The sequence below is a fragment of the Silurus aristotelis genome (genome assembly GCF_946808225.1).
Source record: "Silurus aristotelis genome assembly, chromosome: 18".
Taxonomy (NCBI): Eukaryota; Metazoa; Chordata; class Actinopteri; order Siluriformes; family Siluridae; genus Silurus; species Silurus aristotelis.
In genome coordinates, this window is record NC_139591.1 from 9,446,811 (window position 1) to 9,590,989 (window position 144,179).

The 144,179-nt window shown below is 36.9% G+C and overlaps 7 protein-coding genes across 27 annotated transcripts in view; 4 read left to right on the forward strand and 3 right to left on the reverse strand.

Moving 5' to 3' along the window:
- Nucleotides 1–24,781: 24,781 nt before the first annotated feature.
- Nucleotides 24,782–33,978, reverse strand: LOC310741363 (lysosomal proton-coupled steroid conjugate and bile acid symporter SLC46A3). 2 transcript variants are annotated; one of them, XM_083569127.1, is made up of 6 exons: nt 33,860–33,978; nt 33,478–33,680; nt 31,645–32,512; nt 29,559–29,642; nt 29,146–29,302; nt 24,782–25,729 (listed from the first exon to the last, which is right to left on the reverse strand). In XM_083569127.1, the coding sequence occupies exons 2-6, from the start codon at nt 33,667–33,669 to the stop codon at nt 25,633–25,635; spliced, it is 1,398 nt and encodes a 465-aa protein (XP_083425253.1). In that variant the 5' UTR covers nt 33,670–33,680; nt 33,860–33,978; the 3' UTR covers nt 24,782–25,632. The 2 variants fall into 2 exon arrangements, with proteins under 2 accessions (XP_083425253.1, XP_083425252.1); XM_083569126.1 differs by having other exon boundaries at nt 33,478–33,686.
- Nucleotides 33,979–35,381: 1,403 nt separating this feature from the next.
- synj1 (synaptojanin 1) lies at nt 35,382–69,324 on the forward strand. 15 transcript variants are annotated; one of them, XM_083569016.1, is made up of 32 exons: nt 35,390–35,481; nt 39,272–39,425; nt 39,789–39,875; nt 40,161–40,428; nt 42,105–42,330; nt 43,172–43,255; nt 43,414–43,464; nt 45,021–45,082; nt 45,725–45,821; nt 47,126–47,301; nt 47,727–47,808; nt 47,980–48,132; nt 50,260–50,425; nt 51,806–51,829; nt 52,994–53,185; nt 53,267–53,351; nt 53,791–53,931; nt 55,202–55,394; nt 55,528–55,686; nt 58,025–58,181; nt 58,290–58,407; nt 58,662–58,874; nt 59,138–59,216; nt 59,585–59,747; nt 59,833–60,018; nt 60,484–60,615; nt 63,005–63,043; nt 63,599–63,639; nt 63,776–63,968; nt 64,177–64,514; nt 65,441–65,464; nt 66,069–66,207. In XM_083569016.1, the coding sequence occupies exons 2-31, from the start codon at nt 39,302–39,304 to the stop codon at nt 65,459–65,461; spliced, it is 4,050 nt and encodes a 1,349-aa protein (XP_083425142.1). In that variant the 5' UTR covers nt 35,390–35,481; nt 39,272–39,301; the 3' UTR covers nt 65,462–65,464; nt 66,069–66,207. The 15 variants fall into 15 exon arrangements, with proteins under 15 accessions (XP_083425140.1, XP_083425142.1, XP_083425143.1 ...); XM_083569017.1 differs by having other exon boundaries at nt 65,444–65,464; XM_083569011.1 differs by lacking the exon at nt 65,441–65,464 and having other exon boundaries at nt 66,069–69,324.
- Nucleotides 67,851–74,991, forward strand: cfap298 (cilia and flagella associated protein 298). 3 transcript variants are annotated; one of them, XM_083569181.1, is made up of 8 exons: nt 67,851–67,990; nt 72,584–72,745; nt 72,995–73,162; nt 73,242–73,309; nt 73,392–73,550; nt 73,869–74,000; nt 74,162–74,257; nt 74,407–74,991. In XM_083569181.1, the coding sequence occupies exons 2-8, from the start codon at nt 72,607–72,609 to the stop codon at nt 74,515–74,517; spliced, it is 873 nt and encodes a 290-aa protein (XP_083425307.1). In that variant the 5' UTR covers nt 67,851–67,990; nt 72,584–72,606; the 3' UTR covers nt 74,518–74,991. The 3 variants fall into 3 exon arrangements, with proteins under 3 accessions (XP_083425307.1, XP_083425305.1, XP_083425306.1); XM_083569179.1 differs by lacking the exon at nt 67,851–67,990 and adding an exon at nt 72,215–72,269; XM_083569180.1 differs by lacking the exon at nt 67,851–67,990 and adding an exon at nt 72,224–72,269 and having other exon boundaries at nt 72,574–72,745.
- Nucleotides 74,992–75,006: 15 nt separating this feature from the next.
- On the reverse strand, nt 75,007–84,441 carry eva1c (eva-1 homolog C (C. elegans)). Of its 2 annotated transcripts, none has more exons than XM_083569138.1 (8): nt 83,878–84,441; nt 81,267–81,424; nt 80,431–80,554; nt 78,160–78,312; nt 77,737–77,880; nt 76,259–76,336; nt 75,719–75,808; nt 75,007–75,575 (listed from the first exon to the last, which is right to left on the reverse strand). In XM_083569138.1, the coding sequence occupies exons 1-8, from the start codon at nt 84,020–84,022 to the stop codon at nt 75,208–75,210; spliced, it is 1,260 nt and encodes a 419-aa protein (XP_083425264.1). In that variant the 5' UTR covers nt 84,023–84,441; the 3' UTR covers nt 75,007–75,207. The 2 variants fall into 2 exon arrangements, with proteins under 2 accessions (XP_083425264.1, XP_083425265.1); XM_083569139.1 differs by having other exon boundaries at nt 80,431–80,551; nt 83,878–84,414.
- Nucleotides 84,442–86,944: 2,503 nt separating this feature from the next.
- On the forward strand, nt 86,945–90,388 carry mis18a (MIS18 kinetochore protein A). Its single transcript, XM_083567537.1, has 5 exons — nt 86,945–87,263; nt 88,408–88,474; nt 88,638–88,760; nt 89,068–89,170; nt 90,037–90,388. Exons 1-5 carry the CDS (start codon nt 87,047–87,049, stop codon nt 90,115–90,117), a joined length of 591 nt encoding a protein of 196 aa, XP_083423663.1. The 5' UTR covers nt 86,945–87,046; the 3' UTR covers nt 90,118–90,388.
- A 4,513-nt stretch (nt 90,389–94,901) lies between these two features.
- Nucleotides 94,902–103,725, reverse strand: hunk (hormonally up-regulated Neu-associated kinase). The gene is made up of 9 exons (XM_083567705.1): nt 103,108–103,725; nt 100,302–100,594; nt 99,939–99,994; nt 99,364–99,499; nt 99,002–99,129; nt 98,184–98,310; nt 97,926–98,094; nt 97,537–97,690; nt 94,902–97,316 (listed from the first exon to the last, which is right to left on the reverse strand). Exons 1-9 carry the CDS (start codon nt 103,339–103,341, stop codon nt 96,208–96,210), a joined length of 2,406 nt encoding a protein of 801 aa, XP_083423831.1. The 5' UTR covers nt 103,342–103,725; the 3' UTR covers nt 94,902–96,207.
- Nucleotides 103,726–114,660: 10,935 nt separating this feature from the next.
- The window catches only part of b3glctb (beta 3-glucosyltransferase b), a 31,101-nt gene continuing 1,582 nt past the window's right edge, over nt 114,661–144,179 (forward strand). Inside the window, exons 1-14 of one of the 3 annotated variants that reach the window (XR_014537927.1) lie at nt 114,661–114,812; nt 114,973–115,019; nt 118,331–118,370; nt 118,737–118,834; nt 123,289–123,365; nt 126,493–126,604; nt 130,943–131,079; nt 132,084–132,147; nt 134,235–134,366; nt 134,576–134,645; nt 135,483–135,596; nt 141,594–141,693; nt 142,022–142,141; nt 142,229–142,300. Coding sequence is in view for 2 of the 3 variants with exons in the window: in XM_083569114.1 (XP_083425240.1) it covers nt 114,743–114,812; nt 114,973–115,019; nt 118,331–118,370; nt 118,737–118,834; nt 123,289–123,365; nt 126,493–126,604; nt 130,943–131,079; nt 132,084–132,147; nt 134,235–134,366; nt 134,576–134,645; nt 135,483–135,596; nt 141,594–141,693; nt 142,022–142,141 (1,181 nt within the window). In the remaining variant the exon portion in view is untranslated. The remainder of the gene's footprint in view (nt 114,813–114,972; nt 115,020–118,330; nt 118,371–118,736; nt 118,835–123,288; nt 123,366–126,492; nt 126,605–130,942; nt 131,080–132,083; nt 132,148–134,234; nt 134,367–134,575; nt 134,646–135,482; nt 135,597–141,593; nt 141,694–142,021; nt 142,142–142,228; nt 142,301–144,179) is intronic. The other 2 variants (XM_083569114.1, XM_083569115.1) reach the window with 2 other exon arrangements.

A 144,179-nucleotide genomic window follows, 5' to 3' on the forward strand; every position in this document is an offset into this window, starting at 1 on the left:
TATCTATCTATCTATCTATCTATCTATCTATCTTTCTATCCATCCATCCATCCATCCATCCATCCATCCATCCATCCATCCATCTATCTATCTATCTATCTATCTATCTATCTATCTATCTATCTATCTATCTATCTATCTATCTATCTATCTATCTATCTATTACATTTGTGCATTTAGTGAAAACACATGCATTATAATTGTGACAGCTGTCCCCTGGAGTTGCTTTTTAACAACCAGTAGCATTCAAGACATAAATATTTGTTACTTAACTCTATAAGCTGAAGCATTTTGTATTGATTAATTTTTTATTTGTTTTAATTACTTAGGTTAAAGTAGCTGATCATAAATTATTTGGAATTATAGAGCTAAAACTTTGTTGGAATTTACAGTGCAATACTCTGATTATTAATGCAAAAACAAGTAATTTGTTCATCATCGAAGGTTGCAAGGGACAATAATGAAAGGGCATGAAAAGGGCATTTATCATTAAAAAGGTTGCTTGACCAAGATCAATGGCTGTAAGTAGTATGTATGTAATTTAAACCACATGTAAAATGCTTTTTTTTCTTTTGATATGAGGTTGATTCATTAAAACAATGTGTAAGAGACTGTGACCAAATGTTAGCCTTGGGCTGTCACAGCTTGATGCAATTATTTTCATGTGGCATGGCATGTCTGGGGGCTGAGAAAGCAGCATTTACCTGAACCTTGATGTCATGAACAAAAAGCAGGGAAGTGTTTGAGAAATGACAGCGTTTGTTAACAATGTGATTAGTTTGCTATATATTCACACTTCTTTCTAATCGAATATGGACAGCATATGCATGTATTTTGGCACATGACTTTCCACATTGTTTATAAATGCAGTATTTTACACAACTAAATAGAAAATTACTGCTATTTTTTAAAAAACAATGTATAACTCTATAACCCACTATTATGTGGGATCTAAATTCTTAACTATTACAATGTAACAGCAACAGTAACAGTTCTAAATACTGAACCTTTACAAAGGCACAGAATGGCATTAGACGTTATAAACTATTACAATGTTCTAAAAAAAAAATTATTATCAAATATTACAACAATCAAAACTAGTTATGAAGCGATATCAGTGATCAGCTACATCACCAAGTGCACCGATGAAGTTACTGACTCCAAGAACATCATCTCACAATCCATCCAGGTTTGGAAAGGTGAGTATGAAGACCCAAGACTCTACTTTCAGAATAGGTGACAAGACAGACCTAAGAACAGCAAGGACCAAACTGTCCTTGGTGGACAAAGAGGCAAAATTTGCACATGCCCAGAAAATCCACAGCCACTTCCAAGACAGTGGCAACACACGACGCATGTGGCAGAGCATCCAAGCCATCAACAATTACAGGACATCACCTGCTATTGACAGTGACTGCTTCCTTCCAGATGCACTAAAAAGTTTCTATACTTGGTTTAAAAGCTCCCAGCAATCAGGCACTATGTCTTACCATGCAGCTGGCAGATGTTCTTACTGTCATCTTCTCCATCTCTCTTAGCAGCTTCGGCATTTTAACATACTTCACGGCTACAACCATTGTCACTATTACAAAGAAAATTTCTTTGGCCTGCTTCAATGGCTATCCTCTCTTCACACAAACACCTATCATCATGAAGTGCTTGTCATGAAGCATATCAAAATATATACAAACAGAGAGGAAGTGCAGCATTTAATGGACTTTTATAAAGTCAAGTTTTTGACTTTTATAAAGTCAAAAACTTGTCGCAAAACCAAAGAGATTGCTGTTGAGCAGCAGCAGAGAACCTCACCTGGTCCCACAACACCAGCTTTTTAACAAAGAAAAACTAGCAGCATCTCTATATAGTGAGAAAACTGAAGGCCCAGCTACCACCACTGACCCTAACCACATTCTACAAAAGGACTATTAAAAACATCCTGACCATTTGCCTCACTGTTTAGTTTGGGAATGGCACCATCTTGTATTTCAAGACCCGACAGCGAATAGTGAGGATAGTTGACATAATCATTTGAATCTCTCTTCCACCAATCGTGGACATTTACACAATACGCTAAAGCCATCAGCATGGTGGATGATTGCACACACACTTTATACCCACTTTTCATCCCCCTGCCATCTGGAAAAAGGTACTGAAGCATTCAAGCACTTACTAACTGTTTAACAGTTTTTTCTACAAGCCATTTGACTCCTCAGTACTAAAGGACTGTACTAACATACACACACTCAGTTGAACAATTTCATCAAAACTGTCTTTACAACTTCCAAACAACCAATATTTACATGTAGCATACATATTATTATATAGAAAAACTAATTTGCTACTACTGGTCAGTGCTTTAGTGTCATTATATTTATTGTCTCACTGTCTTGTATTGTTTTGGACTAAATGTTTGCATAAATGTACTTTATGTAGTGTCCTAATTAGTTTTGTGTTTTGTGTTAGTGTAATATAAAAAGTAATATTAAGTATATATAGAATATAAATATATATATTTTTTATGTAGCACATTGGCTCAGGAGGGAATGTTGTTTTGTTTCCATGTGTACAGTACTGTATATGACTGAAATGACAATAAATGCCTACAGATCGAAATTTGCAGTGGTGGACAGTAACAAAATAAATGTAATTTGTTACTGTACTTAAGTAGCTTTTTTACATATCTGTACTTTACTGAAGTATTTCCATTTGCAGAGACTTTACTTTAACTTCACTACATTTCAAAGTCTAATATCTTACTTTACTACATTTAACGCAGCAAGTCACCAATCAGGGTAGAGCATGTGCTTAACTTGTTTTGATTGCCAATTGGCAACACACTTGGTTGGAAAGAAGGTTTTAGGCTCATAATAATTTTAATTGATATAAGTGTTGATAAAATTAATGTCATTCTATTAATAGATTGGTGTGCTAAGAGTAACATTTGAGCCTTTTCACATAAACTGAGTTTATTTAGCAAGAGTCTTGTGACAAAAATGATAATAGGAACATTATAGTCATAATAAATCATAGTACTTTGGATACTTAAGTACGTTTGAAGACAAATACTTTTGTACTTTTACTCAAGTGAAAGTTAAAAGCACCTTTACTTTTATTGGAGGAATATTCTACCTAGTGTATCTCTATTTTAACTTTAATACATCGTCCACCACTGTAAATTTGAACTTATTATCATGTGACAGTGCTGAGTTCTATTTTGTAGACTTTTTTCAAGGCATGTATTCCTGAACATGCTTACACTAAAATCTGAACTTTAACAAATGCATAGAGTGGCATTTTACATTTTGAGCTAAAGAAATGCAATGTGACAGGGTGATAAATTCTAAACTTTAACAAAGACCTGAATTGTCTTTCTAAATTCTAAACTATTATATTGGAAAATTAAGGTGTTGCTGCACTGGTCCTATGGAATAACAGAAAAGTTTCATACAGATGTAGATCAACTATTCTTTTCTCATTTTTTTACCTCAGACACTGTGAAACCTACATGTATAAATACCCATCTTTCAGTTAAGCATTTACATACTGTATATACATGCATACACAGATGAGCACAACAGAAATGTGTAACATCCAAAAAATTTAATTACATTTTCCATGTAATGGCACCACCAGAAAATCTAAAATAAACACAAGTATGCTATTATTTGACCAATTCTGCTTCCATGTCAGTTCTGGCCATATAAAAGATCCAGTTTAAGAGTAAATATTTTTTTACTGTAACTAGTACAATGAAGCAATGCAGTGCTCACATTTTTCTAAACTATTACAGTGTAACAGCAATGAGTTCTAAATGCTAATCTAATGTAAATTTGCACACAAAAAATCACACTGTAACTTCAAGGTTTTGAATGTATCTATGTAATAGCATTCTAAATTCTTAATGATCACAAAAGAAGATGCTCAGTGCCCTAATTTCAAAACTATCACATTGTAACTGCTTATAATTCTAAAATCTAACTATTATAACAGTATAGAGTTAAACTCTAAACTTTTACAATGGTGCAGAATGGCATTCTATATTTTGGAATATTACAATGTAAATGTTTAAACGTTAAAATTCTATACTACAAAGTTCTAAATTCTAAACTACTGTAGTTTAACAGGGCAGCATGTAAAGTGTAAAATTCTTAACTATTATAATGTAAAGCACATTCTATTCCAAATTCTTTAAATATCAAAACTTGTCTTTATTAACTCTGTCTAAAGTTACATTGACAGTAGCATTGCTAGGAATAAGAAGTTTAGTTAGTGGTAGTTAGGAAAGAGTTAAGTATATTTGTTAATTAGCTTTACAGTCTGAATAGCTTGTGCTAGACACACTTTTTTTTATAATACAAGCAGACAATACAAAAATCAATATATTTGGATGAGTTTAATCATCAAATAATGATTGTTGTATTGTCTGCTTCCTAAATATTTTTTAAAACGTACAATCCTAATGTGTTTTATCAAAATAACTATGTTGAATTCAACACTGCCACAGTATCCCTTCTATTTCCTACAGGATCCTGAAGATACAAGTCAAGCAATAATCACAAAAAAAAAAAAAAAAAAAATACAATTTCACACAACACAGTGTAATTCTTTATCTAACAATCTTAACTGGGATGAATAGGTCACTCTACACTATTATATTTATGTCAGTTATGTATTCACTAGGTTTTATGAATGGCAATTACCTTAGTAGTGGCATGTAAAAAAAAATTTATGCTGATCATATGAAGTATAATATAATATACTATAAGTATAATATAATATACTATAAATATAATATAATATACTAAGTAAATATGAAGTAGATACGGGTAAAAGTGTAGCAGTAAAAAAACCTGATTTTTGTGTGGCGTGTCAGCATGACTGTGTGGCCTTGTGCGTAAGATTAGGGGAATTTTGCCTGAAGAGGGGCTCGAAAGACTAAAAAAACCCTCTAAAATCGAGCCAGAAATTTTAAGGGTAATCTCTTTGGCACTGCTAAAAAGTGTCTGTGGTTTAAATCCTTAATTTTAATATTGTTTTGGATATACAAATAATATTGGACTAAAAGAGCTGGGTGTGGTGGGGGGCGAGTACGAGTAATCGATTCCAGATTGCGTATGTGAGCAGTTAGTGGTGCCACTACAGCAAAGCACCGTTGGTTTTAGTTTTGTGGCTGTATAGTCTGTTTTGCCTCTTTACAGTCATTCTCTATCATTCCCACCACTGCTTCCTACTCTATCAATATCTGACATTCCTTCCTCTACAGTATATCACAACTTTTTTTCCTAGCACACAGTTAAAGCAAGTGTTCTTAAATCAGGACCCAGGTTTAATTAGGGTAAACTGGTATTTCAATAATAATAATAATAATAATAATGATAATAATAATAATAATATTGATAATAATTATTATTATTATCATTATTATTATCATTATTATCATTATTATAGATAATAATATTATTGTCCCTATAATAATATTATTGCACGTCCAAACCATCTCTATCTCGCCTTCCTCACCTTGTCTCCAAAATGTCCTACATGCGCTGTCCCTCTAATAAACAAATTTCTAATCCTGTTCATCCTCATCACTTCCAATGAAAACCTCAACATCTTCAGCTCTGCTACCGCCAGCTCCACCTCCTGTCTTTTTGTTAATGCCACTGTCTCTACACCACACAACATCGCAGGTCTCACCACTGTTCCTTTCACCTGCATGCCCATTAAAGTCTGCCCCAATCACCAATCGTTCTTTCCTAGGTTCTACCACTTCATCTAACTCACTCCAGAACTGATGACATTCATCATCACCCCTTCAACTTCCAGCTTCACGTTCATCACCCTATCAAAAACTCTCTTCACCTCCACTACACTCTTACTGTACTCTTCCTTCAGAATCACCCCAACATCATTTCTCTTTCCATCCACACCATGAAAGAACAGTTTAAACCTAATATTCCTGGCCTTATTTCCTTTTCACTTGGTCTCCTGAACACACAACATATTTACCATTCCATCATATCAGCTATCTCTCTCCCTTTACCAGTCATAGTGCCCACATTTAAAGTGCCAACCCGAACCTCCACTCTCCTATACTTCTCCTTTTCCTGCTGTTTCTGTAGACGTCTTCTCCTCTCCTTCTCCTCCTTCAGCCAACAGTAGCCCAATTTCCACCGGTACCCTGTTGGCTAACAATACCTGTGGCAGTCAATGGTAAACCGGGACTCGACCGATCCGGTATGAAATTCTTATTCATGATCCGCATATTTGATTTGGTACATGTTTAATGCTGGATGCCCTTCCTAACACAACCCTCCCCATTTATCCAGGCTTGGGACCGTCACTAAGAGTGCACTGGCTTGTGCAATCCTAATAGGTGGGTTAATAATAATAATAATAATAATAATAATAATAATAATAATAATAATAATAATAATATTAATAATAATAATTATTATTATTATTATTTTATTATATTATATTGTTTTTTAATAATATTATTATTGTATAAATTATGCATTAACCATGTTGTCTTAGTCAGTTTACATTACATTGCTTCATTCTAAAGCAAATATCTATATATAACTTAAAGATGAGTCAAAACCACAAGAAAGTCTGCACATTTTGCACCATTATGCAAGTGTAATTGCATGCATTTCTCCATACTATGCTGGGTGTCAAATATACAAACCTGATTTAGACTTTTACACCTAAATTAAAAACCAAAAAGCCAAGAATTGCAACCCATGTACATATCAAATATATATTAAAAATCAGACTTCATGAAAACTGATACTTACCTGTGTGCTGTGTGCGAATGCAACTCATGGCATGTGATAATCTAAAAGTCAATGTATAAAAATTATTAATTACTTTGAAACTATCAAACTATACGTTTACTAAGTTTACGACTAATGTTTGATGCTTCTAACAGAAAACATTGTCAAAAATTAGTGACATGATAAAGAAACAATGAGAGGAACCATGGTTGAAAATAAACATATTTTATACCAGTGGAAAATTATTACTCTGTTTTTAATAATCTAAACAGTATGGACAAAACTGCAAACACTTAACCCAAAACCGTTCACAAACACTTGAAATGTTCCAGGGATGAACATTTTGGGCGAGTTGAATATAGCATGTTTCATATGTTTTACGTTTCATTGATTTCTGCCTGCAAGAGCTATAGACAAAGTTATGCATATGTTTTGGCTAAGACATTTGGTGAACAAATATAAAATGTGAAGTGTATAGTGGTCTGTTTGGAGGAATTTGCGGTTTTTTTTACTCATCCATCTGCAGTACATGAAATGTAAAAGAATCTTCACACATTTTAGTCCTGCAGCCTCACAGAAAAATTTATTAAAATGCTAACAAATACAGTATATGACATTTAAATTGTATTATTTTCTACATGAGCTATATATTTAGAAAATGTTGTTTTTTTCATTCAGGTAAAAAGTGCTGAGTGCTGAGGGGAACGTTAGCAGTTATAACAACATAAGCATAGTGTATAAGTAATAGTCTCAAACTACCAAAATCATACTCAGTAACTCACAAGTTGAGATATCCAGCTTAATATATGTACTGTAAAAGTAAAAGTTTAAATGTGTTACTTTTAAATGCTGTGTTCAATCGTAAAAAAGAAAGTGAAGTGTAAAATAAAAATACAAATTAAATAATTAAATCAAGTTAATAAAGTAGGAAAAATAAAGTAACATTTATTACTAACATTAAGAATTCAGAATTTAGATTCAAAGCAAGTTTTTTTTGCCTGAAAATAACAATTAAATCTCTGTAAGTCTACAACATTCACAATTAGTAAAATCTGATTTGCTGATTAGCCAATTTAAGAATCAATGCTAGCCTAAACTATCCAAGCTAACTTAAATATCAGTTAAATATAGAAAGCTAAAGTTTGTAAGTTTCAGGAAAACATACATGTGCTTCTTTAAAATAGATTAATGTCTAAGAGATGCTTTAGATTTCTAAGAGATACACATTTTGCACAAGTGCTTGCTTGCTTCAGCATACTGAAACACTTTACTGAGGTAGAGCCCAGGATGCTTATACTCACTACAGTCTGATGGATAATCCTTCTTCAAAGACTGATACTGTAGCTGATAACTGTAGCTTTTTAACTACGCTGTGTAGCACGAGAAGGTCACTGCAGATGATAAATTGCCACAATTTCTGATAGTCTATTGCCCTAATGCACCTGATGTTTTTTCCAGATGTTTTTAGAAGTTCTAGAAGTTATTTTTTAAAGACTCTACTTATAATAATACTTAAGTAAATATGTATAACATTTACGTATGTAATAATTATAATTATAATAATTATAAGTTTAAAAATAAAGCTATGAATTTATACTGTGTACAATTACTGTACTAGCTCACTGAACTAGCTCAAAGCTTTTTATTTCCTTACTAAATAACAAAAAACAAAACAGTATAGTATATCTGGATACCTTTATATATTATAAAGTCTTTATTATTGGAAGAATGTATATACTGTAGTAGCCTGAAAAAGTCACACGGGAACAGGCCTTCATTCAGTTATTCCTAGTGCTTTATCACTGTACCTCCTGTTCTGTTTAACATTTTTGGTACAGCATTTTATCCAAACTACTAATCTTGCATTCTGTGTTCATTGCAGTGGTTTTTCTCCAAGCTTCAGCATCTTGTCTTTATCACGCTGTGTTTTGTTTTGTGAAATGGTGACAGGCCTGAAATTGCATGAAAGCCTACTACAAATAAGGGAAAGCAATGAACTGAGGTCATGATTTTCCATTTATGGCATTCAAAGTGAAGTATTTTGCAAGGAAACTGTTAAATAAAAGGAGCACAACTTACAAAGCTGACAGGTCTTGAGTTTTGTCTTTCTTAAAGTCAAGGTTCTTTCTCTCTTTAGGCAGTTTTATGCTTTTGCGATTCATGTGAGCACCAGGTCTGTTTCAAATCAGGGCTTCTTAATTTTAACACTGAGTTGGTCTGTTAAATTTCAAAAGATTAATGAATATTAGGAATTGTGTCCTTGTGGCTGTGGAATGCATTAAATAACTACTATAAAGCAACATTCATTTTGAACATGTACATTTAATCCACTGAGAACAAATCTCTACAATTTCCCAAGAAAAAAATTGGATCTGGCAGTAATTTGGTGGACTCATGCTTTGATCACTTTGGGATCGAGGAACTGAATGGATTGTTGAAGCATGAAAATAGAATTTGTCATGAATTGAAGCTTTAATTTTGATTGTATATTACCCTCTTAATATTAAACATTTAAGATTATAACAGCTAAAAGTAATGTAATATTTTTAAAGAATGAGAAACATTAACATTGGTTTAACTATTGAATTATTTTATTCTCTCTCTCTCTCTCTCTCTCTCTCATACAAAATGATAGAGCAAATTATATTTGCTAGAAGCCATTTTTTGTTGTAATGTGTACTGTTTAGCTTATGCGTTGTCAAGAAGATCATAAAAAGTTAACAGCTTTGACTAGCGGGTCTGACTCTTTACTTAGGGGTTGCATATTTTAGTATTCAGATTTTAAGACTTAAGTACTGTTCAGAGAAGGAAGTGAAGAATGCTGATAACGCTCATTTATACTAGATTCACAATTTTAACTTCATACATATTCATGTATGTATTACATAATATGTATTAACGTTTACATTTGTGCAGCAATACTCACTATTGGTATGACAGTAATAGTAATACTCACTGAACACCTATTAAATGCTTTATTTAATCCTAATTTATTTATAAAGCATGCTATTAATTTTGTTGGATGTTCATGTTTAACTTATGTCTTGTTTTTATGTGACACTGTATTACATTTAACAGCAAAGAAAAAAAAACGTATTTTTCCTCCTTCAGTCCAACAATTTCTATCACTGATTTATTGTAATGCACAAAGATACATAGTCATGTTTAAAGGCTGTGGTCTAGGATCTGTTTAAAAAACACTGTCTCAAAAACTTTGTCTCACAAATCTGAACTTTTCTGACAAATATTGAGGTAGGTTTACATCATCAAATCTGAATAATGCCCTATGAAAGCGCATTGTTACCATATTTGACAGGTTGACAACCAACTGTAACAATCAAAATACGTTTCTTTGAAGAGATTTTTTGCTATTTAGAATATTAGAATCACAGAATGTAGACGTTATGTTTTAGGAAGGTGTTATGCAGAACTGGGTTTGTTGTATTTTTTTTCTTCTATTTTTGTCCCACGAACACATCACTACAGTTTGCTTTGGCATGAGCCTATGTGTTTACAATGCATTACTTTGCCGCATGCCTTGTTAAAAGCTTCTGGCAGTCGCCATGTCGGCTGAGACCAGCTGTCCATCAGGAAGCTATCAGTGCTCTCAGATGAATTGTCTCTACTGATAAACATCTCATCACACACTGTTCGTGTTTTGTGTTGATATGGGGGGGGGGGGGGGTGTAGGTGTAATAGCCTGCTAGAGAACAGGAGCACATCACACCATTGTTCTAAAAGCAAAGGACATGCCTCAGATGAATGCGAGTCTGGTTAGTACACTGTTCTAACATCTCCCTGACAGGAACTAGAATATGACTAATAAAAATAACAAGTTGCATGGCTTTGTTATTCATTCAAAGGTCTTGACATGTGTATCATTTAAAAAAAAAAATACTGGATTTTTTTTTGCAGAACAAAGCAAAACAAAGAAAAACTCCTTGGAGATTAATCTTTTGTTGATGCTTGATTGTTAGTATTGCAGCAATCAGACAAACCACTTTGACTGGGTCTGTTTGTAGAACACAGTGCCTCAGGATCGGCTGGGTAAACACAGGAAGATCTGACAGAGGTGGGTGTACAAAGGGGTGTGGCGGGATTTCCACATTCATCTGGGAGCCAGTTGATGAGCATGAGGATAGGAACAATAGAGAAGTGATAACAAAGCGCCCTGAAATCTCTCATGATATTGATCACATGATTTTCTGGTTAATTCTTTGCATTATCTGCAATTATACTGCATATGCATCCAAGTAACAAAAAATCCTTCATAATTTGATCTGTCTAGTACAATACCAGAGAAATAGTAACACAAAAGATCAGAGGAAACAGTGGACTGAGCATGTTATTATTACACTACCAGAAGATATCCACAGACCAAAATAGAATTGGCAATGAAAGACATGTACAACCGCAATTCAAAAAAAGTTGGGATACTGTGTTAAATATAAATAAAAACAGAATGCAATGATTTTCAACTCTCATAAACTTCTATTTTATTGTCAATCAAACAGATTGATAATTTTGACTTTAATGGCTGCAATACATTTAAAAAATCTTTACTGCTGTGTAGCATCTCTTATTTTGACCACAGTCTATGTAAGACTTGGAACTAAAGAGACCAGTTGCTGGAGTTTTTGGGAGAGGAGTGTTGTCCTATTCGTGTTTGATGCTGGATTCTTGCTGTTCAGCAGTCCTGGGTCTTCTTTGTCATATTTTCTTTTTATGATGTGCAAAATGTTTACAATTGGTAAAAGGTCTGGACTGCAGGCAGGTAATTTCAGCACTTGGGCTCTTCTGCTATGAATACATGCTGTTATAATAGATGCAGTGTGCAGTATTTTTTATTGTGAATAAAATATGGGTTCATGAGATAAATCATTGCATTCTTTTTTTTTATTTACATTTTACACAGTGTCCCAACTTTTTTGGAATTAGGGTTGTAGCAATGAGATCACATAAACCATTTAGAGAAAAGAAAATGTATCAGTGTCTCATCTCTGATTCCATGAAAAGAAGATGAAGGTTATTATTTTCAGACTGTGGTGGTTCTGGGGTGGTTCCCATGATGACTTGCTGTGCTTTTGGGGTTACAGAAGGGTGTGTCATCTCTTTTTCCATTTTGGACACAGCACAGGTCAGAGAGGGAAAAAGTCCACAATACTTCCTAGTGCACAAAGCCTGCTTGGTTGTACCCTTAAAGCAGCTGCAGTAGATCGTGTGGGCATAAAATCGTGAATGGAAATAGCCTGGCCTGCTGCGGTGTGGGGATTTTCTGAGCAGGGTGTATTGTTTGGTTTGCCTGTCAGCTGAGGTCATCATCTTCAGTGGACCAATTGTCAGGCAATGAAAACACATCAAAGTTAATGAGAGAGCATTGGAGAAGATCAGGAGGACATACAAATCTGAAGTGACTGTTTGTTAGTATGTGCACGTGTAAGCGTGCGCTAACCATACAATGTTTATCTGTAATTAGATGCCGGTGTGGTCAAAGTTAGATCAGTGATTTTTCTATTGTGTTGATTTAGTTTCTGCAAGCATTGAAAATCAAAGTAAGCTCACTGGGCTGTCAGAGGCCTAAAGTTCAATGCTATAAATATGCCAGAAAAGAAAATAAGGCCTCAAGGAAGCCTCAATACTAAAAATAATTCTTGATTTTTTATTAGTTTTTCAATTACTCATTTTGCTTTTATAGAAACTGCAAGTAATAGTAGAGATATATATGAAATACCTTTACTTTTCCTATATATATATATATATATATATATATATATATATATATATATATATATATATATATATATATATATATATATATTTATATATACAGTGAGGAAAATAAGTAGTTGAACACCCTGCTATTTTGCAAGTTCTCCCACTTAGAAATCATGGAGGGGTCTGAAATTGTCATCGTAGGTGCATGTCCACTGTGAGAGACATAATCTAAAAAAAAAATCCAGAAATCACAATGTATGATTTTTTTTAACTATTTATTTGTATGATACAGCTGCAAATAAGTATTTGAACACCTGAGAAAGTCAATGTTAATATTTGGTACAGTAGCCTTTGTTTGCAATTACAGAGGTCAAACGTTTCCTGTAGTTTTTCACCAGGTTTGCACACACTGCAAGAGGGATTTTGGCCCACTCCTCCACACAGATCTTCTCTAGATCAGTCAGGTTTCTGGCCTGTCGCTGAGAAACACGGAGTTTGAGCTCCCTCCAAAGATTCTCTATTGGGTTTAGGTCTGGAGACTGGCTAGGCCACGCCAGAACCTTGATATACTTCTTACAGAGCCACTCCTTGGTTATCCTGGCTGTGTGCTTCGGGTCATTGTCATGTTGGAAGACCCAGCCTCGACCCATCTTCAATGCTCTAACTGAGGGAAGGAGGTTGTTCCCCAAAATCTCGCAATACATGGCCCCGGTCATCCTCTCCTTAATACAGTGCAGTCACCCTGTCCCATGTGCAGAAAAACACCCCCAAAGCATGATGCTACCACCCCCATGCTTCACAGTAGGGATGGTGTTCTTGGGATGGTACTCATCATTCTTCTTCCTCCAAACACGTTTAGTGGAAATATGACCCAAAAGTTCTATTTTGGTCTCATCTGACCACATGACTTTCTCCCATGACTCCTCTGGATCATCCAAATGGTCATTGGCAAACTTAAGACGTGCCTGGACATGTGCTGGTTTAAGCAGGGGAACCTTCCGTGCCATGCATGATTTCAAACCATGACGTCTTAGTGTATTACCAACAGTAACCTTGGAAACGGTGGTCCCAGCTCTTTTCAGGTCATTGACCAGCTCCTCCCGTGTAGTTCTGGGCTGATTTCTCACCTTCCTTAGGATCATTGAGACCCCACGAGGTGAGATCTTGCATGGAGCCCCAGTCCGAGGGAGACTGACAGTCATGTTTACCTTCTTCCATTTTCTAATCATTGCTCCAACAGTGGACCTTTTTTCACCAAGCTGCTTGGCAATTTCCCCATAGCCCTTTCCAGCCTTGTGGAGATGTACAATTTTGTCTCTAGTGTCTTTGGACAGCTCTTTGGTCTTGGCCATGTTAGTAGTTGGATTCTTACTGATTGTATGGGGTGGACAGGTGTTTTTATGCAGCTAACGACCTCAAACAGGTGCATCTAATTTAGGATAATAAATGTAGTGGAGGTGGACATTTTAAAGGCAGACTAACAGGTCTTTGAGGGTCAGAATTCTAGCTGATAGACAGGTGTTCAAATACTTATTTGCAGCTGTATCATACAAATAAATAGTTTAAAAATCATATATTGTGATTTCTGGATTTTTTTTTTTTAGATTATGTCTCTCACAGTGGACATCCACCTACGATGACAATTTCAGACCCCTCCATGATTTCTAAGTGGGAGAACTTGCAAAATAGCAGGGTGTTCAAATACTTATTTTCCTCACTGTATATATATATATATATATATATATATATATATATAGAGAGAGAGAGAGAGAGAGAGAGAAAGAGAGAGAGAGAGAGAGAGAGAGAGAGAGTGAGAGAGAGGAGAGAGAGCGAGAGAGAGAGAGAGAGAGAGAGAGAGAGAGAGAGAGAGAGAGAGAGAGAGAGAGAGAGAGAGAATCTTTGCTGACAGCCTGATGTGTCATCAATTGGTTGTGCCTGCTAAAGCTCCACAGAGTGCTGTAAGCATCTAATTGAATATATTTAGGAAGTGACAGTAGAACTAACCAATCATATTTTGATTTTCAATGGGTGGGACTGTTTCATATCACTCAAGAACTTCTGAAAAGCCAAGTGTAACTATATTGGCTGTAGGCCATGCAAAAACAGAGCAGATGCTCGAAATTGCATGTGAGCTTTTTATTCAGGCTCCTGCCTGTGGAATGATAGTGAGTAACTGAAAACCTTTCAAAACAAATAACTTGCCAGCTTTTTTGCTCGCTCAACTTCTACTGTTTTGCTCATAGATACACACACACTACAGATTTGGCTCAATGTCCTAGGAGAGTGAAAGCAAGAGAAATTAATATTAATATAAAGGGGGAAATGGCTCAGGTGCACCACATCAGTAATAATCATTATAGCTCATCCCACAAATATGACCTTTCTGCCTCATGCTAAACCACACAACCAATACACTTATTCTGTGCATATCTTTATTTTACAATGTAGTGGATCAAAGCATTTTACTGCACTAAACATGGAATGTGTGAAAACAAACATGACATTGCTACAAACATGAGGACCAGATACAGAGCATGTTCTCCAGAAAGTTCAAATTTTTAAAAGCAAAACAAAGTAAGTAAACATTACAAATGGGATCCAAACAACAAAATCAAAAAAAGTCATGCAAAATATTTCCAACTACATAAGTAGTTTTGTGTGATTTTTTTTTGTGAGAAATATATATCTAGTAGGTTGGCTAAGTGAACTATTTTTAAACCCAGGAGTAGGGCTGAACTGGAATATGATGAAATATGACGAAAGTGTTGTTGTTGTTTTTTTTGTTCTATCTAATTATTTTCATTACTATATTCATTTATTTCTATATCTCCTATAAGTCCTGACTTTGCTCAATCAGTTTGTATAAATTAGGATACATTCAGTCTGCCATATACAGGTTATATGATAAACTATGCAAATTATTGCATAACATTCCTATACACCAATCAAGCCATCTGATCTGCACCCAGATAACATAAAGACTGCTCTGATTTATGTTAAATTATCTCAATACATGTTTAAAAAGACAATATAAATAGCATATGATTTGGAGCTAAACGGCCCTACCACACATAAAAGCAAGTCACTTACATTCGCCTGCAATCTACTACACTACTACTACTGACACATCCTTGACCCGCCTTCTGGAGCCGGAAGAGAATCAGACAGCTGCTTAAGATGTTGCTCTGAGGTTAACTGCTCTAACACACGAAACAGCACGAAGGCTCCCCTGAAATAGCGTAAAGGCTAGAAGCAAGTGATTTGAAACCGAATCTGACTTCAGAAGAGATAATGTCCAGTTGGTAATGTTATCACTGCTGGCACCTGCTCTCACTCTCTTGTGCTCTTATGAATTGGCTATTACTGTTCTAAACATTGCAGCCTCGTTTCATCTAACGTTCTAGTGGGAGACAGGAAGAAGCCAGGAGGGGAGTCTGGCTATATTTCAAGGCCAAGCAAAATGTGTTCATTTTAAGATGGTTGCTAATCTGAGATTATTTTCTGGAAAAAAAAAACCAGATGCCCACTCTTTATAGATAAACATATTTGGGGAAAAAAAATTAAAACGAAGTACAAAAAAAAAGTTAATTCTGTTTAAATTTGTCCTCATGATTACCAAAAAACATTTCAGGGCATAACTAGAAGTGGGGTTTTTTTTACGTTGAAAAACTTTTGTAGTTCAAATACGTAGTATATACCTAGTATATAAGGTTGTAGTTAAAATATTAATAAAATATGTTGAATTAATAATAAAAAGTATTAATAATTAATACAATATACATACAATATATATACATTTGACAACATTAGCAGCTTTATATCAGACAGTATCACATGTCATGCCTGTTTGTGGAAAGGAAGCTGACATTTAGCAGACTTTTCCAACATATGTGTTTTCACTGTTATTTTTTTTTATTCATCATTATTCTTTATGCTCACGTTTAGCCTCTTCCACAGCTATCTCTTTCTTGTTTAATTAATTTATATATATATATATATATATATATATATATATATATATATATATATATATATATATATATACACCCCTTTGTTTCTGTTTTGCAGTACAACTGGGAAGCATTGCGTGCAGTTAGCTGCCATGTACCAGACTTTTGTTTATTGTTTCGATTTCTCCGTCTCCAGATCACGTTGTTTACTAATCTCCAGACATACACCTGTTTCATGTTTATGCCCTCAGATTACACAATGGATTTTTCCTGTTTAGGGTATTTACATTAATAGACTGTCTTTTATACACACGTGTCCACCTTGCCCCACTTTATATGACAGCTTATTTGTGCTTTATTAAATGCCAAAATATTCATACTGTTTTGAAGGTGTTACCTATACCTCCCCTTAATAAAAACTATTCAGACTCATTGATGATTAGTAACATTGTCATGTAATACTCTGATAAGCTGCAGTGCAGATACAAGTGTAGATATTTTATTAAAAGTGCAAACATTAACAAATACAACAAAACACAAAGTGACAAAGAAACCATAACCTAGGCATGAACACAGGTACCATGTAAAACTGCAACAACCATGGCAAGACATACCTGAGATAAGAGTGTGGTGCAAAGTGAGTCTATATGCAAATGCTAATTAACTGTGAATGTAAAATATGTGTGCAGACAATTGTGTGACATGGTTCATTTGAGGTACAGTGAAAGATATTTAATGCCAATAAAACTTTAAAAATCAAATGCCTATAATAAATTGGCTTATACTCAATATACAGTTTAAATATATACAGTTTCTCACACTGTCTCTGTGTGGGGTTTCATGGGTTCTCCCTGTGTTCTCCAGATGGGTTTCCACTAGGGTCTTCAATTTTTTTCTAATTTCATGAAAACATACCAGTAAGAAAAGTGGCTATGCTTAAATGCAAATAAGTGTGAATGAATATGTAAATGTTTGTGTATTCATGGAGCCCTGCAAAGCACTGGCATTGCATTTAGGATGTTTTACTGCATCATGTTCTGGAACACCACAACCCTGACTAAGACAAAGCAAATATTGAAGCAGTATTTAATATGAATGAATGAATGAATGAATGAATGAATGAATGAATGAAATGTATGCTTTTTGGAAGGTAATTTCTTAGTTCTTGGTAAAGAAAAAAACACAGCTTTCAGATAACCTGGATGTGTAGGATTTTTACCAAGCCAGCTGACGAATGAGTCCACACGTACAATACATCCGCCGCCTTCTCCAACAGGAACTACATGACTTGAAGGAAAGAAGGAAGGATATAAGCAGGGAATAAGTAGGAAATTTCTTACACAAATGTGATTAGTAATGTTAAGACAACAGGGCTTCTAAAAACATTCATAGGAAGAGCAAGTGTGCTTCTTTTCCTATAGCTGAAGAAAAATTATAACAAATTTGTTAGACAACCCACTGTCTAAAATCTGAATTTTGCAACAAATTGAGTTTAAAATGATAGCTATATTACATACTTTCCGAGGGCGACCTGATTTTTTTCCGTTACTAGTGCTAAACACAATATACTGTAGCTATTTTTCTATACCACTTACTGTATACTTTGGAGGGTCACATGGAAGTCTATCTCAGGAAAAATTAAGTACATGGTTAGACGGGGTGCAAACTCATTGCAGGGCAAAATCACACTTTAGAGATGATTTTCAAATGCCGATCAGCCTACAGTGCATGTCTTTGGACTGGAGGAGGAAACCAGAGTATCTGGATGAAGCCCTGCAACATGAAAAGAACACATACAGGAAGAATTGGAACCCCCATAGAAGACATACATGTAAGGCATACATGCTAACCACTCAGCCTTCATAGCCCCCAAGATTAGGTTATTACATAATTTGTCAGATATTATGAATAATTTACAATCTCTGTTTAAAATTTTGATTTGTTTCTTACAGATCTTGCTCTATTCAAACAGATAAAAGCCTGGCTGAAAATAATTACATGGGAGCATTGAAAACGTGGCTGCAGAGTAGACTTTGACTATATTCAATAAGCAGGATATACAGAAAGTGTAAAGTGGTGTAATTTGTGACTGATGCAAATCAAAACTGGGCAGATATGAAAAAAATATATATATATTGATTGACTCACTGACCTTTCTGTGACTGCTCTCTCACAAGATGCTGGGTTCAATTTAAACATGACTTAGAAACCTGTAATTAGGATTGGTCTTAGCGTGAGCAGCTTCAAAGAGAGAGGCCACAGCTCAGAATCAAATTAAGCATGAGCAGGAAAATGTCCTGTTATGTTTGTGAATAAAGACTGGAGTTCACATCCCTCAGTACTTATTTTAACAATACAACAAATTCTTCTTCTTTTGGTCTCTGATTGTCATCAAATTATCACAGCATTGGAATACTCATTAATTGTCATTTATTTTTTAAAGGGCCTTAAAGTGATTCCCAGTTCTAATAGCCATGGAAATTGGAGTCTAACCTCAATCTTTACAAAAGTGGTCTTCTCTGATAACCATAAAAAAAAAAAAAAAAAAGCTGGATCAGCAACACAATAATCACGTTGTCAGAAAAGATGACACATCAAGAGCTGAAATCCAAAGGAGTTCCACTCACTCCAGTCTTTCCAAGCCTTGGATGGAGTGGAGTCTGACGGATCTCATTTAGATTGAGCCTGTGGTTTGAAACTCCACACACCAGTCTATATTTGAGATTGAAAATAAAAAGCTTGTCAATTTGCCATGGAGATGTGGTTGAGGAGGAAGCAGGCTGAGAAAGAGAGAGAGCAGCATGATATAATTACAGTCTATGAGCATGCTGACAGCTTAATGGTAAATGCACAGAGTTATAAAAGAAATAATTGACAAGAATTGTGTTAGCAACACAATATTATTTCTAAATGATGAATTACCATTTTATCTCTTCAATTCAATAGAATTTTTGTAAAGATTCTATTAAGTACCACAACTCTTATTTACTGAATAATTACATGAGTTAGACAACACCCTAAAAAAGTGTTTTAAAGTGGGGTTGTTTTGTTTAGAGGCCTTTCTCTGTCTCTCTGTTTCTGTCTGTCTATCTGTCTCTATGGGCACAGGATAATGGTGTATTCCATAGTCCAGTATGCATTTAGAAAAGTTTCCCTCTGTAGCCAGACCACAGCGGCTCTATAATTATGACTGTGGCACAAATCGCATTTGCTCTGTTCCTGCATCACCTATATACAAATGTCTGCAATATATTACAAGGAGAAAAAAAATACAAAACAAAAATATAAGCTCATTCACAGAAAGGGTAAATGGATAATTGGTACCACTTAGGTTAAAACATGAATAAAATAGAATTGTAATTTTTTCATGGTCCCATTCTTGCATGGTCTCACACCAAAGGTCAACAACAGCACTAATAGCTTTTTTTTTTTTTACTTATTTAGAAGGCCTGTGATGTATTATTTCTGCCAGTTAAAGAATCATGGTGCTGCTAAAATATATGTTGCTCATAATTAGTTTGCTTACATTAGCAGTGGAATTATAAATAGATTTCAATCCAATGCAATATAATGGTTTTATTGTAACATTTTTATAATATCCAGTGTATTAAATACAATATTAAAAACAATTCTATATCAGAAGATATATAAAACTAACCTAAACCAACAAAATATAACTAACCTGAGTAGAGACAGTTAACAGTGTGTGAGATCTAAATATATTTTTCCAAATTCTAAATTATAAATCTTGCATTATTCTAAGTTGTACTTTTCTTACTTTGCACTTTTTTTTTTTTTTAACTAATCTTTTATCAATTAAACTTATAAATGTTGGGCACTGCATGTATTGCATGAATAAAATCTTACCGTATTTTTTGGACTATAGGCCGCTACTTAAAAAACTGATCCCCATAACATTAAACCAATGAAATTTCCGATCGGAAATGAAAAAACGCACCTCACCTGTGTTCTGAGCTGCACGGCATCGGGAGAAAAAACTTTTTTTTTTTTTTAAACGCATGACAAAGCCAAAAGATAAACTCCAGATAGAAATAGTTGTGAAAGGACAGAGGAAGACAGTGAACAATGACTTTCTTGGTAGGCTACTGTTTAGATACAAGCCGTTGTAACGTGTTGAGTCTGGGTGAAGGGATAGCTCGCTAACTCCAGTTGCAACAGAAATCATATAAGCACAGACAGGTTTCCAAAACTTGTGCTTTTTTATTTTTCTTGGCAACAGCGTTATGGGTTAGTCAAAGAAACTTAGAAATGAGCATCAGAAAATATTAAAGACATATTCCTCGTCTTGAACACACGCAGTAATACCGGCAAAAAATGCAGTGCCAGGCTATTCCCAAAATACCGCTATGCTCCTAAAGGAAGCGCAACATATTTCACCCGTTACACCGTGTAACGTGTCTTTCGTTAAAGCCTGTGTAAAGTACATTAGTTTCAATTTAGGCTTATAGACAAGTGCGGCTTATTTATGTTCAAAATAAAACTATTTGTAAAATTCAGTGGGTGCGGCTTAAATATGGGTGCGCTTTATAGTCCGGAAATTACGGTATATGCACAAGGACTTTGTGCTTTAAAGCAGGAGTTTTCCAGGAAGCTTTTTTTTTTTATTTTGTGTTTGGCCTAAATACTTTGAACACTTTTACTAAAATTTATATCTTCTATTGGTTGGCGGTTAGGAGACTATTAAAAGGTGACTATTAATCTTGCTAGTCATCTAAACAAAACTAATCTATTTTGGACTTATTTCTATTTCAAATTAACTGATAATTCATAATTCATGATCATTTACAGATTTGCTTTAACCATACCACCTTGTACCTTAAAAGTTTGGTACACACAAAGTACCGACTCACGCATCGCATTTCAGCCACCATTTAAGTATATCTACTAGTGGTGGGCGGTCAGGGCCAGCAAAGCCTTCTCTGCTGGCCTAAACACTTTTTTGTCCAATCAGATTTCAGCCTCTATGTGCTGCCATGTCAATCTAATCTGCCCAGGGCCTTCAAAGACTGTACTGCTGGTCATTTTACAATAGAGAATTTTAGCAATGGGTATGTTTCTTTAACCAATTATTTTCAAATTCGCCTAGCTGGCCCAGAATAGCGTCAGCATTTTTCCGCCTTCTGATTGGTTGGTCAGAGGGAAACTGTTACAGCCAAGTTTAACTGGCAAAACACATCTGTAGCACGCTGCACACATTAATACATCTGAGTTAGACTTTTTTATGCCTACAGAGGAAGGTGTTCATACACTTCAGTTCAGAATTCAACACAATCATCCCTTAGCACCTGATTGAGAAGCTGAGCCTACTGGGCCTGAACATCTCCATCTGCAACTGGATCCTCGACTTCCTGACTGGGAGAACTCAGTCAGTCCAGATTGGGAACAGTGTTCTCAGCCCACTGCTGTTTACCCTGCTGACTCACGACTGTGTAGCAATGCACAGCTCAAAACACTTAATCATGTTTGCAGATGACACGACCATGCTGGGTCTGATCAGCAAGAACAGCGAGTCAGCATACAGTTACCAGCTATTTAGACAATAATAGATGTATGTTAATTCATTTTCAGAGGACAGTAAATCCATACTGCTATACAAGCTGCACATTGACTACTCTAAAATATATCCAAGTTTTATTTTGAATTGGGGTTACAAAAAGTTAAGCAGTATTATGCATGCATGATCTTCAGCAGGAGTGAGGTGATAGAGGCTCCAAGCAGAAATGTGTTTAATAGCATGGATCAGGCTGATCAGGATGACAGAAGGAGTAGGGATCAGTATTTTTGAAGTAACATATGTCGTAAAGAGAGAGAGAGAGAGAGAGAGAGAGAGAGAGAGAGAGAGAGAGAGAGAGAGAGAGAGAGAGAGAGAGAGAACCAAGATAAAGTTGTAAATGAAAAGCAATTAATGAATGAATCATCTCTTTTGATTCAAAGCTGTGTAAACCCAATGTGAGCATCAAACATGGCACCCCCACCCCCTACCTCAATAAACTAGTATTAATGTGTAATGTGTGGGCACTCACCAACAGCTGTGCCCTGTTTAATGACATGCCCCACTGTTCTGTGCCTGCCTGCTATTAATGCCATGGGCTGGTGTGTGTGTGTGTGTGGGTGGGTGTGAAACCTATATGGCAGATGAGAGAGTATACCACAAGCAGAGCATGTGTGATTTAGCTAGTAAATGAGAATGGTAGAGTGAGAGTGCACTTGAAAGAAAGAGCGTGCCAAGACTGCAGTCTCCAGCAGCGCGGTGGTGCCGAGTCAGCTGTGAAGTGGAAAACAAAGAAGCAATCTATCCTCTGAGTCTAGATCCTGTTCACTACACACACACTCAGATGGCTCCATGCATTCATGCATTACGGCTTCAGAACTTTCTCACCCCACTCAGAGGAGGCTGGAAATGGCCAAAAGACTTGGATTCAGTCTGTAATCATACATTCTACCAAATTATTATAATAAGACTGACCTTATCTTCATACACCGAATGATCCTGATTACTTTTAACTCTAATTTCACACTGTGCATTCTTCCTTAAAGGATAACTTTATTTTATGAATTTTGGATTGATGTGATTCTACTGTGAACTTTTAGGAACACTACATCAGGCATCATTGTGTGTTGTTTTGTCTGTTTCAGCAGGAATGTTTAAATGTCTTAAGCCAAAGTACATGGTGGTGGTGGTGGTGAAGGTGAAGCAACCTTTTGTTCTGATACCCAAAGACCTGGAACACATTACCAATAACATTCCTCACACTCCATCCATCAGTGCTTTTAAACAGCTAAAACGTGTGCATCACTTTAGCTTGAAAATAACTGGTCCTGGCATAATACTTTACTTTTATAGTATAGTAATGTGATTCACATTGTTTATTTAAATTTTTTTGTACTAAATCATATTTACTAAATATTTTATTCTCCTCTGTCGGTCATAGGTATAATTTATTTCAATATTGTAATTTGTCCTTTTTTTCTGACTAAGCACCACAGAGAAGCAAATATTACCTTCTTCATCCTGGATTTGTGGAAATCTTTTAGACTGATGCTGGCAGCTGAAGCTGTGAAATGCAAAACGCAAGTTCGGTAAAAATAAAAGTTTTTATTTACCCACACCCCAATTTTTTTCAGATCACAAAAAAACATTAAAATTAATAACAGTCTTAATATTTGACCAACGTGAAAGAAAAGTGTGCCAAAAGAGGACAATTCCTAATAAATGTAAACAATAATAGACTTTTAGTGAACAGTGGTGAACATATAGTACTAGGCCGCATGGTTCGCGAGCTGCTTGTTTACTCACACACTGACATCTAGTGGCCGTCAAGAAAAGTGTCTTGAATAAAGCAAAATTGTAGTCGGTATCACTAATTATTTAAAAGGAAAAAAGAAACATCCGACTTTGTTCATAGGGAAATGTCTTACTTACAAACAAGTGTAAAAATTTAACACATAACAGTGGTAATACCCAGTCACAGTTAAGTGTGTACACTTTGGGCTGAGCAATATGACCATATGATATCGATATCATGCTAATTAATGTCTTTAAACTAGCAATTGCACACTGATTGGAAGCAGAAGCTGATACATGATTTTACATGTATTAATATTAGAACAATGATTTGTTGTCTTATTGGTTATTGTAGAAATGTCTTCAAGTGTCATATGATCATTTTGTCAAATTGCCCAACTGTATGTACAGTGCAGGTAATATAAAGCCAAAGGGTCAGTATCATCTCAACAAAAAACATTACAAATTCTATTTTGTTTTTATTGTAGTAAATATCCTCATATCAGTTGAGTGAGCGTTCTTTTTCTTAAAAATGTTTCTTAAAATGTTTAAAAAAAGAACAGCACTAGTTTTAGTCCAGCAAAATAAATATATATATATATATATATATATATATATATATATATATATATATATATATATATATATATATATAAACAATTTACCAGACAACAATATGGCCTTTAAAAAATGATGTTTTTTTTTTTTGTCCATATATACATTAGTATTCCTTGCATTTACCCTCAAGTGGGATTTCATGGCATAAATCTACACAAACGCAAAAAAAAACCAATATAGCTAGCAAAATATTTTGGTAATAAAACACTTTTGTAACTGCATAAATATCCAAGTGTTAAGAGTCTAAGTTATCTGTTTAGCTATTACACAATTGTATACGATTCAAAGTTTGCGTTTATTGTTCAGAGTTTATTGCTATTTCGCCCCCTAGTGGAATAAATAGAGACTAGTTTAATGTTCATTTCATTTATTTAAATTTTAAAGTCTACAAGAATGTTTTAATAATAAATATTGCGATATATAATATTTTTTCAAATTTTATTTCCTGGGCTGGAATAGAAACTATATTTGGATGCTATAATGCCTATTTTTGACCTACTGTAACACAGCCAAACCTTTAGTGGCAAAAAAAAAAAGAAGAAAAAATAGAGTAACACACTGATAAAGCAAGAATGATTGAAAACATGCAGGTTTCTAAATATACAGGTTTTTGGCAGGTTTCTGAATCAACAAATACTCATCACCACAGTAAAAAAATATTAACAATACCTCATCCAATCCCTTTACCCTGTATTGGACTGACCTACTTCTGATATTGCCTACCTGCAAATGTAACTATAAAAAGGCACTTCATAATAAAATACCTGTAATACCAAGAAAATAATAATAATTAAAAAATCTAATCTAATAATAATCAGGTAATTTCCAACATTATAACACATTTCATTCTTCTATACATTGCTGCAGCTGTAAAATACTTTTTCATATTCATTTGGACAAAATCTCATTGAACATTTGAAAAAAATAGCCCATATAAAAATCCTTTTTAAAAACTTCACATATGTTCCACCAAATCAGAAATTGCAAGAATAGTTAAAAATACATTTCCTTCATTGTAAAGTATAACATGACCTGGAGCACACTTCCAGTGCATATTTGGGGAACCCTTATTCGGAATGTTTGTGTGAATTCCCTTATTAAGCATTTTTACATTTGCTACATTTCACAACTGCAACATTCCTAAAGTCAAGGTTTTTGTAATATATAAAGTGCAAAAGGTAAAAATGTAGTTTAAAGTACACTGCTCACTGATCTGAATATACCCAGATTCAGACAGAGTGGTGCGAGAGCGCTGCTTTCTCTTTTTCTAGGCCACAGGTGTGTTGTCCGTTTCTTGAGTTTCCTCTTGTGGCAAGAGACTCTCGCTTTCACTAGTATTTTCCAGCCCAAAGAATCGAAGAATGCTGAAATAAAGGGGAAGTGAAACATTAGTGAAACTAATCTAGGTATGTAAGTATTTAACTTTACAAATATGTAGTTTTAAATAATCGTCGGTAGCATTCAACTAATTCTTTCTTCTGGCCAACAATTTACATTTATTTAATACCCACACAATTTTAATCAAAAGCTGCTTGATGTAAAAGGAAAAAAGTTACACAAATAAACCATGTTAATCAAACATCTGCTCCTTCTTTTTTTACTTAATTATTTCAAGCAAATCAGCATCAGTGGATCACATGCCTGTTAAAATGGTTGATTTTTACAATGTAAACAAAAATGTAATATAAGATAAACGTGAAAATGTGAAATTGTCCTTGTTTTACAATAATCTGGTTGCATAAGTGTGCCGACTATTGAATAACTAGGAACATGGCTGTGTTCAGAATCTCATGTTCATATGTAATCAGCGTACCACTGCCATCAATTACATCAAATAATTCTGACTACATAAATCTAATCCAGGAAAACATTGTCGAAAATCATTTATTATATCAATTTAAATGAAATGTATTATTTTATCATTATTACTCCAAAATGACTGATAACATCCTAAACCCCAAACCAGACATAGAACTTCAATAGGAACATGCAATTACATCAGCAGTCATAAAACCTAGCAGAATCCAACTTTATCAACTAGCACCATGCTTTCTCCTCTAACAATTGAACATCTGACTGCAAAACAAAAAGAAGTCACCTTTAACATAGCATTTCATTTTGAAAACACTTCAAAATACAATAGCGCTAGGCCTACAGCAGACAAAAATGTGGAAATCAATAACACTTAAAAATTCTATCAGTGGGTTTAATCAAGTAAATCTGTACACAAAAAATCTAGTTCAACAGCAATGAAAATTCAGTGCCAACTAGGTGGAGTTTATAACCACTTTCCACATATAAAACCCTTTCATTGTCTTTTACTTATTTATGTTATTGTGCCTACTGCCACAATTTATATGCACTCATTTCCACTTGTACATATCTTTATATAAGATCCATAAATTCTGCAAATGCTATCCTGACACTACCTTGTCAGTATATATATATTTCTATTTATTGTTATACTTAGAGACTTCTAAGTGTAAGACATAAAACCCATTTTAAATGTATTTTATTTAATTTGAGCTTTGTCTCTAAACATAGTATAAAGGAAACATAATGTGTACAGTCATGAAGCAAGCTCAAGGTCCTTTTTTTTTTTTTGGTCAGAGTGTATTGATTTTCACATGATTCAGTCCAGTAGGGTCAAGTAAACATGACGTCATTTTTTTCCCTAGTTTTGTGAGCACTTGTTGATTAAACACAGAAAGACAAGTTCAATTTGGATCCCTATCTGTAAACTGATTAGCAATAGCATTAAAAACACTGACAGTTGTTATGATAAGCACAAGTTTACATGAATAATATTGATTATCAGTAAAACGGCACCTGTCAAGGGGTGGGATATATTAGGTAGCAAGTGAACAGTCAGTTTTTCCGAAGATGATATGTTATTCTTTTTATTAATTATTAAAAATAATTGAAGAGCATAAGATTCTGAGCGACTTTGTCAAGGGTCAAATTGTGATGGCTGGACAAGTGGCTCAGAGCATCTCCAAAACTGCAGCTCTTGTCAGGTGTTTCCACTGTGCAGTGATTAGTGCCTAGCAAAATATGGTCCAAAAAGGGACATCTGGTAAATCAACAGCAAACTCATGGGCTTTAAAGGATCTAATAGCAATATGTGAGAACATGTACCTCATGTACTACATGTCACCTATAACTTACAGTACCTACTGTAATATCTCAATTGTGTGGCTGATTCGGGCAAATTAATTGTATTAGTACCGATTTTTAGATCTAAAAATCTGTTTTGTTTTGATGCTTGTTGAACCACTGAATATTTTTGTCAGTGTATAAAAGAAAATGGTAGTTGGTAAAGTAAAGAAAGTTTCAAAAGAATTGTCAAAAATATTCCATTAATGTTGAGGGATGTATTTTTTACCCTAATACATATTATTTTATCCAAGAACTGCTACTATTAGAAAGACTGTCCTGTGTGCGCTTATTCCAAGTGTCCTAGTCACAATAGCATCATAATGAACATCCTGTCCACACACTGTCGACTTTACAGTACACAGATAAAAGTCAAAAGAGAATCTATCCAGAAGCAAATGTGTTTCCTCTTGAGTCCAGTTCCTCTCAATTATTTTTTCTATATGTTATTTTAAGACCATTTTTCTTGCCATTGTTGCCTTCTAAACTACTTATCATGGACACATACAGTTGAAATAATTCTGTATTTCTATAAAGCTGCTTGTTGACAATGTCTATTGTTTAAAGTGATACACATAAAACTGAAATAAAGCTTCCATATAGCTGGTTTTAACTTACCCTATATAAAATATTTCTTCTATTATTATTATTTCAAACGGATAAGCGGGAGAAGATGAATGATGATGATTATTATTTTATGACTAATTCAAAAAGACTATGACAGATTGTCCATAACCTAAAGCATAGCCATAGTTTAAAAACCTGTTTTCAAAGAAAAACATATAGTCTTTCATGCAATAAAGCTCCCAGTAGGGAGATGTTTAACATACAGAGTAGTCTTCAGTTTCAGCACTTTCTAACATTTACTACAATTTCTGATATGGAAAAAACATCAGGACAGAGGACTTTGCACTTTTAAGCTTTTTGCTAACATGACATGACACTGGAAAATGCAAAGTCCTGTTTCCTAAATCTACAGTATTTTTGTTACATTCATTTCAAGAGAGAAAAGAAAATTAAAGACCTTTTAGGGAATTATTTGGGAACTGTTCATGATATAAGTGAGAACCGGGAACTTGTCTCATGACTATTCTATATTAAATTTCTAAACCCTTAAATTACCACAAACCAATTTTTATTTCATAAATGTAACTTTTTTTGTCTTTGAAAAATTGGTGTGGTATAGGAGCAATAAAAATCTTTTGGAGCTTATTTGTTTTTAGGTATTAATATCCTATTAATCAAATTGTATATATATTTGTATGGGCTGATTTAACGCTTTTCCTCAGTGGTTCATGTTTATCAGAGACCTCACAGAATGCTCACTAAAAGAACAGTTATCATGAGTTTTTTCCATAATGGTTTTGTAGTTTTTATTTTTATTTTTAATGATTATGTAGCTCATTAGTTGGTCCTGTCCGAGAAGCACAGAGACGCATACTACTACATACTACAAATGTTACATGACCATGTGTGTACCAGACTGCCATTAAAAGTTGTTTGTCTGATTGGAAAAAGATGCATCTGAACCTATTCACACTTATAATCCCTTTATCACATCACCCAGGACACATGTTTATTCCAAGTATGAACTCTATAGAAAACCATATGCCCAAATTCTTACCCAAGCAGACTCATGGGAATAAGGCACAAGACACCAGCCAGGAGGAAGGCAAAGCCAGAGAACCAGCCCACTGTAGCAGCATAGATGCTGTTGAATGCTGCAGTTGCCACGGTAGTTGTTACGTTATCAATGGCAGTCACACAGGCAAAGAGTGCACCTTGAACAAGCAAAAGAGAACAAATATTTAAACAGAAAAATATTGACTTCTGATTTCTCTCAAAGCTCATATTATTAGAAAGATTAAATAATTACATCATTAAAGGACAGGTATATGTCCTGACATATAAGAGTTTTGCATGGCTGAGTGTATGTTCATATGACAAAGCAGGAATGACAGAAGAGCACTTGATACAGTAACTTGGCTGAGTAAGTGTTTTTAGTTGCAGAACAGTGGTTTAGTGGTTTAAACATACCTTGCTCACTCTTTGAGACCATCTTCGACATTATGGAGCGCATGACAGGAAATGGCATGATACCCAGGAGCATGGGAATCCTCACTACAGAAAAGAAAATTGTAATAATTATAATTAAAAAATGTTAGTTTATAGTAATTTTTTTTAGCTTATTATTAATTATTATTATTATTATTATTATTATTATTATTATTATTATTATTATCATCATTATTTTTATTGTGTATTGAAGAAAGCAAAGTATTGTAATTGGACACTTTGGCCTTTGTTACAGTCGGCTGGAAAAGTGTCACCAAATTGCAATAAGAAAATAAAGCTAAAACTAAAACAATGGAAAAGAAAAAAAAACATTAGTTTTAGATAAAAAAAAAAAATAATAATTATCTTAACTGCACTATATGGGCAAATGTTTGTAGACAGCTGACCATCACGCTTTTATATAGTCCCTCCCCAGATGTCTGCCACAATTTGGAAGCACACACCAATATAAAATGTCTTTCTATGCATTAGCATTAAGATTTTGATTCACTAGAACTAAGTAGTGCTAACCTTCTCCAGCATAACAATGCCCCTGGGCACAAAGCAAGCTTCATGAAAACAGGGTTTGCCAAGGAGAGAGCGGTAGAACATACTTTTGACCATGTTAAAAGTACTTTGTGTTTCATACTAAGCTGTAATGCAATAATAGCTGTTTCAAGAATAACTATAACATGCATGTACAATGCTGACTGAAAACAACATGAAATTTTAGAACATTAAAGAGAAACAATATTTGAGTCCTTGATAGATAACATATAGAGCTAAATCAAGGCGAGGTTAAAATACAGTCATTTATTGCTGATCAGCATTTCAGTCTAGCTGCTTATGCCATGTGAGAGGATTTCTGGTTTAAGCAAAGATAAAGGAGTAAACATGAACAATGTAAAAATGGCCTGTTTTGCTTCAAACTATCATGTCTTCCTGGCATCATTTCTATCAACAGCAGATGTTTATGGCTTGAACGTTCACTTAGATCAGGGGTCCGCCAAACAATAGCCCATTTGGAACGGCCCTCTGAAGGGACATATTTTGACATTTCAATTTTAAATACTTTTTACTCATATCATGTATGTATTTGATATTAAAGATTAGCTTTCAAACTAAAATTTCCCTTAGTTATTAACGAAGCATAATTATTTGTTAGATTTACTCACTAACCAACAGAATGGTACATTTAACATAACATTTAAAAAACAAAATGACCAAACGGGGACAATTTATTCTTGTTTTGTTAAATACTGTGTGTGTGTGTGTGTGTATATATATATATATATATATATATATATATATATATATATATATATATATATATATATATATATATATATATAATTCTTATTTGTCTGTATGGTGCATAACAAAATAATAAAAATAATCTAGCATTAGGGCAAATAAAATCATAATAAAATCTCCGCAATAATAGTGGTAATCCCTCCGGCCTATGTAATTTTCTATTACAGAGCGAACTCCCCACCCCCCACCCCACCAATCATTAAAAGAAAAGAACAATTATGTGGTCCTCCCTGAAAAATAGTTTGAATTAGATATATGCTAATAATGCTTCTTTAAAGAAAGGTAATATTTTGAGTAAAAAATAAATAAATAAATAAATCATTGAAGTCACTTTGTGTTTGGAGCGCCTCAATATGTGTTGATGTGTTGTTGTGTGTTAAACTCAATACTGTAAGTAAGGAATCAAAGATCAAACACTGCTTCACAGTGCATGCTGTTATAATGCGGAAATAATCAGTAATGGTGTGATGCAGCCTGCCTCCTACAAATGTTTCCTGATTTATTGTTTCGAGACAAAGTTTATTATTAATTTCTTTTTCAATAAGAGCATGTCTTTAAGGGTTAATTCCTGTAATATCAGACCAATTCCTCTGAGTACATCTACAATTAAAATGGAATACAATTGACATTGTATTCTTACTTGTTTATGTAAAATATGTCTGTCAAAGTAATAAATATACAAAAAAAAGTCTTTTTTTCATTTCGCTCTGTTTGAATATGTGTAGTCATAAGTAGAAACTGTGGTGAAATTTACCAAGAAACATCAGAAGTGTGGTTTTGATGAAAGCCATCATCACTAAGCCAATGAAAACGGACAACATCCCAATGAAGATGATGTTTGGGGAAGAGAGGCAGCATGATAACACATACACCCCAACGAAGCTGACAGCAAACACAGCCGTGGACAGAGCCGAGCCATAGCCAATGAGGATTTCATTCCAGCACAATGGTTCATTTAGCTCGTAAAGCGTGACCAAACTCAGGCCTCCAAAGTAAACAAAACTGAATGAGCAGAAAATGGTTATCAAGAGTATAAGCAGGCAGTTCCTGCTCCTGCTTCCCCGGGCAAAGAGTTGGTAGATCCCAAGAGTTAGCTTCTGCAAAATATGAGGGTCGTTTTCAGCACAGTTCGTGGTGTCAATCACTCTGCTCTCCTCCAGAATAAACACTGCATAAACCAGATTGAGCACATGGAATATGGCAGCAGTGAAAAAGGGCCAGTTAAATCCTGTTGCATGCAAAAAATAGCCGGTGGAGATCACGGCAACGCCGGAGAGAAGCCCGAGCATCATGTCCAGTCCGGCCATCCGTAGCATCTTCTGCTTTCCATCCTCACACAAGTCAGCCACGTAGGAGAAACAACCACCCAGGATAGTGCCAATGCCACCAAAGAGGGAGCTGAATATGGATGCTGCGATTAGCAGGTAGAGGTTAAGCTCAAAGATGGACACTGCTAGAAGGCACAAGCAGTAGACCAAAGAGCCTATGAGAGGAAGAATGATGGTGATTTTACGTCCACGCTGGTCACTATAAGCCACAAGGACAAGGGTCATAGGGAGACTGGGGATCATGGAGAAAAGTTCTGAGTACATGGAGAACAGCGATGCCGCTTTTTGCACTTCCTGGGAAAATACAAAAAGTACAGCTGAAAAATAATGACTGTAGAATTACAAAAATCTAACTATGTAAATCAACCTAGAGGGTAAACACATGAGGCAGAAAGCAATGCTAACCATTTTGGTGTTAGTCATGGTACATGAAGAAAAACAGAAAGAGAAAAGAGGAAGCAGAATGCAGAAGTTACTAAAAGAGGTCATATTTTGACATTATAATAATAACAACGTGTGTGTGTGTGTGTGTGTGTGTGTGTGTGTGTGTGTATATATATATATATATATATATATATATATATATATAAAACAAATATAACAAATGTCCTTCTCGTCGTCAGTACAGAGGACCTTTTAAAGAAAAATCCCCCTTGAACGAACTTATATTTAATTAGTGAACTTTTTCTGCTGTTCAGGATTCATTTTGAAATTAAACATAAAGTTGACTATTTAGTTTAAACACTTCTCCTTTTTTTTTACCTTCAGTTACAGTCATACCTAAAGAGAGTGATTCAGCATATCACTGAACTGGAAGTCTATGCTCTGTTTAAACGAATATGGTTAAAAATCCTCCTCTTTCGCAACAGAACCACTATCAAAACAATCATGTTTTTATCTTGTATTTGATTTTAAACTGGATTTCGGGTAAATTGTGACATTAAGGATTACTAGAAAATGGAGGAAAGGGGCTCTTGCTGTTTTATTTTTGGGACCCAACAGCTGACCGACTTGTATTTTTTTCCTCTGATTAAACACCAGCTGCATTTGCAACATCCTGATGTCAGTGCAGCACAATTCTCCAGGAAAACCAGGATTACCACATCAACCAATACATTGCCATCTGAATCACAAAGCACATTGAATATATTTTAACCTAAACATGTGTGCATTAGTTTTAGGGAAGATTAAACTTGTTAACAAATGCAAAAGCTTGCAAACACATACAGGAACAATCATTTGCAAGACTGAAGACTTACTTCATACTGGCTGGAGAGGTTGCTGGAGTGGTTCGTGTCGCACTGGGATGAAGTGTCCATTACCGGGTAGGACGTGTTGGTGATCTGCTGCCACAGACGGCGGTACACATACTGCTGCACCAGAGGATACACCATAAAAATGGCAAACGCGTACACAGCCACCACCGGCTCCACCAAATACAAGCCCTTCATCCCGACAGACCCTGGAACTGAAAAAGAGGCAACACATCCCATGCACATTACATTAAGCTCCGTCCGAAACCAAAATGTCATTTGAGTTAACACTCAAATCCTGAAATGGTGTATTATTAAGTGGTTCAACTTAATCGTCAGATACATATTACTACCAACTCTATTTCAATCACACTAGTAAAAAGTTTACCTCCGTCTGATAAAGTAGACACAGACAAAGATTACGACTCTGTCATAAACCATAAACCATACTGCTGTTGGTTACGAATTGACAGTCTTGTGTGTTGGCTGATACTAAACTGTTCCTGTTTTCGGTACATCCTGGAATCTCATTGGACAATTATCCTGAGCCAATCATATTCATGGGCGGGGAGAAGCGCTTCTTGTCTCCTCTGCTCAACCTATTCTTGTATCAATAACCAATATATTACTATCTAACTTTGTGAGCTTCAAAAACTATAGAAGTGTAGTGGAGACAAATTAATGCAATATGTAGCAACATTAAGTAAATAATTTAATCTAATTACTACCTAATATTAAAATGATAATTTAGCATAATAACCATCAACTATATTTTATGCTTAAAATTTGCTATTATATTGTATTTGGATTGTAGTTTTTATCAATTGGTATAGTTATTGTAAACAGGATTTTTTTTTTTTTTTTTTTAATCCCATTGTCAGTCAGCCCTCGTGGAGCAGGGCCACCTGTCAGTCAATCTGTCACAGTTAGGACAAAGTCAGTGTGTGAAACGAGACCTGTATTTTATTATTATTATTATTATTATTATTATTATTATTATTATTATCATTATTATTATTATTATTATTATTATTATTATTATTATTATTATTTACCAGTACTGTATTTATGTATCTATGATAGGTAAAGCAGTTGCTGCCCCCCAATGGCACTGGAATGGAGGTACTCAACATCTCTTGGTCTTTTACACAGCAATAGTAAATTAATATTTTTTTTTTTTTTAATTATTTTTTTACAAATAATAAAAAAAAACCCTGATTGCGCTTGTTAAAATTATATTTGTCCTGATTAAATGCATGCCATTCGTTTTACATAATGTTTGTTTTTTAATGTTTGTATTTTTATCTCTATTTTTTGCTGATCCGGTCGCTATTCTATACATTTTTTAAAAAAGTGAAACTACTGGATCCTTGTATCGATGATTATTATAAGAGCTGCCCGCACACCAAATACAGTATATTGTATCCCACACTACAGTATGATCATTAGGATGCTGTGGGCGGAAATGATGTCACAAAACACGCGGGGTTTTTTTGGAGGGAGGAGTTTCTGTAGTCAAATAGTCCAACCGTCCAACCACCGGGGCCGGGAAATCTGGCTCTTTGCTGTGTCTAATCTCAAACAACAGTCGACTTTTCAGGCAAAAAAAATAATTAAAAAGGTCCATATTTTATTTTATTTATTTTTTTAAATAAAATCTTACTCTACCTTCTAGTGAATAAAATATCGATTTATTAAGAATTATTCACAGCCATTTAAGGTAATAATCACTTTGTCTAATATACTTCTCTGTAAACTTGTAGAACACACACGCTAATACACAGTGAACTCTTTCTGTCACTCTTACACACGGTTTAGATGTTGAAAAAAGGTTTCAATAGAAGCCTTTACCCTAGAATGACAGCATTGTCTATTAAATAAACCCGGGCGGTTCATCTTTGCGAGTCGACTCTTATCGTTTTACCTAAAAGAGTCGATTCAATGAGCCGATTCATTAGTTGTCACTAACCGGACACGACTTCGGAGCGGGTGGTGGCACAACATTGGCAGGTAGAGAAGCTGATCGTTATATATTTCATGTTTGCACTAAATCTGAATGTCGTGAGTCGTGAATGTGTTCTAAACGCTGTTGGTGGGGAGGATCGGGGCTGACATGTTGGGGGAAAAAGCTTAATGTGTTGGTGTAGGGTGAATGGATCGTGCAGAAGAGGTTCAGTAGTGCGTTTTCAGGGAGAGATTGGCCTGACTCTCAGAAATCCCACACTGCTGATGGATTTCTCGATAATATTAGCTCTTTTTTGCAGCAGCATTAGATAACCTTACCACACTGATCATTCGATCAGTGGTCGTCTAACCGGAAGAGAATATAAGCTAGCAAATCGAGCTAAGCTTTCTGCCCTATTTACAAACAACTGGAAAAAATCATACGGATAGAAGCCTATTAAAATGAATATCAAAGACCTCACTCACAGTTAATATGTCCAAAACCTGCGTATACTAAAATAATCTTACTTCCTAAACCGCTGTGTTCAGTTTATTTATCTAGTAGGTTAGTTATCTATTAGTAAGGTTAGAATATTGACATGCTAGCTTCCTGCTGCACCGCTAATACAGACTGCTTTATCATGATTTCACCGGCTTGACCGTTTCCAACCCTGAAATGTGATTATTTATCAGATTGCAGCAGCAGCATTTATGATATTTCTGAATCGTATACAAATAAATTCAAGGTGTAATCATTGATCGTGCTGTAAATCCACACGCACACAAGCCACTGAATATTAATAGCGGTATTTTTACTTGACGTGATCAAATAAACCCTGTTTGCGTTCTGACACGATTCATGAAAGCTCATCTAGTTTTAGATCTGATGAAAGACTGATCAATGGATCCTAAGGAAAATTCCCTGCTATGAGGATGCTTGAGATGACAGCTCTTTGATTGTGTTTGTTCACCTGCTGGATCTGTGTGTGTCGAGCTACAGTGAACATCAGGCCCAGTACAGAGACCAGGCTTAGACCAGGTCCTAATCCCTGTACTGATCTTAGATCAGGACAATAACCCCCTCATAGGTATATCCCTAATGAGCAAAACAGTGAGAACAGAGGCAAATATGAGGAAGAAACCTTGAGAAGAACCAGATTTAAAGAGGAACCTTCCTCATCTGGGTGGCACAGAATGTGTATTCATAATAGTTTCATCATTTAATCAGTGATGGGGCCTTAAATGTAGAACTGTTCATGCACATTGCAGACTTAAGTCACTGTAGAAGGCTGTGTATAGTAATTACAGTCCAAATTCATCCTCATGGTTTTTGAGTTGCTCAGTAACTTTATTCTGTTTAGTACAACAAACGTAAAGGGATCTTAGTCTTTCTCAGGAAGAAATTAGATCAGTAGGAAGAAATGTGCATTGTTACATAATGTACATTTAAAGCTTTACTTTAAAAGGTAATTGTGATTGAATTATGTACATTACATTTATTTTATTAAACGTGCTATATGCACATTTCTATGTACGTTTATATATTAAAGATACAAAAGATGAGCATACACTGCAACTCTAAGGATCAATGCAGTCTGGTACACATCTGTAGATCAGTGGAAGTATGAACAGGGTATAATTAAAATCACAAGACATTTATGAATATGTGCATTATCAATATGATTGATATCAAAAAGACCAATGGACCAAGAAAAATGTGCAATTTAAGGTGTGCAAATAGATTCTGTGTGGGCAAATCGATATAGATATAAATAATAGATATCTACTGTTAGCAGTATGTATTTTATAATACACCCTTTTTCGACGCTCTTTTTTAACTAATTAAGACCTAAATAAACATTGTTTGGTTCTCATAACTTAAATAGGCAAAAACAAGATAACAGATTTAATTTTGTACTCATTTTGTCCAAAAACTTATCTAATATTTAGATAATATTCAGTCACATCCTTTTATTCTGTAGCATGCAAAGCCACCTTTAGCAGTTTTCAGTAGGAAATTATCTGTCTCGCACATTGTTTTGGAGAAATTATGGCCTGCTCTTCTTTCCAACATTGCTTCAGTTTGTTGTATGAGGACCATAAAAGCACAGCTCATTTCACCCCTTTTTCAATGGGATTGAGGTCTGGATTTTAACTGGCCATTCCATTTAGCCTTGTGCTTAGGATGATTGTCATGTTGTGTAACACAATTGCAGGCAAGATTAAGTTGCTGGAAAAATGGCTTAAAGTCTCAAGAATATTGTGGCCAAAGATGGAGCTCTTTATTATCTGAATTTTGCAGCTTTTATTATTTTTTTTATTATTAGCTTTATTATTATAGCTTTTTTCTTATCTTTATTTTCTTAATGACTATAAGTTTGCCAGGTCCTGTGACTGCAAGGCAAGCCCAAATAATCATCCTTCAGTACCATGCTTGACAGTTGGTAGGAAAAGCATTAGGCAATGTTTGATGACCAAACATTTCCACCTTGGTATTATGGACATAGACATTGATTTAGGACCGTTGTGGTTTGTTTAAGTACAATTTTCCAAACCTAATCATGCTGCCTTATTCTTTTTGGCGATGCTTTTTGGAGATGCTTTATTTTAGACACCTTATCATGAAAGCCTTAATTCTGCAGTCCTTTTCTGATTAATAATGGGCATATGATTGAATTGAATGGGTTTTAGAGGCCTGTAAGTCAAATGATGTAGCTTTTGAGGACTTCTTTATATCTCTGAGCATTCTACAGTCTGACCTTTGGATTGATTTTGCTGGGTCACCCACTCCTGTAAAGACTGGCAGCTTTCTAAAGGACTGTCTCCTTGTAAAGAACCATTCTCACTGTAAAATGGTGAATTTCAGTGTGTAACCCTTCACATGCTGATGAGCAGCAACAATTGCTTCTCTGAGGTCATGCCTGATGTCCTTTCTTCTTGGCATGGTGCAGAAAGTGCTCGAGTGCTCGAGTGCTCTAGAACACCAAACTGCCAGAAGGTCTGCTTCTATTGAGGTTGTCATCATTTCTGGTAACAGATGACATTAACATATTAACAAGGTATTATTTATTCTCAATGATTCTGGCTTCTGAATATTGGTTTACATTTTGTAGGATAAACTGCCTATATATTTATTTATAGAAATGGGTGAGGACCATACAATTGTTATTTAGCTGGTTATTTAGTAGAAACAGAAGTAATGAAGAACAGAATACTTGTTTCCCATTAGAGAAAGTGTAAAAATTATTGTCACAGGGTAATGACAACCTATTGGGTATTTATCTCTGTGTGGGCTTGGCTGGGATATATTCGTCTGTATCAGTCATGCTAAATCTCATATGTGAAAATATTCGGATTATTCATTCATTCATTCATTTTCTCCCGCTTATCCGTAATTCGGGTCGCGGGGGCAGCAGTCTAAGCAGGCCCCCGCCTTCGACTGCTGCCCAATCCTCACAGCACCGTCCCTTACGGTCCCTCCTGCAGGTGGTGAGCCCACGGGAAGGCGGCCCCACGTCTCGCCGACGTCACGGACCTTGATATTTCCCTCGTAAGGGACCCCCGGAGCATAGAGGGTTAAGGGCCTTGCTCAAGGGCCCAAGAGTGGCAGCCTGGCGATACCGGGGCTTGAACCCCAGACCTTCCGATCGGCAGCCCAGCGCCTTAACCGCTGGAGCCACCACTCCCCCATATATTAATATATAATAATATTCGGATTAATGATGTTTTTATTGTTTTTTGTATAAAGTACATTTTAAGAATGTCTGTCTGTTTTTAAAGAGAAAAAAAATGTCAGCCATCATTCAGATAAGATCTCATACATTCCTTCTCAGATGTCACTGTTTCTGATTAACAGGTTTGAATCCAGTTGTGTCAACCATCAGCCATGGCGTTCAGTAAAGGATATCGCGTTTATCACAAACTGGACCCGCCACCTTACAGCGTAATTGTAGAAACCAGGAATCGTGACGAATGCTTGATGTTTGAGTCTGGAGCTGTGGCTGTTCTGTGTAAGCGAATGTTTCATCACCACAAACTCTGCATGCCGAGTGTGGAGACACAGTTTGATTTACCATGATCTAATTCTTTTATTACAAAAAAAGATGCATTGAAAATATATTCCAAAATGAGTAATTTTGACACTTACACAGGATTTAAAATGTAGGTTGTGTTATTCACTAAAGACTGTAAAATTCTATGTTGCCATCTGTTATCATTTGGCTGATGCTTTTATCCAGAGCAATTCGCACTTTTCTCAGTTTTATACACTGAGCTGAGGTGTTGGGATTTAAACTCACAACCTTCTGGTCCAAAGTCAAACATCTTAACCACTGAGCTTCTACTTCCCTATTGCTGTTCATTAAAATTTTTAGCGGCTGCAGAGAAAGAATCTGTGAAGAACACTTACACCAAGATGCTGGATGCTTATGGCATTCTTGGAGTTCTTCGGCTTAACCTTGGTGAGTGAGGACAGTCTTCTGGATTAACTGGACCAGAAAAACTAAAAGCACTACAGAAAGTATTCAGTTTTTATAAAGATATTTGCTTTCCTGTTTTAATTATTAAAATCATTATGCTTTTAGGGATTTCTTTTAAGGATATTACTGACAAAAACTAAGAGGCCATTGTGTGTGATTAATTATAATCCAGTGATATTTGATCCGGGCATTTTTCAGTGCCTATTTTTTTTTATGTTGACTGGCAACAAAACTGTTTTTTTTTCTTATTTTTATACATACAATTAGGAGACTCCATGCTGCATAGTTTGGTGTTAGTGACCGGGTGCAGTTCAGTGGGAAAAGTGCAGGATTCAGAAGTGTTCAGGGTCACTGCCACAGATTTCATCTCCCTGAAGAATGATCCTTCTGATGAGGACAGGATTGCAGAAGTGCGAAAGGTGCTAAACTCTGGCAACTTTTATTTCGCCTGGTCGTCCACTGGAGTGAGTATCGACCTGAGTCTGAACGCACACCGCAGGATCCGAGAAGACACTTCAGACAATCGTTTCTTCTGGTATGTTCAGCGGTTTCATGAACTGGAGATATAAAATCATGAACTTTGCTTGAAGGTTTAGTTGTTTTCTAAACGACGGTGGTAAAAATAGCCCATGTGCATTGGCCTGAATAGTACAGAGAATGTGTAGACATTAAGTAAATGGTTTCCTGGGTGTGGTTTGTATTTGCATGTTCTGTTAGATTACTTTGACAACATTTTTCACCCCACCTTAGCAGATAAGGTTCAGTGACTCTTTTGAATGTGTCAGAGCCTAAATCTTTTAACACAAGTGAAACTCAGAACTAGACATTTAGAAATTCTTCATTGCTATTTTCTTGTTCTTGCCACAGCTTGTCTGCAGAAAGCACTGCCTGAACACAGTTCTCTTAAATTTGTTTCCTTTTTTTAAACTATCCTAAAGTTAACTTGCTGTCATCAGTTCTTCACTTCCTGACTTACAGGCCAAACACAAACACAGTCTGTTCTTTATCTTAATGATTTTTTGAACGCTTCCATCATGCAAATAGCTCTAAAACCTTGAATCTTTGTTTTGTTGCATTAGTTGGTTGGTTGGTTGGTTTGTTTGTCTTACATTAAAGGGAATCTTTATACTGACTTCTTTTAATGTATTGTAGCAACATGGCCAATTATTTTTTCTTTGTTTTGCAATATCATTTGAGTTTGTGATTACAAAATGAACATGAGATGAACCTTTGTTTTGAACCCATACATTTTTTTAAATATTGGAACATTGGACTGACAGGTGTCTATTCTTGGTTTGATTCCTGGGTTTTACCTTTGAAAACTTGAGAGCTGTCCACTCGAGAAAAGCAAGCCATTTTAATGACGAGAAAAGAGGAAAAATCCATCCATGGAACCATTAGACATGCATTGAGCATAGCCAATAGAGCAATTTGGAAAATTTTGAAAAAGATGAAACCACTGGTGTGTAACCAGACATGAGAACATAAAAATAGTGGCCATACCATAAGATACTCACCACTCATCCACAGTAAGAATCAGAAGTCCAGTTTGGAATTTGCCTTAAAAGTTCTGGGAAAAAAAAGACTAACCAAAGTGTGAAGAATGAAAGGAACTGCTTATGATCTTAAGCACAAGAGGACATGGATTATTCACAGTGGATGAAGTGTCATGGCTTGGGATCCCATGGTGCTTTCGAAAATGAAATACTAATGATTATTGATGATGTACCTCATTATATTACCAACAGAATAAATTCAAATATCTACAGAAATGTTGCATCTACAAATTTACAAAGAAATTTAATTTGGAGGAACTTCATAATGAGGCATTTTACCCACTGATGACTGAAGGGAGAATTCAACAGTTTGTTGATAGCAATTGGATGCTTACTTGATGAAGTTAGCAAACGATATTAAACCAAATAGTAAATAGTATTTTAGTTTAATATACTTTAAAATTCTGTTTACCTAAAATAAATTGCAGTGTTTGCCACCAAAGTTTCTGTTATACACCTCTTTTACAAGTTTAACACACCTGTATGTCAATATGTATATTATCATATTTTGATCTCAAAACCAAATGTCTCAATAAACAGCAAAAAAAAAAAAAGAATAGGCATTGTCATTTTGGTACTTTTCGAGGGTAATACAATTTTTATTTTTATTATTTATTTCATGTAACTAATTATGTATTTTGTTCGACTGAATTAGGAATCAATCCTTGCATCTGCACCTAAAGCATTATGGTGTGAACTGTGATGACTGGCTCTTGAGGCTGATGTGTGGTGGAGTGGAGATCCGCACCATCTACGCTGGCCACAAGCAAGCAAAAGCCTGTGTCATCTCTCGCCTCAGCTCTGAGAGGGCAGGCACACGTTTCAATGTGCGTGGCACTAACGATGATGGCCAGGTGGCCAACTTTGTGGAGACCGAACAGGTGGGCTATTTTGATTTTGTCGTGGGTATTACACTTTATTTATTAAGTATAAGTTAACATATGTTTTTACAGTTCCTGTCAAAATGTTTGGACACACATCTTGTTTTTTGAGACAAACATTTTTCTTTAGTTTATATGAAGCAAACTAGATAAAGGGCAAAAACACATAAGAATTGGACAATTGATGACTAAGAAAGTTGAAGCGGAGTAACAATCTGACATAACCAAAAAGCTTATGTAAGATGGAGAACAAAAGAAAAGAGGTTATCAGACTGCCTCACATCCACAGTCAAACATAGAGGTGGAAGCTAAATGGTTTGGGGTTGTTTTGGAGCAGGGAAGGTTGGAGACTTCCTGGTAAACAACGTGGTTACTTTTTAATACTTTAGCACTATGCAGTTTAATCTGGACTGCAGCTAATTAGAACCAACTATTGCATACAACAAGACAATGACCTGAAGCATATGTCCAAGCTCTGTAAGTGTTCTTTAGAGAGCAAACAGTAGGTTAGAGGGTTATTTATTATCTTAATGTCTAACTAGCAAAGAAAACAGCAAGTTTGACAAGAGACATGACAAAGTATTTCAGCTGAATGTTTGAGGAACTAACTGTCCGGATGACACGAGTGTATGAGGCTGTTATTAATGCTAAAGTTTTTCAATGAAAATAAAGTTTAATATCTGTACATTTATATATTTGCTGATCAAAGTAAATCTTCATACTGTCAAATTACCTAGTTTGTTGCATATAAACAAAAGGAACATACCTGTATCTCAACAAAAAAAAAAAACACAGACAATTTAATTTGTAATTATGTGTAAATTGTTTGTTCTACCTGCAGGTTATTTTCCTAGATGATAAAGTCTCTTCTTTCATTCAAATCCGTGGGTCTATACCATTGTTCTGGGAGCAGCCAGGTATACAGGTAAGTACATGGACAATTTGCATGCCTCTAATGTGTCATGTTTCACCTGAAATAGGATTTCAGGCTAATAAATTACTACTGAATAAATTCAGTAAAGGTCACTGACTCACTGCAGACATTGACCACCTTGTTCATGTTGTTGGAATAATTCTGTCCAGGGGATTTTTTCACATTTAGGCACAAACAGGAAGGACACAAAAGGCAAACTGGTATTTTCAAGCTTGGTTTCATATTCGACTTGGTGTATGGTCTATAAACATTTGCTTTTTGTGCAATGTCAGTGGTAAAATGGATGTTTATCTATATATCTTTATAATTAGACAAATTAGTTTAGTGGAAAGCATTTAAATAGTGTTACATTTATTAGGTGTCCAGTCTTTTAAAATTAAATATAATAATGCATTTCCACTGACATTGAGAGGTCATGGCTTTACATGTGCTATTTCAGTGGGAATTTGGGGAGGGCATCTTTTACTTCTGCCTTTTTTCTTGCTCAAAATCTGATCCTGTGTTGGGCCATTGTTTATAACTGCAAGCATATATAAGAAGCATGATGTGTTTTTTCAAAAATCCAAGAGTAACCTGAGATGCTTTGGATTTGGCTGCTAAGATAGCATTAAGTATTTATGAGAGAAACTTGCACAGAGAGGACATGCTTACAGGAAGGTTAGACAGTCATGCTAAATGACAATGGTAAACTAACACCAAGTTCATTCCAGTCACTGTTTTCACCAAACACAAAGCATGCTTGGAAATAGTAGTCCTTTTTAATTATCTCTCTGTAATATAATACAGCCACGTATTTAATTATTGGCACATATCATGAATATGAACGACAACACAACACCTTCAATGAGTGATGTTTTAAGAGTTACCAAATGGGGATGCTGTACAATCTTTTAGTATCTAAAAGGCTGATTTGACTATTTCACTCCATTTCAGCTGCTGATCTCCAGGGTTTTTTCACAAAGAACAGTCTCTAGATTCACAGGAAATTAGCAGTTTCAGAAATATTCAAACTACCCATTCCGGGACCAGCATCCATCCACCATGAAAGTCACAGATATGACACTTTTTCTACATTCTGATGTTGGATGTGAACATTAGCTATATATGAATGATGATATATTGTTGTGCTGCTACAACATAATGGCTGATTAGATAAATGCATGCGCTTACAGGTATTTGTAAAAAAGTGGGCGATTAGTATATATGTTAATTTGTTATGCTGTTATGCATTCAAATCCTAAGATTTTTACTTGTCCCAGTAACAGCAGCAGTTGAATTGTTATTGAAGGTTCTGGTGTAGCTTTTACCATGTGACCAAATATGACAATAGTTTAGTTTACAAAACGCAGTAGGTTTAAGACTGAAAACAATCATTAGAAACAGGGAGGTGGTTTAAAGGATTTAATATCATGCAGCTTTGTTTTGTTTGTGGGATCATTGTTTTACTGAAGCAATTTTGGGAAGAGAATCAGCAGTGACCATTTCTGTGTGTATGTTGGTGTATATTATAGTATGTGCTTTGTCTCTTTTTGGCATTTTGAGGCTGTCATTCAGCAAGCTGGTGAACTGGTGAATGTGTCTCTTTCTCCATAGAAGAAAATTTCCCACACACGCAAATATAACTAGCCTGACATTTGCCTTTGTTTCGCTTTGGTCCAACTTTCTTTTGATTCTGTCTTTTTTTCTGTGTCCTTTGATATTCCTTATTAACGTTACGTGTGCTCTGCTTCTTTTTGTGCTTCGGCCATATATAAAGGTTGGTTCCCATCGAGTCAAGCTGTCCCGTGGATTTGAGGCCAATGCACCGGCTTTTGAGAGGTAATTAACACATGCTGCTCCCTGCTGGAACACTGCGGCACAGTCGCACGATGACATCATTGTACCGTCAATGTCAAATGAGGAAATACACCCTTTAGCATTTCCACCAATAAAGAGAAGCTTAACTTTGTACTGTAACTTATACTGCCAGGCAACAGCCTACATTTTAGTTTTTTTGTCTAAGTATCCAAAAACAAGGAATTAAAAATATTTTTTAAATGTTTCTCTTGCAGGGACTTTTTTTATTTTTTCATTTGACCACATGAGATCTAATCATGTTAGAAAATGGCAAAATCTGTATTACTCCAATTAGGCACTTTTACAACACACATTAATGCTTTACATGCCTTAATAAGCTTTTTTTATTGTTATTTAGTATGTTATTTATCATTTAGTTTGGATTATTTTTCTATCATTATCTGCAATTTAGTCTTACTACCTGATCCATTTTTGGTATTTTGAGTAACATAATTATCATTACTTTTTTACTCACCTTTTCCTATTTGTCTTTTCATCGAAATTAACATTTATTGATTTGTCTATATTTTATCGCTTAGGCTGTTTTTGCTACTTAGCTGCTCCTAATTAAACCTAAACATGAAATTGTCTTCGGTCATGTGATTTTATTTATTTTTTTTTTAGGCATTTTACAGCTCTGAGGAGGCTCTATGCTAAACAATTGATCATTAACCTGCTGGGAATGAAGGAGGGGGAGCACATGCTTAGCAAGGCATTCCAGGTTAGCTATTGCTTTTTCTTTCCTGTTATTGTAATGAAATAATATTCCATTTCTCTCTCTCTCTCTCTCTCTCTCTCTCTCTCTCTCTCTCTCTCTCTCTCTCTCTCTCTCTCTCTCTCTCTCTCTGTATACATACATGTGTGTGTATATATATATATATATATATATATATATATATACACACACACACACACACACACACACACACACACACACACACACACACACACTACTTGGACCTCCTTTTGCCTTGACGGACCATTGTCCAAGTTTTCTCCAGTACATTCCAAAGATTGTCAATGGGGTTAATTTCTTAGTGGGGCCAAACCATGTGGGAAAATGATGTCACATGCTACCTAAACCTCTTTTTGACAATTTGAACTTAATTAATCCTAGTATTGGCATTTTGGAATATGCCCATGCCACCAGGAAACAAGAAATTAAATGATGGAAAACTTGTGTATTCAGTATATTCAGGCTTGTGCGGTAGACACTAGATTTGATGGGTACATCTACATTGCGTTTCTTCTCGCACTGATGCACCCATTACTCGGAAAAGAATAAATCTGGACGCATTAGACCACATGACCTTATTGCTCCCAAGTGTCCAATCTTCCTTAGCAAATTGAAGCTTTTCCCCAATTTGCCTTACTAATAAAGCATTCGTAAGGTCACACAGCTTTTTAGTCCCTTTAATTCCTTGAGTTCTTTTTGTGCTGTATGTGTAAAAATGCTTTTACTATTATACATTACTGTGATGTCTACTGTTGTTTTTCAATAATGTGTTAGACAGTTCTTAGCCCAATACTTATAGTTTAAGCATTTTTCATCAGCATCAGTGTTTCTTTGCTTAATGCAGGCCAATTGTTTGACCATTTTAAAACATCTTTGTGTAAGATCTCTTCCATGGCCACTACTCACGGCATTAGGTAGAGTCAAATAGCTTGTTGTAGCTGAAACATATTAAACCCTGAAGGATCCAGTGGAGCGTTTACCAATTTGGGAGGGTGGTGACTCTTCTTTTAACCAGGCAGTAAATGTCAGATGCAGCATTATAAAAATATGAGGTGAAGAATCTAAATTAATATAGGATATATGCAATTATAATTTGCCTATTATTATTATTTAGATAGTTGCATGTAATCTATCAAATCATAGAATAAACTTGCATTCAAGCATGTATTTTATATTTGTGGGATGGGATCTGAAGAGTTTTTTTTTTGTTTGTATTTGGTTTTCTCTAAATGTGTTTAAAGTTTTATTAGTCTAAGTTTTGATAACTCATGTCCATTGGATCCATCCAGAGTCACCTGAAAGCGTCCGAGCACGCAAATTCTGTAAAGATGATCAACTTTGACTACCACCAAATGGTGAAGGGTGGGAGGACGGAGAAACTGCTGACTGTGCTAAAACCACAGATCAGCAAGTTCCTGGATGAATGTGGCTTCTTCTATTATTCTGCTGAGACTGGAATTGAAAGGTATGTTTATACACTCTTGTTTAAAGGGTTTCCATAAGGTTCCCTGGTGGTCTAGTGGTTAGGATGCGGCGCTCTCACCGCTGCGGCCCGGGTTCGATCCTCAGTCAGGGTACCAACCCCAGCCATTAGGGTTGCACAAGCCTTAGTGCCGGTCCCGAGCCCGGATAAATGGGGAGGGTTGCGTTAGGAAGGGCATCCAGCGTAAAAACATGTGCCCAATCAAACATGCGGATGGTCTGCTGTGGTGACCCCTAATGGGAGAAGCCGAAAGAAAGTTGTTGTTTTTTAGTTTAAAGGGTTTCCATACACTGTTTAATGTCTTTTGGTAAAGAGCATTTATGGGTTTTTTTTTTATCTTTTTTGGAATTACAATTTGGCAAGCCCAAATGTTAAATGCAATCTATTTTTCTTCCTTTTCTTCCTAGATGTCAGACTGGGACTCTTCGAGTCAACTGTCTGGACTGTTTGGACAGGACAAATAGTGTCCAAGCCTTTTTTTCTCTTGAGGTTTGTTAATATAGCAATTTATTAAGCAATCCACACCACCATTTCTTTCCATTTAAATTAAAAATATCAATGATTTACCTGGGATGTGGAAATGCCAGTGCTATGATCTTGCTGGTTCGTCCCAATATCCATATTACAGATTATTTATATTTTTTCTCTTTTTTTTCCCAGATGTTGCCTAAGCAGCTTGAAGCAATGGGACTTACAGAGAAGCCCCAGCTGGTGGCACGCTTTCAGGAGGTCTTCCGAACCATGTGGTCGGTCAACGGAGACTCGGTCAGCAAGATCTATGCTGGCACAGGTGCTCTGGATGGCAAGGCTAAGGTACACACCTTTCAGAGGAATAGGTTAAACTAATCACATTCACTGTACATGCAAATAGGACACATTAATGAGTTTTTGCATAAAGGCCCTGATATAAGCTCTGATATATGTCCTCTTTTACACCACTCTGGAACTTTCTCTGTCTCTTAACTCCTGTATGTGTGCTATTGTCTTCTGCTTTCCTCTGGAAACTTCTCTACCTCTCTGGTAAGTTCACAAGTGAGCCATGCGGGCCTCTGTCTTTCTTCTGTGCTCTTGTGTCTGTATATGTGTGTATGTAGTGCAGGATTCGCAGATACTGTTAACTTGCCACTAAGGCATCCAGTAAGTGTCGCTTAAACTTTTCTGTCCAAGAGTTACTCCCTAAAACCTATTTTAAAAAACTTCTGAAATAGCATTTACATCAATTCAATTCATTTTTATTACTTTTTATTTGTATACCGCTTTTAACAATGAACATTGTCTCAAAGCAGCTTTACACAGATAAACAAAGGCATTCTTAAAGCATTCCTAAATTCCTAATTCCCAAGTTAAGATTGAGGTGTTAGTGTTTGCACTGACAGTTTGTTTTATGTAGGAATATTGACACGGATTGGCTGAGATGGTAGCGGTCCTACATGATTTCATTTAAAATAACAAAGTTAAATTAAACTGAAACTGCTGCTATCACATCTGATACACTTTCCATGGCACCTCTATGGTGTGTGTTTATTACAGACCAGGTTTACTGAGTGGGGATTTGACGTAGTTTAACGTTTAAAGTAAATATTGTGATTTGACAAAATTAATTTATTTTGATTGATTAATAAAAAGAAGAAGAAGAAGAAGAAGAAGGAGAAAAATATTGACACTTATTGTGAATATTATTGTAATAATTGTCCTTTTAAATTATTAGAAGTATATTTAAAAAAGGTTATGATTATTAGTAGTAATAGTATTAATAGAATATTTATTTTCAGACGCAATGGGTTTTTTCATTGTGGGAACCTCGGCCAATCACTGTCCTTCAGTTATCAAAAAATGCCATTAGTTATTAGTAGCAGTGATTGTGTTGTTAATGGCTGAGCAGAGGGCATTAGTTGTTTGATTAACAGCACGATATGCAGGTGATCTTCGTTGCATAACTACAGTTTTCAGTACATGTGGTGAAGTTATCTTAGATTTATTCTCTTTTAGTTAAGGTCAGTTTACTTACATCTCCACAATCATGTAATCAAAACAGTAACTTTCTAGAGCTTATTATTAAATACACTATATGGACATAAGTTTGTAGACACCTGACCATAAGATTCTATGTGCATTTTGAACATTTCATTCCACATTTAGTCGTCATTAGTTGTTCTAATAACCACCACTCTACTATTTCTTTTAGAGTTTTGTGTTTATTCAGCCACAAGAGTGTTAGTAATGTCAGGTATTCTTTAGGATGAGGAGGCCTAAGGTCCAAGCTCCACAGCAGGCCACCCAAGATCTTCTGCTCCAACTCATGTAAACCATATATTTAAGAAGCTGGCTATGTGCACAGTAGCATGGTCATGTTGGAACAGGTTTGGGGCTTCTAGTTCTAGTGAAGGAAAAATGTATTATACCAAATCCAAAGACGTCCTATACAATTGTGTGCCTCCACTGTTATGGTAACATTGTCCCCATACTTTTGCCCAAATAGAGTATGACAAACGCATAAATTTGACTTTAATAATAAAAGCTGACAGTGGCTGTTTAGGACTGAGTGTGTTTAGGACTCAAAAGATTTTTGGCATGATTTTTCTGTTTTGTTTTAATTAGGAAATTGTTCTTTATTGTTAATACCTTTAATCTGTATAGGGAAGAAAAGAGGCGAAAGGTGGAGATGGGTAAATCACATACTATTAGATTGTCTGGTTTATTTTCTGTTTTTGCAGAGAATTCAGTTCCATTGTCTTAAAGCTAGCATCACATCATAAGCTTCAACATAAAATATCTGCTGTTCTTGTATATTTGTGTACCCGTGCACTTTGTGTTTTTCTGCATTTAATTTCTGCTTTTTTTGTAATATTTCTACAGGGATTTCCGTTATCTGTTTTCTTTCCCTGTGCAGATTGCTTTTCATGGGTATTTCTTAGTGTTTGTCTTTGTGGTGTTGTGCAGACTGGAAAGCTGAAAGACGGAGCGCGCTCAGTCACCAGGACCATCCAGAACAACTTCTTTGACAGTTCAAAGCAAGAAGCTATTGATATACTGAGGTTGGGCAGCACACTGAACAGTGACCTGGCTGATAAAGCTAGAGCTCTCCTCACCACCAGCAGTCTTTATGGTTTGTAAATGGCACTTTAACAATGTACTTAGCAAACGTTTGTGCATTTTCTTTCAACACCGTTTCCTTGCAATTGTTTACATTTTAAATCCACACATGCAAACACGATGTTATTTGCTTAAAGCTTTCTCAGCCTTATTTTGACTTGTACTACATTGCTGATAGTTTCTCTAATTAAATAGTTAATTTCGGTACCTTAGACAGTAGTTCCAGCTGTAATTCAAGTCACAGGTGTATATTAAAGTGTACATTATCTTCTGTTATTGTTTGAATAGCTCATTCACAGAGACTTGTAATGACAGACCCTCTACATAATCTAATACCAGGCTAAGCATACGGCTAATAATAAGAATGAAGTTGATATTCACAAAATAATATGATTATTGGTATTTTACAACTTTCCCTAAGGGGGTGTTTATTGAGCATTTGTATGGGGAGTCTCCAGTGTCATTGTTTTAATAAACATGTTTTACACACTGGGAAAGTCTTTCTGGTTTCCTAGTGACTTCACAATTTTTATTAATTTCAAGAGAACTGGGTTAGGGTTAGAGTGATAACAGAAAGTAACTCATGTTCCAGATGTTCCACAACACTGTTTACCGAATGTAACAAACAACAGTATGCCAATGTTGTTCTTTAATTAATCAACATTGAATTAATGTTGATGCAAATTGCTGTGGTGTAATAAGGTGGTATATCAGTGGTTAAGGCAGTTGAAGGTGGTAGCTTAGTGATTGCTACACTAAGGCATTGGAAGATAGCAGCTTAGTGACATTGGAGGTTGGATCCACAGGTCGAGAATTTAAATCCCAGTTACAATAAGCTGGCACTCCTGGGCCCCTAAGCAAGGCCCTTAACAACGTAGCTGCTCAGTTGTATGAATGAGATAGATGTAAGTCGCTCTGGATCAGGGTATATGCCAAATGCCATGAATGTAAAATTTAACACATTACAAGACCTGTTGCTATTGTGGAAAGAAATCAACTATAAGGTGATATTAAATTGCACACACATGGCATTCTTCATATTCCTTTGGCAATATGTCCCTGCATGCCCATATTCTGTGATTGTATTATTGTATATACTGTGAATGATATGTAATTTATACTATGGCTTACATAGTTAGTAAAAGTGACATGTTTAAGTGCTTAATTCCAGCTTGCTCATGCTAGTCCTCCAGCTACCGAGGCTATGAGATTAGTACTTATACACTATGCTAATGTTGTTATAAGCCTTGCTGGCTAACTGCTAACTTTGCTGCTTGTGTTCCTCTCCCTCTCTCATTCTCTCTCTCTCTCTCTCTCTCTCTCTCTTTCTCTCTCTCTCTCTCTCTCTCTCTCTCTCTCTCTCTCTCCCTCTCCTTGCTGCTTACATGGTTAGTCTCTGAGCCCATTTTACAATCAGGTACAGTATGATAGTATGTGTAGCTCAGTCATAACTGTCAATGATTTCTCATTTTATGGCTGTTCAGCATTTTCTTATGATGGCTGATGTGAGATATGTGCAAAACATCTGGTGAAGTGTAAAAGAAAAAAGAAATTCAAATTCAACAGAAAAGGGGAACATAGAAAAACAATGTGAAAGAGGTGTTCTCGTTTTAGCCCTTGATTATTATTATTATTATTTTTTTTTTTTTTGGGGGGGGGGGGGGTGTATTTGAGTTATTTATGCTGTAAGACTTATGGCTAAAGGATATGTACTGAAGAGACCAAGGCAATAATATATGCAGTACACAAGCAATTATGCACCACCAGTGCAATTATATTAAATATATATATTTAATATATTTATTTAGTATAAGCAATGCAAGAGATATAGCAATAACACTAACTATATATTATGACTGCTAGTTGACTAGCTAGCTCACAATGATTTGTACATTTCTGTCTTAAGTAAAATTAGTATTACTTCTTTGTGTATATCTGTCTGATGAGTTTTCATAGTGTAAGGCTTTTTCATTTGCCTTGTTTAATAATGATGTTGCCAACTCTGCTGTTGTAACTGTTTTTGAAATAGGAAGTGAGATTTTATGTAGCAAACAAAGATAAGCAGACTGATATAGACAGAGAAATTCTGTAGTACAGTTGTTAAAAATGTAGCCACTTTTGGAGCTTGGTTTAACCGATCAAATAAGTGTATCACATCTAACTGGTGTGTATAGAGTACATAATGTAAGTTTTAGATGGATGGATGGATAGACAGACAAAAATTAATTAATACTTGCCTTATGACACTGTTATAATAATATTTTTATAGACATCTTTTTTTTTTTTTTTTTTTTTTTTTTACATTTAATAAATGACAAAACATAGAGTTGCATTTCTGTTTCCCAGCTAAAAGGTTTGCACATATCTGGAAATATACATCATATCATAGAAAAACACTGTGAGCCATTGTTCCACTTTGTTCTGCCATTAAAAAGCTTTCTCATATATTCTACTTTTTCACTAGAAGTACATGTTTAATAACCATATTTTCCCACATTTAAGTCATTTAATTTCTCTGATGTTTGAGATGCAGTGGTTATGGATTTGTTTGACTGACTTTGCTAATCTTTTTGGCTTTCAGCATCTCCCAGGGTGTTGTTAGGCATGTGTCAGAATCACCACAAATTTACAAGGCCAAAAAAGATCCGTGTGTGTGTGGGGACCTGGAATGTCAATGGGGGCAAGCAGTTCCGCAGCATCGCGTTTCGGAATCAGACTCTCAGCGACTGGCTTCTAGATGCGCCAAAAAAAGCAGGCCACCCCGAGTTTCAAGGTGAGCATCTATCTGAAAACACTTTATATTATTAACTAATCATTTACAATTTCCCCACTAAGTTATTGCTTTATATCTCAGAAAGCAGACCCCAGCCTGCAGACATCTTTGCCATCGGCTTTGAGGAAATGGTGGAGCTAAATGCTGGTAACATAGTCAGTGCAAGGTACAAAGCCCACAATCCATTCATTTTAAAAATAGGACCGTATAATAATTGTGTTAAATACCTCAGTAACCATTTATATTAAGAAGAATTTGTTGTACTTAATCATTTTCAATTATTGTTCCACTAGGCTTGCATGAAGGAGAAGAGAAAATTAGACTTTATTATACTTCTCAAATCAGATAATGGCATCAAACCAAATAAAACACTGCCGTCTGCAATGCCTTTCATCATCCTACTTATTCCATTAGCATCTTTGTCAAATCACTAATTGAAAATATATATATATAATAAATATTCTACCTTAAAATATCCAATTAACTTAGGAAACAGTTGTTTTCCAACATAAGTTTGCCCCTAAAAAATACCTTTATAAAGAAAACGTCAGGTATAATGACATTTTAGCTTAAAGTATAGTTGAATATGATTGTTTTCTGTACAGCACTACCAATCAGAAGCTGTGGGCAGCAGAGCTGCAGAAGAGCATCTCACGGGATCATAAGTATGTGCTGCTGGCCTCGGAGCAGCTGGTGGGAGTTTGCCTCTTCATTTTTATTCGGCCCCAGCATGCTGCCTTCATCAGGTATTCTCACCTGGGGTTAGGGTTAGGGTTTATTGTACACTGTAACAATCTAGAAGGTCATGTTGTCAGCTCAAACCCCATACTCAAATACCCTCTGTAATACACTGTAGTACCCACTTGTATTTACACTCGGTGACTCTTCATTGGGTTCACATTTTATTGTTATACAGTGACTGACTGCAACTCATCTAATGCTATACACAATCCACACAGTCCTCTAGACCAGCGGTCCCCAACCTTTTTTGCGCCACGGACTGGTTCAATGTCGGACAATATTTTCACGGACCGGTTGAAAGTCGGACAATATTTTCAATATTTAAGGTGTAAATACAACTAAATAAAATCATACGGCCGGCATAAAAACTGGTATTTTCGAAATATAATAATAAACCTGAATCTACTGTGGTGTTTTTATGTTCATTTTATTAGCTTGGGGTTTTTAATTTAGCGGTACTGTATTGTGTTAGCGGCCGGAGCAGCCTTTTTAAGAAGGTAGCGGATGGAGGTAAGACATGTGACCGAGGCATCATGACATGCATCAAGAGTGAGTCATAGACAGATGAGGTGGAGAGAATCCAGTAAAAATAAATAAAACATTGTTCAGAATCAGATAATAAATAAAACGGAAATAATGTAAGTTATGTATTCTTTCTGTGCAGCCTGGGGGTTGGAGACGACTGTTCTAGACTGTCTATCACTGAAAAGGGACCACCATGATCACTGTCCCATCAGTTATTATTTAAATGACTATACCCTCTGTTGGTGCACGGAAAATGGGAGGTGAAAGCAATGAAAAATGGGAGGCTGCAATCATTAATTGTTTATCTACATAGTTCTCATAGAACATTGCAGTTGTCAGAATATAAAAGTATCTTTATCTTTACTGGGAACTGAGTGTAAATGTTCATATATTTACAGCAGTTTATTGGTTAACATGGCAAAAAGGGCGCACTAGATGTAAAAATGATGTAAATAATATTGTATGGACATCACAGGCACCAGATCTCAACCAGGCAAACAATAATGATAGGCTTTAGGCAGTATAATGTATAATGATAGGCAATATAAAATCTTGCTAAGACAGTTTTTTTTTTTTTCTTTCTTTTTTTTATTCATCTCGTGTGCACTGCACAAGATGTTTAAATGGCTGGCATTCTTCTGCTTGCTCTATATTGTCTCAATCTTTAGATCTTAGGAAGAGTTGTTGATTGTTTATAGGTGGCACAGAAGACATTCTGTGATTTTAATCATTCTTCTCTCTTTTGAACAGAGATGTTGCTGTAGACACAGTCAAGACCGGAATGGGTGGCGCCACTGGTAACAAGGGAGGTGTGGCTATTCGAATGCTTTTCCACACCACCAGTATCTGCTTTGTGTGCTCCCATTTTGCCGCCGGCCAGTCACAGGTCAAGGAGCGAAATGACGACTACAACGAGATCACTCGAAGGCTTTCATTCCCTATGGTAACTTTTTAATGTTTCTAATAAAATCAAGGCAAGCAGACTAACTACATTTAGATGAAAAATGTTGAACTTTAAGCTACCACAGTCTATCCAAAGCATCTATTCGCTCATATTTTTCTGACTTTGTGCACAGGGCCGTCTACTCTATTCCCATGATTATGTGTTCTGGTGTGGAGACTTCAATTATCGCATTAGTCTGCCAAATGAGGAGGTAAAAGAGCTGATCAGGCAGAAGAACTGGGATGCTCTGATAGCTGGGGACCAGCTTGTGGAACAGAAAAATGCAGGCCAGGTAACAAACATTTAATGTATTATAGTAAGTTGTATAGTGCACTATATATAATATACTGTTATACAGTCATGTGAAAAATGATGCCATCAGGTCTTAAAATCCAGTGAATATAACCTCAGATGAACACCAGCACATAACACATTACACCATGTCTTTATGTAATTAACAAAAAAAAAAAGACAAAATGGAAAAGTCATGTTCAAAAACTAAATACACCTTTACTGCTTTAAGGAACATTAAAGACGCTTTGTAGCAGCCAGGTGCTGCTAATTAAATGCCCTTGATTAATTGAAAGTTTTAGCAGTTTTTTTTTGTCTGGAGCGTTCAGGTGTGTTAACGCCGTAGAGTAAAGACATGAGCAGTGATCTTGGAGAAGAATTTAAAGCTAATCATTCTAAAGACAGGAAGATAATTTTACAAGTGGAAAACATTCAAGACAGCTGCAGGAGTGGACAGCTCAGCCCAATTCACCCTATGGTCAGACCATCACCAATGCTCAGGATAAATTGCACAAAAAAAAACAAGAGTTACACTTCAGACTCTCCATGTAGCATGTTAAATGTGAACATTCATTACAGTATAATTAGAAAAAGACTGACCAAGTGTGGTTTGCTTGGAAGGAGAGGAGAAATCCTCTTCTCTCTAAAAAGAGAACAAGGCTTGAGTTTTAAAAATTGTATTTGAACAAACCACAAGGTTTCTGGAACAGTGTTCTTTTGGACAGATGAGACCAACTTGGAGATATTTCACCATAATGCACAGCACCACATTTGCTAAAAAAACAAAAACAAAGAGCATATCAGCAAAAGCACCTCATACCAACTGTCAAGCACAGTGTAGAGGGGGTGGGAATTTTGGTTTGTTTTGCAGCCACATGACCAGTCCTTAATTTGACTATGAACTCTTCTGTACACAAAGTATTATAGAGTCAAATGTAAGGTCACCTGTTCAACAGCTAAAGCTTAACTGAAATTGGGTCATGCAATAAAACAGTGACAGTAATAACTGAATAAAGGTGCTGTAATGGTCCAGGTAAAGTTTAGACCTTACCCTTGGCTAAAATGCTGTTGTAGGACGAGAGAGAGCTGTGCATTAACACAAGCCCGCAAACCTCACTGAACTGAAGCAATATTGTAAAATTCGATTGGACAAAAACTCCTCTACAGTGATGTGAGAAACTGATAGTCATACAGAACATGATTTTTTAATTTATTGCTGACGAAGGTGTTTCTGCAAGCTAATGAATCATAAGGTGTACTTAGTATTTCACACGTTTTCTTTATTTTGGCTTAATTTTGGTTAAAAAAAAAAAACATTCCCATTTTGCCAGGATATGCACCAAATCTGCCACCACTCTGATCAGCATAAAGTGGTTACTAATGTTAAATAAGTAAATGATCGACGTCTATATGCATTAATGCAGAGGTCTTCAACATTTTCAGGTCCAGGACCCCTTACGCAATAGAAATATGGGGCAGGGACCCCCTGATACAAAATGTGTCAAATATAGCCACTGATATTAATTGAAAACAATCATATTTCTCTAGTTATATTAAGACAATTAGAACTATGTTGTTTGTTGTGCATGTATCATTGTCTGTATATTTTCATATTTGTCTAAATCTTTTTAAAAGATTTATGCATTATAACATATTTTGCAATTAAAATTACAATTCAATATTTTATTTTTTGAGTTTTTACCCATCTTTATTTTTATTTTTTCAACATAAAATGATTTGTGATTCAACCGATTTAAGGATTTTATAATTTCTCTTGTCTAAAGCTAGCTGGACATTCTGCAATTTTGGCAATGATTTGGTCGTCTGAGACAAATTTGAAAACTCCTACAAGATCCCTGTTATCCTAGTCTAAAATCTGTAGTCTTTGAACGCTTTTTTGACATTTTCATTTCAGCAGATGCGATAGTTTGTTTTTTTTCTCCGATGAAATTCTGCCAGTTTTAGAAGATTTCAGACACTCTTCCGCTGTGTGAGTCATATGACAACTGTCAAACCAAGAATAGGAGCACTGAACCTGATGACGAAATTAGCGTGACAACTTCAAACCACCTAAGGGAAAATGCTGAAACGAGTCAGGTGGACACTACAGCAAGAAGAGAAACTTAATGAGTTATGGAGGGAAAAGGAACGTTTGTATGACTTTTTTATTATGAGGGCATATCATGACAGTATCATGACAGTTTTTCACTGTAGTACAGTGTGACATTAGGATCATGTACATACAGTCTGACAAAAAAAACAATCGCAAAGGACTATTAAAAATGGCACAGTGTGAGTCTGGCATTAGATTTCTACAATTATTTTCCTCTTTATTACAGGTATTTAAGGGCTTTATTGAGGGAAAGTTGGATTTTGCTCCTACCTACAAATATGATCTCTTTTCTGACGACTATGACACAAGTGAGAAATGTCGCACACCTGCGTGGACTGACCGTGTGCTCTGGACGCGAAGAAAGTGGGACTTTCAGAAAACAGGTGGGGGCGCTGTTTACATTTTATCTATTTGTTCTTGCATTTTGCAGTTCAAAGCAGGTCAAACTTATTTCTCTTTCTGTGCATGTGCGTGTGCGTGTGTGTGTGTAGCTGAGGAGTTGGATCTGAATGTAGTAGGAGCACCAGTAGATGAGGAAGATCAGCACATGTGGAGCCCTGGTGAGCTAAAGTTCTACAGCAGAGCTGAGCTCAAGACCTCAGACCACAGGTACAACACACACCAAAGCCCTGTTTTTATTGATTATTTAGTATTTAAGATAAAAGCTTTTGGACACATTGATTTCTTTAGTGCATGGATTTGAATGGGAAAAAAATAATAAACGGCAACATTTTGCTAATCCAGTTCTCTGATACTGTGTGTTTATGTGGAAAACATTTTTCAAGCCCACTGTTAATCTGTATCCACAAAACCATTCCTAAATGAATTTCAGTGATCATAAAAACTGTGTTCATCTCCTCTAGACCCGTGGTGGCAATCATCGATGTGGATATTCTTGAGGTAGATCCAGAAGAACGACATCAGGTGTACAAAGAAGTGATCGCCCGGCAAGGTCCTCCTGATGGCACCGTGCTAGTCTCTCTGTGCAGCTCAGGGCCTGATGATTACTTTGATGATGCACTGATCGATGAGCTGCTGGACAAGTTTGCTAACTTTGGCGAGGCCATTCTCATCAGGTAAGCGTGTGGTTGGCGCATGATTCCAGCTAATATTATTACTGTGCTTGTGATATGCCTCTAAACAAGATATTGACAGTTTTTTTTGTGAAATTGTAAATCTGAATAAATGTTCATAACAGTATATACATACAAAGTAAACTTATACTGACTTTTATACCATCAAATTATTATGTTGTACATGGAGGCACTATTTATTTATTTATTTATGTTTATTTACTTATTTATTTATTAAGCTGTATTTTCTGTCATTTTTAAAACAGGTTTGTGGAGGAAAAGATGTGGGTGACGTTTTTGGAAGGGTATTCTGCACTTGCTGCACTCTCACTGAGTGCCTCCACTGTAAGTAAACAGGGTTGTAATTGTTTGGTGGGCTCTACACCTAAATTAATTTGCTGTGTCTGAATATAAAACATTTCTTGGTTTAGTCCCTTAAATGCCAAATTAAAAAAATTGGGGGAAAACAGATGCACAGATTCTTAGGAGATTATCATATAGTAAGAACCATCAACGATGTATAATGAATGACATCACGTTAAAAAACAAATAATAATTTTAATTGGACTCTTCTCCCAAAAAGCTGATTAGGGATCCTGCAGTGTTTTCGGTGATCAGTGCAACACTTTTCCATTAGGCTTCTAACAATCTAATAAGGAATTGTTTACAGATTTTCTTATGTGTAACCTTTCCTGCTATATATATATATTCAGGTGTTGGGAAAAACCATAGACATACGTCTGAAGAGCCCTGGCTGGATCAAGAGTCTGGAAGAGGAAATGAGCGTGGAGAGGATTTGTGGCAGCATTCCCACCTCCGCCAGCTCCACGCTGCTCGCCGAGGACAACGATATGGGAGACGAGTTTGACATGGAGGGTATGTCTGGTTAAGATCATGGCTTTTTATAAAAACAGAGGTTGAAATAATCAGCAATCTTATTTGACACTGCTGTGTTTTAAAGGCGATGTGGATGAGGAGGTGGAGGATATTCTTCCCCAGCACTTGCAACCTGGTGCTGGGATGGATGTGGGTGTTTCTCCAGCACCCTCACCGCGCTCCAGCCCGTGCTCTTCACCAACTCATGGGGAGCCTGCACCCCCCTGCAGGCCGAGCAGAGCTCCGCCACGCACAGCCGGACACCCACAAGGTTGGGTGAAGCAGAAATGCTGATCACTTTTTTTCTTAACATTTACTTTAACAAAGAACATGTGCATGACTAAAAAAATCCACAGAATTTCTTTATACGATTTATTTATTTATATAATTCCAGTTAATTTGTTGTATTTCTACCGATGTAATTTATTTGTTTTTGTTTGTTTCGTTATTTATTTATTTTACTTTTTACAAATGTATTGATTTCACTTTTTCCACTGTGGCTGAAAGGTGGTCTCAGTCCGATCACATGTAGGAGGGAACAGGAAGGTAAAGAGTGAAACTTTTTTAGAAGTGCCACAGATGAATGTGTGTTCTGTACGTTTTTAGGGATCTATTATGGGGAAGTATTTAAGGAGCCTGCTGAAGCTTTTGCTGTGCCTATATAGTGCTGCATGTTACCTCAAAGCTTTGGATTATGCTCGTGGTGATGGTGTTTGTCATCAATTGTTTCTTTTAGTTACTCCTTTGGATTATCAGATGTTAGGAGCTTCATTATCGCAAGGACTGGAACCAAAACGCCCCCCTCCTCCACGACCCAACGCTCCCCCTGCCAGACCTGCACCTCCTCAGCGCCCCCCACCTCCCTCAGGTAAAGTAGTTAACATAATAAATCTTTCATTCTGTTTCTGTGGTTGGATACAATCTCTCTTGGATTGTATCACAAATGTAAAACGGATTATTTTTTACCTATGGGGAAGTTTAATTTAGGGCTTGGTTAGGCCAGTTTCTAGCAACATATTTGTGTGTGTGTTTTTGATGTTGTGATATAGATACATTTCATTTTTCATGGTCTTATAAAGGTCTTAAAAAGTCTTGCATTTGACTTTGTGAAACCTGCAGAAACCCTGTGTTAAAACTGGGCAATTGTACACTTCGTCACTGTTTTCAAATTTCCGTTTGTATTATTACCATTTTGAATATATTACTTCTGTAAACAGCCTCTGAATGTTTTTTTTATTTCATTGTCGAAATATAAATTCTTGTTTCAAGGCTTTGCAGAGCCTTTGAACCTACTTGACTTGAGTAATAATAAGGGTAATTACAAAAAAAGTAGTACTGTATTACTTTTCTATATTTATTAAATTGTGTGTATGGACACATTAGAAATGAAGAGTTCATGCACTTTTGGAATTTAGGAATTTTTATTCAGTATTACTTATTGTTTTGTTTTTCAAGATCAGATCTATTTGTGCATGACCTCTTAGTTCTGCTGTGAGTGCCTAGATGAAGTGTGATGTAACAACTGGCAACTGCTTTATACCGAAAATTGTTTGTTTGCATACAGTGCCTGTAAAAGGTTTAGAAACACCGAGTCTTTTATAGATTTTGAGAGACACATGCATGTTCCTTGTGTTTATATTCACCAAATTCAGTAATTTAATAGTATAAAGAATTACTTTGACCAGCAAATATATAAATGTACAGATATTACACTTTATTTTCATTGAAAAATCGTTTCTCAGCATGAATAACAGTTTTACAATTAGTAGACAGTTCGTTTCTTCAAACGTTCAGCTAAAAATACCAATGCCAATTGTAAAACTTGCCAATGTTGTTCTTTGCGAGCTGGACATTTGTCAACAGAACCTTTTTTCCAGCCTTTCACTGTCCAATTCTTGTTTTTTGTTGTTTTACCTAGTTCGCTGCATATAAACATAAAAAGGAGGTCAGACAGAAGTCTCCATGGACTATGATGTTTGCGGATTATATTGCGATTTTGAGAATAGGGAGCAGGTTGAGAAGAGCCTGGAGACAGAGTACATGTGTGTGAATGAAAGGGAGGGCAGTGGAGTGGTGCGGTTGCAGTGAGAAGAGGTGAAGAAGGTGGAGGGGTTCAGGTACCTGGGGTCAACAGTGAAAGTAATGGAGAGTGTGTTAGAGAAGTGAAGAAAAGAGTGCATACAGGGTGGAGTGGGTGGAGAAGAGTATCTGCAAGAGTGAAAGGGAAAGTTTATAGATCTGTGTTGAGACCTGAGATGTTGTATGGATTAGAGACAGTGGCATTGAGTAAAAGACATTAGGTGGAGCTGGAGGTAGCAGAGCTGAAGATGTTGAGATTTTTGTTGGGAGTGACGAGGATGGGTAGGATGTTTTGGAGACAAAGTGAAGGAAGTACGATTAAGATGGTTTGGACATGTGCAGAGGAGAAAAATAGGTTATATCGGTTGGAGAATGCTCAGGATGGAGCCACCAGGAAGGAGAAAAAGAAGATGGTCAAGGAGGAGGTTTATGGATGTGGTGAGGGAAGACATGCAGGTAGCTGGTTTAAAAGTGGCAGATTTAGAAGTCAGTATTCATGACGATAGTATAAGGACGGATGATATGCTGTGGCGACCCCTAATGGGAGGCAAAAGAAGAGTAAGGAGATAAACCCCTCTCCCGTTCTTCTAAAAACAGTGGCAAAAACCAATATAGTTCTGATATTTAGTTTTCTTCTCCCAAGCCTCAGTAACATCACAACAGGATTCATGCAAAGATGTTTATGGAATTTATTTATTTTAAATCCTTCTCTTGCAGATATTTGTATTTGCACCTGCCGGTGATAATGTCCAGTTAATTTAATTGTTTCTATTTCCCAAACAATAGCCAAACAAATTCTAACTACTTTAACACTGACCAGGCAGTTAATAAGGATGATGTAATTACAAGGAGCAGTACCACACTTTTATGCTGAATATGATCTTTGTTTAAGAGCTTCTGACCGCTTGCTTGCACTCACATGACTATTTTGTTCTGTCGATTGCTATCCCTATTTCAATTTACATCTCTAGTCCACATCTCTCATCCATATTAATGTGTTCATATTTGGTGACATTGTTAATAGATAGAGGGTTTTTTTGGATACGGTAAATACTCAGAAAGAGTTCATATACAGATATTTTACAGATTGACAGTGAAATGTATAGCTTAAATTTGATAGATTGAATACCTTGTAACTGAGACTAATGGTAATTCACTTACTTCTTCATGCTGCAAAGGACAAAAAAGTCCTGCTCTACCCAGGGCAGATGTTGCTGGTAAGTAAGTGCACAGAGATTAAATGTCCGTTCTTTTACTACATTTTGAGTTTGTACACAGGTCTCAATGAAATGATCAGTGACTGTTCTTCCATGGTTTCCTCATTCTGGCCCTGTTAGTCATTTAATTTTCATGGGAAAGGGAGTATGCTCTTGCATGCAAGAATAGTGCATGGTTTTGGCTACACATTTGGGCAGATAGCTTAATCTGGCAGTACAGTGTTTGGCCCTTGTTGACCAGGAAGAGGTGAGTCAGGGAGGAAAGGAAGAGGGTGGAGGATATGGCTGTTTGATGAGAGTACTGCAGCAGTTTCTGCATATAGTGTCTCAGATGTTTGTTTTTTTTTACTTCAAAAACGTTCTCGGGCTTTCAGCACGCTCAGAAAGATAATACACTTAAAAAATGTGGGGATGCATTCAAAACAAGGAAAAGGGTGAGGTAACAGGAACATGCTAAAGCTAGATCCAAGGATGGTCTTAGCCAAGTAATTAAAAATGTTTGCTTTGAGGAAGACAAATCTTCTAAATGTAAGCATGATTCCTCCTGTTTTTCAGGACGAGGTCAGGCTACTGGAGCTCCAAGCAGTTCAAGACCTGTGAGTACATTTTGAAAAAGACTACATAAAATAGCTTATTGATCAAACCGAAATTGAGTTCAGAGGATTTAGCCATACCAGAAGAATACACCAATAAATCAGGCTAAAGTTATAAAACAAAAAAATTTTGTTTCAGAGCATTCCTCCTAGGGCAGGTGTTATCAGTGTGCCACCACAATCCAGACCACCACCACCTCCCTCCCACCCCGGAGCTCCCCGACCCATAGCTGAGGTTCACCCGGGAGCCCCCCGACCCACTCCAGATAACCATCCTGGAGCCCCGAGACCTGTACCAGAAGCACAGAACAAACCAGCAGAACTCCCTCTGGGTATGTGAACAAACGCAGCAAACAGAAAAGTCTGATAAATGTTACAGATTAGTTTGTTTTTGACTCAAAATTCCTGTCTAAACATCCATCTTTGTCTTTGGCCTATGAATCTTTGCTTAACAAGGGTACCACTAGTACATGTTCCTCTACCTTCAGGATGTTTACTATAGTGGGAATAAAAGGCCCTGTTTTTTTCTTAACCCTCCAGCACCTCCTTCTTCATTGCCTGGGAACATGAGGCCTCAGATGCCCTCTCCAATGCAGGCTCAGGCCTCCTCCCCAATTCGGACACCAATACAGGCCCAGCTGCCTCCACCCATGGTACCCACGCTGCCGCCACCCATGGTACCTGCGCTTCCCCCACCTATGGTACCAACATTGGCATCCCCTCCGCAGCCTCAGCCAGCTGCTACAAGCACTGGAGCATATAGGCCACCTCAGCCTGGCCTGGCATCACCCAAACCACCACCCCGTAGCCGCTCTTCCCATGTGCTGCCACAAGAGGCTGCTCCTGCTCCTGCTCCTGCTCCTGCTCCTGAGTCTCAGGTAAGTCATGTCTTTTAATGCAATTCACATGTCATAATATATCTCATACTAAAAGACTGGTAGTGGCAAGGAAACTACCACTGTCTACGTTCTTGTTTTTTTTTTTTTTTATTACTCTCTTGTTGTAAACCAGGTTCAAAGTTCATCATCCTGGGGAGGGTTGCTGTGTATTCAGAGCCTAACTGGGGAACACACTCCAGACAGGAATACACTCTGAAGGGTTCTCCAGTCCTATGCAGGGCAACATGCAAATAATGCACATAATGACACACACCAGCACAACTTGCACGGCTAAGCCAGGTTTTTTGCAGTGGTAGGACACTGAAAAGCCAGAGGAAACTCAGATACACAGATTCAAATCTGCATGTAGCCAATCAGCAATATAGATCTAAAATATATTTCAATATATAAAAATTTGTATTATTTTAGACTTTTAGAATTTTCTTCCCCTAATTATCTTACCAAGAAAATCATGTCACAAGTGAAATCAGTTTGTCTGGATAAAAAGTATTGAATTATATTGTATTCATTGAAAAAAATATTGTATTAACAGTTTAAACACTGTAGCGCTGCTGAAGTGAAACGTCATCTGTGAATTCCTGTTATTCAAGCTGCTCTTTGATTATGTTGACAATTAACAGCATCAAGTCTTTTCTATACAAAATAAACTAATGCATTGTTTACATATTTACCCAAATCAACAAATACACAAATTAGTAACCAGTTTTGCTGCAGGATGCAGATGGTCCATCAGTACTTCTGGATGTTTTGGGTGGATGTTTTATTTTAAAATTTCTGTTGGTTTCTTAGCTTTTCTTACCCTTTCTCACCCTTTCTCTTCTCTCATAGCTTTACTGTTTCTGATTCTGTGCTTTTCTGCTTTTGTTTATGGGTATGTCTATGTGTGTTTATCTTTCTCTCTCAAGCAGAAGCAGTCCTCAGGTTGAAAGGTATTTAACGCTAGTTCTGGCCTCAGCATTCTGCTCACAGCACCATAGTGCTCCGTCCCAGTGTATACTCATACATTGTAGTGGCCTCCATGTTCCACTTGATTTTTTTTATCCCCTTTCTTCATGTTTCAGTTGTTGTTGTAAATTCCATTTCTAGATTTATAATTTTTTTAGCAGTATGTATTTGTTTGGGGGAAAAACTTAACTTGAACCTCTTGATAATGTGCATTTTTAAAGAAATGTTTTCCAGTTAGTTTACTGGTTATATAGAAAAACGAAGAGTTATACAAATAGTTCAAGGAAAGTTTTATCACCAATTTTTGTCTGTCATTTGTTTTCCGTTTCAGCCATTTTGAAAGTGTCCTCTGTGCAGAATTTCAATTGTACTTAATGTATATATGACAGTACTTTACTTTATAATTCATAGTATATGAGGCTGTACTTTTTAGTAAACAAACGGAAAGTCTCACAGACTAATCACATTTGATTATATTTATATCAATCGTTTAGTCAGTTATTTTCATTTTAGGGTTTTGGATTTAATTAAGTCTTTTCTTGATGAGAGTCAGTCTTGATTGGTTCTGTTGCTGTGTGTTTTCTCTAGACAAATGGAACAAATGGAATCCAAAGAGAAGCACAATTGAAAATAGACCCCTTTGATTCGCTGACCTCCACTTCGCTCTCCTCCACTTCCTGGTTAAATAACCAATCCTTGTCTAGAAGTTCTTCACTCCACAGCTCCTTCAACTCATCCACCAGTTCACGATCTCTGAATTCCACTCCAGTTCCATTGTTTCCCCAGTCTACCCCAATGCTGACTCCTGACTCCACAACATTTTTGCTTGCCCCGCCCCCACCCTCGCGCACCCGCTCACAAGAAACTCTCCCAGTCTCTTCAAATCCCTTTTTACCTGATATCCAACCTAGACCCAACAGCACCAACCCATTTACCAGCACCATGGCAGCATCGCAGCGTCGCTCACTCACACCTGACTTCGATCTCAAGCCGAGCCTCCACAGAGCCGCCTCTGCCCTTCATCAAAGCTCAACTCTGCCTTCCTCCTTCTCCATACCCCCTCCGTCAGCTTTAGTACCGCCTCCAAACACAGTCAAGCAGTGGGTGACCTTTGATGATGACTCGGGCTTTCAGGAGTCAGGAACAGCTCCAGCATCAGCTGCAATTATGAAACCTCCACTGCTTCCTTTGCCTGCTAGTGCTACATTTCAACAGCCCCAAAGCAGCTTTTCCACCTCTGGTTTGGACTCTCTCAATAACTGGGCTTCCCTTACCACACCCACATTGCCAACATTGCCCCCTCCTGTGCCAGGCAGGACTAATGTTAATGTAACCCCAAGAAACCCAATGATTCCTGACTTCATGGAAAGATAATATATATTGTAATGTTCTACTGATGGTTGTGTGCGTGTGTGTGTGTGTGTGCTTGTGTGTGAGAAGGGGGTGTTCTAGAGAGATTCCTTATTTATGTGTGTGGTTTGTACACAAGTGTGCTGTTTAAGTCATGCCTCTCTTACAGGGATAAATCAGTCACGCAACCCAGAGCAGACCTAGAGTAAATATGACCGTTCTGATATTTCTATCTGTCTCCATATTTAGAAATATATTGGTACATACACGTGTGTGAAATTCTGTGCAATATTTTCTTTTTTTTCTCAGTCAGATTTTCAAATACAATTACTTTTATGCATTTTTTAATCATTTTGTTTGGTTATTTACAGTGATATCTCTCTTGAATGCACAGTGTTTCATTTAGATTCTTGGGTGGAGAGGACTTTTTAATATGGCCTCTGGAATTTTAGTGAAAAAAAAAAGCTACAGCATATAGTGACTCTGTAACCCCTTGTTATGATTTCTCTTTAATTATGAATGTATGATCAGTCTGTTTTACATTTAATATCTGTTATCCCCCTCCAAAAAAAAAGGGGTGGTGCATATCCATGTTATGCATTACTGTGTAACACTGATCATTTTTCTAATTACAAACAGCCACTTATTTCCTGTGTTCTTATATCTCTATACCAACATGCTCAAGTGTATAAGTTGTGGATATCAGTATTACGTAGCCGTCAATGTGGTTTAAAATGTGTACAACAGTCTAAAATGTGTATATAATATTTTATATATAAATATATATAAAATATATATATACATATACACACACATTTTAGACTACTGTATATATAGTATATAATATTATATATATTTGCTTGTAATAAGTACCTGCCATACTGGTATTGCACTGAAATGCTCTAATCCTTTTGAAAAAAGCAGAACACGTATCTGGTTTTTTGGCATGAGTGCTGTGTGCCCTCCCCTTTGCCATCGCCCTTGCGTGGATTTCCTATGCTTCTGTTTCACATAATCCAAAGTGTTCAACAGAACCGCTGTGCATTTAATGAATGTGCTTATTTTAGTGACTTCTGGTGTTAGTCTCTGAAGCCAAGGTGTGCGACCCTGACCATACCAGCAGGCTACATGTACTTAATCTCACAACTTTTAATTTCACAGTGAGTTGGTACTTTACTTCAGTTTCACTGGGAATGTGGTTCTTTTTGTTCTTTGTGTGAGAAAAATAATGCCATGTCATAGTGAGTGATCTCTGTCTGCATATATGCACTGTGTACGTCTGTGCTGATAGGGTGAGGTTCTTTGTTGTTTGGAAAGCTTATCTAGCTGTTTGTGCGCATCCACTCTCCTTGTTCGGAATGAATCAAACAGGGCCTTTGAGCATGTCTAAACACGCACAGTATGACAATATATGTTACATGTTGCTTATATGATTAGCATTTACCTCCTACCTGGTGTTGTTGGTTACCATCACTGTGCAAATCGGTGTCACCATCAGTTTGAAGGTCCTGTTACTTTCTGTGCATTCCATACTGTATTGCTTTCGATCTGGTGATTTGCTGTTGATTTTTTCTTAGCATTTCTGGATTAATATATTTTACTCGTGGAGTGTTTGGTTACAGCGCTTTCTTCCTTTGTTAAAGTGATGGTCTTAGTACTGCTCTAAGGGCAGTATTCACATTTCTGTCATTCGTTAGATATAACTGAATAAGTTTTAATTCTTAAATACATATTACGAGGGCATTCTGTGGTAAAATAAAATGTGGAAATCAGACGGGACAAAGGGTATGGGAGACAAGCAAGCCACCTCATATGTGACACATTGAAGTGTCATGGTATTTGACAGTTTGACTTTTGTGAGTGTGTGTGTGTGGAATGTCATGTACTTTTAGTATGAATCTGAATTTATGTACATATACATTGAATATGGAGGGCTTGTTTCGTGACCAGACGTTAATCATGCAGGTACAGTGGGTAGGCTACAGAAAAACTATACCTTTTTGCACTTCACTTCTCACACTTTCTATTCACTTCTTTTTTCCAGAGTATGTAGTTGTTGCAAAACTTGAATATTTCCCCTAAGGTAGAGCAGATGGCCATTATTGGATGAGTCCTAAATTGAAACCCTTCCTAAATTTGACTGAATGGGAAATTTTGAGCTTTGTTTTATTTCAGCTGTTGGAAATAATGTAACCACTGGAAAATAATAGCATTATATTTACTGTTCGGTTGTATTCAGCTAATAATCAAATAAAATAAAATAAAATCATGCAAATATGTAACTTTTAACTCATTCTGTGATAGACGTTTGTAATTTTAGCTCAGTAGTAGAGATCCTTGTGTTGTTAACTGTTAACTTAGTGGTATACCCACAAACCATGACTGCAGTTTAGTTTCTTAGCATTCAACCTGTGATTTAAGTTCATATCAAATTGCACACATGTATGGAATAATTGTTGTTGTCCGTATGCAATAATAAATGTAAATGTATTCATGTACGTGTACTGGTAGTTTTTGATATTTGATTCAGTACAAGACAGTATACTGGGTGATTCTCAAGGTCTGTAGACATACAATTCTCAACGTGGAGACTAAAATTAATTATTACACTTGTAATAGATTCACCATTATTATATTATGCCTGTTTCATGAGGTGAATGAGTTTAAGCAAAACCTTGAAAACTTAAATGCAAATAGATTTAAAGAATAAGTTTCAAGTTTATTTCTATACAGCTTTCCACAGTGGACATTGTCTTAAAGCAGCTTTACAGAATTTAGGAATTAAAGTGAATTATGTGTATTTATCTCTGATGAGCAGCCTGGGGTAACTGTGGCAAAGAAAAGCTCCCTTAGATAAATGAGGAAGAAAACTTAAGAGGAACCAGTCTCCAAAGGGGAACCCAAATGAAAATCTGTTACATCAGGAGTCCACAACCACCATGTTGATACTGGGTTATGGATCGTTTGGTACTGGGAAGCACACAAAGAATAACATTTTTTAATTATATTGGCTTTTCTGGTCTGCAGGGTGTTTTATAAAAAAAATAAATAATTAATGGTAAGTTACATTTTCATTATATAATTCAAATAATAAAATGTTTGTATAATAGTAATATGCATATTAAACATTATATATTATATTTACTGTTTTATGGGAAAACTGCATAGCGTGAAACTGGTATGTGATGCAAAACACTGGTATGCTTACAGAAGTGGGAATAAAATCTTGTTTAACCAGGCCAGGAACAAACTAACAAAGGAGATCAGATTGGCTAAAAAAAAAACCTACTTTGAAAAGCTGGAAAAACTGTTTTCAGCCAATGACCCAGCATCAGTATGAACTGGTCTGAGGAACATCACTAAGTACAAGTCACCACCCCCACAGTCTGTGGAGAATCAACAACTGGCTGAAGATCTGAATGTGTTCTACTGTCAGTATAAAAAGCCCAGTCTACCACCCACCCCATCTGATCTGCACTTTACACATTCACCTACCCCCGTAACACCCCGTCCTGCCTCCCTCTATATTCAACCTGCGTTTAAGGTATTTGTAGAGGATTTGAAACGAGTCTTTAGAAGACAGATGACTAGAAAAGCTTCTGGCCCAGACGGTCTTTCACATGCCTGCCTAAAGGTCTGGGCTGACCTACTGACCCTTATCGTCATTCAGATCTTTATAGATCACTGGAGCTGTGTGTGGTTCCCTGCTGCTTCAAATGCTCCGTGATCATTCCGGTCCTCAAAAAACCCCAAATCACTGGTTTAAATGATTACTGACCTTTCACATCTGTGATCATGACGTCATTTGATAGACTGCTACAAGCCTACCTGAAGGACATTGCTGGACCTCTACTGGATTTCCCTTTAGTTTGCCTACAGAGCAAGCAGGTCTGCAGATGATGCAGTCAACATGGGACTGCATTATATACTACAACATCTTGACAGACCTGGAACCTTCACAAGGATCTTGTTTGTATACTTCAGTTCGGCTTTTAATACCATCATTCCTGACCTTCTCTCAGCCAAACTGACTCAGATCTCTGTGCCCACCCCAATCTGTCAGTGTATCACCAGCTTCCTGACAGACAGGCAGCGGATAGTAAGGCTGGGCAAACTCATATCCACAGTCTTCGGCCTTATCCAGGATTGAGACGAGTCTGCTTACAGACAGGAAGTGTATATACATGGTATGCTTATGACAGTAAACAGTAAAACAATAAAAATTTAAGGTGGTTGATGTAATTGTTCTTAAAGTGTCCGTGTGTGGTATGGTGTGGTATAAAGTATAAGGTGCACTGTGCTGTGCAAGTCCAGAGTTAAAGTGACAGTCCAGAGTTGAAAATGTCGTAGTGCAAAAAGAAAAAGAATGAACAGCTCTGTAACAACAGTGGAGTCATTCAAGTTTCTGGGTACCACCATCTCTCAGGACTTGAAGTGGGACAATAACATTGACTCCATTGCTAAAAAGGCCCAGCAGAGGTTGTACTTCCTTCGTCAACTGAGGAAATTCAACCTGCCACAGGAGCTGCTAAAACAATTCTACTCGGCCATCATTGAGTCTGTCCTGTGTACATCTATAATTGTCTGGTTTGGTTCAGCTACCAAATCATACATCAAGAGGCTACAGCGGACAGTCAAGACTGCTAAGAGGATTATTGGTGCCCCACTGCCCAATCTCTAAGATCTTTACTTATTCAGAGTGGAGAAAAGGGCTAAGAAAATCATTTTGGACCCCACACAACCAGCCCACTCTCTCTTCGAACTGTTGCCTTCTGGTTGGCACTACAGAGCCTCGTCCACCAGAACAGCCAGGCACAAAAAACATTTTTCCTCTATACTCAGCATGAACAATTAAAATGTTCATAACTACACATTGTCCATCATAACTGACACATTTACCTAGAATCCAAATGGTCCAATTTGTAAACTGAGCACTTGTAAATAACAGCTGTACATTTATTTAACAACACTTTTATTCTGTATATATTGCATTATTTAACTGTCTGGTTTACTATTTTGTTACATTTTGTCTGTACTTTTGCACTGGAAGCTCCTGAAGCCAAGTCACATTCCTTGTATGTGTAAGCATTCTTGGTAATAAAGCTATTTCCAATTCTGATTCTGCCATTTTTTGTGTTAAATAATATAGGAATAATTTCAGAAATGAAATGTATCTATAATTGAATGACTGCACAAATATAAATATGGAGGTACACAATTCTATAGTTTGAATCAAAGTTTTTTGGGAAAGTATTTGTTCTGTGAAATTATTTTACATTTAATGGAAACCATAACTATAAAATTCGGGGGAATCCTGTTGTAAATGGTCTGTAATTACGGTAAATAATTTTAAAGAGCGCCTTTATACAACAATATACGGCCGTTGCTGTTACTCTGACGTCACAGAACACGGAAGTTGCCCGTGTGTATGTGGAGAAGGTAAGTGTTCGTGTGCTACTGCGCATATTTTTGGTCAATATTGGTTTGCAAATGCAAATAAAATGTCCTGTAGTTTATTTTATACATATTTAACTTGATGCATTGGGTCATCACTTTAAAACGCTCGCGATTGTTAGCAATGCTAAAGCAGAAATAGTAAAGAAAGTTCTAGCAGCGGGATCAAAGTGTTGTAGGTACCATGGCAACGCAGACAAACAAGCAGCGCGCGCTTTAGTCTTGTTTCAGTACTTGAATGTTTAGAGAATCGCAGTGTCCGCATTAAATCCCTTGATATTTTTTGCAGAATTTTCCAGATTGTTTCATTACAATTGCAGTCATGGTGCAGATTCACGTTAAACGCGGAGATGAGAGCCAGTTTCTGTTCAACACCACCGTCGATGTTTCTATTGAGCAGCTCATTCAGCAGGTCACTCAGATCTACAACGGGAGACTGAAGGTGGACAGGATTTGCTCTGGTAAGTCCACACTGTTTCATGCAATGAGAGATGGGCAATAAGCAATAACTCTGGTCTTATCAGCATGCCCTGTGTATTATGTTGTTGTGATTTGCTTACACGCACCTTCAGATTTCTTAGCTAGTCGTCAGATCCTTCCTGGATGATACTGAAACGTGTAAGGGAAATGTACTGATGGAGCAGGAATAGGAATCACTGATTTTGAGCTAGTAATAGTAAATCTGTACTTTCTGCACGTGTTTTTTCCAGAGATTCCTGAACTTGCAGATCATGGCATCACGCTTCCCCCCAACATGCAAGGCCTGACCGATGAGCAGATCACAGATCTGAAGTTAAGGGATGAATGGGAAGACAAATGCGTCCCAAGCGGAGGAGCAGAGTTCAAAAAGGATGAAATCGGACGCAGGAATGGACACGGTAAAACCTTTTGCTGCTTAAGTCTTTTGTGCATTTACATCCAGCAGCTGAAATTAGTTTTGTGGTTCTCTCACTTCAGCACCCAGTGAAAAAATGAAGAATGTTTTGATGAAGACTGCAGAAGAAGCCAAAGCACTGATCTCAAAGGTAAGTTTTGGGCTAAACAATGCTTTTAGCATGCAAAGGTTATATACTGTTTATACTGTTTGTATTTTGTTTTGCTTTAAAGAAACAAGTGCAGGCGAATGTGTGTGTTACCATGGACATGGTAAAAGAGGCCCTAGACCAGCTTCGAGGAGCAGTGATGATCGTTTACCCAATGGGCCTGCCGCCTCATGATCCTATCAGAATGGAGTTGGAAAATGAGGAAGATCTTGCAGGAACACAGGTTGTGTGACCAATATTTTGAGAAGAAAAAAAAAGTCAGCTGTTACCACTCTGAACTGATATTTTTACTCTTCTTAATCTAATTAGGTGTCAGAAAGCCTGTGAACTATTTTTAATTTCACTGGTAGAAAATACACAAAAGTTTAAAGCACTTTTTTACTCTAAATCTATTATTCTATTCAGAATCTACATTTTTTCATGATGAAAGTCTGTATTTAATAGTGACAATGTGTATTATACTTCATTTCTTCATCTGTGAAACATTACAAATATGAGTTTTTGACTACAGTGATTTGTTTATGGACAAAATATCCTGCAGGCTTCTTTACAGGTGATCCCAGAGAAAGAAGCACAGTTTTGGTGGGCAGCGAAAGAGTTGCGTCAGGACAAAAAACTGCAAGATTACATTGGAAAAAATGAGAAAACCAAAATTTTGGTGAAGATTCAGAAGGTGAGCACTGACCTAAGTTACTGTGTTACCTTCTAATTTTAGATGTTAATTTTATCACATATACTGATTTCATATAGTATTGCATAACTCTATTTTATAACTGAATGAATAGATCTGATCAAAAAGCCTTATCGTAATGTTTTTGTTGCCCTTTACTTCAGAGAGGTCAGGGGGCACCAGCACGTGAGCCTCTGGTCAGTGAGGAGGAGCAAAAACGTATGATGATGCACTATTACAGGAGGCAGGAGGAGCTTAAGGTAAGACTCTTTTATAATGCATTGGTTTTTTTTGTTGACCAACGTGAATGTCAACATCTTAATCACAATCTAGCAAAGATGTCGTTTTTGTATATATGATGACAATCTGTTTCTTTGACTGAGAACTGGATGATTTTCTTTCTTTGCAGAAGCTATCAGAAGCAGAAGATGATTTATATTCGCAGCCAGAGTTCTCAGACAGGCAGGCTTTAAAGAGACAATTTCAAGGACTTACAAATATCAAATGGGGCCCGAGATAAATGGATAATGAAATGGATAATTTATGCATCATTTTCAAGATCCTCCTATTTTGTAAATGAGTTCATGAGTTTATAAACATGTTTAATAAGGACAGGCTTTAATTAAATAATAAATTGCAATGTATTGATACTAATTGAACATCTCTGAGCTGCTCCATTAAGAACACAAAGAAAGAAGGATGCCACACCTTTCCTGTCTTTGTGTGCGATCTTTCCACTGGTTCCACTGAAAGCCAGTGATCGTTACCGGCAGGAAATTGCATCACAGGCCTCAGGATTTAGAGGCCATTCGAGGAGTGTAAGCAAAATGGAAATCACTTCAGCGACTTCAGGCTGATATGAGCTACATAATGTGAGCTTGTGAAACTCCCCTTTAGTTCAAAGAAAATTATCATTTATTTTTGAGTATCGGTTTTAAAGCTTGTTTAAATTCTTGAATTCAAAAGTGCGAAATAAAGGGTTAATGTTATTAAAGCATGGCTCTTAAGATTTATTAAAGTAGTGTCTTTTATTCAGCATTAAATAAATCAATAATAATAGCATCTGATTTGTGGAAGTTGCAAAAGTAATAAATCTGTTCTTTTTTTATAACCACACAGTGATCAGCACAGCTAAGGATCCTGTAACATTCAGATTTTAACACATTCACATGTTCATCCTTTTTTAAATCCATAAAACTTCCAGTGTGTATCAGTGCAGAGTACAAGAAGTGCCATTAAGGTATGCATTCATACTGATCTCCTGAATGATCATCTCTCGTCGTTCCAGTCTCTCAATCAGTTCTGCTGCTTCAGTCGTGTACATTGCCTCTTCCCAACAATACACCTTCCTGCCTACCTCTGACATCATTGAGCTGTCCATCAACAGCTCAGACTCTTCATCATCACTGTTTTCATCATCTTCATCTTTTGGTTCCACAATGTCTGTTTTCTTGTTTAGGCAGCACATGCCTTCAAAATGCGTGGTGCAGGTTATCCTTGTAGAGATGGCCACCAAGACAATGAACAGACCCAGACACACACCCGAGATGAAGACCAGGCCAGCCTTTTCAGGATATCCTACAATGCAAAATAGTGCATTTTGCAAGTGCATTTTATTTTATTAACACTCAGAACTGCTTAAAGGTTTTTGGATTAAAATGCCTGCTAAAAAAAATCTATTTTTTATTTGTTTTGAACAAAGAAACCCAGACTTGCTCTACCTTTAATGTATCCATATGCCATAAGAGAGTTGCTCACAAGGATGCCATTTATATCTTTCAATTTGGACTCTCTGACGTCTGGAGGTTTCCCTGTGAATACAAATAAAAATCGCATAAATGTATGTACATGAATCAGATCCACAAATGAATTAACTACATTGCCACACACGGACACTTACGGACCCTTACACCACACCATACTGCACACGGACACTTTATGGACAACCCACCACTAAAATTGTCTATTGTTTACACTTTGTTACACATTGTTTACTGTTTCACTGTCTACTGCCATAAGAATTTTTTGTATATACATTTTTCTCTTTGTTCACATACATATCTTTATATATCCTTTATATCTTAGATTCTTATATTTTATTTTATATAGTTTTTATACTTTATCTGCTTTTTTCTTACTCCCACCCTATTCCCCTCATGCCGGACCGTCGTTTAAAGCATTTCACTGCATGTCGTACCCTGTATGTATGTGTATGTGATGAATAAAATTTGATTTGATTTGATTTGATTTGATGTCCGTACCAGTGTTTGTGGTCTCTTGAGGAATTGTGGTAGTTTGGAAAAAGGTGGGATCAGCTTCTTTGAATAAACTTTGTGGAACTGTCAATAGAATGGGGAAACGGGTGTAAAAGTGTAAATTGTTATTCAACAACAAATGAACCATACAGTCATTCATAGTTTTCCCATTTTTACAAAGTGTCAATTGTAAAATAAGCCAAAATTTTCTTTAGTAATATATGCAAAACACTATTTAATGTTATTATATGACACAGCGAGGTTAAATCACTTTTTTATTAAATGAATTAACCACTCTTCTAAGTGCACAGTGTGAACTTTAAACAACTCTCACAGTTCCGCTCGGGGAATCACTCTGGCAAGAAAATACATCATCTCCAGAGGGCGATGAGTAATCCTATTCTCCATTTAAAGTGCCCAATGCCAATCAGAAACAAAAGCTTCGTATTATAACCAATCCATGGAAGTCCTACAGGAAGCACATGAAGTCTTCTAAATGGCATGTGCTTTCTCTGCCTTCGTTCCTGAACAACATGCATTTTATATTTTGTCATTGTGTTTCAGGAAGAAAATGTATAGATAAGAAAACAAAACAAAAAAAGACGTGCAACCTCACTTTCCCACACTCCTAAACAATACACATATTGAAGAACAAACTCTGTCTCTCACTTTCTTTCTTTCCAAATATATGTTTGAAAAAATGTGGGTAATGTGGTTGGAAAAAGTCTTGAATGATGGTGAATGAATGATGAGGATCAGATAAATGCAAAAAAAAAAAAAGTTATACAAAAGCACAAAAAAGTTGAACTCAGCTATTTTTATTTGTAAAAGTAACAGCATTTCAGTATGCGCAATGCAAAGAGACCTCAAGGAATTGGGACTAAACAGTTGTGTAGCCTTAAAAAAAACACTTATCAGTGAGTCTAATTGGTAAAAGGGCTTCAATTTACAAAGGAGCATAAAAATTGGACTATTGGGAACTGGGGAGCAACGGATAAAGGTCATGTATTCTGGAAATGTTTATGTTGGTGAGGTCTAGGATGACAACATTATGTGCCCAAAAGAATGAGGTCAGCTGACTACCTGAGTATAATGAATGACAAGTTTTTCTATTATTAGATTTTTTTAGTCCATGATAGCAGGGGCATATTTCAAGATAACAATACCAGGATTCATCGGGCTCAAATTGTGAAAGCAAAAGACATCATTTTTACACATAGATTGGACACCACAGAGTCCAGACCTTTAACCAACTAAAAGATATGGGATATGCTGGAAAAGACTTGCAGCATCCAAATCTCCCATTAATTCAAAATCTTAGCGAAAAATGTATACAACTCTGGACAGAAAATAAAATGTGACATTGAAATGACTCCACAGCGAATGCGTTCCGTAATCAAAACAAAATGCGGTCCAACAAAATATTAGAGTGTGACTTTTTTTGCTAGACAGTGTGTGTATATGTATATATGTATATACAATACCACATGAGTAGACAACAGTGAGGTACTTCTTTGTTTCAGGCATGCAGGGATTTTTAAATAGCTTGTCATTAATGATAAAAAGACACCGCTGCTTTCCATAGCACAATTTTTTTACTGTGTCTAGGGCTCCATGATACAAACACTCTGTAAAAACAAATAAACATAAAAACAGCTAAATAGTCAATCAAATTTAGAGCATAGATCATTATCATTAACCTTATACTTTGTTACAGATTGGTCAGTTCTGATGAAATGCAAACAAGACATTTTTTGTGTCTTGGTTCCATGCATATTGCTCATATTACTTTATACAAGTTTAAAAACGTAACTTATGTCTAGTGTCTTTGGAGTGATGAGCCGATATGTTAAACAAAAAGGAAAATGTATTGAACTGTTTGGATTTAGACCAACTGAAAAACTCACCAAAGGGAAGTGGTTGGTCTTCCTCTGTAAGACAAGCTGTTTTCTCTCCCAGTTCCCGTCCATACACAGCCGAATAGATGTTCAGCAATTTTGGGTACTTACAGTGAAGTATCATTTTATCTCCCTCACATCTCGTTCTGTTTTTATTTTCTGCTGAAAAAAAGACAAAGCTGGATTTATAAGAGAAACATTTACTTCACAGAAGGAAAAAATACACTCAACAGTCAGCTGCTTACTAATGCAGTTGTATGTAAATACAGGTAAAAACTTCACTTAATATTCAGATCAGGCTTCAGACTGAAGTAAAAAACATTATCTTAGTCACTTTGACAGTGTGATGAGTGTATTGTTGGTGCCAAATAGAATGGTTTGACCATTTCGAGTGGGTTTTCATAGTCATTTCTCTATATAGCTAGTATATATTGTTTCTCTAGGGCCAGGGTCAATGAATAACAGTCCAATCATTCAGTAAACAGCACTATTAGTTGTTGATTTATTATTGAAATTTTTTTTATATTAGTAATAGATTGATATTGGATTGTTTATAGCTTGAGGGACATGACAGAAAATTCAAGGTGCTGATTTGGGCTCCATATTTCCTAGACCCTGAAGGCCATCAAGAGATACCATGGTCAGCAACAATACAAAAATAGACTGTGGGATTCAGGGTTGAATACTATTACTGGCTGAAAGTGGTCCAAAGAAAATAGTCCCCACACCATCATACAGATACTCATGTTTTAAAACTCTGGCAAACAAGTATGGGCTCATACATGTACCTAAGTAAAAAGTAGCCATTACTGGTAACTGTTTTAGTGTCAAACTGGTAACTGGACCTCACATCAGAATAATATATTAATACAAAGGAATTCATGTATCCAGGCTGAACAACCACCATATAGAACACAAGCAGAGAAAGATGATGATGATCAGGTAATCAGGAATGTCTCCGTTCTCAGTCATGTTTACATCGCTAAATTCCTTTGTCTCATCTATGTTAGCCCCATACTTCTCATTGCCTTCTGCCTTGCTTGTTGTTAGCTTAATGGGCACATAATAGCCAGGAAATGATACAGCAGTGGCAGGTTAAAAAAGCCACGCAATAAAAGAAATAGGTTGATCGCAAAGAGAAGAAAAAAATATTGTTCATGTTACCAAATAGATTAAAGCTACAGTAACGAGCCTGGTTGGAAAATTTAAGTACAGATATTTGTGTAGAAAGTACAGATATTTGTGTAAAACATTTTGTGTAAAAGTAAAAAAGTTGTCCAATAAAGAAATAGTGAAGTAAAGTACTGATACCAGAAAAATCTACTTAAGTACAATAACAAAGTATTTGTACTTTGTTACTTCCCATCTCTGGACACAAGGCAGGTTTGGTTTATAGATTAGTGCTGTTCACACCAAATCCTGACACCACCACCATTTGTGTACCTCAGCATCAAGATTAATCAGTCTTAGCTACAATGCACCCATCTTTAACTGTCCAGTTTTGGTAAGGCTGTGTCTAATGCAGCCTCAAATTCCCTGGTTAATCCCAGCTGACTCAGGTTTCTTATTAGTTTTTGTGGGATGATTGTGTTGAATGTTAAATTATCATCTTTGAGGTTCTTCCAGAAGTCACCTTTTTTATTCAGGTGGATCAGAGAATGCTCGATGGTATATGGTAATATGGTGTTCTCTGTTTAGAAGTTAGGAGGGTAATCATACTAAAATTTGAAGTAACAATTTTTTTTGTGTACAGATCTTTGTTGCTCTGAAAATGGCCAACTTGTTAGTGTTTCAGGTTTTCAGTGGCAGATGTAGTCTTAGAAGGAAGCATCTATGAACATCTGTATGAGTCTAGAGTGGGCATTGGTTCACCAAAACTGGAAAGTTAAAGATTGAAGACCAGAAAACATTTTTTTTTTTAACCAGTGATTCTTCTCCTCTACTTTCACCTGTTTAATTAGCAAGGTGTTCCCTGTCATTTAGTAAAAATTTGATTATATTGCACAAGGATATCACATCTGAAGAATTAATTTTTAAATACTCAAACCAGTTTTTCTGGCACAGACAACTTTGCCACAATCAAAGGGACTAAGATCACATTTTTCCCCAATTTTAATTTCTGGTGTAACTATTAACTGAAGGTCTTGACCTGTTTTTATGCACTGCACTGCTGATACATGATTAGCTAACAGATTAACTGCATGAATAAGTGTGTGTGCCTAGTGTTTACCTTATATAGTAGTTTATTAAGTGTATATAATTCAGATAGGTTGTACTCACTGGGTTTGCAGCTGTATGATACATGAAGGTGTTTGGTGGTTCCAGGACAGAGGTCACGGCCAAAGAGACGGTAGTTAACTAAGATTTGACAGTTTCTCTGGTCTTGGCATTCTGACAGCATCTTCTGTTTAAGAAAAACACTTTAGGGCACTAACATGTGTGGAAGTCTTTTGATGTCCTAAATTAATTATTCTTACGTCGGGATCTAGGGGCCTCTATGGGTCTATTATGTCAGACTAGAGAGTGTGCTTATTTATTATACTTTTTTTATGTTGAGTAGCTGGAAATCACATCTCTATTTCTACGATGGTACATACATCAAAAATAATAAGTATTGTATGACATTCTGAACTACACTGTACCATTAATATTTGTTGTAATAATAAGGCAGTCTGTATTTTTCTTTCTTTGTCTAGATTATTTACACATGAGCAAAATTTGTTAAGGTGTGTTTTTATCCACAGATATAGCTAAATTTAGTTTCTCAAATACACTAACAAACTTTAGCATATTCAATTAAAGTAATAAGATAAATAAGGTGACAGAATTGTTTGTTCAATTATGATGCAGCAACATAGGTGTAGCATTCATGTATGTATTGTTTTCTAACGGTGCATTTTTGCTAAAAAAAAAAAAATCCTATGCAGCATTGTTCATACCACAGAGTGACGGTTAATTGAACACAATAAAACTTAACTTTTTTGTATTTTTTAAAGTAACACTGAGTACGCACTAACCATGTTGGCATTTATTCAAATACAGAAACTGTGGAATATATTTATTGTCACCGAATGAATTCAGTCCTGCAGATGTTGTGCATAATTGAAATCTCTCACCTGCAGAGCCGTAGGTGCATTGCAGTATGGGAGCGGTGCAGGAGGCCTGTAGACAGCAGACTGCACAGAGATGGTGGAGTGGCGTGGACAAGAAAGCAGCAAAAGCTCACCATCACGGGCATGTGCTGACTGACTGATGATGATCCTAAATAAATATGCTGAGACAAATGAGAAGTGGAGCTTGTACCCATTTTTGTTTATAAAAAGTATTTCAAGCACATGAGGTTTTACAGTATTTCATTTAACCGGCAGTGAACATCACCTGGAATTCTCTTGACCATATACTATTTCAAGGTCTTCCAGTTAAGTCATACAATGACATGTACAACATAACAAAAAACTTGTACTGGTGAGCAGAATTATTTTTTTCCTACTCTTGTGACTCCCCTGATAATCAAAGTCTTGTTGGCCTGTGACTACATACAGATATCGTGTATTTTTCTGTGCCGTAACACCCTCTTCTCCTGGTTAGCTACTAAGTTAGCTTAAATTCATTATACACAGCTTTGGCTTTAAGTGACTAACAATGTTAGTACTTAAGTAAAAATAAACAATTCTATATGGCAACCAGATGAAGTATTGCACCCAAATCTACAATGCTTAAGCAGCAAATATAGAGACATTTTAAACAATCTTGCTTAAGTGTTAAGCAAAATATGTCATGAGTTCTGCCACCAAAAATGACTTGTCACATCAATGAATCTGTGCAGTGCATATTTCAATATCAATTTGTACTTGAACTCCTACCTTTGCGCCTCTTTCTAGCACCATGAGTGTTTTCAAGGTAAATTCAGATGACCCTTTTGCCTGTAATGTTCCACCCAACCAGGAAGTATATAAATGTGGTACTAATTTGAGGGCAATATGATCTCTCACTGCAGGCACAGAGGTCATTCCCTTGGGTCTGTGGAAATTAAGGGACTTTCAGAAGTGTTATCATTCTGCAACTAAACTTTAAACACTACAGAAATTTGTACTAAAAGGGTCACAAGCTCCAGCTCAAGAGGTTTTTTTTTTTTTTTAAAGGTCTGTTTGTGGCATTTAAATGTTCAGTGAGGAGTTGTTTATAGTGGTTGGAACATGTTGTCAGCTTCCTTCCTGACTAGACCCGAAGTCCCACCTGTTCCGTTAGTTTTAGCCCCTTAAAGGTACTTGTGACCTAGAAATATGCTTCAAAACAAGTGCACACATCTTGATTGCACCCCATCATTTGGGCAAAATGCCTGCGCCCTACCGTGACATGCCACTCAGTTACAAGCGTTCCCTCCTCATGAACAAGTGTACCAAATCACAAAGTCAGTGCTACTGCTACCTGGGCCAGCCACCTTCTCAGATCCCACAGGCCTCTGACAGATTTGTAAGTGCAGTAGTCATTTATGCTCACATTTCCATTTAGTCCTAAGCTGGTTGATTATTGAGTTGATTCTTCATTACATATTTTATTGAGGTGATATTCACCTCTTGGTTCCTCTTGGTCTCTTGAAAATCAAGAGTAAAATTGAATGTTAATGATGTATATAAGTGATATCACCTATCATTCCCTTATTATCCAGCAGCATTAGAATAGGAAATAGCCAAGGGATCATTGACTGTATGCCACCAGGATTTATAGCAAATACTATTTTATACAGCCATAACTTTATTTAAAGTTCCTAGCATGAATGCACACATAAACAAAAAAGGTCTTCAGGTAATATTACCTGTCCCAGCTGATTATCCACGATTACCAGAACCAAAGGTATATAACTTACTAGAGTTCAGATGTGCACCTGAGCCACATGTTAAATAACATCACTGCAGTAGCACTAATTGAATGTATCAATATGCTAATTTATCATGTGGATATTTTCACCTGAATTGTTTTTTCATCAGGAGAAATTCGTTATCAAGGCAAAACGCTTATTTTAATCCTGAATTAAATGTATAAATTGTAACTCTATCGTCCAAGTGGACTCATTGTAACTGTGCTGGCTATCAATATGTATTATTTCCTGGCCTTATAATCATAATTTAAGTCAAATGTGGCATCGGCTAGTTATAAAAATAACATATTTGAACATGTTTTAAGTTTTAGTGCTACATTTAACTATATGCCACATGGATAATAAAAGTCACATTGGACTGTTACGTTTAACCATTAATGTTAGTCAACAATACAACAAAATTATAAAGTGCTGAAATAAGAAACTAAAACAAAAAATTAAGTGAATTTGTCATTTGTAGCAGTTGAATCTGAATTGCTTGAATGAATTGAAACCAACATTATTTTAGTAAAGTCATAAATCTGCCATTTTATCATATGACTAATCCATATACCAAAAAGTGTTTTGTATTTCCCTTCTGGCGTATAATAATCCACCTGGCCGAGGAGGAGTGTGTAAGAGTTTATTGTACGCCACAGGGGGATTATTTCCCTGCTGAAATGGTTAAATCCTCAACCGGGATTTTGCAGGGTGGGATTCTGAACGTAACTCCCGACTCATCCATTTATTCTCTTTATCTTTTCCCTCCAACATACATAACCTGATTAGATTGTAAACATCTAGCCGTCATGTCGCCCTCTCAATCAGTGCGATTCTCATCGTTTCAGTGAGGAGAAGCCTGGACTAACTTGAGAAGTCGGCGAGTCCGTGCATTTCGTCTGTGCACAGGAGGAGAACACTGTAGAGAAGGTGAAAGCTCCAGCCGCCGGCTCGGTGGAAACCACAGCTGCTCGCAGATCGTGTTCGAGAGTTCGAGATCATCTTCAAGTTCATGGGCGCTTAGGGGTTTCTATTAAAGTTCCGTTCATGCTATCCAATGAGGAAGTTTTGCCAAGAAATTTCAGTGGGGAAAAAAATCAATCACGCCTATGCTTCAGTAATTTAAGGCTCGGTGTATTCAAATAATTCAAACTAACCGTGAGCTCGGAGGCAGAACATCCGCGAATAACAGAGAGAGAAAGACGCATGTTTCAGTCCCAGTGGAAGAAAATAGCAAGTGCGCAACAAGTGAAAAGTGTCCTATGAAGCGCGTTTCTAGGCGAGTCAGCTGGATATCATGCCTTGCCCGTAGCTGTTCTGTCATGCTGTGAGGTTTCAATGGACTATACTGTAACTCCTGTCACGTTACAACGTATAAAATAACATAACTCTGGGTTGAGTACGGGAGGGGGCGTGGCACCGAGTGCCTCCCATCATCATAGGCTAAAGTGGTTTACAATCATTTGCATAAAGCGACCTAGTGGCCTAGAAAACCACGCCCCTAATCTATAGAAGCTGTAAAGCCTTAGGATAAATATGATAAGAATCCTAAAAATCCTAATTTTTAGGATATTAAGAATCCTAAAAATCCTTATGAAATCCTTTTTAACAGATGCTAAACAGTAAAATTACATTAAATTAATTCCACCAGGTGTTTTTAGTGATTTTATTGATGTGAGTGAAATTATGTTTCCATGTATGATACTGTATGTATTTCATGACCTTTTGCAAATGTAACATCTGTCTAGGGACTGCAGGTGGAAATTAGCATTTTTTTTTGCTATAACCTGGCACATGACATCTCTTCTTTCTTAGACTAATGTTCTCTGTGCATTGTCCCTGATTAAGTACAAATAAACTCATTAAAAATAAATAAATAATAATAATAATAATAATAATAATAATAATAATAATAAAAATAAAAAAATTACCAGTTGACATATACCAATGTTATTTTTTTATTAATATAAAAGATGTACTGATTCTATTTTTCATTCTTATTCATTTTCTTTCAATATTCGGTCCTGGGCTCAAGCCTGAAATACACACTGGATGATCTCATAAGTACTGGATGATCCTTATATCCAACATTTTATATCTTGGATGATCTTATAAGAATCCTAGAAATCCTTTTAACTGATTTCTGTCAGTTGACATAAACAGATTATATTAACCTCCATTTTTCATACCTTATTCAATCCTGTGCTCAAGCATGAAATACACACTGGATGGGATGCCAAGACCACTCATTTTCAGTTGAGCAGACATGATCCATTTGCAGTCCTTGGATGTTTTTCGTGAGGTAGATGAAATCCTGAGGACTCAGGTTGAAGCAGGGACCCTGGATTTTGCTGCCTGCAGCCCAGTTATTTTTCCCTTCTATTTTTCATATGATATCAGTATCAGAGATTTGATCATTAGTTTATAGTTAATACTGACAACCACCTAGTGCACAATACCATTAGGCCTTTAAGCAAGTTGTGTCCTGTGTTTGTGTTAATGCCACAAAATACACCAGGTCCATTGCATTCATTACCGGTGTTTTAGGCAATAATGAAACAGTAATAAATAGTAATAAACATATATTGCTGCATATCAAATCAACATTTGCTGTGACCATCCTATGCCTGCAAGACAGCATCAACTACCACTTGCACACAGTTTTTGAAGGAACTCCGCAATAGGTTGTTCCAAACATCTTATAGAACTAACCACAGATCTTCTGTGGATGTAGGCTGCTATAAATCCTTCTGTCTCCTCATGTAATTCCATACATAATCTATAATGTTGAGATCAGGTCTCTGATGGGGCAAAACCATTATTTCTAGTATTCATTTTTCTTCTTTACACTGAAAATAGTGCTTAATGATTTGACATGAGTAGAAATTAGTTGGCTGTATGCTTGGGGTCATTGTCCAGCTGCAGAAACAAATTAAGAGCCAATCAGATGTCTCCCTGACGATATCTACAGTACCGTCAGGGAGACATCTACAGTACCGTCAGATGTCTCCCTGACGGTACTGTAGATATTCAATACTGTACCGCTCTCCAGCCCTTCTGAGAGCCAACTGTTTCCTGCTACTTTTCATTCAAAAGTCCAGAGAACCTGCTGCCATTTCTCTGGTCCCCATTTCTTATGTTCTTGAAGACCACTTCTGGCCAAACATCTCCTGACAATAGATAGGTGTACGTGAACCCCAATGCCAGTTTCTGCCAGTTCATTGCTGATGGCACTGCTGGATATCTTCTAATGTCAAAGGTAAGTAAGCATTACGTTTCCATGGCTGACCACAGTGTCTACGGTCATCAACATTGCCCATAGTCTTGCTTTGGATTTGAACTGTAATTAACAGCATGGACAATTCTGCATTAAGGCATCTATCACTAAAAAGTACACCTCAACAATGTTAAAACTATAATAAATGGACATTAGGTGCCACTAGGATGAGGATGGGTTATGCTTTGAGTCTGGTTCCTCTCAAGGTTTCTTCAAGGGTTTGTTCCTTGCCATAGTCACTACTGCTTGCTTGCTTGTTTAGGAATAAACATATAAGCGACAAAATTATAGGCACTAACATAAATAAGTTATAAAATCAATCTAAATATATATCTCTGTAAAGCTGCTTTGGAACAATTTCCACTGTTAAAGGCGCTTTACAAAAAAAACCTGACAAATTGAATTGAATTGAAAGAAAACTTTTTGGTATAAGCATGTTTACAAACAAGCACAAGAAGGTATACAAGTCCTAAAACACAAGCTATTATTATAATCAATATATTAAAATATATTAATAATATATTGAAATAAGATTTTTTTAAAGTTTCAAATTGTTTTAACGCTTTCTGGCATTTTATTTTAATCTTCTGTTACAAGTTTCAATGCTGTGGTGCCTTAACGAGTCTTTCAGCTTTCCAGGGCAGTAGGTGGCGCTGAGCAGTTCTGTGCTGATCGCTAAGATAAAAAAAGAAGAAAAACAAAAATACCGCGCGCGTCGATTGAATCTGTTTCTGATCTGTAAATAAACCACATTTGCACTTATGGCGCGGCAGATCGATCACCTCAGCCGTAGCGATGACACGTACTTGGTTTCGGAGGATTCGTCTGCGCTTGACATCGACAGTAAAAAGGAAGATTATGGCGACGGGGAGATGGACGCGCCTGCCATTTTTTTGTGCGGAAAATGCAGACTGCCTTTCGGAGACTCGCTGTCATGGGCCGGGAGCGACGACGAGCAGAACCAGATCCTGCTAAAGCGTACGTACGAACGTGTCGAGTCTGACTGTTTGAAAGTTGTTTAACTAACTCCTTTTGTCTGAATATGTTTTACAGTCTGCATCGTGATTATTAGATCATGTTTGCTTTCAGGTGTCGTGGTCAAATAAAATGTAACCAAAAACAAACTAAAATCGGCCATGTGGTGTCAAAGAACAAGGACTTAATTCAGCAGAAATAAAGTTCAATAGAAGCACCAACTACTACTACTTCTTTCGGCTTTTCCATTAGGGGTCGCCACAGCGGATCATCCTCCACTACTCTTTCTCATAACTTCATAGTGTGACTGATCAACTTAATTCCACTGTAGTTACTGCAGGTCTGCACATCTCCCTTATTCTTAAAGATCGGTACCAGCTGGTCCAACCGACTTTCCACTCTTCATCCTCTTAATCACTGATCTCACTTGCTCATTACTAATCCTATCCACTTCCAGCTTCACCATCTCAACATCATCCACCCTTCTCTCTCTCTCTCTCTCTCTCTCTCTCTCTCTCTCTCTCTCTCTGATTTTCCTCATTCATGAGCTGCTCAAAATACTCCCTCCATCTTCTCAACACACTTTCCTCACTAGTCAGCACATTTCCATCTCCGTCCTTTATTGCTCTAACTTGCAGTACATCCTTCCCAGCTCGGTCCCTCTGCCTGGCCAATCGGTACAAATCCTTTTCTCCTTCCTTAGTGTCCAACATCTCATACAGCTCCTCATATGCCTTTTCCTTCGCTTTCGCCACATCCCTCTTTACCTGCTGCCGCATCTCCTTGTACTCCTGCCTACTTTTCTCATCACCCTGTCGATCCCAATTCTGTTTTGCCAACCTCATTCTCTCGCTGTCCTGCACTTCCTCATTCCACCACCACGTTTTTTTGTCTTCCTTTCCATTTCCAGGTGTCACACCAAGTACCTTTCTAGTTGTCTACCTTATCACTTCTGCAGTAGTTGCCATCTGAGGGTTCAGTTTATTTAACCTTATTGAACATGTATTGGAATCAATGGAAATAACCTTTAAAGTCTGAAATGAGTGTAAATTCACCTGGACATCCAAAACAGTGGAGCTTATTGACTGTAGCTCAAAATCCTGAATTTGAAGTTTGTCTTTCCCTGATTCTTATTTTCTATTTTTAGGTGTTAATGAGAACATTGTGGTTGGCAAGGAACCTTTTGTCTATGGCACAAATGAAGAACAAAGATGGTAAGGGGTCTGATCATGTTTTCAATCCTCCACTTATTGAACTGCCTGGTGGATAATAAATCGAGGCAACAATGCAGAGTGTCACAACCTGTGACATTAAGTTATATAGCCCAACAATTTAACCCGGTATTTCTCATTTCCTCTGTCATTTTTTTTCTTTTAGCCTCGCTGTGAATCTCACCTGTCGGGGGTGCAGCGTCAAGCTTGGACATATGTACATGTCCACTCCAAAATCACTGGACTACAAAAGGTCCATTTTCTGTCTGATGGTTGAAAATATTGAGAGGTAAATGAAAACATTTTGATACAGTTTTTCAATATATTTTCAATTGTCTAACAGTTTTGCTTTTTTTAACATGCACGCTCCAACTCAGAAATAATTTTGAATTCATACATTTCTGATTATGTTGTTCAGGTAGTTAAAGCAGTGAAAACTCTAAAATGTGCAACAGAACACTTTTTTTTTATTTTGCAGTGTTGCAGCTTGTGTCTTATTTTTAAAGATAAAGGTCTTACAAATATCACATGACATTTCGAAATACTATATACCTCTTAATCTAGTCTAAGCTACGATTGTTTTTGTTTTTTTGTAGCTATGTTTTAGGCTCTTCTGCCCAGCAGGTGGCAGCAGTGGACAGTGAAGAAAGGCCCGTTACACTAGAGTACATGGATAATGTTGAGCGACAGATGACAAAGGTGAAGCTATTAAATCAACTTTATATATATATATATATATATATATATATATATATATATATATATCTCAATAAAGAATTCAAATCTACAGATGTAAACAGCAACTATAGAATCTATGCGCTCAGGCATCATGGCTCTGTTTCACTGCACACAAGTGCTGGCTCTGAAAAGAAAACTTTTTACAAAATGAAGTGCTTCATTGTTTCGTTCTTGTCAACAGAGAATCATCTCATTTCATCAAAATGATTGTGTGAAAAGGTTTAGGCCTTTTTCAAAAACAAAGATGCTTAATGAGGTTTTTGTTGTAGATGTAAATATTAACATTATTTAAGAGCGAGAGAGAAGAAAGCATAAGTCATTTTATTTGATTTTAAAATAATACATTTACTTATATTTATGATCCACAAAATAATTCTTCTTTTTACAGCACTCAGTGTAAATATCTGAACAAATACCTTTTTTTAAAGCTCTGTCAGTAGATGGTGCTCTTTCTGACCTAAGAAAAGTTCTTTGTTAGAGGCTGAACAAAGAGCTGTTTGGACCTGTTAAGGAATTTCATCCTTAAGGAAGCAGGCACAATGATATCACTTGATCACTCCTACCACATCGATTTGTATTAATAGCCATTGCCAAACAAGTGTCTCTGTCAAAAAACCTTCCTCTTTAGTAGGTGTGATAAAGCACGTCACTTTAGGACTAATTGTGAAATTACTTTCAGGAACAATGAAAGCAAACATGCTGCTTTGTGTGTTTAACGGGGCTTAGTAAATGCTTTATTAATAGTACCAGCATCCATTTTATGCTTATTAGCATGTGGAACAGTGAATCATTTCCCATTATTCTGTTTTATTTATTTTGAATTGCAGATAAAATCTCTAGCAGTCACAATAGGACAGCGGTTGTTGGAGATCGAAGTTGACCTGCAGGGCAAGTTAAGGACGACTTAAAAGTGAGCTCCACACAAGCCTAGATTTGTTCTTCAGGTGTTTCTCCGCTATTCCTGCCCCAAGGCTTTGCTACAATATACAATATTTGTTTGCACAAATGTAAAAATCTGGAAATGATATCCATGTCAAACCCATAACACAAACCAGATTGTTATTAATGTTGGTTGCTGTCGTTTATCACTATCTATTGGTTCTGTTTTCTATTGTTCACGTGAGGATAAACTCATGTTCAATAATCCTGTGTATTAAGTAAATAAAGATTGTTCCCTGATTGTTTTCGTTTATTCACTTCCTCCTGTATGCCTGGTTTTCTGGATTAAAAACAGATCCCCCTCATCCCGTCCCCTCCACTGTCTAGTTTTCATATTTTCACTAATCTTTAATCAAAGGTGTGGCAAAGTCTTTTATTTACAGTTCCTGTCTAATGTGCCTAGCAACACTTTATGCCAGAAAGGCAGAGAGATCCTCTTGAAACCCTCCCAATCTTGAGAGCTGGTGCAGCATAACAACAGCAGCACGGATGTTGAAATCAATCTGCGCAGACCAACCAGTGGCCTGTATCCAAGGTCTGGCTGCCATGGAAACAGGCTGCTACGATGCATGCCTGTTACCACGGCACTGACCGTTTCCTGGATTCAGAGCCAGCCAGCCAGCTTGCTCCCTCGTCTGTCTGTCATCCAGAGGGGTGGAGTCACTGCTTCTCTAATCCCCAAGGGTGTTTTTCTTTCTCCTCTTCACGGTTCCCGCTTCTCTCTCTCTCTCTCTCCCCCCTCCCTTCTTTAGTCTCTCTTTCCTTTTCCAAAATAGGAAAAAAAAAGACCTGCCAGTTTAGGAAAGGTATAAGATGCAAAAATAATTAAGCAGAATGCATTTGATGGAATTATGCTTTATTTATGTTCCCTACTGAACATCAGACATTGTTCATACAGCAGCTACAGAATTTTTTAAACCACTGCCCAGATGTTGGGGTGCAGCCTTTTGTTCTGGGATTTTTCTTCCAGTCTCATTATTCTGCCCAGCACGCCACACAGTCATTTTGATTAATGTGCTTGGCCCTCTGTCTGGGCACTGCGTCCTGCTGAAGGTGAACTGCTGATGCTTGGTGCTTTTTAGAGCGATCGATGCAGACTGATCACCTCCCCGCTCACATACGTCCTCTCACTCCTTCACCCCAAGAACCAAATGCACTCAGGCACGGACATGTTGCATGGCGATAAATAATGTAGACAGGATGTTGGAGGAAGGTAACCTATCTTATCAAGCAATCAGAGAGCAATGTAGGAGTTGAACGTAGGAATAGGACCTGTAACTGAAATTAGCTGTCCAATCCTTTGTGTTGTGTTTTATGTTTTGCTCCTGATTTTTATTTCACCGCCATTGATATTTGCGTTCCTCAAATTAAGAAAATTATGAATGGCAAGCTTGAAGCACTGGTTTTATTTGCTGCCTCTGGAAAATTGTAATAAACAGAACACCTTGATTTGCATAAGATCTTTATACTTTCTTTATACACAGTAAAACATAGAAAACATATCAAATGGTTAAACTGAGAAAATCTCAGAAGAAATAGTCATTTCAAAATGTCATCCTCAAAAGAGATGAAAAGGCTAGACAAGTAAATGTGACTAAACAGCTGGAGGAACGTTTTGCTACTAATTGAGTTAACTGACAATAGGTCAGTTAAATAATTGGGAGATAATCTTAGAGTCTTTCAGAAGTAAAGATGTTCAGAGGTTCACCCATCTGCCAAAAAACATGTCTACACATTTTGGAATAATATTCTCCAACATCTGAATTTGAAGACTTTGAATATATTTTCATCTACAGTACATCATATCATAAAATGATTCAGATAATCCGAGGGACATATCAATATTAGATGTCTGTTATTTTTCGGCAGCACTGCATTAAAACAGGCATGCCTTTGTAATGAAAATCACTGCATGGCTTATTAACACAGAAATCACTGTCTGTGAACACAGTGCAACATGTTATCCACAAATGCAGTTTAAACCTCTATCATGCAAAAAAGAAGCCATATGCAAACGTGATCCAGAAACACCGCTATCTCTGGGTCAAAGCTCATTTAAAATTGGAAAACAGTAATTTGGTTAGATAATTAAAATAATTAAAATAAATCAAAACAAGAAATATGACTTGGTACATAGTGTCAGTTTAAACATTTGCTATATGGGGAAGTGGTAGCTCAGTGAATAAAATGTTGGCCTTCTGCTCAGAAGGTCATAGTTGCTGGGCCCTTAGAGCAAGGCCCTTATCCCTCAGTTAGCTGTATAACAGGTACATTTAAGTCACTCTGGATAAAGGTGTCTGATAAATGCAAAAATACCTTGTTCTGTTCTGTTCTGAATAAAATAAGGGATTATGAGATTAGCTAATTATTGAACTCTATATTTGTTTTCATTTTTTGAAAAAAGTGGCAGTATTTTCAAATTTGTATTATATCTGACCTGAACATGCTTAATAGTAATAGTAGTGGCTAACAATTGAAGCTCAAATTTAGTCTAATACCAATCGAGTCTTTTAGTTGAGATACTGATATACAGATTAGTGTCTAGGGATTCTTAGACTTCTCAGCCATTCCAAATTTAAGCTTACTTTGCTTTTATAGTAACCTCAATTTTACCTAGGTGTTCTCCACTAGATAAGTGGCTGTAGGATTTTGTCCATTCACCCACAAACTGGTGCTGATTTTATGGCCTGGGTTGTAGTCAGTGTTCCAGTTCATCCCAAATGTTTTGCAAACCTTGTCTTCATTAAGCTTGTTTTTGTGCTTTTTGCACAAAGGCACTGTCATGTTGGAAAATGTTTGGATTCCTTAGTTCCAATGAAGTGACAGCGTTTTTGTATGTTACAGCATCCAATGACATTGTGGATGATTTTCTCCTGTATGTTGTATGTTGAAGACCCACACACGGGTTGTCCATTAATTCTCATCCATTTTATTTGTCTCAAAATATTGCATGTCATCTACTGTAGCTAATTTCACAGCCAGAATCTTTTTCAGACAAAAAACTTACCTCAACTGGAAAACCCTTCATAAACAAGATTAGTGGCAGTCAGTTTCTAAGCCGGAACAGATTGAGTAGGCAGAGTGTCCATTACACAGTAAGAGGCCAGTGGTCTGATGTTGACTAATGAAGATCATAGCCAAGCTGACAGCCAGGAAAAGCTTACAACTGTTTTAACACACAGGCTGGATTTAAGCCAAGTCACAAAACCATCATCTTGCCTGTACTTGGTATTGTTTACTCTTAATTCAATGATTATGATTTGTGTTTGTGTAGGCATCCAGTTTTGAAGTGGTGAGATTTTTAGATTAGCTTTAGAATTCAGATTAACTGTTATCACCAGATTAGCTTGTGAAATATTAATTAAAGCTTTCTTTCTTTCTCAGTATTGTTCCCACATACTCTATTATTTCTATTATTACTGTTTCCATTACTTTAAAATTTCAATTAGTGAATCAATTAAATAACAGACTGACTCATTTCATTTGTAACATTTATTCTAATAGATGACTATATCAAATCAAGAGCAGCCAAAACGAATCAGATTTGCAGATGAGCACATGATCACAAATGGGATTATTTAATAACTGTGCCTTGAGCTCATCTGTAGGTACCTTTTAATATAAATGTATTTTATAAAAGCTTGTCCAAAACAATAAAAGAGAGATGGCATATTTGAATCAAAGCAGAGTGAATAGATCACTCAGATTCAGTGAGTTTTGACTACAGCAATAATGAAAAACCTTTAAATTAGGAGCAATGAATGATTTTTAATGAAGTATTTTGCCCTCTGACCCATGTTGTGCAATAATCATTCCACATTGTATTGCCATTTGTGTCCCAATGACGTTAATGTACCAAATATGTAAAATGTAAAAGGCTATTTAAATGTGGATGAAACAACAATAAATGTGCATGTTCCATATAAATAATGTTTAAATAACCATAATAAGTGGCTATTCAAACCACTTAGGGAACAATATTTGTTTCAGCATCTCATGTCTAGAACTTACTTTTCTGTAAGTCACCCATTATGCAGTAGCTGTTTATCTCCACAACATTCACCCAGATACGTTCACCTCTATGAAATATATGGAATCGTCCATAAGTCACATGTTCAGCAGGAAATTGCATCATCCACATTTCCTGAAGATCATGGGAAAAAGGAAGTTCTTATTATTCTCAGGTCAATGTGAGCCAAATTATATATTAAACGTAATTTATTAAGCTTAAATATGAACTATTCATTAGAATGTCATTACTCTATGCTTTAGAAACTGAACTGAGTCCCACAAAGAAAATAAAAAGTTACACTTTTTAATAATTAAATGTCTGTTTTCTTTAACATTGAAAAAATATCAAGAAAAATGAAGCTTAATTTTTGGTTATATAAGTAAAAATTTAAATCCTTATTGTAATTGTGGAACCACCTATAAGCTTCTGGGGTTTTTGTCCACCTACCTATATCTTATCCACCCTGATTCATCCAGGACTGAGTGTGGGAACACCCATATCATTTATCATGGGTGTAGATAATATGTACAATAACTGTCTGCATATGTTGGGTATATGTGGGGCTGTTGCACAGCTGACTGGATTAAATGAGGCCTGTGAGGTTGCTCAGCTGTCACTTACTTCACAGGTGTCCCATGAGAAAAGTGGACAGCACAAATTGCCCCGCTTCATGTTACAGGCATATGAAAAAAGCATTTTCTTTGTATGCGAGGTAGTAGGAAATGCTATAATAAAGAAACATTCTCAGTCAAATCAGTTTTATTGTGTAAGATGTGTCATAAAAGCGGTTTGTGTTTAGTGCAAAAGGAAAACAGAGCACAAATACTCATTTTTAAAATATAAATATTAAAAATCTTTTTTTACAGCATAAAAATCTTTTTTCACTTAAGCACATGTTATAAAGTTTACAAAAGTGTTCTCAGATTTCAAAAGACTTTAGACCTCGGGTTCATTGCTCACTGTAACAAAACTACGTCCAACAACCTACAAATCATTGGTACATGTCTTTTCACATGCAAATTTCAAGTTAGTTAAAAAAAAACAGTTCATAGCCTTCTGTTCAAGTAAACACTTTGAAAGCTTTTTCACCCCAACTACAGTAATGTGCAATGAGTGAAGGTATCAGTGTACTCACAACATGGAAAAACACATTGGGCTCATATTTACAAGTGGTTCTCACATCACAGAAGTAAATCATGTAGGTGATTAACACTGGGTACCAAACAGTTGCACTATTGCACAGTCTACTACATTACTCAACATGATGAGTTACAACATGACGAACCCCTGTTCCCTCCCCCAAAATGATGCATGTATTAGAGTGATAAGACACAGGATACACAATGTAACAACGTTACCAATTAGCCCTATTTTGACCAAAGGGCTTGAAACACATGATATTTAAGGCTATACAAAGTTCAGCAATATCTTTCAAGTTAAGCAAAAAGCTAGTGGTGAAAGTATTTCACAGCAATATTAATGGGAGATTTTCTTTCTGTGAAGTAGACCTGAGTGTCTGTAACTTGCGAGGTGGAAATGCAGCAACAGCTTCACTCATGCCGCTAAGTAATACAAACTTCACAGGTGCTCTGAGGTACATAGTGAACTGGCAGTGATGCAGCATCTTCTATTGACAAAAATATGTGGTTTAGTAAAAGTCATTCTATGATCCTTAAATGGTGCTTGCAGTAAAGCGAAAATATTACAATTAGCATTCTAGTTTGTGACTTATATGCCACATTAGAGGTAATTAATAACACAGTGCTTAGATTTGGGGTGTGCCCAGGCATCTACAGGCATCTATCTGTGCATATCAAAGACAGCTCGCTCCCCAGAGGATTAAAGTTTTCATTCCGCCTCTTTGAAAGCCCTGATGCTTCGAAGGGAATAAAAATCAGTGGTAGTTAATGAGTATACTGCATACAGTTTCTGTTTTAAAAGTGTGTTTACTTGAGAATGTGAAAGTTCTTAAGATCTAGTTGTAAAACAGCAAACACTGCATTTAATCTCTTTTTTAAACTTCACAAGTTCAAATGTGCCTTTGTCATCAGCACAGAGTCTTGAGTGCCCCAGAGGCACACAGTAGAGTCTGCATGTGGTATGGCGTTGGTGACTCCACCTCCACGGCCGGCTCAGGCCTAAACAGAGGTGCTGGAAAGGCAAAGGGTTGAACTTTCTTCTTCAAGATCTGCCCAATACCCATAGAAGGGAACTTTGCACGGTGCTGTGGACTGCTGGGCTCTTCATTGCTGCTGCCACTGCTGCACCCAATACTGCCCCCATTTCTGTGCCCACTGTTGCCTTCATTTTTTACACCAGTGTTGCCTCCATTGCCACACCCATCGTTGACCCCATTGCTGTGTCCACCGCCACCTCCATTGCTTCGCCCACTGCTGCCTCCATTACTGCACCCATCGCTGTGCCCACCGCTGCCTACATTGCTGCGCCCGCCGCTGCTTCCATTGCTTCGTCCGCTGCTGCTTCCATTGCTTCGCCCACTGCTGCCTCCATCGCTGCACCCATCACTGCCCCCATTGCTGTGCACATCACCGCCCCCATTGCTGTGCCCACTGCTACCTCCATTGCTGCGCCCACCGCTGCCTCCATTGCTGCGCCCGCCGCTGCCTCCATTGCTGCGCCCACCGCTACCTCCATTGCTGCGCCCACCGCTACCTCCATTGCTGCGCCCACCGCTGCGCCCGCCGCTTCCCCCATTGCTGCCTGACTCAGGTTTGCTGTGACACTCTGTGGTGGGTAGACTATTTTTGGGTTGGGGTTTTACAACGACCACTGGGACATTAGGAATGGTTGCTTTTTTAAGGTAGGAACTGTCTGGCTGGTGAAAAGCAGAAACATGTCTCGGGGGCGAGAGAGCTCCATTGGTGAGCTTGTACCAGGGAGATGGTGGATCATCTTTGCTCGGTTCTTTGCTTGCTGATGCCCAGGAATGTGCCCCCAGAGAAGAGGGAGGCCGTGCAGGGACATCTACAGCCCTCGGGCCATCTTTTTTGGGTGGCTGGGCCTCGATGTGCCGCCCTCCTTGAGATGTTTGTGGGAACAGCGGGTGGATTTCTAGGTATTCTAAAGATGAGGAAGCAATGCAGCCACCCTGTCGTGAGTAAGCATCCTTCAGGCCAGTCATTGCTTTAAGAAGCCCTGAGAAAAAGAGAGAGAGAGTCTTAAAAATGGCTAAATATCGGTGTAATTTTTTTTTCCCATGACAGAGACTTGTATAAAATAAAGCAACAGCTGGAATCATTTGAACAGTGTATATCCTGAAATTTTATTTTATTTCATCCCAAAAATATTTCACTGAAAAAAATCTTTTTTTTTTTTTGGCATTGTTTAGTATGTTTTGATATTTTCAGGTGCTTACCTGTTTTCTGTTTCTTTTCTTTGGTGGGGCCTTTGCTCACAGCTAAATAGACTGGTGTCTGCTTAGGGGGAATGGTAATCTTCTCAATGTGTTTCCTCCACTGTGTCTGGAATAACTCACTCTTTTTCTCCTTTTCTATACTGTACTGCTTTTCCTGTGAAAAAAATAAATATGGGTTACATAACATTCCATCGCCCATTTAAATTGTATGTTTGCATTAAGGGTATTGAGTGATTTAGGTTAACCCCTTTATTTAGACATGATGCCACTTTGTATCTGAGAACAAATAGAAAGTTGTAAATAATATTCTTATATGCTCATCAAAATGAGCAATTAATGAGAAAAAGCTTTAAACAGCAGATCCTTGTGCCAATAAGCGTTACACTCACCCGATACTCTTTGGAGAGTCTTTTCATTTTCTTGTTAAGGAGGAAGTAGACAGCAAGAGTGTGGCATGCTCGGTTAGTGAGCACAGCACTAAGGACTTCACTGTGCTTGTAGCCCATTCGTTCAGTCATATGCAGAAGAACTGTGTGGTTGATCTCCTCAATATGAATCCTATGCAGGCCAGCAACATTAAAACATTGATTGCTTTTAGAGGTAGTGTTTGGATAAATCGTAAAAAAAGATATTTTTGTTTATTTTACCTGTTCAAATAAGGAATTCCAGTGTGTGGGTTGCCCAGCTGTAACCATGAATCACCCATAACTTGGTGGATGTTAGGTCTTTTGGCAGGGTCTGGTTCCAAAAGGCTCTTCAGTAAACTAACTGCAGCTGTAGGCAAAAAAAATATATATAAACTGTCTGTCTGAGTTTATTAAATTACATTTCGTTCAATGATAGTCTTGACTGTCTTATTCTCTACTTCATTAAACCACAGACACTGAAATCAGCAAATCTATAGTTGACCTTCAACGAACCCATCAGCCGAGCTCTAGAGAGGACACTTACAGAGTACGATAGAGAACAGTGTGTTGAAGTCTTTTCCAGGACAACGCATTACTGAAACACAATACCTCTCTCATAACCAGGATAAACCGTGCTGTCCTCTGTCTCTCTGTGGTAAGATCCAATTAACCCATTACCTTCCACCTAGTGTGTTACATAAGATGATGAGGAGACACATATATGTCCATGATAATATTGTTGTTACATAAGGAGAATAATCTTATTTCAGGACTATTTTTATTGTTTCATTTCCCTGTAGATAAAAATGTGTGGCTGGGTCCATATTTGTGCCATTTTCAAATTAATGAACATCTTACACTCTGGTTGAGTGAATTCCCCTCACCATTTCCTATTTGCATGATAAACTGGTTTTACCTTTTAAGCCTTAAAAGCACATTGATTAGACAGCTGATAAAGGATGTTTGTCCATTATAAAAACTGATGGACTTGGCAATTATATACTAAAGAAGTGCTGATTTCAGTGTGTCTTACATGGTAAATGCAAATGTATTTGTACCTGAGGAGATAGAAGAAGGCAGTGGGTTCATGTCCTTGTCCACCATTCTCTGGTGCAAAGCTTTGAGGTTGAAAGGCTCCACCGTGAAAGGTAGGGTGCCAGTGAGCATGGCATACATGTTGACTCCACTGCATTAGAACAAAGCACATATGTGCAGGTTAAAAAATTGTCCACACACCCTATAAGCATCACCTTGCTGACAGATGCAGAGAGAAACTCTATGTAACTGAAAAAAAGATGCACTGAATGCTACAAAACCTGCAATGTTTTATACATTTGCACTACTGTGAAATCAAAAGAGACGTCTTGTAACAGTGTAACATACTGAAATCAATCATGTGGTGGAGGTTCTGTGAACTCACATCGACCATACATCTACTTTGGGTCCATACTTATTCCTTGACAACAGCTCTGGGGCGGCATAGGCTGGACTGCCACACTGTGTGCTGAAAGGATCAGAATATCCCAGGATTCCTGCACAGTTGCTAAGTCCAAAATCTGGGTTGAAACAAAGGGCAAGGAAATAAATTTCAATAGGTTGAATGTTGCTTGAGCTTGCAGGCTATGCTGCTTAAGTTAGCACAAAAACATCAAGACTGTCATTAACAACTCTCTCACAGCTGAGGGGGGTTTATAGCTGTCTAACACTAAGACTCAGCTGTTAACTAGCAACTCTGTATGCTGAAGCAGACTTTCACAGAGGTGAGAGGTTGTTTGGTTTTAATGAGATAATGATTGTGCCATCAATCTTCAGCACATGCCAAAGAGGACATTTAATTGTGCTATGAGTTTAGATTAGGACTGTGTTGATGATGCATTGTAAAAAAAAACATTCCTGTCTCTGGAAGTGGGTTTTGTTACAGCTATTTATTAAGATCATTATTAAGCTTTGCAAACAATATTTATCAATTTATTTAAGTCTCTTTATTCAACTTACCTATGAGCTTTATGTTGTCTTGTTCATCTAGCAGAAGATTTTCAATCTTTAGGTCTCTAAAGAAAGAACAAAAAACAGTGATTGTGAGTGAAGTTGCTCTTGAGTGCTCTTGAGTCAATGTAACTATCTTAATCTATAGATAAGACAACAATGTTAATTAGCATATAGAGCATTTATCTCTCAGAACGTTTTTAATCCCATTGTTCTTTTCTATGTTTTTTAATCTCATAAACTATGTGCAGCTACAAAAAAAAACCCAAGTCACTCAATATTCTTATTGCTTTTAGCATCTTGTTACTTTAAGATAGCATACAGAAATATCAGTGAACTGGAGTTTTCATCGTGCCTATATTTATGTCTCACCTGTGTACCACCCCTGCCCTGTGTAGATGCTCAACAGCCATGACTAGCTGGCGGATGTATTTCTGTGCCTCCCTCTCTTCGAGTCGCTTCTTCTCGTAGATGTGGTTCATAAGGTTTCCTCCAGGGCAGAGCTCCATCACAAGATAGTAGCTGTTTTCAGTCTCCAGGATGTCTAACAGTTGGGTGATATTGGGGTGGCGAATCATTTGCTGGATCTGACCCTCTCTGCGCAGGTTTTTGGTAACATATGAGTCTTTCTTAGCCTTTCTTTTGTCAATCACTTTTACTGCCACCTAGAAAACAGACAGAGAGGACCATTAGAATAACTGAATATTTTAATAAGTGTTTTATAATAGGTAATTACCAGACAAATAGAACAAAACCACCACAGACACATTTAAACTCAAGACTCCAACAAATCTAGTGTTTAACCAAAAGAACACTGCATGTCCATTTGCCATCAGATCATGTTTACCACAACATTAGTCTTCGAACATTTTTAGAATTTTAGAATAATTTAGCCCCCTAGTTAACAGGTGGCTACATTATTCTGGTTATAACTGGATATCAGGTTCTTATTGTATAGAAACTATGCATGACACCCACAATCTGATGGTCAACGAAGCCTGTGGAAAAGAAGGAGGTGGCAGGGGAGGCTTCTGGACAAATGACTATTATAACTGCTAAGTTCCCGAGCCCTTAGACCACATTCACCCAAAGGCTGGGACCCCAAATGGCTTGTTAATACCACCCATTTGTCACAACAGACACCACAAACCACTAATGCTGAATAAACACCTAAGCTAGTAAAGTGGTGACAAATGTATTTCTAAATGTATGTATGGGGGTCTTGCACTATTTACATGCTTAGGCTTTACATTATAGAAGCACTTGTAACAATAGCTAAACCCTTTTTGAAGGAGGGGGCTTCTTAGTGAACATCCAAATTCCTCCACATGACAGACACAATTATTTTAATATGCGATTATATAGTACACCTTTTTTTATGTTTAAGCAACTATGTACCAAATTATATAAATTCAGTACGTAACAATTTTTAATTTGGATCAGTTGTTTTTATGTTATTTTAATTGCATTATGTGCTTTTTGATTCTTATATTATTCATTGTTAATGTTAGGTTTAAATTCTTTACAGAGGATATAAACCCTGAAACAATGAAAAGAGCCTGGCCTTGATATTTGTTCCACTGCTGATCAAAGTGCTCATCTTTGTATTTGCAAATGAAGAGGTTTCAGAAGGTGGCCTGCCATGCCATGGCAAATCATCCAATAAAGGAGCTTGTAAGCAAACAGGTCATACACAACCAATTGAGCAAATAATTACACCAATTAGACTCACAAGAGCTAGAGCAAAATAAAGAAAGACCTTAAAAGCCTCCCTGCAACAGATCCAAAACTGTCACCTAAATGCAAATGTAACAACACTTTCTCTTGATCTGTCGCCAATGATCAGCTCAGTCTCTCCAAATAGGGTTGTGGGGGTTGATGGTACAAAAACGGGGGAGGGGACCCCAGAGTTCAAGGCTAACGTGTTTATCTTCTGCACAGACAAAGGATGAAAATGGGTTACACATGATCAAAACACACAGGAGAAGCATGTGCTGTGTTCCCATCACCCCACCCAAGTCCCCCGATGATGTAATCCGAGCAAGAGCGAATGAGGAGAAGGCAGAACAAGGCGCGTTCTCTCCTGGTTGAGATTTCTGGTGTTTGCATCATCAATGGGATAGACTTTTTTTTTGTCCCCACAGCAACAGTGAAAGGTGTTTTTTTTTGGAGGGATAAACTAATCCTTAATGCAGTGAATGAGATTTTGAGGCCACTTTCTCTTTTTTTTCTCAAATATATCGATCAACATACAATGCTAAACAAGGAATAGAACAAAGGAAGACAGTAGGTGATAAACATAAATTTTACTGCCACACCAATAGAGAGACATTTATAAAATAATAATGTGTAAAAGAAATTTGGGACAAAAAAATCTTTTTTTTTTTGTTTTTGTTTTTTTATAATACTGTTATACTGTTATACTGATATTGTATTATCACATTATGCTCTGTAAGACCAAAAGCTTATAACTAAATAATGGTGTTTACTTACTAAATAGCCTTTATTTCTATCACTGTCCAGGTCACATTATTATTAATTTGATTGTAAATGTCCAATACTTCTTGATTCACCACCAACTTGCTGAAACAACAAAATATGACTTACTAGGCTAATCTAAGATTATTTCCGACACCTAAATCTCAATAAGCCAAGTCGAGTGCCTTCATTACCTAATGTGCTCCTGGATTTAACTGGAGGTTCATGTGCACTTCAAAGTTGGACTATAATTCAAATGCAACCAAAGAAATCTCGTTTCTTCTTTGGGATATGAATCCAGATTGCAGGCCAGTCTGTACTTCATTCAACACCAGGTGGTTTTCAGACAGGAAACCGTTTTAGTATAACAGGATATGAATAAGAAGCTTGTCTGCTACTAAAATATTATAAATGGTTAGTGTTTAAACTTCATAACATAATTATTATATTAAAAATCCTTGTTTCTGATGACTTGTCATCTTGTGTGCACATCTTTATTAATTCATTTCCCCAATTCTAGCAGCTACATTACACTGACAGCTGTTCCACACCAGCAGCTCATAACAGTGTGCATCTTATAAAATAGATTTTTTTAACACAATATTGTATGTCGCATGCAAATAACAAACTATTTTGATTATTTTTTTTTTTTTACTGCAAATTAGTTTGTTTCTGTGAACAGCAATAAGAATAGTGTCACCTTCTCTCCGGTGAGCGCGTGCAGTCCCTCACGCACTTTGGCGAAAGAGCCCTCTCCCAGTTTCCTGCCGATGAGATAATTCCCAACCCTTTTGGTGTGATAAAAGTTGCGAAGAATGTCCCCTGATGGACCACTTGACAAAGACGGAGGTGGGATGTTTTCCGTGCCGATGGCAGCCGAGTTTTTTACCTCGAACAGCCGGTCCATATTCATGTCTGTTCCAGCTTCGGGCATCCTGGCAGCTTGGACTTCAGTTCGGTTTTTGGTATAACGGATCGATATTGTCGAGTTTGTCACGTCTATAGAAACGCTTCTCGCTTGAAGTGAGTCGGTTCCGATCGGAACATCTGAAAGAAATCTAATCTAAACCCTGAACGGAAATGAACGAGACTCCAGAGCTCATTTCACACTGGTACCGGATACAGGATGCGACTTCCGAGGTTTGTGATCTAATGACTGCGTTCCAAGTAACACAATATAACAGAAACACGTGACCATTACCCTGTTTAAACCCAATGAACACAAACTACAGCTGTGTCTTTCTGTGCAGCACTCAATCCACAACACACTGAACTGGTGAATGGCTCACGCGCTGGTTTATGTGAGTTTCCCGGTAACGGGAGGGGGCGTTTCCTATTTGCTATAGACTGGGGTTCTCAGTCGTTGGGTTGAAATCTTATCCAATTAGAAGCAGCTTCACGATGCGCTCAGACTCCACCCTGTCTAGTTGTAAATAAGCCCCGCCCCTCGCCTGCGCATGCCGAGACAACAAAGAGCACGTTTCGAGGACAGTCACTGATGGACCGACGTACTGATGGACTGTTTAACACATTTTGGCTACCTGGTATTAGTTCAACACACAATACAGGTTTAACTGAATGGTTCTTCTAAACGTAGTATCACGTAAATTACATTCATTAATCACGATCTACGAGTTGTGACAGTGTTGTCACGACATCAGCCCAACACGCATTTGTCCCTGTCACGAAGCAGACACAAAGCGAAAGCCAGGTGATTTGACTGCTAATCTATAAAAACACTCTATAATTAAGTTTCTAAATGTTAATTTTGGTGACACTGAAAGACACCGCTATGCTTAAGATTCTATATGTCCCATGCATTACGTTTTCTTTAATATATGCAGTTTATACCATAGCTTATATAAAATGTATAAGTCTAAAAACTGATTTGTTTAAGACCATTTGTTTGTTACTTATCAATACTACTGCGAAGGTGTTTTGCATTGAATGTGGTAATGCCTAAATGGAATGAGATGAGGTCATTGTTAACACAGTAAACATCACCACGTGCTCATGACAGTCTGTAATGTCTAACAAAAAAACTGAACACTGAGACCACTAGGACATCCAGTGGTGACAATAGGTAGTGCAGCTACACGCTTCTGGTATGTTTTTTAAGTGTTGACTGAAATTGTTCCCCAGACTGAACAAATCATAGTAATTTCTACATTAGAGAATTCATTTTAGTGTATTTTTAATCTGTTGTTTATTGTCACGTGCACCTATAGTGTAAAGTGTCCAAAGCCACAATCATGCTCCAGAAATGACAACATCAGGCCAAACTTCACCTATAACCTGTCTGATCAAGACAAAAATCATACACTCAGGGGCGCCGTTAGGGGGGGGTGCAGAGTATGCCAGGCATATGGGCCCAAGAGAACGCTAGGGGGCCCCCACAATCATCAATTAAAATTTTTCCAATTAGTTTTATTTTTTTAATCGTACATACACACATTTTAAATAATAAAATTAAAATAAAATTTTGAAATGAAATGAAATAAAATTAATTCCCTGTAAATAAAATTTAACTATATTAACTTTATTATAATATATATATAATATATATATATATATATATATATATATATATATATATATATATATATATATATATATATATATATATATATATATATATATGGGGGCCCAAACTTCTGTCTTGCATACCCCCCTTAAAACTGTTAATTGCGCCCCTGCATACACTCACTATGTCTGATCTAGTGTGGGTTTGGTTTATGTTTAATTTATTTTGATTTAATGCACTTAAATACAAATTGAATGTTCATTCATCAAGATCGTCCAACATCAAGGACAAAGTTTCCAAATATGAATATACATGTTAACATAAAAAAAAGATATGTCAGAAAGAAACCTGCATGAATAATAACTGCAACAACAAAAAAAAGTGCATGAATAATAACTGCTCTTTGGGTGTGAAAATGCATGTGTTTATGCATGGAATCTACACTAAGCAAAGCATTTTCTAATAATGATTTATTTGTACACTGAACATTGTAACATCCAAAAAAACCATTAGAGCTACTCATATTACAAAACAAACTGCTTTACAGAACACAAAAAATATAAAATATGATTCTAAGTAGATAGGGGCTATAAACTAATACAAACCTGATTCCAAAACAGTTGGGACACGGAACAAATTGTGAATAAAAACAAAATGCAATGATGTGGAAGTTTCAAATTTCAATATTTTATTCAGAATATAACATAGATGACATATCAAATGTTTAAACTGAGAAAATGTATCATTTTAAGGGAAAAATAAGTTGATTTTAAATTTCATGGCATCAACACATCTCAAAAAATTGAGACAAGACCATGTTTAACACTGTGTGGCATTCCCTCTTCTTTTTATAACAGTCTGCAAACGTCTGGGGACTGAGGAGACAAGTTGCTCAAGTTTAGGAATAGGAATGTTGTCTATTCTTGTCTAATACAGGCTTCTAGTTGCTCAACTGTCTTAGGTCTTCTTTGTCGCGTCTTTCTCTTTATGATGCGCCAAATGTTTTCTATGGGTGAAAGATCTTGACTGCAGGCTGTCCATTTCAGTACCCGGATCCTTCTTCTACGCAGCCATGATGTTGTAATTGATGCAGTATGTGGTCTGGCATTGTCATGTTGGAAAATGCAAGGTCTTCCTGAAAGAGACGACGTCTGGATGGGAGCATATGTTGTTCTAGAACTTGGATATACCTTTCAGCATTGATGGTGCTTTTCCAGATGTGTAAGCTGCCTATGCCACACACACTCATATAACCCCATACCATCAGAGATGCAGGCTTCTGAACTGAGCGCTGATAACAAATTGGGTTGTCCTTATCCTCTTTAGTCCGGATGACATGGCGTCCCAGTTTTCCAAAAAGAACAAAATTTCATTCGTCTGACCACAGAACAGTTTTCCACTTTGCCAGTCCATTTTAAATGAGCCTTGGCCCAGAGAAAATGCCTGCGCTTCTGGATCATGTTTAGATATGGCTTCTTTTTTGACCTATAGAGTTTTAGCCGGCAATGGCGAATGCCACGGTGGATTGTGTTTACCGACAATGTTTTCTCGAAGTATTCCTGAGCCCATGTTGTGATTTCCAATACAGTCGCATTCCTGTATGTGATGCAGTGCCGTCTATGTGCCCAAAGATCACGGGCATCCAGTACAGTTTTCCAGCCTTGACCCTTATGCACAGAGATTGTTCCAGATTCTCTGAATCTTTGGATGATATTGTGCACTGTAGATGATAATAACTTCAAACTCTTTGCAATTTTTCCCTGAAAAACTCCTTTCTGATATTGCTTCACTATTTTTCACCACAGCATTGGGGGAATTGATGATCCTCTGCCCATCTTGACTTCTGAGGGACACTCTGCCACTCTGAGAGGCTCTTTTTATACTCAATTGACCTAATAAGTGGCAAATTGGTCCTCCAGCTGTTCCTTATATGTACATTTAACCTTTCTGACCTCTTATTGCTACCAGTCCTTTTTGGAATGTGTAGCTCTCATGAAATCCAAAATGAGCCAATATTTGGCATGACATTTTAAAATGTCGAGCCAATATTTGGCATGACATTTTAAAATGTCTCACTTTCAACATATAATCTGAGTTATTTATATTATGTTGTGAATAAAATATAAGTTTATGAGATTTGTAAATTATTGCATTCCTTTTTTATTCACAATTTGTACAGTGTCCCAACTTTTTTGGAATCGGTTTGTAAATATATTGCTTACATTAAAGCAAAAAGACCCTTGTAGCTTTTTCCTATTATGCATATTTGTATAAACAGAATACTGTGCAAAGTAGGCATAGTTGTAGGAAGTTGTAAATAAAATGCATCAAAGTGAGAATGCGTTTATAAATAAAAGTGTTAATGTTTTTTTTTTTTTTATCAATTAACAAAATGGAGAGTAAATGAACAGAAGAGAAATCAATATATCAATATTTGGCATGACCACACTTTGACTTTCAATTGTTTTGCACACTTTGTATACTTGCACAAAGTCAGGTATTTTGTATGCTTAGGTACATGAATAACCAATTATACTAAGCATGTGCTAACAATCATAAATTTCATATGCAGGGTAAAAGATAGAAATCTGTCATTATAAAGACCTTTTAACAGCTGGTATTCGCCCACCTGAAGAATGTAATAGAACAGCTATTGGATACCCTACAGTTTGCCTACCAAGCAAACAGATCAGTTGATGATGCAGTCAACATGGGGCTGCACTATATTTTGCAACACCTTGACTGGTCCAGGGGATATAGGGATGTATGCCCGGATTGTTTGTTGACTTCAGTTCAGCATTTAATACAATAATCCCAAAAATTCACCACTCTAAACTCCTAAAGCTCACTATACCCCTGCCATCTGTGAGTGGTGTGGCTGGGTGCCGTTTCCTCAAGTATTCGACAGTCACCACTGGCGCTACTCAGGTATGTGTCCTCTCCCCATTGATATTCTCCCTCCATATATATGACTGCACATTCAGTGACCCAACTGTTAAAATCCTGAAATTTGCAGATGTTACAACCCTAATTGGACTCATACATGATGGCGACGAGTCTGCATATCTGCAGGAGGTGCTATGGTGCAGATGAACAAAAGTCTGCTATCTAAAAAAGTAAATTAAGAAAGTAAATATATGCATATGGTTTCTAGACTGAGGGACGAAAAAACAATTATATTGAAACTTGAGTTTAAAAAAATATTTTGAAATGACGACAGGGAGAAGATGAAATAAAAAACTACTCTGTACAGAAAATATAGTACATAAAGGTAATTTTACACATGTATTACATCATACAGAAAGTGTGTGTACCTATTCAAATTCACTATATTCAATCTCTGTTTCCTTTTTTTTTTTTTTCTGCTGGAATATTATTATAACAAAGTTTGAGTGAATCCCACATGGCCTTCTTTTTAAGATACCATCTAAACAGAGTTTAAAGGCACCCACTACATGTTGCAATATTAAAAACAGCATCTGATTACAGTGGAAACTTCACAAATAAATAAGTTAGAAATAATACAGCCAGCAAAATCACATATATGTTTTAAAAGTATGTGTTTAGGTTAGCGCAGGATCACAATGCAAAATAATTAATTCAAATTCATGTGATATTAGAACTCATATTGCAATGTGGTTTGTGGCTTGAATATGTTTATTATATGGGGCAGCAGCACAATACATATACAGAGCAAGAGCTTTTACACAATATGTTGTGAAAAATGGCATTGTAAAATTGAAAACATCATTATAAGCAAATGCTTTTTACACGTGTATAACCTCAGTTTCATTTACATTTAGCATAAGTCAATGGATATTGGTGTGCATATAAAAAGTTTCTTTGTATGGAAATCCTAAACTGGTTGATCAAGGTTTAGATTAGATTAGATTAGATTAGATTCAACTTTATTGTCATTACACATGTACAAGTACAAGGCAACGAAATGCAGTTTGGGTCTAACCAGAGTGCAATAACAGCAAGTGCAGGATATACAGTTTTTACATGAATTTACATAGTTAAATAAAATAAAATATAGATTATAAACAGTAATTTAAAGATGTATATGTACTATAAATGTAGTATACAGATGAATATATATGTACTGAAAACATAATATACAGATGAATATATATATATATATGTACTATGAATATAATTACAGATAAATATGAATATATATGTACTATGAACAATAATATACAGATGAATATACTGTATATATATGTATTGTGAACATGATATACAGATGCCTATTACTATACACAGAGATTTACAGAAGGATGTAAGCAGTGAACATAATAATATTGCTATAACTATAAACAGAGAACGGGAATATATACAGTGGTAATAAGTTTATGGTGAGCAGCAATACAAAAAAGAGCAGTGTGCAAATGAGCAAATTTTTGTGTAAACAGTCCGTGCAATAACAAAGTGTGTGGTGAGAAATGATCAGTGTCTTGGTGAGCATAAGTTTTTGTTCAGAGAGTCCATTAGCAAAGAGTGTGAGGTGTCGGGGGAATGTGGTAGTGTATCAGTGAATGTCAGAGTTCACTAAAGAGACAGCTCTAGGAAAAAAGCTGTTCTTTAGTCTGCTGGTCCTGGTCCGGAGGCACCTGTAACGCCTGCCAGAGGGCAGAAGAGTAAACAGTCTATGAGCGGGATGAGACAAGTCCTTAAGAATGCTGCGAGCTCGACGCAGACAGCGTTTCTTTTGGATGTCCTCCATGGATGGGAGTGGAGTCCCTGTGATGCGCTGGGCAGTTTTCACCACCCGCTGCAGTGCCTTACGCTCTGCAGCAGAGCAGCTCCCATACCAGACTGTGACACAGCTGGTCAAGATGCTTTCTACTGCGCAGCGGTAGAAGTTCACCAGGATATCCGAGGAGAGCTGATTTTTTTTTGAAGTGTCCTCAGAAAAAAGAGGCGCTGGTGAGCCTTCTTGACCAGGCTGGAGGTGTTGATGTTCCAGGACAGGTCCGACGAGATGTGGATCCCCAGGAACTTGAAACTGGAGACACGCTCAACAGCCATCCCATTGATGTGGGTGGTGTCATGTGTGCCTCTTGCCTCCTTCCTGAAGTCCACAATAAGCTCCTTTGTCTTGGAGGTCTTAAGAGATCAAACATAAAACAAATCATTGCTCTTCAAACATTATAAATTAATTATATCTGTTTTCTTTTTTATATCAAATTATTATTATGTGCATATTAATAATAAAGATAAGGCAGATCATATAAAATAAGACCAAAAGACATTATGAAACATTTAGAAAAATATTTATATCATCCAGTAATATAAATAAAATATAATATACATTGTCTAATTTATTTATACCTTATGAATTGCAAACTAAACAGGTTACAGTGCTGAAAACCATCAGTTTTCTGTAGGAAATAAAGAGATCCTCATCAACTAAAGACCAAACAGACAACAATCCTCGTCATAATCCCCATTTAATGAAACTGCTAAAGGAGAGACTATGAATGAGATACTACAGTATGTGTATCCTACTAGTGCGAGCCAGAATATAGTGAGGACACAATAGTAAAAAGGCATCTGGTCCCAAGAGATTGGATATCATTCACACCAGGAAGATTTTAGATGAAACATTTGCGGCAACATTTCATCACACAGAGTGAAAAAACAGCAAGCAACACGAGCTCTTAGAAACTAGATCACAGTGTCTTAGCTTATTGTTCATTCCTGTTACATGAATGCAGCACATCACATACAGTACAGCAGCAGTTATAAGCCAAAACCTCCTCCAAGACTTGAAAACTCTCACATCCACATCTACACCAATGAGCTATTCAAGTACAGTGCGGTAACCATGAAAATAATGTGCAGCAAAGGGGGAAATCAATGACGGTGAACTGCATAACCCACTGAAGAAAGTACAATTATATCTTTATTATCTATCCACATTTTACTCTCACTACACACTTTGATGAAAAATGTCATTGAATCTAAAACCCAGATAGGGAAATAAAATAGAATGACATGTATATGTATATGTATATGTACGGACATATACAAAAATTTTTTGGAAATGCTTTTTTTCTCAGGTTCTGCTAAAAAACTGACTGGATTATTCCAAAAGTGTGAAAGAAAAGGCTAAAAAATGTGCAGTTCCTGATGAACAAAGCATTGACCATGGCAAGAGTTTTGACCATGACAGTTTTTCATTTTTATCCACGTTTTCTATATAATTTAGCTAGTGAGAAAGCAGGCTATGTTTGAAATCCCCATGTGCATGTGAAATACAGATGCTGGTGAAATATGAACTTGAATGTGGTGAATTATTTACTTGATCAGCCTGTAGAAGTCTTTAAAAGGTAGATAGAATCTCACATTGCAAAAGGACAGATGAAAAAATAATTTTTTTTTTGTTTGAATAAAAAGGTGAAAGCCTTTTTGTTTAGCATGCTTGGTATTTAAAAGAGGAAGCTAGTCTGCCAAAAGAGTCTTGAAGCACATAACCTTGATAAATTACGAATGCAGGGGCAATTTTTAAATTAAATTTCATTTTTAACTTGATAAAATTAAAATGTATTCGCTTTTAAGTATATTAATAGTTTGCCATATTTATTTTGCCATGGAATAGACATTATGCTATATATTGCTCATCTGATTATAGGTGAACCCTCTGGACTAATTTCATGGCAATCCATCTCATACTACTGCTACTACCACTACCACAACCAAAGTCAATTTATACTAATAATATTAAAATTCAATTTAATTCAAATTCTAAAATTAATTCAATTCAATTTTAGTTGTATTGCACTTTTAACAATGGACATTGTCCCAAAGCAGCTTTACAAAAATAAATGATAAAATATGAATATATATGTTAGTGCCTATAAAATTATCCCTTAATGAGCAAGCCATTGGTGATGGTGGTAAGGAAAAACTCACAGAGATGGTATGAGGAAGAAACCTAGAAAAAAAAAAATCAAAAGGGAACCCGTCCTCTTCAGGGTGGCATCAAATGTCCATTCATAATAGTTTTATCATTGTTATGGTGTACTTTTCAATGGTGGGATTTTAAACCCAGATCTGTTGATGCAAATTGCAGGTCTGAGCCATTGTAGCAGACTGTTTAAATCAATTACAATCCAAACCCATCCTCATAGTTTTGGTGTTGCTCAGTGAATTCATGAGGCACTCTTTAGGCTGTTCATGTGGAACCATCATCAGCTTGCACAGAGTGGTCTTCAGTTCAATAAAACTCAATGAGGTAGGGCGTTGCTCAGATAGATCTGAAAAAAAGGACAGGATCACTGACCACTGCTACCTCAGAAGCATGTTTAACTCGACAGAGAGAGAAAGAGAGAAAGAGAGAGAGAGAGAGAGAGAGAGAGAGAGAAAGAGAGAAAGAGAGAGAGTGAGAGAGGGAGAAAAGGAGAATAGAGGGGTGACAGACTGCCATCAACATCCGAGTTCATCAAAATACTATATCCATGATTCCTTCAGATCGCCTGATTTAGTTAAGAAAAAAATTACCTGTATTTCTTAGGTATTTGTTTTGCGAACAACTAACACAAGGGAGTTAGAAAACTCAAGGTTTTCCTGTTCAAATTCAGACACAAAGCCAAAGTAGTGTGATCAAGTAACATTATTTCATTCCAAGAGCTGTTTTTTGTGTTATATTTTTAATTTTTCAGCACTCAACTTGTGCCTCTTGAAAAATTTCCATATTAAACTATCTAAATTGCTTACACAAAAATCATCCCTTATATCAATACATAGGGTAGTATTTTGAACACTCGCCACTCATGATGCCACCATGACTGCATATTACTTGGGTCACGACTGATTATAAGCGGCGTATTTATTTTGAACGGTGATTATACTGACCGGATCTACCTGTACATTATTCCAGCCAATCCAGAATCCAGTATTCAGACCCCATCGTATAACGTGCTTTATCTTGTTTAGTACTACCCTCCGTAGTCACAAGACTATTCTGACTGACTAAAAAATCCATCATTCCGAAATGATTTGTTACTGAGTTTGTCCAATTTATTTAATAGATATACTTAATTGAATTAATGTATCGGGTGTTATTCTCTCATATAGAACATTCTCTCATATAGAACAGATGAACGGTTTCCAATTTCCGAAGTCTGCCGGGTGTTTTAAATAAATAAAGAAGACAATTTTCACCTGTGCGAATTCCCTGTACTTGTTTCAGTCGCATTTTTCTCTCTATTTATTGATAAATGAAGCTCGCGCTGATTGTGTATTATGGTGGGATGTGCATTTGGTTAATTAAATTTCCATTATATTATTATATGGAATCATTTTATTCATTATTAAATCATATAATATGTAAAATAGTCACTGGTCTGTGATGCAAAAAAAAAACCTTCTGGTTCTGGACCACTAAGTGGTGTGCCATCAGGGCCAGCAAGGCCTTCTTTGCTGGCCTAAACACTATCAGAAACACTGCCTACATTTACAACCTAAATTCTAATATTTGTTTCATGAAATTGTATTAATTTAATTATATTCTCTTCATTTAGTAGCGTTTCTCTTGGCTGCACTGCCACTGTATGTAAATGTTAGATTTTTTGTCCAATCAGATTTCAGCCTCTTTGTGCTGCCATGTCAATCTAATCGGCCTTCACAGTCAGTAATGCTGGCCTTTTTACGTTAATCTCTATAAGAAATGTGTTTGTTTCTTTAACCAGTTAGATTTAAAATTCACCTCACAGCTAGCTGGCCCAAAATAGCAAAGTTTACAGCCAAGTTTAACTATCAAAACACGTCTGTAACGATCTGCACACATTAATACATCTGAGTTAGACTTTTTTATGCCTATGGAGGAAGAGAAATTGATTTGGTCTCGGACATACTTAAATATGCTTTTTTTAAAAAGCTAGATATTATATAGGTCATCCAACCCTGAAGCTAGCTAGCGTGTCTCAGCCCGGGAAATAGTTTGTTCTACACTTCCAGACCAGTGAATACGAGCGGTATGACTGGCTTACAGCCTCTGAGGAGCGCTGCAAATTATGAGTATGCATCTCATGTGAGTAGGTTGTATTTTTTTCGTTTTTGGTATTTGTTTTTGTCATGTCATTAGACAAATATTGGATCTAAATTGCTCCAGACGATGTAGGTGGCACAGTTGCAATTGAAGTGTAGAGGTTTGGAGCTTGCTTTAGTAAAATAGATTTCACCCTCGATATGTAAAATGCCTCTATCTCTGTAATGACGTTGTTATATTGGGTTTTTGCTTGTATTGATGGTTTCTATAATTGCAACGTGATTGTGGTGGTATTAAGAGGTGGATTAAGTCGGGTAAATGCCAATTGAAGGCCCAGGTACCAAATGCATGGCCTGCCACTAGGACCACCGCTGTACAGGTGTGCATAGATGACCACTACTTCCTCTTCTTCTTCTTTCGGCTGCTCCCATTAGGGGTCGCTACAGCGGATCATCCGTTTCCATATCCCCTGTCCTCTACATCTGCCTCTTTCAAACCAACTACCTGCATGTCTTCCCTCACCACATCTATAAACCTCCTCCTTGGCTTTCCTCTTTTCCTCCTTTCTGGTGGCTCCATCCTCAGAATTCTCCTACCAATATACCTAATGTACCTTTTTCTGCACATGTCCAAACCATGCATAGATGACCACTAGTGGGCGCTATTTACTCACTAGTTAGAAGAAGAGCCTCGATCCATTATATTTCAGAAAGCAGTAGTCGGGGTGTTTAATAGGACACGTTTGAATGTCGTTTTGACGTGCAGCGCTATTATAATATAGCGTTTAAAAATAAAACAATCAACATTTTGATTATGATTAGCATCATGATTAAACACACAGCTGGACGTGTCCGATTTGTGTCCTGCTTTCTACTGTCTTTCGGTGAGTAAACGCTGCTGAACTACCCTATGGAGTCCATGTGCGGATGCAGTGGCTGGAATTGCTCCAACTCGTATTCTCATTAAGGCTGCTGTTTGTCGTGGAGAACGCGGACTGCACGCTGCACTGAACATCCTTTTCATTTATGTGTGTATTTCTGCAGCTTCTCCGTTCAGCGGCGCTCGTGAAGGGACATCGGGAGGCTCTCAAGTGAGAACAAACCGCCGGACGCAGAGCTGCGTTTCTGCTCTGATCCTCTCCAAACACTGAGACCGATACGAATAGTTATTGTGACTGTTATTTAAAGAAATCGAAACTCCCTCAAGGAAAATACTTACAGTGAAATCAAATGTTAGAGTGTAGCTTTACTCCTATACTAAGACAAAACCAATGATCTTTTACCAGTATCTTTATTCCTTTATCTTTAGCAATCTCTTTAACCTGGTTAGTGTCAGAGTGGACCCAAAACACTAGGTGCATGGCAGGGAGGGACACAATAAATGGGATGCCAGAAATCTCAGGGCATCATGAACACTCATTTAGACCTACAGTCAATTTAGTGCAGCCTGTTCTAATGCGTTTAGCAGGTGGGAGAACACTGACCTGGACATTCACGGAAATCTCGAGAGTAAACCCAAGCCCAAGATCTAGCTGACGACCCTGGAGCTGGGAGGTGCAAACCTTGTGCTTCAGCATGCTACTTTTCTTTAAACAGTGAACCTCAGTGAACAGTGAAAGAGTTTATTGTAGGCACAGGCATGGCCGCAGGAAGTATTGGCGAGAGAGAGATTTAAAAAAAATGTAGGCCTATTAAAAATATTTTGCACAATTTATAAATTCCTTATGGATATTTTAGGAAATTATTTTGACACACGTAGGCTATTAAGTGTATTTTGGATTTTAATTTAATTATTTTGATTATTTTAATTATATAGATTTTTCAAGTTCATTTGTAAAGCGCGTTTCACACGCTCGGGTGATTTTAGTTTCGCTTTCTCTGGCAGCGCGCAAACATAGCCTAAATGCCTTGCCCTTGTGGAAGATAAAATTAGCTCTTCATACCTTTTACAACAACATGAAGATATCAGAAAAAGAGATCGGTGGTCTCTTTCCTGCTCGTGTTCCACATCCCTCTCAAAGCGCAGAGCGGTAGGCTATAACGCGTCTTTGTGTGGAAGTATAAAACTGTTTTTTTGTTTTTTTGTTGTTGTTTTTATGGATTCAACTTTATCATATTATGTAAGTTACCAGTATTTACTGATATTTATTTCAATGCTTTACAGGCTTTAGTGTGTTGTTTCTTTCTTTTTTTTTTTTTTTATTATTATTTCAAAACAACCCCCCCAACCACCGTAACACCGCCGGTATTTGGTCCACTACCATCGCGGTGGTAAAAAAAAAAAAAAAGTGCCATCGTCACAGCCCTATGTTATTTTTAAAAATGTATTCTAAATAGGCCCATAGGCTCATAGGTTTTATTGTCAAAAAAAATAAAAAAATAAAAAAATTCACAGCACCCCCTGTTCAAAATTACTTCCAGCGGCCCTGGGCACAGGTTACCATTTGTGACATCCCTGTCAGCAGTGGCAAAAAGCAGAGGGTAAATTTGTGCTTGAATGACACAAATACACTTTAGTGCAGATGTTTTTAATAAAGTGGCATGTGAATGTACATTTGTTATTAAAACATTAATTCTATATTAATATGTTATCTTAAAACCCATATCGTCACCAGTGATTAACTTGACATGCTAGCATGTTAATACAGCCTGATGTGTACAATTAATCCTAAAGCATTTTGACAATAACAAAATTTTAGCTGTAACCTCAAATAAAATAGGTTAATATAATTCTGAGAGTACTTTGTCCTCAAGTAAATTGGCTGATAGCTAGTGCTCTGAATCTATAGTAATGTAAAAAATCTTACCTACTGCAAACGCTACTTGAATCCTCACTGTTGAAAAAAATTGGCCACAATGAGAAATATATATATATATATATATATATATATATATATATATATATATATATATATATATATATATATATATATATATAATTTATTTATTTTTTTTATTTTTATTTTTTTATTATTATTTATTTATCACATTACAGCACAGTGAAATTCTTTTCATATTCCAGCTTGTTTAGACGCAGGGGTCAGACATGATACAGCACCGGGGTTAAGGATACAGCACAAAGGGTTTAAGGCCCCAGGAGTGACAGCTTGACAATATCAGAGCTTGAACCCCCAACCAGTAACAAAGCACCTTAACCACTGAGCTGTGAATTTTTTCTATTATTTGATCATTTTGCTTCTTTCTTGAAATAAATATTTAAACTTAGGAAACTTATCTTGCAATATTCAAAGACTTTCACCCTTCTTGAGTAAAACCATATGAGTTTGAGCCTTATAACAAGAAGACATGCACAGGGACACCTAACATTAGTTATTCATTTGTTTATTAAGGAGATTTTAAAGTCTGCTTGCATCTCACAGCAATGTAAAGATCCAAAAACCAACAGAATATATAAACACAAAGGTGATAAATCAGTGTCTGCAAAAGTAGTGTAGGTGCTCTTAAATCTGGTTAAACAACAACCAACAACAATATTTTGGGAGACCTGATTCCAAAATCTCAGTCTGGGATTTATAATTGACAGAAGCACTTTGGATATTTACCTCAAGACACCAATGATAAAGGTGCAGTGAACATTACAATCTGTTTGCTGCTTTTAAAGATCTATCAGAGGCCTCTGATACAGTGAACACAGAACATTATTAGTGTGTTCTGCAAAAGTATGGCTGCCCAACAAAGTTGCTGCAGTCCGGTAGCATCAATCTGTCTGTAGTTCTATCTGCATTTGGTGCATCATTGCCTCTGAATTTTTCATCTACTCTGTAAAGTATGTTAAAAACTAAAATGTTAAAGTTGAACTATAGACAATGGTCTAGATGCCAGAAAGATGGCAGTACTACCCACTGCAACACACAAAAACGTGAAAGTTGTTGATTTCACTGATTATTGTTTTTTTTTTGGTTTATATTACCTGCTGTAATTTTTCATAGCTGACGTGTTAGATGGTTGTCAAGGGGTTCTTAGGACATTTGTCCATTCCTGTCTTCAGGACATTTCCAAATTGTTGCATTGACTATGACCCAAACTTGTGCAAAGGCTACACATTATTGTCCATAGACAGCTCTTTGCTCCCATTGTTGGTTTATCCTTTTAGCAAGAAATGCAGTCTTTGTGCAGTATTACATCTTGCTGTAATTATTAGGAAACATTTTTAAAAACTTGTGTCATGGAATGTGCCATGACCCATTAAACGATTAACAAGAATGCTAACTACACTCAAATCCTGGCACTCAACAGTAACTCTTTCTTAATTAGGAGCACACCGGTGTATTCATGTAGGATACAAATGAGATGTTCATATCATTAAGGTATCTTACAGTCTTTACAAGGTATGTTTATGTACTTAGCCTGTAGCTTGTATTTTTTCTTTCTGTTTCCACAGAAAACACTTGACATGAAGTATCCTGTTAACCAATTGACAGGTGAGTTTTGTCAGGGGAAACACACACTTCTTAATTCTGAGCAAGAATATCAGCTTCATAATGATGTAGGGAGCATTAACGTTTCTGCACCCCTGAGCAGGACATGTTGCCTTTTTTTTTATAGTGACCTGTGTGTTGACTGACATTTTATTGGTTGTAGTTGTCTGTCTGCTAAGGGCCACCTGGAGTTTATTAAGTAAATGTGCCCTAATAAAAATCCATTAGCTTTAAAAGCTGTTGTGTGTAATGTTATATTAAAAGTGACTAGAGTTTTGTAATTGCAGAGAACTTCCACTGTGTCCTTTTTGTTTGTAGAATTCTGACCATCTCTCTCCCTTCTTCTTGCTCTCTTGCTTTTTCTGTCAGAGCTGAGAGAAGTTGTATTTGTGATTCAAAGTCAGAAGAACTCATACCACATTCAGAAGGCAGAGCAGAGGAGAGCACACCTTAATTATCAACAGCAAGTACTGTAGATACAGCTAATCTGTCTTACATGTTTTACAAATCACTGTTACATGGTTTTGTGTTGAGTTATAATCACAGCCATCGCACTCTGCACCACACGATTTAATGATCTGCATATTTTGTTTACAGCTGCAAACAGCATTAGCTTGATTTCAAAGCCAAACAGGTAAGCTTTGCCAAGTGCTGTTAGAGAGAAAACTAGCGGAATGGGAAATCATCTAAAAGCATTTATGATGAATTCTTAAAACTCTCAAAGCAATGTAAAATCTCTGTGACTTGGGAGATCTGGATAGGCTGGCACCTACTCGTGGAATATGTTTATGCCCTTTTTACTTACTACTAATAGATAAACAAATATTTAAATCTATTCAATAGCCAACACTTATTAAAAAATAAATATGGGTACTATTGCCCTTTAATGAATTATAATGTAATTACCTCCTCTGGTTCACTTCATAGCATTAGCTCAGTAGTTTAGTTGTAACTGTGCAACCCAGCTGTGATTTTCAAAACTAAGAAGGGTGTATTGTTCTTCTTTGAATGAACAGAAAGTGTCCACAAGATATCTCAAGACTAGCTCACCATAAAGGTTTTTTACCAAAAATGTTCGATGTTGTCGTAGTGAGTTTTCTACACAATAGGTTAGGTGTAATCACTTTTTGTTTGTCTAAATCTGCTTCATATTAGTCAACTGCTACCTTCCCTAAAGGTCATGAAAGCAATTGTAAAGGAAGATCATTATTATTTTTAGTTTAAAATAATACATTAAAATGGCACTCATTTTTATTGATCGAATGCTGGCTTGAGGCTGAGAAAGCATTTTAAATCATGGAAGATTGCCTGCAAGATTGTGATTGGAATATGAGAACACCTCCATTGTATTGCAAAGATCATTTCTACATAGTGGGAATTTTTCAGAGATCATTTAATCATCCAAATACCCGTATCATGTTAGGCTTTCCAGATTTAACATTACTAAGTCCTTTTATTTCATGTAAGGTTAGGTGTATGAATTGATTGATGTGTATTATCCTAAATTAATTTGTTGATACATTCTGTATTTATTGCATAAATAGTGCTTATTTGCATTTTTTATTATTGCTATGATCTAAAAATAAAAAACGAATCAATTCTTACAAGGCCAGCTCTCTAATACTATAATAAATAAATATAAAACAATAATACTACTATAACACTATAGTTCAATAAAATTCTTGTTTGCCCTCTATCCAGTGGTACTTTAGTTTGGTTTGATTGATTAAGGCACCTGCTGTTAAGCAAAGGATTGCATCACTTTGATAGTTTGTCTGTTTGATAAGACCAAGTTTTGAGTTTAGCAAATGATCAGTTAATTTGCAATCTTTAACCGATTGAAAAGACTCAATGTTTTTTCCTACACTGATAGTGGTACACTTTAAATTGTTACCATTCCTGTTTAATTTATAATCTGGTACATAACTATTAAAATATTTAAAATATATAATTATGTTAGCTATGTATATGTATATTAGTGGTCAGTGTTGGGGGTTACGTAACGCGTTCCAAGTAACGTGCGTTACGTAATACTATTACTTTTCTGGAGTAACGAGTAAGTTTGCCTTCTATCCAGTGGTACTTTAGTTTGGTTTGATTGATTAAGGCACCTGCTGTTAAGCAAAGGATTGCATCACTTTGAGAGTTTGTCTGTTTGATAAGACCAAGTTTTGAGTTTAGCAAATGATCAGTTAATTTGCAATCTTCAACCGATTGAAAAGACTCAATGTTTTTTCCTACACTGATAGTGGTACACTTTAAATTGTTACCATTCCTGTTTAATTTATAATCTGGTACATAACTATTAAAATATTTAAAATATATAATTATGTTAGCTATGTATATGTATATTAGTGGTCAGTGTTGGGGGTTACGTAACGCGTTCCAAGTAACGTGCGTTACGTAATACTATTACTTTTCTGGAGTAACGAGTAAAATAGCGCGTTACTTTATAAATGTACACATTAATACCTGATTTACTTTTTTAAAAAAGTAATGCGAGTTACTTTTCAGTTAAATTATTTTGCATAAAAAATAAATACTGAATTAAAATGAACGCAGTCACGTAGAATCGCGCACTCACATGTGCGAGCCGCGGGAACAGAAGCTGGTCAATAGCGGAGATGGCAAACCAGAGCATTACATTACTGTGATGGAAGTATTCTCATTATTTTGAAATAGTCGAGGAAAAGGAGAAAGAAATAATGGTTAAGTGTAGATTATGAGTTGGTGAAAAGCTCTTTTCAACTGCAAAAAATACCACTTAAAAAAAAAAAAACATCTGCATGCAAAGCACAGCACTACAGATGTGTGTGTGTGTGTGTGTGTGTGTGTGTGTGTGTGTGTGTGTGTGTGTGTGTGTGTGTGTGTGTATAATGTTGAATATATGCAACATTATGCAATGTTGCATATATAGAACTGGAGACAGAAATATAGAAAACTTTTGCCGACTTTCCACCACTGCAGCTCTATGGACTGCTCAGAATAAAAGTTTTCTGTGGGAGACACATGTACGATGCCATCGCAGCAGAGATAAAGAGCAAATTCACAGCTCATTTGCTCTTTGTGGGAAGATAAACTGCCATGGTCACTGATAATAGCGTGAACTTTGTAAAAGAATGTTTCAAGCTGATGATGAAGCAGAGAATGATGTAGACGAGGACGAGGTCATATTTTTAATTGCACGAAGTTTTATGAGATGACAGCGAAAGGTATGTTCTCCCTCCACATCACCAGTGTGCAGCCCACACCCTTAACCTTATATACACGAACGATAGTTACATTCCTGACGGCGAGGCAGATTGAAAGAAGTGCGACTGGAAAGTTTTCAGCCTTGTGGTCAAAATTTAGTCGATCAGCTTATTGTTCTCAGAAGTTATTAAGCATTTTAAATGTTTAAGACATGTCTTTTGCTCTAATATAACTTATTTCTTAATGGCAATTATCTATATTACACCTGTTACACCTGTAAGGCGTGAAAGAGATACAAGTAATCCAAAAGTAATGCAAAAGTAATATAACAAATTACTTTCCATAAAAAGTAACTAAGTAACGTATTTAGTTACTTTTTTGAGGAGTAACTTAATACTGTAATGCATTACTTTTAAAAGTAACGTTGCCCAACACTGTTAGTGGTGGCGTTTAGGGCCAGGAAAGCCTTCTCTGCTGGCCTAAACACTATCAGAAGCACTGACCTACATCTACAACCTAAATTCTAATATTTGTTTCATGAAATTGTGTTAATTTATTCCCAACAGTTTATTCTCTTTATTTCGTAGCGTTTCTCTTGACTGCACTGCCTCCAGTACGTGTATGTGGATGTAAGATCTGACGGAGATCAGATTTCAGCTTCTATGTGCTGCCATGTCAATCTAATCTGCCCAGGGCTCTCAAAATCAAAACTGCTAGCATTTTTTTCCCATAGTCTCCTTAAGAATTAGCTCTGTTTCTTCAACCAATTAGATTTCAAATTTGCCTCACAGAATAGCATCAACATTTTTCCATTATCTGATTGGTTGGTCAGAGGGAAACTGTTACAGCCAAGTTCAACTGGCAAAACACGTGTGTAGCACTCTGCACACATTAATACATTCGAGTTAGACTTTGTTTATGCCTACGGAGGAAGAGAAATTGATTTTGTTTCGGAAATACTTAAAAATCCATTTTCAAGAAAAGCTAGACATCGTGAGGAGGTTGGTCAACCGCAAAGCAAGCTAGCTTGTCTCAGCCTGAGAAAGGGTTTGTTTGCTGCTTCCACTACTTCCACTTCCACTGGCTCTGAGGAGCATTGCAAATTATAAGTCTGCATCTCTGGTGAGTAGGTTGTATTTAATTTAAATTTTTAGGTTTTTGTCATGTTATAAGACAAATATTGATTCTGAACTGCTCCCGATGATGTAGGTGGCACAGTTGTGGTTGTAATGTAAAAGTTTGGAGTTGTCTTAACTGGATTTCTTGCTTTAGTAAAATGGTATTCACCCTCCATATGTGAAATGCCTCTCTCTCTGTAATTCCACATGTTGTTATATTGCGTTTTTGTATGGTATTTATGGTTTCTATAATTGTGAAATGATAGTAGTGGTATTAAGAGGTGGATTAGGTCAGGTAAGTCCTCACTGAAGGACTAGGTAACAAATGCATGGCCTGCCACTGATGTATACAGTATATAGCATGTTATATTTATCGTAGTATACTGGAGTTCAAATTAATTCATATTAATTCAAACTTTCAGCTTTAGTGTAAGTAAAAATCACACTTTAAACAATCTCTAGAATATTTTACCTGCTTATTTATTCTATAAAAATAGCAATAAGTTTACTTAATGTTCAAATAATTATGGTCCAGACAAACTTCACTGGCTGCCCATCCTTAATTTCTAACATATAGTGTTTTCACATCAGCAGATTTCTGTGTCTTGCAGAGCTCACCGGTGGTTGTGCTTCTTCACCAGTTGTCAGAATATGATGGAAACTGGGGGATTCTTCCTGTGCTGCCTCGGTGAGCAACACTTTTATCCACATTAGAATGAATAGGTTAATAGTATACAATTTCACATACAATGAAGCACAGAGCACTTTATTATGAATATTATTATATTATATATATTATACTATATTATTATTATTAGACAGGGCCTCCTATTACTTTCAAAACAACTTAAATTCATGCACCTTTGCTGTAAGTCTCCATTTATACCACATCCCAAAGGTATGCAATTGGCATCAGGTCCAGTTCAGTTCAAGACCACTGAAAAACACTGATCTTATTATCATGCACTTGAATCTTTTTTGACACAAAAGCAACAATGGTATTAACAGGATACTCAGATACTGTACAGCCACTTGGCCAGTTGTGCCCGTTTTTGGCAATCCAAAACCTCCTATCTCAGCAATCTCAAGATCACTCTCAGATGTTGAAGGGTGTCCTCGCATAACGAAGGTAAAGCTGCCAATTATAAGTATAGATAATAACATTATCTAAGTACACAAGTGTCCTGCCAAAATTTCTTTCAATAAAATTTTATTCAACAACAATTTCAAGTTAAATTTAGTGTTGAATAAAAGCAAATTGTGCCTATCCGATTGAACAGTTCGTCAATATGAGGCATTGGATATGCAACCAAATTTTGATTTCTCTTTGACTTTTTAAAACAGAACCAGGCCAAACCATTGGCCCTGGGCGCCGGGGCTATGGGGCCAAATTAGTCACAGTTGGACACTTTGATTACCCCTTATCAAGAATAGCCATGAGCTTTTCCCTGTTCACCTGCTCTTTTGTACTCTCAATATGGTGCTTAATAAGGGAAGTGTGCCCCGGTCAGAAAATACCCGCCTTACTTTCATATATTGGGACAGTGAGAGGTGGTCTCCACAAGAGACCGGGGTGGTTTAAATAACATTTTTTATATGTGCATCCGAAACATCTCTCTCTGATGTTTGAGGATGTTGAAATGGTACATTTTCCTTGCCCAACCTCATGCCCCACACACCATCTGTGTCCACTACTACATTTGCCAGGCTAAGGAAAATGGGCAATGATGTTCAGTGTTTTGTCCTTCCTTAACTTCCCTGTCAAATTATGATGAGCCATCTGGAATTACTCTTTCCGCTCAGTACAATCTATCTTTAATTAAAAAAAAAAAAAGTATGGGAAGGAGAGTGCAATGTCTCACTTTTGATTACTCACTTGATTGAAGGTGTGTGAAAAGTTTTCTTTTTATGTCTGATCCAGAGGAAAATCCTCTGATCCAGAGGAAAATCAACGATGCACACATCCCATACCACTTTAGAGCAAGACCCATCCACACACATTCCTTTAAATGACTACTGAAATATAGGCCAGAATTAGTGGATGAGGTGGACACAAATCAAATGGTGTTGTCCACTAAAGCATATTCAGATATTCACTTCTCACTTGTCCAGGGACAAACTTACACTTATAAAGAAGATATTATTCATTTTTATCACAACAGTATCTGTGAAAAGCTGCTTTGAGACAATGTTTATTGTTAAAAATGCTATACAAATAAAAATGAATTGAATTGAATCTCCTACATCTGTGACAGAAGAGGAAACACACAGAGGGGGAAGGGTGAAGCAGAGATCAGGCGATCGGACTTGAGTCAGACTTGAGTCTGGCAAGTCCCAGGCCGTATGCTTGAACAGCTTTAGGAATGCCTCAGTGTCGTCATGTGGACCCATTGTGTCTTCTGGGGCAAAAGTTTAAGAAGTCTTTTTTGCAGCGCACTTCGGAATGCCGTAAGGTCCTCAGTTTACCCTTATACTGTTTTAGGGTCAAATTTGACCTATTTTCAAGTTATGATATGTACATAACCCCACGGGAACACTATTTTGTGGAATATTGATACTCCATTTTTGGGGGTGTGGTATGAACAATATGCCCAGAATTCTCTGAACATTGCTATCTATAAATACAGCTCATGTGTGTTAGTTTCATTTTGCAGGATTATCAGTCTATATTAACACAAGCAAGAGATTTTGTGTCTTTGGGCTGTGCTCTTCATCAGGTGTGTCTTTTTGTTTAGTATCATACTCCACATCATCTTCATCCTCATTACTTTCTTGACCAAAAATATGTTCACCTAATAGATTCAGTGTCTATGAGGTTACTGACTGTAAATTTGGTCATGAAAGTAATATTGAGAAAATCTCACATCTGATTAAGAGGATAGCCCAAATGGCACAGATGCTCAAAAAGAAATCTTCAAATCAAAAAAGGTGACATTTAATGGTCGTTAATCCCTTATGACAACCAAGGAAGAGCACTAACTAAGAACATCATCGGAATGAGCCCGGGGCCTACTTGATATGCTGTGTCACATTGTCAAGACATCAAAACAGCTTTTGAGTTGTTCATACCACCATCTGATTAGCAGATCCTGCTGGAGATGACAAACACTAAAGGGACAAAGATGTTTGGAAACAGCTGGGGGGAGATTGGCAAAATAAATAGATGCTAAATAAATAGTCCATGTGGTCAAGAAAATTAAATTTAAAACAGTGTTTACATGGTTATCAATGCATAACCATAACCATAAGTTATCTATGTGGTTATTATTGGATGATAATCATTGTTCTTTGAGCATTTTAGGCTAAATTAAGTAATGGGTCAAATTTAAACCACTAACACAAAATATGTGGGGAGCTTTCTAACACATTACAAGGGTAAACACACGTGCATGCACAATGTAAAGTCAGGAAATGTATGGTAAAGAGGCCTGGGGTACAGTCAGCATTCCAATCCATCCCAAAGCTGTTCAGTAGGGTTGAGGTCAGAGCTCTATAAATGGACACCCATGATTTTCCACTTCAAACCATATAAACTAATTATCCGTAAAGCTGGCCTAGTGCAGAGAGGCATTGTCATGCTGGAACAGGTTTGGGTCTACTAGTTAAATTAAAGGAAATCAATGCTACATTATCCGAAGACATCCTATAAAAGTGTGTGCCTCCAACTCTTCTTCCCATTATCACATGTGGCTGGAAGAGTCCTGATAACTTTGTCCATGTAGTGTAGTTAATAAGGCCTGTCAGTTCTCACTGGTGAAATTCTATTTCACTTTCAATTTCTGGGGTTTTTAACATATACAAACATTTGTTTTTAGTCTGGCTGAAGGTTACTGCCAGAGCTCTTTGTGGATTTTTTTCTTGGAGGAGGAAACCGTTGTCAATTTAACCAGACTGCTGCAGGTGTTTAGCAGATTTAACCCCCAGAAAGTAAGTTATTTTACTATTCCTCTATTTTCTATTAAGTTTGACCTATGGTAGAAGGACCTCTTTAATTAGACCTTTTTTTATATCTCAATATAGTGTTAATTTTTTTTACAATGTGTACAATGTTTTTATTTTATAAGAGACTTAATTAGCAAACTAGTGTGGACAAGTTCAACGCCATTAGCTTAGTTGTAGTAGCAGAACTAACTAGATCATCAAAAACGAACATGGCTAGCTTGTAGCTACTTTCTAACGTACGTCTGATAAACTGTACACATTCTGTTGCACTATGCAGCATATCATGCAGACTGCCCTAGGTAGTCTAGTGCATGCTCTACCACACAGGAGGCATTGGTTGGATATGCATTGGTTCCCTTTCAGGAATGCGAGCTGCATTGCAACTCTTTGGGAGTTGTCCACGCTCTGAAATAATGTGGTTAATCAGTCAAATTTGAACGCACACCGTCACAGGCGGGTGACGTCATGACCAGGAAGCTATAAAACACACATGGAGTAATGCCGGCACCAGCTTTTGTTTGTTCATGAAGCGCTCTCTGTGTGTATTTCATGTCAATTGTATGCCTATTGTATTTCCAAATGTGAAGGCATCGAAAAAGGTTAAGCACACTTTCTGGGACTCGCCGCCTCTCTCCAGAGGCCACTAAGGCTGCATCAGAGTGTATAAATCAGTCTTAAGAGACTGATAACCCTAAGAGACCACCTGGCAGCCTGGAAAGTTCTGCCAGACGTGTCTCGATGGGTCCTGCGCACTGTTGAACGAGCCTATACGATTTAGTTTGGGTCTTGTCCGCCCTGTTTTGACAGGGTTTGTCCCACTCTGGTGAGAACCGAGCAGGCTCTGGTCATGGAAGAAGAAGTAGTCAAAGTCAAGTCAAGTCAAGAGTAAGTATTCTCTTTAGGAAGGAGGCCATCGAGGTGGTCCCTTCATCAGACAGAGAGTCGGGTTCTACAGCCAGTATTTGATAATTTTCAAAAAGGACAGTGGCTTGCATCCTGTCCTAGATCTACGTCAGCTGAACCTCTCACTAATGAGACTCCGGTTCCAAATGCTGATCCTCAAGCAGGTCGTGTCTCAGATCAGATCCGAGGACTGGTTTGTCATGGAAGATCCATCCATCCTTCCTTTTCACAGGAAGTTCCTGAGGTTCGGTTTCGGTGTCGAAGCTTACCAATTTTAGGTTCTTTCCTTTGGCCTTGCCCTGTCACCTTGCACCTTCACAAAGTGTTTGGACGCAGCTCTTGTTCCCCCGAGACTTCAGGGCATCCACATCCCCAAATATATTGATGATTTAATTGCCGTTAGCAGTCCGGCATTGAGATGTCGTTCTTGCTCACATGAAGGAGCTAGGGTTTCGGCTAAATGCCAAGAAGAGTGTGCTTTCTCCATTACAGAGAACCACATATCTAAGTGTCATTTGTGATTCAATGATTTCTTTCCCCTGCTTGCATTGCGTCTATCCTTACGGTCGTCAGGAAGATCAGAGAAGGACAACTGCCAAGCAGTTCGAGGCTTATGGCAGCAGCGTCCAATGTGATTCCACTTGGCCTTCTATACATAAGACCCCTTCAGTGGTGGCTTGACCCAAGGGTTTTTACGGAAGGAAAATCCCCTCCATACGATCAAGGTCATGCGGCAAGCTCTACGTGCCTTAGATGTGTAGAGGGATCCCGAGTTCCTTTCTCAAGGCCCTGTGCTGGGAGTCCCCGGTCATCAGGTAATGCTTACAACGGATGTGTCCCTCACGTGGTGGGGATCGGTCATGAGTGGCCGCTCTGAACAAGGTCTATGGGAAGGGCCCGATATACTATGGCACATCAATTGCCAATTGTTGATCAATTTAGACCTGAACGCCTTTCCCCCTCGTCGTGCTGCTTCCGGGAGTTCTGGAAAGAATTCGCCCGGATGGAGTTTGTGTCCTCCTGGTGGCCCCAGGGTGGCCAGGCAGTCCATGGTTCGCAGAACTAGTAGCCCTCCTCACAATATACCACCCCAACCAGAGCTATGGAGGTTGTGGCTGTGGCCCCTAAGGGGGCACAGCTTCGAAGGTCAGGCCTCTCCACCGAGGTGGTGGAGACCATTTTCCATTCCAGAGCTCCCTCCATGAGGAGGTCATATGCCACAAGATTGCGTCTGTTCACTGTGTGGTGCACTCAGCACCAATTTGACCCAGTCCACTGCCCGGTTGGATCAGTGCTGGAGTTTGCAAAATGTTTTGCTCAGTCTACTCTTAAAGTCTACGCGTCCGCCGTTTTGGCGTATCATGCCCCCAGGGCAATCACACTTATGTCCACAGGACGAGTCCCTGGAGGAAATCCGAACAACTGTACATCTGCTACGGCCCTCCGAGGAGATGCCTTTCTGCTAACATGCAGACACTTAGCAGGTGGATTATCGACGCTATCGCATCTTCCTACGAGTCCTCTGGTCTACTGAGCTCCTTTTTGGGTCAGAGCGCACTCGACCCGGAGTGTGTGAGCCTCTAATGCTTGGTACTCTGGAGTGTCCCTCTAAGACCTCTGTGACGCTGCGGGCTGGTCCACCCCGCTGACCTTCATCAGGTTTTATAACCTTGACCTCTGTGCCACTCCTGGCACCTCTGTCCTTTGACATGGCTGTGCCAATACACACTAGTCAGGGACTGGTCAGTCTGGCGATATTGGACTCTTATTTCCAAAGTGTTGCGACGCAGCTTGAGTTCCTGAAATGTAATGTTTCTAGGTTACCCTTGCGGCCTCCTTGCAAGCGATTCCTTTTCTCTTCACTTCACTCCATGTGCGTTTTATAGCGTTCTGGTGGTGACGGGGCATGTCTTATTTTGACTATTTACACACATTATTTTAGAGCGTGGACAACGCAGTCTCGTTTCCTCAGGGAACTAGGGTTACATACGTAATTTAGAGACTGTCTTATTAAGGCATTCAAAAGCTCAATGCTCATTCTTTGTGATGACTCCCAAATTCACAGCCCCACAAATGTATGCTTACAAAGGTCTATAATGCCTAAATGCATTGGTGTCCACACTTTCAGACCCCTGGTAAGTGTCAGAGAGTGCCTTTTTTTTTTAAGTTTAATACAAGTCTACACCATACAACTATTATCTATCTGTTAAGCATCTAAATTGGCTATATTCTAATCATGTTCACCAAGCACATTCTCACAGGGAGCAAAAAGGAACATAAAATTATTTTCCGTGTCTTAATGAAACATTGCTGTTGTACATGTCTAGTCGGGATGTGCATCTCCATAACTGAGGCCAATACGATACGCATCTCAATGCATAGTAAACAAAACGATACATTAAAGATACATATAACGCAGCTACCGATGTGATGTGATATGATTCACCCCATTTCGATTCAATGGATCAAATTTCAATTTGATTCAACACAGTGTGATTTAATGCAATACAATGCAATGGAAAATATGCAAATAAGATGGCATGCAATTCAATATAGTACAGATACTTCACTTTTTATTTATTTGGTTCAGACAGACAGAAAATCATGAGTGTCTTCTGACTTCTAACACGTGGCCCTTTTAAAAACAGGCCTTTGCAGTGCAAAAAAAAACCCATTCCATGTTAATCTATAATCTATATGCCTCTCAGGACACGCCTTGGTCTCCGTAGTGTTGTAATACTTTATATTCACGTAGAAGCAGTGGTGCTGAGAGAACAGTTTGGTGAGAAGAAATACATTTTCATATAAAATATTGGTTCCCAAATTATTGGTCACTTTCTTAATAATAAAATTATAGCGCATACACTAAAAATTATATATGTAACATGCTTGGTGTTATATGCTAGCTTCACTCTTCTTACCTTGCAAGCATTTGTGGGTTCTTGGCTTTGTTCTGCTGATCGGTTTATCACCTTTGCATTTAGGACACCAACAAGTAGCTCAGGAAATAACAACACTTGGTTTATTGAACATTGAGAGGTGAAACTCTTACATTAAACACAGCAGATTAAACAGTGCATCAAACTCTCCCTACACTATCACATTTCTTGCGAAGACTGCGTTCTCGGTATTATCTTTACAGATGCAAATATATTAAAAACAATGCACCATGATACAACTGCCAACTTGTGTCAGATGCACACTTTTTTAAATCAGTGCACCACATCGTTAACTTTTATGCCAATGCACCAGTACAAATCAGAGACTCATACCATTCCTAATGCCTAGACACTGCAGTGCTATTTCAAAGCATGAAGGTGATAAAGGATAATATGCTCATAAGTTGAACTTAGTGTGTTGGCCAGTGTTAAAATGCAATGAAATGTTGTTCTGTTGTAAAAGATAATTATTTCTCAACAGGAGTGGTTTCTGGGAAGAGCTCTTCATGATACTGCTGCGACCATTATCCACCATTATGCCTTCTCAGAAGATCCGACTGCTTTTAGCTACCCTGATTTTGCTGCTGGTTGGGCCCTCAGCTGCTCTCTTGTTATAAGGTGAGGATGTGAGTTTGTCTAGTTTCCCTTTCAAAAGTCAAGACAAGAAACCTTTTATTGTCATTTCGACCATATATAGCTGACGCATTACACAGTGAAATGAAACTACATTTCTCCAGGACCCTGGTGTTACATAAACAACACAGAACTACATCACACAACATAGAGCTTAATACAGAACACAGAGCAAAGGACAAAATAATAAGTTGTCCTAGCCACCTAAAGTGCATTGAGTGCAACCGAATGCAAACTGCAAGAAAAAATATAGTGCAAACGGACAATACAAAACACAACAGTGCATCACAGATACACAAAATGACAGGGGTGTAACAGTACACAAACAGTTCACTCCATACTGGAAATAAGATTTGTTTTGTGCATGCATGAAACACTGAAGAATCTATAGCGCTATGTTTTATGTCCAGCTTCAAGGAATGTATGCTGAAAATAAATAGACCAGTTAAGTAGATTATATCTTTAGAAAATTAAATATTAAATGTAAAACACACACACACACACACACACACACACACACACACACACACACACACACACACACACACACACACACACACACACTTAAATACACATCAGTATTACCCAACTGGGGTCTAACAAATGTAAACTAATAAATATGTATTTAATTTAAATTAATCAGTTTAACTTAATTTAATCAATAAAATAAAAAGTGTATTGCATTCATTTGATTTATTTTATTTTATATAATACTAAAAAACAAGGAATTTCATGTTTTGCATTTCTTTCCCCTAACTGTACTGAAATTATACCAAACCGTGAATTTTGTGTACCGTTATACCCTACAAAATACACAAAACGTATACCTTAGTATATACCGTATACAATACAATATGAAAAATAAGTGAACTGTAAACAAATACTTTACTTGTAAAGATTATACACTTTCTATAGCAGCCTTAATGAAAAGCTTGCAGGAACTTTGCATTGAGTAAATATCAAATGACTTAATTTGTTTGGTATTTCAGATTAGCAGATTACATGAAGCATGAGCCACCCAAATCAGATTTCACCATTGACCTTAAGTACGAGGTATGTTTGTGATAAAATCTTCAGGTTTTATTTTATTAAATGGTTATAATGAAAATAATGAAATTTCTTGTCTAACATTTCAGACTATAAGCCGCTACGTTTTTCCCACGCTTTTTTCCCCACGCTTTTTTCCCGCCTTTTTAAAGCCTGTGTAAAGTTCATTAGTTTCAGTGTAGACAGGTGCGGCTTATTTATGTTAAAAAAAATGTGTTTTGTCTAATTCAGTGGGTGCGGCTTATATATGGGTGCACTTTGTAGTCCAGAAATTACGGTATATTGCAAGTGTTGTCAGGATGCTGGGTTTCTGTACCAAGTAGCTTGTGTTAACATTCATTTTTGTGCTGGATGTGTAATTGGCATTATTTGTTTTTTGGTATTGTCAGGGAGCCACCATTCACACCTCCCTCCAATGCTCACACTCTCACGCAGCCTCTACCACCTACAAATCGCCTACACCTCTCCTCCTCCTACTAATCACCTACACCTGTCCTTCATTTACCTATCCCCTTTATAAGGTCCCTATTAACATTCACTCACGGCCCGATCTAACCAGTTACGACCATAGATCACCCGGACTTCCTCCGGCTGTTGTTCCCTTTACTTACATGCTCCTGGCTATGCGTCTATGGAATTTAAGTGTATTATTCTCTTCACAAGCTCTCTCTGTGTTTGCATGTTTAGACCAATAAACGACAATCTATTTTACTCCCTGTCTCTGATGCCCGGTTCATCCGTATTGTTAGAAAATCTAAATACTGTACATATTAGGTTGCAGGGAATTATTTTTCCATATCACCCACCTCTCAATTTGGAATGGTAAAGGTTGAGGTTTGTTTGCAATACCATATATTTCAAATCTGCTCATTCTTTTCTGATCTCCTTCACTAACAAGGTGTTTCCTGCATTGCCTCTGTTCTTTGTTTTTGCACCATTCTCTGATGACTCTGGAGACTGTTGTTTGTGAAATTTCAGGAGATTTATATAGATATACTTAAATCAGCTCAGCTGACATCAGAGAGGTCACAGTTTTACTTTTTCTGATGTTTGTGAAATATAAAATAAAACACTTTACCTGCATCTTCGTGATTTCTGCATTGTGCTGTTGGCACATGATACTCTGATTAGATAACTGAATAAATGTAAAGGTGTACGAGTCCCTACTAATGCTGTTATAGAGTACTATACATTTAGGTTTTTATGACTGTGACACTTATATATTTTTAATTACCACAACTGTTTCAGTATTGGTCATCTGTATTGGAATGTGATTAAATATTTAAACATAAAGCTGTGCTTTAGCTAAACAATTGTTTTACTAAAACTCAGGATATTTTCTAAGATTAGATGCTTGGTTCTTCAGCATGTGGAACTTGATTTATGAAATTGATATTCACTATACTATACCTTACAAAATATTTTTTCTTTGAACATTTCAGATGGTTTTAAAAATCCCATGACTATTTTTACTGCTTTTAGTCTCAGGGTGGGTTGAATTTTGTTGTGAGGATTTTTAAATCAATCAATTAATTTGTCTGCTTGTCTCTGAGTCTGTATACCCCTGTCAAGTTTTATAAATCTTTTTTTTTTTTTTTAAATATGACCTGCAAATAATACCTTTTTGTCCACAGCACCTCTCTCCCCTTTCTTTTGGTCCCAATTATGAAATGGACATTTGAAGAACTTTTCTTCATCCAGACTGTTTATGTGGCTTCCATTATTAGTCATCTGCACACATTTGTATGAATACAGATTTAGGAAAATGTCACTAATGGGGAGTGTAAACCCTGTGATGGCAGAAGGCATTGTCTGGAGGCACTGTCTTCCTTTCTTCCATGTTTTTACTTGTTCTTTGTGTTATATGAGGAATAAGACTCTGTTCTTGAAAGAGAGTACTCTGATTCTAACTTTCTAATTATGATCTGCTGATTTTGTGTTTTCTAGGCTGGAAAGTCTACCTTCACTCTCAGTAGTGTTTTCTTTGTACTCTGCCTTATGCCTGTATGTCTCATAATGGTCCTGCTGTTTCCCCATATCTTTAGTTTGATTGGAATAGTTTAAATAGTGTGATGATTTAAAGTTTTCTGTAGATTGCATTGTATATTTGGGAGGAGGGAAGAGGACCTTCTTTGACTGCTGTGCATGAGTTCTGCTCTGAACATCACAGCTCACCAAACACTGAGCATTGCGCTACCACTTTCAGCTCTTTCCCGCCAAGCTGTGTATGTATAGTGTTTCACTGATTGCAGTGATTTGTACATTGTACCCAAATTATTAAAGCTATTTTTTTTAAATATATAGTATACTGCTTATGTTGCAATTGTCTAGTTTATAAAGATCTGGATAGAGCAACAATGAATCACTATGAATTTTTAAGACTATATAGTCACAGACTTTTTCAGATCTTTTTATACTGTGTATCATTCTCTAGGGTACCCTACTGAAAAGGGAGGACATTTTTGTGGCAGTAAAGACTTGTCATAAATTCCACCATGACAGAGGTACTTTTTTCAGTTCTCAGCTTTGTTTTTAGCATCTGACTATAGTTTGGAAGGAATTTTGTGTAAACACAAAACACAAAACCTCCCACAGACAAGCCCAAATTACATTTTGGGCCAAGTGTGATCCATCAGTAAAAAAAGATTATGCAATATGACAAAATGAATTAGTTGTTCCCAACTGATAAAAGTAGTTCTTCATAACTGACCTTTTGTAATCCAACTAAAATTATTTAATATAATTTCAACCTTTGATTGCCTCTATTTCCCATTTGAAAAGCTTTTTTAGAAATGACAGCAGCATTTCAGCTTTTTCATCATGTACTAGGGAAAACATTTCTCCAAAGATTTCTCCTACAAGGAGATATCATTGGGTAGTGTAGTCACCTAAAAGATTTTTACACACTGTGTATTATGGAACTGAGAAAAGTGGTACTGGTGCAATCCTGAAATTTCATTGCAGTTATTTACATGATTAAAGTTGTTTTTGACAACTGTTTCAGGGAAATGTTAAAAGGTGTTAAATGTTTTTAGTCTTATAAAAACATCAAACATTTGCTAAAAGCATGTTTCAGAACAGAACTGCCCATGTAAGGTATTGTAAGTTATCTAGTGGTGTTTAATGATTTGGCTGTTGAAATAGTTTGAGGTGATAATTCACTATATCTGTTCTGTTAGATTGGTATGATTATTTCACTGAATTATTTGATAATTAGCAAAAGAAAATACTATATCTTATATTCACTGAAGTGTCTCTTACTCTTTCTTAATTTTCTCCAGATTCTCATTTATACCTGATTATTCCTCATTTGTCTTTTTTTGCAAACATATTTTCCTTAGTGTCTGTGGTAAAGAAGACCTGGAAAAAAGACGCTGGGTTGCTCGAGTTTTATAGTGATGTTGCTGATCCAGCCATTCCCACCATTGACCTGGGAGTTCCCAACACAGAGAGTGGTCAGTATTTATAGTTTTTATTTGTCTGCTGTGATTTTAAAAATACATCAGCAGCTTTTTGTTAAAATCCAGTGTCACCAATCGGTCCTAACATGCATAGCTATGTTTGAGCAAAACATTTGCCCTAAGTTGGGATGCTGTGTAACATGTAAGTAAAAAAGAATGCAATGATTTGCAAATTATTAACCCATATTCTATTCACAATATGTACTGTCTTTGCAATTTTATCTTAAGGGACATTATTCTAAAATTGTCCAACAATTTGTGGACACACCTTTTCACAGATCGTTGAACCTCTGTTTATATTTACTTCTGAGAGACACTGACTTTCTAAGAGATCCTTTTTATACTTAATCCTGTTACTTTCCTGTGGTCAATTAACCTAATTAGTAGCAAAATATACCTCCAGCACTTTTTTTTTAAGTAGCACTTATTGTCCAGCATTTTGTTGTGTACATTTTCTCAGTTTAAGCATATAATATGTTTTCTATATTTTATTGTAAATAAAATATGGGTTCATGAAGTTAGCAAATCATAGCATTCTGTTTTAAATTACATTATATTTACACATTTTTTTGAACAGGGGTTATATCTACTCATCCCACTTTCAGCCCTTTCTACCATAGTACTTTTGTTGACAGCACAGAATATTTTACTTATAATTCAGCAAATTGACGAATCTTTTACTTAAAATTCTTCTTTGCATTGTACACAGACTGACCTGTTTTGTTAGCCCCACCTACCATATAAATGCATTTTGGGTGTTCAGTATAGTGTCATAACCTTTCTGCCTATTAATGTGAAAAGACCACCATTGTACAACTAATTACCAGTTTGGTGGTTCAGTCTCAGCAAAGCAGTCACAATGATGTTGCAATGTATTCTGTATATTCTTGTCATTTTCAAATACAGCATTTAGATTTTTACCTTGCATTACAGTTCTAAACATTTAACCAAAAACGTGCAGAAGCTGGCAGTCAATTATATCAGAATGTCGAATAAGGTGCAAGTATCTATTTTGTTGGGTGTTTTATAAACCATAGAGTTACCTGATAAAATTGGCATTGATAAATAATTATTTAAACCTTGTATTATATAACCATCATTTTAAATTTGTCAATATTTAACTGAGCACACAGTCTTCATATTACTGAACGAATTTAGCCCTTTTGCTGGGTGTGTCACACCTGTTGCAGTCAGGATCAGAGGATTTTTCCCCCTTTTTTATTTTTTTTTAGTTAATTTCTGATATAACTGAAAAACAGTACATTAAAGCAATATAGTTATTGTTTCCTTATTTATTTTTTGGAAAACCCTCATTTGAGCAGAAATACACCAGTAGCTGCATAGATTGCAGCTGCATTGCCCTTGCCTATCTACCACAACTGTTTCAGTATTGGTCATCTGTATTGGAATGTGAATAAATTTTCAAATTTAAAGCACATTAAGCTGTGCTTTAGCGAAACAATTGTTTTACTACAAACTGGGGATATTTTCTGAGATTACATGCTGGCTTCTTCAGCATATGAAACTTGATTGATGAAATTGATATTCACCATACTTCCCGTGGGTTCACCACCTGCAGGAGGGACCGTAAGGGACGGTGCTGTGAGGATTAGGCAGCAGTCGAAGGCGGGGGCCTGCTTAGGCTGCTGCCCCCGCAACCCGAATTACGGATGAGCTGGAGAAAACGAATGAATGAATGAATATTCACCATACTATACCTTACAGAATTTTCTTTCTTTTAACATTTCAGGTTTCAAAAATCCTAGGACTATTTTTTTTACTGCTTTTAGTCTCAGGGTGGGTTGAATTTTGTTGTGAGGATTTTGAATTTAATTAATTAATTTGTCTGCTTGTTTCTGAGTCCTTATGCCCATGTCAAGTTTGATACATTTCTTAATCTTTTCTTTTTAATATTTGAAATATGACCTGCAAATAATACCTTTTTGTCCACAGCACCTCTCTCCCCTCTCTTTTGGTCACAGTTATGAAATGGACATTTAAAGAACTTTTCTTCATCCAGACTGTTTATGTGGCTTCCATTATTACTCATCTGCACACATTTGTATGAATACAGATTTAAGAAAATGTCACTAATGGGAAGTCTAAACCATGTGATGGCAGGGGGCATTACTGTCTTCCTTTCTTCCATGTTTTTACTTGTTCCTTGAGTCATTGGAAGAATACGACTATCTGTTCTTAATAGAAAGAGTACTCTGATAGCATTAGCTATCTAGCCTGAAAAGACAACCATGCAGCACCACTTTGCTAACAAGTTTTGGCAGGTGATTGTCAGAGATGTTTGAACAACTAACATGGTTTGCTAATTTTGCAGCTGAAGTATCTAGCTGGTGTTATTTGTTGTTTTGAATGAATTTGGGTGACAGTGGAATTATCTTTACTTTTGGTTTTTACTATTTAGGCTTTAAAAAAATGCAATGTTCTGTAGACAAGAAGATCTGCTTGCATTTTTTTTATTCTGTTAGTGTGTTTTTAGAATATGTACAGTGGGTCAAATAAGTATTTAATACACTGCAGATTTTTCACATTTTTTTACTTACAAAGAACGGAGAGATCTGTATTTTTCATCCTAGGTATACCGCAACTCTGCGAGACAACTAAAAAAAAAAATCCGGAAAATCACATTGTATGATTTTTATATAATTAATTTACATTTTATTACATGGAATAAGTATTTGATCACCTACCAACCAGCAAGAATTCTGTCTTTCACAGACCTGTTAGTCTTTAAGAAGCCCTCCTATCCTTCACTCACTACCTGGACTAATTGCACCTGTTTGAACTTGTTACCTGTATAAAAGACACCTGTACGCACATTCTATCAATCAGACTCTAACTTCTCCACTATGGGCAAGACCAAAGAGCTGTCTAAGGACACTAGGAATAAAATTGTAACTACAGGACTTTATGGGCTACAGGACAATAGGCAAACAGCTTGGTGAGAAGGCAACAACTCTTGGTGCAATTATTAGAAAGTGGAAAAAAAGATGACTTGCAATCTCCCTCAGACTTGGGCTCCATGCAAGATCTCGCCTCGTGGAGTATCAATGATCCTGAGAAAGGTGAGGGATCAGCCTAGAACTACATGTAAGGACCTGGTCAATGACTTGAAGAGAGCTGGGACCACAGTCTGAATGGGTACCTTTAGTAACACACTACTCCATCATGGATTAAAATCCTGCAGCGCGCGGAAGGCTCCCCTGCTCAAGTCAGCAAATGTCTAGGCCTGTCTGAAGTTTGCCGAAGACCATCTGGATGATCCAGATGAGGCATGGGAGAAGGTCATGTGGTCAGATGAGACCAAAATATTACTTTTTGGTATAAACTCCACTCACCATGGTTGGAGAAAGAAGAAGGATGAGTACAATCCCAAAAACACCATCCCACCTGTGAAGCATGGGGTGGAAACATCATGCCTTGGGGGTGCTTTTCTGCAAAAGGGACAGGACGATTGCACCGTATTTAGGGAGGATGGATGGGGCAACAACATCCTTTCCTCAGTAAGAGCATTGAAGACAGGTCGGGGCTGGGTCTTCCAGCATGACATTGACCCCAAACACACAGCCAGGGCAACTAAGGAGTGGCTCCGTAAGAAGCATTTCAAGGTCCTGGAGTGTCCTAGCCAGTCTCCAGACCTGAACCCAATAGAAAATCTATGGCGGTTGCGGAAACTCAGTGTTGCTCAGAGACAGCCCCAAAACCTGAAAGATCTGGAGAAGACCTGTATGGAGAAGTGGGCCAAAATCCCTGCTGCAGTGTGTGCAAACCTGGTCAGGAAACATCTGAGCTCTGTAATTGTGAACAAAGGTTTCTGTATCAAATTTTAAGTTGTATCGATTGTATCAAATACTTATTTCATGTAATAAAATGGAAATAACTTATAAAATCATACATATATTTTTTTTAGATTCTGTCTCTTACAGTTGAGGTGTACCTACAATGAAAATTACAGATCTCTCTGTTCTTTGTAAGTGGGAAAACTTGAAAAATCAGCAGTGCATCAAATACTTATTTGACCCACTGTAATTGTCATGCTGCACATGCTGCAATGTGATTTGCAATCCAAGAAATTATGCTTCTCATTGGGATTGTTGTGAACTCGTTCATTACATAAGAAATTGAATCTCAACTTGGACTTCACCGAAGGGTCCAGTTGCTTTATGCTTAACTCTCTTGGTTTTTTTAGAGCCACCTGGACAAATCATGGGCTACATTTCTTGGTAATAATTTTTTTAGTTCAGAATTCTTCTATGCTTAATAAGGTCATTAGTCCCTGTTCTGTGCTGTAAACAGCAGGAACGATTTGAATGCAGCAATGGGTACAACTATCTATCTCAGCATCACAGAGTTGCTCCCAAAGGCTGATCCAGATGCCTCCATGGAGCTTATGACAACAAAATGTGGATAGATAGAGGAAGACTGGGCCCTGTGTCTGTCTCTTCTCCTTGCTGTCAGGGGAAGCCCAGTTTACTTTGTGTGCTAATGGGGTACCAGTCCATGAAGAAGGTGGCACTGCAACAGGTTGGCCAGAATCTGTAGGAACATACATGATACATACAGGTCCAGAAACTCACTGAGGATTGTTTGTGCAGCAGTTCAAGTACTATTGATTTTGGATCCTGGCTGAGGAGGACTTCTTATTAAAAATAAGAAGTCTTGACTAGATGATGCCAGGTTATCTTTCGCCAATTGAATGGCTATCCAGGGAGACAGTGGACACAGGACACTCTTCTGTCCTGTGATAAACTTCATAGTTCAGCTGCTGCTTGCTGTACAGGTCATTAAGTGCTTGGTGTTGCATTTGATGGATTCTGCATGGGAAAGGCTTAGATGCCATGGTGGCATCTGAATCATCCTTGGTCCTGGCATTTCTGTTTTTCTTTAGTAACGTTTTTTCTTTTTATTCATTATTAACCCTAGATGAAATAGTTAGGTGTTAATATTGCTAGTATTAATATAGTATAGGTAGTAATGTGGAATAAAACCAAAATCTGTCTTTTTTTTTTTTTTTTTTTTTATATGCACTGTCAGTGCATCTCCTTCCCTCTCTCTTTCTTCTCTTTCTTTTCGTCTCTTTTCTTATCTCACTGAAGAGGAGTCTTAAAACTATTTTCTTTGTATTAGTGTGTCTTTTATGGTACAAGATGTAATAATTCACATTTTAGATGCACATTTCAAGTTCCAGACAGTCTGAATATGGATGTGTGTGTGTGTGTGTGTCTGTGTCTGTGTGCGCACGTGTGTGTTTGTACAAACACAAAGTGGAGTGGCTGTTGATGAGGAAATGTTGCCGCTTTGCTGTGTTCAACAATTGAACAGCACTGTGATCTGCCCCTACCTTTCTCCATATCTCTATCTGCTGATCTCTTCTTTTCTTCTTGTGCCCATAATAGTCAGTATGCTAGGGCTCTATTAAAAAATACATTCCATTTCCCCTGCCTGCTCTTTTGACCAAATTAGTATCCACATGGACAGAGATGTATTAAGCTACAAGCAGCATTATCTTTGGGTCTTCCTAGTGAACTAAAAAAATAATTTACTAACAAATTCCTTTGTTATTGCTTTTATGAGCACTTTCTGTGTGTGTCCTCTTTATTAGTCATGTTTCATTATTGTCTTTGGAGTGAGTCTTACAAAATACAGCATACTTTTTGCAACGCTCTGTAGAGAGATGACATAATGTTACCAAAACACCCCCAGTAGTTTCATTATAGTTTATTCTGGGGTTTTAGATTAGAGTTTCATATGAATTGGTTATAAAGCAATTTAAGAAAAGGCACATATGCCATAACATAGTTTAATGTAATAATACAAGTATTCCCATTTATCTTATCTTATAATGCATATGTGCCATATCTTGCGTTTTTTGGTCCACCCGATCACCCACCCATACTCCCCTGTTAATTTAGCAACCCTGAATCAATTCATTTAAATTTTAATTAGATTTCTTAAAATTTCTATTAAAATTTTCAGGACACTGTGCAAAGACGTTTGCCATTTTAAGGAGGTTTGTCAGCAGAGAAGTGACTCAAGCACCATGGCTTCTCCTAGTAGATGATGACACATTGATAAGGTAACACGTCTGATAGCATAGTGGAACCCACAAGTACACACTGTCCCTCAAAAAATAACTTTCCTGGCATGCTGACATAGATTCAGGGTAATGTGATTTTGAAAAGCAGGTCCACCCAGAGAAAAGCACTGACATTGTTAGGTAAAGAAAAGACATTCATTACTTGATCACATGATTAGGCATCCTAATTCAGAACACCAATGTATCAGCTCTTGCTACAGCTGATTAATATATTTTTGCCTAAGTTCTAAAAGAGCCTGCTATACTTTTGTTGGGGGATAGAAATCAGACACTTTGGGCAGTGATGTGTGTTGTGATTACCTCCAAGTTTGCCCAGACTCCGACGGCACCTGCGCTGTTACAACCCTAATGAAGCTGTGAGCATCGGTGAGCGCTATGGCTATAACCTCAACAAAGGTGGATACAGCTATATCACTGGTGGAGGAGGGTAAGCCAGTGAAACAAACCTCCCACTGCTTTTTACGATAAAAGTAATGTAGCACAACCTATTTGTATATGTATATGTCTTGAACAGTGAAAGGAAATAGTCAAACCTGGAAGAAACCCACATAGGGAGAACTTGCAAAACCTACAGTATCTTACAAAAGTGAGTACACCCCTCACATTTCAGCAACCATTTTAATATATCTTCTTAAGGGACAATTTGTATAACTTGTGCAGCTTGTATAGCAGTATAGATTTACAGTCCTCTGAAAATAACTCAACATGCAGCCATTATTGTCAAAATAGCTGCCAACAAGAGTGAGAACACCCCCAAGTGATAAAAGCTGTGTCATGTAATCATGCATAGCCATAGGATGAAGTCCTATTCATCATGTTCATGTTTTGTATGATTGACAGGACCATACAAATTTGTGTATCTTGTATGAGAGCAGTTAAAATGTAGTGCTTTGAGTACAATTTTCTTATACTGACCACTGGATGACCAACATGGCACCTCATGGCAAAGAACTCTGAAGATTTGAGAATACTCTCTATACTGCTATACAAGTTGCACATTGACCACTCTAACATGTATCCAAGTTACATTTCTATAGTATTGTCCTATGAGAAGATATGATAAAATGGTATACTGCTTGGTTATATAATATATAATATATTTTATAATTCTTTATTTAAAAAAAAAGCAATACACTTTTTTATTATATTGATTAAGTCAAGTAATCAATTAAAAGTGGCAAAATTAAATTGATTACATAAAATTAAATAAATAGAAAAATGATTTTAGGTACATTTGTTAGACCACATTTGGGTGTGTGTGTGTGTGTGTGTGTGTGTGTGTGTGTGTGTGTGTGTGTGTGTGTGTGTGTGTGTGTTTGTGTTTTAGATTTATTATTTGATTTCCTAAATATATGATCTATTTAACTGATCTACTTATTTTAGAATACATTAGCAAATATCTTAATTTTTTCTATCCTTAATTCATTCACTCCCTCGATATGTGGAATTGTAAGGATTTCCTCCTTTTAAGAGAAATTCTTGAAGCTGTACATAAAACTTTAAAGTATACATAGCAATAGTTACTTCCTGGTTAGCTCTATGGATTTTTTTTTTTTTTTCGTTTTCATGCATGTGCAAAACAAATCTTGTTTCCGGTACGGAGTGAGTAGTCACAGTGACACTGCACAAACTCTAGTTTATTTTTTATACCCCTGGCATTGTTGTGTATCTTTTCAAGATTAATAATAATAATAATAATAATAGTAATAATAATAAAATTTTCCCAAAGTGCAAGAAGGAGACTAAAGAAACTTGCGAGCCTCCACTTAAAATGTTCCTGAGGGAACTCAGATTTTACCTATGGCGCGGCACATAGGTAAAATCATAGGTAAAAAGGATTGCATTTGGTACACGTGTTCCAAACCCAAAGCCCTGTACTAAAAAATGTCGGTACAAACACGTGTATTTTACACCCCTATATTGTACATACATTAAACTTTAAGTGCTCAAGTTCAAACCCATGTATATATAAAGCCATAATGCTATACACTATTCCACTGTGCTGCCCTGTCTACCATCTTTTTCAAGGAAATGAAATGAAGCCACACATTTCCATATGTGAAACGTAATTAATGAGTCAATTAATAGCTAATAAAAAATGCTACTGCAGTTTTGGCATGCTACAAATCTTTTATAAACAAAACCTGATTTTGTGAATAAAAAATGTATAAGCTTAGTGCGTAATCTACTAGTCCCAGGCCTCTGCAGTAACAATTTGTTCACCCCGATGGTCAAATGGTAGACAAACCATGCATAGGATGAATAGAACAACAGCATAAATACACTGTAGAATGAAAATGATGAATGAAAGTAATTTTAAAGTTTAACACTTATCCTCAAGCCAGTGAGTAATTAGTACACCTGCACAACACAAAAGCTTTTCAGGGCAGTGCATCAAATGTTTAAGCTGTTAATATGCTTGTTGTATGAGTTAGCCAGGTGTAATAGAACAGCAAAAGTACTTC

What these genes read in the sequence shown, in the direction of transcription:
- LOC310741363 (XM_083569127.1), bottom strand. Translation starts at nt 33,669, where the DNA reads ATGAAGGGCTTGTATTTGGTGGAGCCGGTGGTGGCTGTGTACGCGTTT. An exon ending in ACCTCTCCAGCCAGTATGAA is followed by an intron (nt 32,513 to 33,477) that starts GTAAGTCTTCAG and finishes GTATTTTCCCAG; the next exon opens with GAAGTGCAAAAAGCGGCATC. An exon ending in CACACTTCTGATGTTTCTTG is followed by an intron (nt 29,643 to 31,644) that starts GTAAATTTCACC and finishes TCTTTTCTGTAG; the next exon opens with TGAGGATTCCCATGCTCCTG.
- mis18a (XM_083567537.1), top strand. Translation starts at nt 87,047, where the DNA reads ATGGCGCGGCAGATCGATCACCTCAGCCGTAGCGATGACACGTACTTG. An exon ending in ACAAATGAAGAACAAAGATG is followed by an intron (nt 88,475 to 88,637) that starts GTAAGGGGTCTG and finishes TTTTTCTTTTAG; the next exon opens with CCTCGCTGTGAATCTCACCT. An exon ending in TTGAGCGACAGATGACAAAG is followed by an intron (nt 89,171 to 90,036) that starts GTGAAGCTATTA and finishes TTTGAATTGCAG; the next exon opens with ATAAAATCTCTAGCAGTCAC.
- hunk (XM_083567705.1), bottom strand. Translation starts at nt 103,341, where the DNA reads ATGCCCGAAGCTGGAACAGACATGAATATGGACCGGCTGTTCGAGGTA. An exon ending in ACGCGCTCACCGGAGAGAAG is followed by an intron (nt 100,595 to 103,107) that starts GTGACACTATTC and finishes TCTGTTTTCTAG; the next exon opens with GTGGCAGTAAAAGTGATTGA. An exon ending in AGAAAAGAAACAGAAAACAG is followed by an intron (nt 97,317 to 97,536) that starts GTAAGCACCTGA and finishes TCTTTTTCTCAG; the next exon opens with GGCTTCTTAAAGCAATGACT.
- synj1 (XM_083569011.1), top strand. Translation starts at nt 39,302, where the DNA reads ATGGCGTTCAGTAAAGGATATCGCGTTTATCACAAACTGGACCCGCCA. An exon ending in AAGCCTTTTTTTCTCTTGAG is followed by an intron (nt 47,809 to 47,979) that starts GTTTGTTAATAT and finishes TTTTTTTCCCAG; the next exon opens with ATGTTGCCTAAGCAGCTTGA. An exon ending in CTCAAGACCTCAGACCACAG is followed by an intron (nt 58,408 to 58,661) that starts GTACAACACACA and finishes CATCTCCTCTAG; the next exon opens with ACCCGTGGTGGCAATCATCG.
- eva1c (XM_083569138.1), bottom strand. Translation starts at nt 84,022, where the DNA reads ATGAACTTGAAGATGATCTCGAACTCTCGAACACGATCTGCGAGCAGC. An exon ending in ATCATACAGCTGCAAACCCA is followed by an intron (nt 78,313 to 80,430) that starts GTGAGTACAACC and finishes TCTTTTTTTCAG; the next exon opens with CAGAAAATAAAAACAGAACG. An exon ending in CACTGTTGTCTACTCATGTG is followed by an intron (nt 76,337 to 77,736) that starts GTATTGTATATA and finishes TTCTATTGACAG; the next exon opens with TTCCACAAAGTTTATTCAAA.
- cfap298 (XM_083569181.1), top strand. Translation starts at nt 72,607, where the DNA reads ATGGTGCAGATTCACGTTAAACGCGGAGATGAGAGCCAGTTTCTGTTC. An exon ending in GGTGGACAGGATTTGCTCTG is followed by an intron (nt 72,746 to 72,994) that starts GTAAGTCCACAC and finishes TGTTTTTTCCAG; the next exon opens with AGATTCCTGAACTTGCAGAT. An exon ending in CGGACGCAGGAATGGACACG is followed by an intron (nt 73,163 to 73,241) that starts GTAAAACCTTTT and finishes CTCTCACTTCAG; the next exon opens with CACCCAGTGAAAAAATGAAG.